This window comes from Alosa sapidissima, chromosome 2, assembly GCF_018492685.1.
Source record: "Alosa sapidissima isolate fAloSap1 chromosome 2, fAloSap1.pri, whole genome shotgun sequence".
Classification (NCBI taxonomy): domain Eukaryota; kingdom Metazoa; phylum Chordata; class Actinopteri; order Clupeiformes; family Clupeidae; genus Alosa; species Alosa sapidissima.
The window spans coordinates 1,521,496-1,650,763 of NC_055958.1; the positions used below are offsets into that span (position 1 = coordinate 1,521,496).

General features: G+C 41.0%; 4 protein-coding genes and 1 long non-coding RNA gene across 10 annotated transcripts in view; 2 read left to right on the forward strand and 3 right to left on the reverse strand.

Moving 5' to 3' along the window:
• LOC121686496 (prostaglandin F2 receptor negative regulator-like) overlaps nucleotides 1-5,591 on the reverse strand; it is a 32,649-nt gene extending 27,058 nt beyond the window's left edge. Inside the window, exons 1-3 of the mRNA XM_042066839.1 lie at nucleotides 5,005-5,591; nucleotides 2,010-2,375; nucleotides 1-4 (exon numbers count right to left, since the gene is read on the reverse strand). The exon at nucleotides 1-4 is cut by the window's left edge and continues 407 nt beyond it. Coding sequence (XP_041922773.1) covers nucleotides 1-4; nucleotides 2,010-2,375; nucleotides 5,005-5,047 — 413 coding nt within the window. The 5' untranslated portion in view covers nucleotides 5,048-5,591. The remainder of the gene's footprint in view (nucleotides 5-2,009; nucleotides 2,376-5,004) is intronic.
• Nucleotides 5,592-35,507: 29,916 nt separating this feature from the next.
• si:dkey-61p9.7 (uncharacterized protein LOC559161 homolog) lies at nucleotides 35,508-57,092 on the reverse strand. 6 transcript variants are annotated; one of them, XR_006025734.1, is made up of 13 exons: nucleotides 57,082-57,092; nucleotides 39,456-39,479; nucleotides 39,168-39,224; nucleotides 38,339-38,848; nucleotides 38,171-38,230; nucleotides 37,806-37,853; nucleotides 37,239-37,404; nucleotides 36,649-36,720; nucleotides 36,403-36,489; nucleotides 36,260-36,305; nucleotides 35,984-36,118; nucleotides 35,718-35,790; nucleotides 35,508-35,627 (listed from the first exon to the last, which is right to left on the reverse strand). XR_006025734.1 is itself a non-coding variant. In XM_042074457.1 (9 exons), the coding sequence occupies exons 1-8, from the start codon at nucleotides 38,341-38,343 to the stop codon at nucleotides 35,719-35,721; spliced, it is 645 nt and encodes a 214-aa protein (XP_041930391.1). In that variant the 5' UTR covers nucleotides 38,344-38,435; the 3' UTR covers nucleotides 35,508-35,627; nucleotide 35,718. The 6 variants fall into 6 exon arrangements, 2 of the variants coding, with proteins under 2 accessions (XP_041930391.1, XP_041930383.1); XR_006025733.1 differs by having other exon boundaries at nucleotides 35,984-36,305; XR_006025732.1 differs by having other exon boundaries at nucleotides 36,260-36,489.
• A 6,538-nt stretch (nucleotides 57,093-63,630) lies between these two features.
• On the reverse strand, nucleotides 63,631-69,219 carry LOC121694500. Its single transcript, XR_006025781.1, has 6 exons — nucleotides 69,117-69,219; nucleotides 67,604-67,720; nucleotides 67,380-67,480; nucleotides 66,994-67,061; nucleotides 66,760-66,873; nucleotides 63,631-63,813 (listed from the first exon to the last, which is right to left on the reverse strand). It is a non-coding gene; the product is annotated as an uncharacterized LOC121694500 (long non-coding RNA).
• Nucleotides 69,220-89,741: 20,522 nt separating this feature from the next.
• LOC121693719 (transcription termination factor 2-like) lies at nucleotides 89,742-104,832 on the forward strand. Its single transcript, XM_042073354.1, is given in 24 exon segments — nucleotides 89,742-89,864; nucleotides 90,475-90,586; nucleotides 91,007-91,096; nucleotides 91,332-91,401; nucleotides 92,441-93,589; nucleotides 94,175-94,295; nucleotides 94,646-94,831; nucleotides 95,216-95,373; nucleotides 95,539-95,573; nucleotides 95,575-95,603; nucleotides 95,738-95,848; nucleotides 96,146-96,296; nucleotides 96,719-96,824; nucleotides 97,086-97,270; nucleotides 98,817-98,970; nucleotides 99,158-99,249; nucleotides 99,569-99,648; nucleotides 100,123-100,265; nucleotides 101,229-101,408; nucleotides 101,807-101,859; nucleotides 102,213-102,366; nucleotides 102,582-102,664; nucleotides 102,947-103,021; nucleotides 103,585-104,832. Coding segments are annotated over 24 exon segments (3,690 nt in total). The 5' UTR covers nucleotides 89,742-89,836; the 3' UTR covers nucleotides 103,730-104,832.
• A 6,687-nt stretch (nucleotides 104,833-111,519) lies between these two features.
• LOC121686819 (butyrophilin-like protein 1) lies at nucleotides 111,520-121,795 on the forward strand. Its single transcript, XM_042066870.1, has 10 exons — nucleotides 111,520-111,600; nucleotides 111,966-111,999; nucleotides 112,573-112,899; nucleotides 117,351-117,362; nucleotides 118,611-118,622; nucleotides 119,024-119,035; nucleotides 119,152-119,211; nucleotides 120,133-120,354; nucleotides 120,448-120,943; nucleotides 121,753-121,795. Exons 2-10 carry the CDS (start codon nucleotides 111,975-111,977, stop codon nucleotides 121,793-121,795), a joined length of 1,209 nt encoding a protein of 402 aa, XP_041922804.1. The 5' UTR covers nucleotides 111,520-111,600; nucleotides 111,966-111,974.
• Nucleotides 121,796-129,268: the final 7,473 nt, after the last annotated feature.

The following is a 129,268-nucleotide window of genomic DNA, read 5'->3' on the forward strand; positions in this document are numbered from 1 at the left end:
ATCACTGTAATCAGAGAACGCAGATGTTAAAAAGCTGTTACTAAAATACAGCTACATATAAAATAGAGATCCACATCATAAAATAAGGTGATCCACATCATAAAATAAGGTGACAATGACATGGTAAATTGAAAATTACATACTAGTAACATCCAAAAAAATGAATGAAGTATATATAGGTGAAGAGATTACAGAAAAGGAGGAAGTGAGATAACGGGGCCAGTTGTCTGAGTCCCACCAATGAGCAAAAGACCAGCAGACCGCCAGATCTGCCTCCAGTGGCTGACAGCTGCCCACTGGCCTTCTGCCAGCTGGGCCATGATGACCAATGTAACCTAATCGTATTATGACAAAGAGTCATTTAAAATCAAACCACACCACATATCTACTGCAGAATGGCCAAGACCCCAGTAGCCACAAACTTCCTATTCCTATAACAAGGCCCATTCTAATGGGATGAGAAGGAATCTAGCATTGCACATTCTAATGGAAAAAGAGTTCTGTTGGGGAGAGAAAGAGAAGAGAAGAGAAGAGAAGAGAAGAGAAGAGAAGAGCAAATATTCACTTCTAAACTGTTGATTTCAAATTGACAGTGGCCTTTGGGGTTCACTAGCAAGATGGTGTATTTCAACAGAAAAGGAAGTGTCTCTATTTGAGCTCTATGACTCCACAGAGCACCAAGACGCCAGAGGGGCATTTTATATGAGGCCTACTAACAGGATATTACCATGGCAGCTAATCACCAACTAATCATGGCATGCATAACACACATCTCCTCCCCCCCATTACACACACACACACACATACCAAAAGGAGATTAAGGTAGATATGAATCATGTTATTGACTGTTCCACTGTTTGTGTGTGTGTGTGTGTGTGTGTGTGTATATGTGTACAAGGCTCTTCCGGGAACCTCCCCATAATTCCTGTGATTTGCAGATAACTGTGACGGTAAGACAGAGAAGACAGCGATGACCAGAGACCTCACACCCAGCAGCGATGACCAGAGACCTCACACCCAGCAGCGATGACCAGAGACCTCACACCCAGCAGCGATGACCAGAGACCTCACACCCAGCAGCGATGACCAGAGACCTCACACCCAGCAGCGATGACCAGAGACCTCACACCCAGCAGCGATGACCAGAGACCTCACACCCAGCAGCGATGACCAGAGACCTCACACCCAGCAGCGATGACCAGAGACCTCACACCCAGCAGTTATTGTGATACTTCCCTAAACAATGAAGCCACTTCCTTCACTACATCTGAGAGAGTCTGAATGGAGAGGACACCCAGAAAGAGCTGAAGCCTGAAGTGACGTCCCTTCAAACTGGACGTCCACAAAACACTCCCACAACACTCTTCTAGAAAATTAATTGGAGTCTTTCCATGTAAAAACGAAATGCTGGTGTGTTTTATAACACAGTAGATGTGCTTCTTGTTTGGTTACTTTTTTGATCATTTCAAGCAATAAAACCACCCACTGATGATGCAGAGGAAGGCGTTTAAAAATTGCTTAAGGTTCAGAACAACCTGAAATAACCTCATCCTTCGGGAATCCGAAACTAAGGGAGCCTGTAGAAAGGAGGGTGTGTGTTGAGCTGGGAGGCAGTTGGGAGAAGTGTGTGTGTGTGTGTGTGTGTGTGTGTGTGTGTGTGTGTGTGTGAGAAAGTGAGAAAGAGAGATAGAAGGTGTGCATGCGTGTAGGACCTCAGACACTAGAAATACTGGAGGAATTTGTCATAGAAGAGATGAATAGTTTTATCCAGTCTTCATTGGCACAGCACCACAGGTTGAGGAGTTCAAGAGTTTCCTACCACAGCCTGTCCCCATTCCCTGCAGCCTAACTCCATTTGCCCAACAGCAGAGATGCTGACTGATGAGTGGCAACAGAGACATAACATGGCCATGTAGACTAATAGGGTTGGTGTTTATCGCCAGTTTCTAAAGTTGTGATAAAACATACATCCCAACTCTCCTCCTAATTTCTGCAGAGTTCAGGCTTACCTTTGAGCGCCACATCTGCAAAGTAGTTCCCTTTGACCGTCGTGTCCGTGCTGGGAGTACTGCACCGATAGGTGGCACTGTCTGTGGCTCGAACTTTCTTGATTTTCAGCTCGACAGACGAGTCGCTGAGCTTCTTGATGCTAATGTCGCCACTGGAGACGCGGTCCCTCAAGAGGGTGTCGGGATACGCGCTGTCGAACGTTGACACAACCTGTAACTCCTTCCCCGCTTGCAGCATGGTCCACTCAAAGTCCTGATCTCTGGGACCCTCATAGTCGGATACGTCGCAGCGAAGGGACACAGCCTGGCCCTCAACACGGACCAAAGGGCCGACCGGAACTTTCACAACCCTGCCCTCACATAGAGCTAGAGAACGAGAGAGAGAAAGAGAGAGAGAGAGAGAGAGAGAGAGAGAGATTTACTAACATTGAAGAAGTTTGGGGAAAAAAAAACTGTTCAAGCTGTACATTGATTCATGGAATAATCACACTTTTGAGACAAAATGAATTGACATAGAGCTACGAAGGAAGTCAAACATCTGATCAACACAGCATTTAGACGATGGACATTCTTCATCATCACATCACATCACTGAAAGCAAACTCTTTGCTGTCAGCCAACCGACTGGGCTCGACCACCAGAGCTGAGTCATCAAAACACTGTTCCCTTCCTCTCCCCTCGTGTCTATCGCTCTCCCAACGCGCCATACGTTACCGTGACGACAACACAGATGCATCAGTCAAGCATCAGAGGAGAGTGCTGCTCAGAGAGACAGTCACCGAGAGTGCAGACAATTCTGTCATGAGCTCACAATTAGCCTCATCTGTTGTACTAGCCTGGGCCAGAGGGCCAGCATAGGTCTCCTTCTGCACACACACACACAGCCACAAACATGATTAACTTAGAAGGCAAAAGATAATACACAAAATCCTACCTGACAAAGTGCTCAGGAGTCTGAAGTATTGCATGACATTAACTCTACACAATTATCCTGGCTGGCTGGCATACACACACATACATGAACTAGATTGCAATCCCTAAACAAATACTTAATAAGAACAGGAGCAGAGATTAACACAATGACAGACACCAATGCATGGCATTCTGACCACTCTCACCTTTTATGGTAAAATGGATCTTAAGTGTCCCTATTAGGGGACAGCTGATCTAGCGTACTGCCAAGAGAGCTCTTAGCCATACAAGATGACCGTGAAACTCTCACTTGCACAGAGAAGGTGGTTTGACATTGGAAATAAAACATTTCAAGGCACCTTGGCACTTATATATCAGACAGTGGTTGGTGGCGGCGGGGGGGGTGCACACAGAGAACAGGTTGAGACACCCACTTCTCGAGGGTGTAAACGGAGAATGGGAGAAAGAAACAGAGAGAGGGAGGAGAGGAGAGGTAGAACAGTGACAGAGTGATAAAAGGGGGCGAGGCGTGGAGCAAGTCAGGGCTTGTTCAAGCAAGGCTGTGCTACAGGTAACAGGGCAGGGTGACTGCAAGCAAGCTGAGAAAAACACAGTGAAGTGAAACTCCCTGAAGAAAGCATGTCAATACTGAGCTATCACACGCACACGCATACACACACACACACAAGGTAATTCTCCCGGTGAGCCTGGGATGTGGGACTCTGGTGGTCTGAGTCACAGCATGCCTGTTGGCAGTCCTGTGTGGACAGGTATGTGTCGGCATATCAGCTGTGACACTGCAGTACTGCTGCAACTCACAGTTCCATTACACATTACACATTCCTTTCATTCACATGAACAGCCTCACACCTACACACACACACACAATGAATGTGTTGATCCTTCAGTAAACATTCCCAAAAATAACCACACTGACACCTTCATACAAACTCTCAATAACTGGCTACAGTGCGTGTCTGTGAGTCTGTGTATGTGTGAGATGGTGTGACATCCAGAGGTGATGGCTAGCTACATCTAGACCACACCGAGTCCACATTCTACCTTCACACCTTCAGTTAAGAGCAGTCATAAGACCGTCATTATGGCCCAGGAATGCAAGAGGAACACCATGACTCACTCACACCCTGCACGCTGCCCTAGTGCTACCCATTTTCAAGATGACCCCTTTCCTGGTGAACGAGCCAAGTGCGTGTGTGTGTGTGTGTGTATATAATTATGGACAACAATTACAATATAAGCCTGCCACACCTGGCAATGGTCAGACCTCAGTGTTCCCTCTCCCTTTCTATATCACACTGTAGGACACACACACACACACACACACACACACACACACACACACACACACACACACACACACACACACACAAAAACTGTACCTTGACATCACAAGACATGGTGATATTACTATAGGCTCAGAATAGCCTAGTATTCAGCCTTACTCCTGTGTGTGGTATTGGTGCCTGCATGACCTAACACAGTAGCATGTTTCCGCAGCAGATAGAAAACAGCCCATTGCCTTTTTTCGGCAAGGCAGAAGAAACGTTCACTGCCCAGAAAACAGCTAGAGTGGAACATAATATTGTGTAACACCTGTAAGATATTGTATCACACAGGTTTGTCATAGTCAGTTGTCCCCTCTCCCTCTGACACACACACACACACACACACACACACACACACACACACACACACACAGTCTAGTAGTCTATGATCTTTTCAGTCTATGAAAAGAATACTGTAAACAAGCACCTGTTAGACAGTTTGCCACTTAAGTTCATCATGCCCAAGGGTCTAAAGAACTCTTGACTTGGTATCCCGCGAGAGTTGTTTGTCTTATAGCCCATTTGCTTACATTGTCAAAGCATCTTTGCCAATTAAACGTAAACATTTTTCTATCAATTTAACAATAACGTTAAATGAAGTCATCAGCACCAGAAAGACATTCAATACACCAAGCCCCGCGCGAACGCACAAGAGATTGGGAATCTTCCGAAATGTATGCTGAACTAAAATGTAAACGTTCCAAATATATATCCAATATTAAAAAGAGCAGGCTCACCTAAAGTTGCTAACACAATAAAAGAAGCAAAGATCTCTTCCATTTTGGCGAGGTGCACAGGCTACTTTCCCACTCAAATAAATCTCTTTGTCATCCACGCCTCAAACGGAATACTGAACGCTCCCGTGATATTTCCTTATGTTCAACAGAGCGCAACTCTTGCCGATATCCACTACTTCTCAGGACTTTAGTTGTGATCTGCTGTTTATCCGTAGAAAAATCCTCAGAATGATACTTTTGTAATCCAACGCGACCGGCAACGACACACATGGTTCATGACGATCCGTCTTCTGAGTAGCGCAGGCACTAAGAACTGAAAGCTACTCTGCAGCGGTAGGAGTCTACGTCCGGAAGTAGGTATGAGTGACTTGGGGGTTTTCATTGGATAAAGGAAGAGACACGACACGAAGCTGTGGGAACACTGAATAAGCAGGTGAACCTCTCCATACCACAGAGGAATATGACAAAACAAATGTAACAGAGACTGATTAAATAATTTATCTTAGGGAAAAAATGGCAGCATTCCGCCGACCACCACTCCCAATTTTATCTTCATTCCCCTGAATGTTGAAGCCTAATAGATGATTAATGCGCGCCACTCATGAGAACAACTGCACCTTAGCTCGCAATCGCATCACTCGATCAGCACTAACATCTTTTGATTGCACGTCCACATAATTTGCTCAATTGTGGGTTAGGCTACACTACTGTGTGATCCCATTTTCCCTGATAAAAAACAAACAAAAAACACCACAATCAAATGGAATCAGCTCGAGCCGAATAGCTATGTAAGCGCTGCTCAGTGTCGCTTGCCCATTGGTTGCCTTTAGGCAACTTGTGTGTTGTTTCAATAAACATGCTGAGCAGCCCTGTGCGCCATCGGGTAGAGGTCAAATGTCACAGCAGCTGCGCCTATAGCCCAGAGCTAAAGGTCTAAGGTCAGGATGCCTGCTGTGGCATCAGAGAGACTGAAGGAGTGTGGGAACTAGTTCAGGACAGGACATATAAGGTATATTTTTAGGCTGACATTAAGAGTCAAGGCTGGCACAATATTTTATTTTGCTTTGCATAGCCTACTAGCAATCTACTAGCTGTTAAAACCAATTGTCCCTCGGGGACATTAAAGTTGCCTTACCTTAGGCTACCTTATCTATAGTTTATCATGTGTGTTAAGAGAGGGGCAAGGTGCAGGTGCAGCAGCAGCAGCAACAACAACCCACCAACACAATGCATACGTGCCTGCAGCAGCAACAACAACCCACCAACACAATGCATATGTGCCTGCAGCAGCAACAACAACCCACCAACACAATGCATACGTGCCTGCAGCAGCAACAACAACCCACCAACACAATGCATACGTGCCTGCAGCAGCAACAGCTCACCCACCAACACAATGCATACGTGCCTGCAGCAGCAACAGCTCACCCTCTCTCCTCCAACCATCTGTGCAGAGTTCCTTTCCTGATAACGATGTAGACCAATAAGTGTGCCACCAACCCCCCCCCCCCCCCCCCCCCACACACACACACACACACACACACACACACATACATCTTCCTAAACACACACACATATACACACACACATATATACACACCATGTGTGGTTGGCGCTGCCCCTCCCAGCTATTAGCAGGCTCAGGACAAACACTCCCTGGAGGTGTGCCCATACAACAAAGGCAAACTACTTGCAGCCCGCTTGCTTGTTCTTCCTGACTGTCACTGGTTAACTAACGTCTGTGCACTGCCCATGTGCGTGGACTTCAAACAGAGAGAAAGAGGAGGAGGGGGAGGGGGAGGGGGAGGGGGGGTTCGAGAGAAAAAGCAAGCAAATCAACTTGCTGTGCCCCAGTTAGTTTGTGAGTAGGCTGTGTATACCATGGGAGGTGAGCGCCATCCCCAATAGAGCAAGTGTGGCTGCTACATCTGTGTCATGATAGAGAAAGAGGAAGAAGAATAGCATATTGTCGGTGAGGAGAATGTGGATATTCATTAATTTTTCATTGATTGACAGTTTATTGATCGATTCATTCATTAATTCCTTCATTCATTCATATTTCCTGTCTTTCTTATTATTTTTCTTTCTTTCTTTCATTCTTCACTGTGGTAAACAATGAGTGAGGTGAGTACAAAATGGCATTCTTAAAAGCTTGTAAAAATGTCACATGTAGCCCCATGAAGTAGTGCACCAGTACACGGACAGCGCAAAGCCTGTAGCTCAGTATCCTCAAATGACTGATGTTGCTCCCTTGACTCACTCATATGTGCTTTATTCAGGCACTTTAAGTAAAACTCTACAACTGTTGTATTTCATATTCCTTTTGTCGCCTGAGAATTGACGTCATTCAATTAACTTCATTCGTCATTCAACGTCATTCAACTAAAAGAAGCCAGGGCGACCGCTCGGTCATCAGTACTCATTCTGCTTGACTTATCGGCTGCCTTTGACACGGTTAATCACCGTATCCTTCTCTCTATACTCGCTGACATGGGAATCTCCGGTTCTGCTCTCTCCTGGTTTGAATCCTACCTCACAGGACGCTCGTTTAACGTATCATGGCTTGGTCAGCTATCCGCACCTCACCATCTCACCACAGGTGTCCCCCAGGGCTCAGTGCTGGGCCCCCTCCTCTTTGCTATCTACACCACCTCCTTGGGACAGATTATCCGTTCGCACGGCTTCTCATACCACTGCTATGCAGACGACACACAGCTCTATCTGTCCTTTCCACCTGACGACCCCCTGGTTTCAGCACGGATCTCGGATTGCCTTTCAGACATAGCTACATGGATGAAGGCACACCACCTCCAGCTGAACCTCTCAAAGACTGAACTGCTGGTCATCCCAGCTAAACCTACCATACACCACGACATCAACATCAAATTTGACTCCCTGTCTGTTTCACCGACCAGGACTGCAAGAAATCTAGGAGTTGCTCTTGACAACCAACTAAACTTCTCAGATCATGTTGCCTCAGTCGCCCGGTCATGCCGTCTCGCACTCTACAACATACGGAAAATCAGGACTTACTTGACTCAAGATGCTACCCAACTTCTGGTTCAGGCAATAGTCATCTCACGACTCGACTACTGCAATGCCCTCCTGACAGGTCTCCCAGCCTGCGCAGTGAAACCACTTCAGATGATCCAGAACGCGGCGGCGCGCCTGGTCTACAACCAACCCAAAAGGGCACATGTTACCCCGCTGCTCATCCAGCTACACTGGCTACCTATGGCGGCCCGCATCAAATTCAAGTCTCTAACGCTTGCCTACAAAGTAGTCTCCGGTTCTGCTCCCACCTACTTGAATGCCCTCATACAGACTTACACTACCTCCAGACCGCTGCGCTCCTCTGACGAACGACGTCTAGCTCTACCACCGGTACGCTCAAGCCAATCCAAACTTTTCTCATCTGTTGTTCCTCGTTGGTGGAACACACTGCCAGTTCCTACAAGGGCAGGGACATCCTTTTCCACTTTCAAAAAACTCCTGAAGACCCAGCTCTTTAGAGAACATCTACTCTCATAGCAACACTTACAACAAGTCTTACTGATCCTAGCACTCACCAGCCGTTTTAAACTGACAAGTAACTGTTAAAAACAGCACTCACCGACGCACTTATTCTTACTGTACTCTAATGTTTTTTTAAACTGTCCTAAAATTGTGAGAATTGTTCTAAAACTTACTGTTTACCATGTTGTTAGTCGCTTTGGTTAAAAAGAGTCAGCCAAATGTAATGTAATGTAATGTAATGTAATGTAACTTATCCCTTTGATATCTTGACTGTGTGAATTGGCAGTCATCAAGCACTTGTATTTTTTTTCAATGTTTAAAGCATTACTGCAAAATAAGGTACTTCCAAGAGTGTTTAATTCTAACCATGTCAGCAGAATCATAAAGTATGCTTTGAAGGAGAGTGTTTAATTCTAACCATGTCAGCAGAATCATAAAGTATGCTTTGAAGGCAGGTATGTTCAAGGCATTTAAGGCATGTTTGACAGGGGACTTCCACAAAATAAGCAAAATGGCCCCATCATGTGGTATATTGGGGAAAATACTCCATAGTCCATGCTTCTTCAGTCTTACTCCAGTTCCTGTGTGTGTGTGTGTGTGTGTGTGTGTGTGCGTGCGTGCGTGCGTGTGTGGATGGATGGATAAAATATATTATTAATGTGAGCTTTAAAATAAACCATTGACTTGTAGGGCCAGAATAGCATTTCAATAACATATAGCAAACAGGACATTGAATCACAGCCTGAACATTTCACATGGTTCATACCTGTTACAACCCCCTGTGCCCCTTCAGGTCCTGGTCTGTCAGTGCACGGGCAGGGCTGGGCCTGGTTAGGCTATTACATTAGGTGCACCTGTATTGAGAGGTGGGGCTATAAAGGGGGTGTTTTCTCGGCAGGCACTTTTTCCTCCTTTCTTGCAGGCACTTTGATATTTCTCTACACTGGCACGTTATTCTTTCTCTCCTTTTTATTTCTATTCTCCCCCTTATCCTTCCACTTATTCATCTTACATGCTAATACTGATACACCATTTGCATTCACGCACACACACACACTTCAACACTCATTTCCCCATGACACTTAAGTTTGTTAATGTTGGTATCAATCGATATTAATAAAGGGTTAAATTTGAACCTGTTGTTGTCTCCCTTTATGTTGCGGTCTGTTCACGAGCAGGCCGTAGCATACCAAACATCTTCAAGCAGGAAGAGGGCAAGCAGCACACAGATTAAGAGAGAACAGGAAGAGGGCACAGAGAGTAGAGAGAGGTTGGTTTGAGTGCTTTAGCTAAGCCTGAGTGGTCCAGGCCAACCATGGGAACAGTAACTATGCCATGGCAACAGTACCAAAGAAGCAGAGTTGCTTTCCTCATAGTTCTTCACATTGTTGGTAAACAAATTACTTTTACTTTTTACATTTCTTAACTAAATTTATTTGTTTCCCTGCAGAGATTATAGATATAATACATCCAGACGTGTTTGCTGATTTTAGTTGTCAGTTAGCAGAAATGCTCTTCGCTTTGTTGTCAGGCTTCGTGGACACTCAGTCCCTGCTTCCTTCAGTAGAAAGAGCAGCCTTTTCCCTTGGAGAAACAGTTATGTTTTAGTGCAGCATATCAAATGAACCAACAGAGACCTCTGACCTGGTGCAGATTATCTGGATTAAATATGACAAGACAGTGTTTATATACAGCCCTTATAATACTGTTGGAGCTGTTCGATTTACCCCCAAGAGGATGGCTGTTGATCCTGCAACGCCAACTTAACTTCACATATCAAAGGTTGAAGAGACGGATGAAGGAATCTACACTTGCTATATGAAAACAGCAGCAGAATCCCAGAACATTTGGAAGTTAACAACAACAGATTCCAAACTACACTTCGAATAATAATTAATTTTGGAAAAATTCTACAGTTATAGATTGGCTATAATTACCCTAATGTGCATTTTGTTTCTTGTAATTTCACAGACAAACCTTTGGATGAAGAGGAGGAAGGAGTAGAAAATGTCACGTGGGGGGGTTCTGTTTTTAACCCTCAGAGCGTTCATCTACTCCAGTGTGATGTAGGGCTATGCCATATGGGAAAAAATGAATATCCTGATACATTTTCTCAATTTCACGATATACGATACATATCTCGATATTTTGAAATCTCCATTAAAGGACCCCATGAAATCACACTTTTACCCTTTACTGTTTTCACTACAATCCCTGCAGATTATATACCATTCTTGGTTAACTTCACAGGTGGTATCCATCCAAAACATTTTATATTTTCATAGTGATTAACCACAATTGAGTTGAAATAAGACTATTTTTTTATTCAAACAAAGCAGAAACAAAATTACAACAAATATGAAATAGAACTGAACAGAATTCAAAGTACAATAAACTAAAGTGCAATAAAGTGCAAACGTTTTCATCGTTTTGAAAACGATGCTGCTAAGGTCATTTGACGGGCTGCTGGTGGAGGGGTTTTGGCAGGTGTACGAGGTGCACATTTTCCAAGAGCAAATTTAACGACTTTTAAGACCTTTTCAATAGCCTGGGTGCCATTCCGAATTTAGTCCCGCCCCACGGGAAGTTCGGTCTGGCATTGCTCCATTGTGGGGCAATAAATCGCCCTAAATCAGGCGGACCAATCAAATCAGGCTTTACGATGATGGACAGGTGAGCAACAGCACTTGGTCTATCACGTCATCTGAGCACGCTTAGATTAGGCTTATGTTTGAAACAAAAACGCTGTGGCTAGAAGGATACATGGCTTTTAAGACCCCATATGGAAAATTCATATTATTTAATGAGTTTGTATCACTGAAAACGATTATTTCTGAAAACTTTGGCCAAAGTTGAGATGTGCGAAAACGTAAGTTACGCATGTAACTATGGATCTGTTTCGACCTCACTCTGACCGTCACTACGGTCTAAAAAAGGAATGATCACCTTCGTTCTGCCTATCACCGAGACCATATGTCAACAAAGTCATGCCCATGACCTCCGGAAGCAGAACGACTCGAGCTTGTAAATAGCGGAGATTGCTCCCGGTTCAGTCTCCTACCTTGAGCGCCTCAGGATGATCCGAGCGACAAGGATAGTGACGGTCATCCCTCGGTCTCACAGATCCATAGTTACATGCGTAACTTACGATCTGTTTCGACCTCACTCTGACCGTCACTACGGTCTAAAAAAGGGATGACACATACCAAAAAAGTCGCGAGGAGCTCTAAGCTAAGCATTAAAACCTCGCTCGGTCACGGACATGAGGGCAGCGTCGCCAACCGGAGCTGGGCGAGTGACGTCCACCCTATAAACCTGGTAAAAGTGCAAGGCGTCGCCCATGAAGCCGCTGCACAGATATCGCTTGCTGTTACCCCCTTAAGGGCAGCCCAAGACGTAGCCATACTCCTGGTGGAGTGAGCCCTTGTACCCGAAGGGACCGGCATTCCCAGAGCCTGGTAGGCATGGGAAATAACCTCAACCAGCCAATGCGACAGCCGCTGTTTGGAAAGCGGTAGTTCCTGCTTCGCCGCCCCATAACAGACAAAAAGTTGAGTGTGTTCCCTCCTCAATGACTGCGTACGGGCCAGATAAGCTCTCAAAGCCCTGACTGGGCACAGAGTGAGCAACTTGTCGCGCTCTGCCTGTGAGGCAGCAGACGGCTGGAATTGGGTCAGCTCCAGAACCTGGTTGATAGACTGCTGACTTAGACCCTTAGGCAGGAAGGCTGGATTAGGCCAAAGTGACACGCCAGTGCCCCCTGCCTGCCACCTCAGGCAGTCTTCGCTGACGGAGAGGGCGCACAGCTCCCCGACGCGCCTGGCCGAACAAAAAGCCAGGAGAAAGCTAGTTTTCAGAGACAAAGATCGCAGATCTGCATCTAAAATGGGCTCATACGGGCCTTCAGTAAGTGACATTAAAACAGTGGGCAAATCCCAGTTTGGTGCCCAGCAAAGTGCGAACTGGACGCAACCGGCGGGCCCCTTTTAAAAACTGACCAATCAGTGGATGCCTACCCAAGGGCCTGTTATCCGCACCCTGGTGAAAGGCTGAAATGGCCGAGGCATAAACCTTCACAGTACTGACCGCCTTGCCTTGATCCAAATAGGACTGTAAGAAGCGCAAAACTTGTGGCACAGGGCAAACCGCTGGCTCAAGACCCAAGCTGGCACACCAATCCGAAAAGGTCCTCCACCTGAGTGCATAGCAAGCTCTAGTAGAAGGAGCCCTGGCGTTGTTCAGAGTCTCCTGCACAGACTCAGCTAGCTGTTCAATGACGGATTCTGCAGGGGCCAAACCCACAGGCGCAGGGCACCTGGGTTCGGATGCCAGATCTGCCCGTCTGCTTGTGACAGAAGATCCGCCCGGCAGGGTAACTGCCATGGCTGACCCCGCAGGAGCCGGAGAAGGTCTGGGAACCAAGGCCTCGCCGGCCACCGTGGAGCAACCAGCAGAACTGTGTGTTGGTCCTCCCTGATCCTCCGCAGGACCTGAAGTACAAGAGGGGATGGAGGAAAAGCGTATACAACAAGCCTGTCGGCCAGTCTTGTGACAGAGCATCCAGGCCCAAACTGCCTCCCTGTCCCACGAGAGAGTGTGAGGGCAGTGAGTCGTTTCTGCCGACGCAAACAGGTCCACTTGTGCAGTCCCATACTGAGCCCAGACCTGGCTGACCACCTCTGGGTTCAATCTCCATTCCCCCGGGAGTGGCCCGGTCCTGGAGAGAATGTCGGCCGCCCTGTTCTCCACGCTTGGAACGTGTACTGCCCTCACTGAAGCCAGACGCGGCCATGCCCATGACAGCAACTCCTCCGCCACCTGGAGGCACCGCCAGGACCTCGTGCCGCCTTGGTGATTGACATGATACACCGCCGAGGTGCTGTCTGACCTCACCAGAACATGTTGGCTTCGCAACCCTTGCAGGAACCTCTGCAGGGCGAGATGGATGGCCTTCAGCTCGAGGACGTTGATGTGCTCTGACGTCCAGGAGGGAGGCCACACGCCCCTCGCTGACAGCCCTTCCCAGACAGCTCCCCAGCCTGTCAGAGAAGCGTCTGTCGAGATGACTTGCCTCTTGTGAGGAAGGTCCCCCAGTGGAACACCCTGAAGTAAGAACCTCCTGTCCCTCCAAGGACGCAGGGCTCGGATGCAAGCAGGAGACACCCGCAACTTCACATGCCTGTCGTCTCTCGGGTGGAGCTGAAAGGCATTGAACCAACACTGCAGGGGGCGTGCCTTCAGCAGGCCCAATGGCAGTACCGCAGCTGCCGCGACCATTAAGCCCAACAGCCTCTGGACTTTGTGGGCGGTGACCAGTCTGCCCAGCCGAAAGCCTGACAGAGCCTCGGTCAAGCTGTCTGCCCTCCGTGGAGTGAGAGACGCCGTCATGCTGACCGAGTCGAGGAGGACACCAAGGAAATCCGCCTGCTGGCGGGGCTGCAAGTTGCTCTTTTTCCAGTTGACCGTGAAACCCAGGGCCTGGATATGGGTCAGAACCGTGTTGGTGTCGTGCACCACCTGCATCTGAGATGGGGCACAAATTAGCCAGTCGTCCAGGTACGGTAGGATCTTTAGGCCCTGGACCTGCAGGGGGGCTAGCGCGGCTGCCACCACGCGAGTAAAAATTCTGGGGGCCAGTGAAAGGCCAAATGGGAGGACCTGAAACTGGAACACCCTGCCTTGGAAGGCGAAGCGGAGGAAGGATCTGTGTGCTGGGCAGATAGGGACGTGGAAGTACGCGTCTTTTAGATCCAGAGACGTAAACCACTCCCCTTCCTGGATGGAACGAATCACTATTCCAACGTGGACCATTTTGAATGGCAGCACCTTGAGGTACTGGTTCAAGGGCCTGAGGTCGAGGACCGGCCGGTAACCTCCGTCTTTTTTGGGCACAATAAAATATTTGGAATAAAACCCAGTGTGCCGTGCGTGCAGCGGTACTTCTGAGATGGCCCCTTTCAGAAGCAACTCCTGGACCTCCTTGACAAGCACGGAATTTAAAAGGGGGTCTATCACAGACGTCATCTTGACCCCTGAAAACGTAGGGGGCCGCCGTCGAAACTGTAGGCGGTAACCGTGAGTCACCGTAGCCACAACCCAAGAGTCTGGCACAATCCCTTCCCAGGAGGTCCTGGACAGCTGGGAAGGGCAATCGACGGGCAGCCCCGGATCCCTAGGCAGGACCGCCACCGCGGCCTGCACCTCTGCCTGCGCCCCGTCGAGGTCTTTGCTGTCCTCTGGGCCAGGGAGTTGGGGCTGAGCTCTGGTCTGGTGCAAGAAACGCCGGTCCCGTGGGGCAGCATAGTTGATACTTACCTGTTCGGGCGGGCTGTCACCGCCCATACTTACCTGATGCTGCCCTGTGGGAAACCGGAGCACGCCTGTGGCACACACGCTGACCAGTTTCTCTAGAAGCGCCAGCCTGTTCCACTCTGCCCAGCACCCCCTGGGAGTCTGGATGGAACACATGCCCAAGCACCACGGGGAGACCTAACAGGTCTGTCCTGATGGCATCAGGGAGAGAGGTTTGGGCAAGCCACACCTGTCTACGGCACAGCACCGCAGAGGCCATAGCACTCCCCACATCACGCGTCAGCTGGGAGTGGGCTGACAGTGCGCCATCCACCAGGGCCCTTGCATCATGGTCCTCCGGGCTCATCGTTTTTCGCAGAGCCGCCAGAGTGATAGCCAGGGCGTTGCCCATACGGGCATAAAAGATATATAAACTAAAGGATATATTTCAATAAAAATCACGACAGTGGCCCTACAGACTCTGCAGTAGTGTGACGCCATAGCCTACCACAGAAAAACACAATGCAATACAACACAATACAATAGAATAAGGCACTTACCTTGGCCGTACAACGCACTGGGTCTGCAAGCAGCAGCCCGTAAAGAGATACAGCAGTGGTGTAATACAGTACACGGGTGGCCTGAAGCAGCGTGCGGACACGCTTAGCAGGCTCACACTGGCCCAACTAGCTGCGGACAGCAGCGACCGGGTACACAACAGATACACAAAGAATGCGGCCACCAGTGCGCGAACGCACGCGCCGACGTACACCAGTGGACAACTGGAGAAAAGACACACAGCAGCCCGCACCTCGTGCAAGACTGCACCTAGCAGACACAAACAGCTAAACTTACCTTTTGCAAGTAGCCTAGCACACAACAACAAAGCTAACAAGAAGCACACAGTAACATTAGCGCCTAAGCGGCAGAGCACATACGCGCTGATCAGGCCCACACAGGTTCCGGCTGCCAGAGCAGTAAACAGAAATAATAACGGTGGCCCACGCTGGTGCGCGAACGCACCCAGCAGGCTCACACCAAGCCCAACTAGCCGCGAACAGCCAGATAAGGTACACAGTAGTTAACAAACAACAACCCGGAAACCTGGCACACACAAAAGGAAAATAACACTGAAACGGCGGCCCGCAGCAGTGCGCGAACGCAGGCAGCAGGCTCACACTAGCCCCTCCGCGTGCGGTATGGGGTGAACTCAGGAAAGGCGTCAACAAGTTAAACAAAGTTAAACAAAGTTAAACGAAGTTTCCTGAAAAAAACACAGGTTACTGCCACATGCAGACTAACAAACACAGTCAAAGCAAGAAAGCAGTGAAAGTACGTACTCACGTATCACAGGTCTCAGATGAGGCGATCAAGGTGAGAGACTGAACCGGGAGCAATCTCCGCTATTTACAAGCTCGAGTCGTTCTGCTTCCGGAGGTCATGGGCATGACTTTGTTGACATATGGTCTCGGTGATAGGCAGAACGAAGGTGATCATTCCTTTTTTAGACCGTAGTGACGGTCAGGGTGAGGTCGAAACAGATCTGGTGGTTTCACTTTCATCAAGGGAAAACAGCGCTGTTGCAATGCGACATGTTCCATCGTTCGTTTGAAATCTCTGATTGACCACCTGTTCGAGGGATTTGCCTTTGCGACAGCCTTTCCCAGCTGTTTAACATGTTTGTAGCATATCACTGTTCAACAGAATTATTTTAAAAACGGAGGGGATATAGGAGCAGAAGGATGGTTCGTGTGTTTTCTTCCTACACCTCACGCTCAGCTATTTTGTTGGTCTGATTGGTTAGGTCTATCCAATTGAATGCAGAGGCATTCCCCCCCTGTATCGGTTGAAGCACGCCCCATAATTACGTCCCAATGGAGCAGTATTTGACTAGAATACTGACTAGAATTTGACTTGAATTATCTGACTAGAATTTGAGTATGACAACGTCAGGCTACCTTTTCAAGTCATCTAAATAGAAAAATTAAGACTATATACCAGGGACGTGCACAGGAATTTTGAGGGGCAGTTGCTCTGACCTGAAAAAAGGGCACCCCCCCCCCCCCCCCCCCCCAAAAAAAAAAATAAATAAATAAAAAATCACGGGCTATATGCAGGACTGAGAATAACAGCGTCTTTTTTTTTTTAAATATATACACAAAGAAGTAAAATACTGAAATACAGCACTCAATCACCTTAACTTATCATTATTTTAATGCACTTAGTGGTATTTATGTTCTGCTCAGGCAAGATGTTTGAAATGACCTCTAAAATAGCCAGTTTTTTTAGATTACAATTATTTAGCATGCAGCTCTTTAATCCTGTACTTTCTAGCATGGTCGTCTCATCTCATATTTGGTAATCATCACTTAGGCCTTCCTGTCCTGTGCCTCCTCCTGGTCCACATTTTCCTCACATATTCTGGAGGCTTGTGACTGCTCCTCACCTTAAATGTAATGTAATTATGAAACATTGCCATTAGTAGGCTACAATATGAGTCTGATTAATTAATCAATTCGTCTACACAGTGTCATGTCATCTTTATCACAGTGCAAAGTCTCTGTCTCACCTGCTGGTTGGCTCAATACCCAAAATACTAGTGATAGGATTTAGGGATTTATTTTGGCTATGTGATAACGGGCTGCTTCTCTGCAAGCTATCTGTCTGATTATTTAGGCTAAACGTGGCAAACTCAGCCTGGATTTATGAAGATTTTAATTCATTTCATAACACTTGATGACGATGATCGTTCGTTTGTTATACATCCAGGGGCGTGCAGAGACCTTTGAAGGGGCAGGGGCTCAATTTTTTTTTAAAAAGGGCACATGGAACAACATGTTCTTGTCTACACAGAGATCATAGGCTATAAGGCTACATCTTATTGATTAAATTCAAAGCTAATTTTAATAGCCTAGAAATCTAGACGCACCCTAGCGGCAGCAAATATGTTATTGCCTAGTCTGGCTTGTCAGGCTATAATTTTAATGTTTATCACAGTGAACTACCACCATTAGCAAGCTGCTGTCTTGCAGATTCACGTGCTGTGTGTGTGGCCACTGAGTGAATGTAGCCTACTGTAAAAAGAGAACGACGTGTGATGGTTAGTTAAACAACTACAGTAGCCTATGTCGTCGGCTTATGACGATTTAGAAAAGGTTTGCCTACTCTGTTTTATGAACTAGGTCTACTAACCTAAGCTACTATAACATAGTAACCTAAACAGAATATGTTATGAACGTTCAGCCTTAGATTTTCGAAGCTGCCAGGTTATTGAAATGGATGGACCATGACATGGTTAAAACGGGTTTGATAGCCTACTTCATTAAACATGAAACAACTTTAAACATTTTATTCTCTATCTCTAAGCTGAATACTATTGCATGTTCAGATAGGCTAACTGCCAAGTGACCTTACCGTGCTCCCAAACGTCTCCTACTGTGATTAATTGTGAATTAATATTTCGTGGCCACAAATTACCTATTTCGTGGCCACAAATTACCTATTTCGTGGGAACGAATTAATATTTCGTGGCCACAAATTAGTACTTTGTGGGAACGAATTGCTATTTTGTGGCCACAACTTATTATTTTGTGGGAACGAATTGCTATTTCGTGGCCACAACTTATTATTTTTTTTCCCCATGATATATCCGGGGCTCCGTACCAAACGGCGTAGAATGACACGCCAATTTCTTATGTCATTTAGCAAGTTGGCTACCAGACTTTTCACATACTGTTACATGTTAGAGCCCTCAGCCATGTGACCATCTCGCCAGTGTGTATTTGAAACTAGGGCCTCAGCCATGTGATGTGTGCTTTCTTAGTGCACCCTACTGATAACCAACAAAGAATTACAAAAACAACAAACACAACTCACCTACACAAAAGCACACAGAGATCAATTACTACAGTACTTTTCATCAGACATCTGCACTTCAGTTTGGATGGATTTCAAACAAGTTTGAGATGTTGACGCCATTTTGGCCCTAGTCTTTAGTGTAACCGATATCTGTGTTTGTTTAGGTGAAGGCCATCACACCAGTGGAGAGGAAAAAATTAAAAAAGATTAAAACTTTGTAGTACTTTGTGGGAACGAATTGCTATTTTGTGGCCACAACTTATTATTTTGTGGGAACGAATTGCTATTTCGTGGCCACAACTTATTATTTTTTTCCCCATGACATATCCGGGGCTCCGTAGTTTGGTGATATCAGGCTGTATCACAAATGTCTTTGGGATGGGGCTATTACATGTAGATCTGTAGACTCTGCTGTGAATGCATATATAAGACCTACATCAGTGATACAAATCAAATGAATTCATTTTACATATTGTATAGACTATATTGGAGAACAGGGGGTCGTTTCTAGAAAGCATCGTTTGCTAACTTGCGTCGCAACCTTGGTAGTTCGCTGCATCGTTCTTGGATTTGGTGTTTCTAGAAAGGGTAGTTCGAACTCTCAATCGCAAACAAGGACGCAAAGTTTGGTCGTTTGAACTACTGCCCAGCCGGCAGTCGCACTTGTGTCGTTCCTTGGTAGTTCCTGTTGGTGTCCGGAGCGCCTAACCAAAAATCACAACCGCCTAACCAAAATTTGCGAAGTGGATGTTTATTTCGTGACTCAATGATTAATCTATCCTGTAGCTTAATTTTGATGAAGACACTGCTCCCCTACTTGGCTCATTCTTGCTATTTATGTTAATTAAAGTATTGCCTTGCTTTTAGTATTATAATCTTCACAGTCCCTAACAACAGCAGTGTTAAATGGTGTAGTGGCTAAAGCAGATGACTTATTATCCCAACGTTGTAGGTTCAATTTTCTTACGATGTGAGATTGTCCTCTTGCTTCTCGCTACCTGCAGGTGAACTAGTGTGACACGTAGATTCAATTGTTTTTGACTGATGTATACCTACCTATTGTACTCTCGATGTAGAGTAACTATATACATAAATATGTATGGTCAAAACCTATTGTTGTGTCTCGTAGGCCTACTCAGAGATAAAAAGAAGAGCTAGGATGCGAACTCCGGCCAAGCGCGCTGCCGTTAAGCCACGAGACACTTGATAACCTATGGGATACCCAGATATTTGTCCAGGCTATATATTTTTTCCAACACAGATGTTTAACACAAATAATGACTCATATTGGTCTGCTTAAGTTAACTGTTTTATATGCTTGCAATAGGTTTAGGTTTTGGCTGATGGCAATGACAATACCAGCATTAATCACTCGGTTTAGATTAGAAACATGTCGACATAGGCCGTGACAGAACATTTCTAGGGGGTGGGGTATTACACGTTTCCACTGTTTCCACCAATGATATGTATCGCTGCATCATCAACAACGTTGTTGGAACTATGGTGTTCGAACGTCGGAGGTAGCGAATTGCGACACAGGTACGATGCTTTCTGGAAACAGGTGTAACAGTGTCGTTGTTTGGTCGCAAGTTGCGTCGTACCATGGTGGTTAAGCAACGTCGTTGCTAACTTTTCTAGAAATGACCCCCAGGGCCGTAGTCACCATAGACATTGAGGGGGACGTGTCCCCCCCAATATTCAAATATGACCAAAATGTCCCCCCCCCCCCCACAATATACGGACATAGAAAAAGAAAGAAAGAATAAAGCGCTATACTAGGCCTACAGGAAACCAACACGCATCAGAAATGTAATCAAACGTAACTAACGCACAAATTAGTGACCTATGGTTCCAGAGTAGCCTACACCCCTGAGTGGTTTGTCCTGGTGATTTTCCGTTTTTCGTTAGTGGTGTGCGCTATCAAAAGCTTCCATTTACTGCACCCTACTGCGGTGAGGTAGGGCTGTCAACAATATCGCAAAAGCTACCGGTACAATTTTCACAAAACTTATTGGAAAGGAGTAGCACAGGCTAAGGAAATCCCATACATTTTTGGAGCCGATCAGACTGAAAGGGAACATTTTCCATATTGTAGCCTATTCTCGGAATGATAGCGAAAGTGAAACGTTTAATTTTTAAATGATGAATTTGTGCAAGCCTGTGTCATTTCTTTCACGTCTTTCAACATAAATAATGCATTCATATGCTAGTAGTAATGCCAGAAATTACCGTTTATAGGCCTCTTAGAAATGATTGTTGCATCTTGCATATTATTTAGATGCGCACTCAATCGCGCATCCATGCAGGCAAAATGTGATCAAATGTGGCGACAGCACACAAGTTGGAAAAAACGTTTACAATGTGATGATAGCCTACAGTTAATGTGAATCGCGGACAATAACCAAAGAGAGGAATTTGCACCTCCATTCACCAATTAAAGGCTGTAGTAGGCCTAGTGTTTCTACATGTTGGCACAAAACGTAATTTCTGTCAGAAGCCAGTCTATAATGCATACAGGGGTAGCATGAAGTGAGTCAGACAGAAGAGGGGCCTGTCTTAGTAGCCTATTCCTGAATCCTGTCCCTTTCAAACTGTTAAAATTGTGTGATTAGCCGCCAGCATAATAAAATCTAAATTAAAAGACAAAATCTTATTAGGCCAAACCTATGAGTCTGAGCCTTAGTTTAATCTTCAGGTGTAAGTAATAAGTCAAAGAACCACATTCTGTGTAATATAGAGGTTATCATAAGATACTCTAGTTTGTAATTTCTTTTAAAGTATACATTTTGAACACAAATGGAGTCACGGGTCCAGGGATGGATTACTGAGGCCCAAGAGCTCAGGGGGCCCTGAAGCCCAAGCCTCTGTGTGAAGTTGCTTCTTCTCCACCCTTCTCTTTTCACAAAACTCACCAGAAGTCATCTGGTGGGTCATTTTTTTAAAAATAAAAAAATCTTCTGTGGGAGAATGCCTCAGGACCCCTCTATCTGAAGGGGGGGGGGGCATCTGTGCCCAGGAGTTCATAATATGAGATAGTCATCTCACGACTCTACTACTGCAATGCCCTCCTGACAGGTCTCCCAGCCTGCGCAGTGAAACCACTTCAGATGATCCAGAACGCGGTGGCGCGCCTGGTCTACAACCAACCCAAAAGGGCACATGTTACCCCGCTGCTCATCCAGCTACACTGGCTACCTATGGCGGCCCGTATCAAATTCAAGTCTCTAACGCTTGCCTACAAAGTAGTCTCCGGTTCTGCTCCCACCTACTTGAATGCCCTCATACAGACTTACACTACCTCCACTACCTTACACTACGCTGCGCTCCTCTGACAAACGACGTCTAGCTCTACCACCGGTACGCTCAAGCCAATCCAAACTTTTCTCATCTGTTGTTCCTCGTTGGTGGAACACACTGCCAGTTCCTACAAGGGCAGGGACATCCTTTTCCACTTTCAAAAAACTCCTGAAGACCCAGCTCTTTAGAGAACATCTACTCTCATAGCAACACTTACAACAAGTCTTACTGATCCTAGCACTCACCAGCCGTTAAACTGACAAGTAACTGTTAAAATACAGCACTCACCGACGCACTTATTCTTACTGTACTCTAATGTGTTTTTTTTAAACTGTCCTAAAATTGTGAGAATTGTTCTAAAACTTACTGTTTACCATGTTGTTAGTCGCTTTGGTTAAAAAAGCGTCAGCCAAATGTAATGTAATGTAATAATCCATCCATAAATGCCATGCCTATGTCCGTCAAAAGTTTGGAATACCCTAATTGACTGACCTAACTAACGACTTGTTTGTGATTTTTAATAATATTTTTGCATGGTAGGAAATGTATTGAAATTCCCTCAGACCCCACCACAGATTTGGTCCCCCCCAATGTTTACATCATGACTACGGCCTTGTTGGAGATTAGCATATTTCATAATCAAAGTTAATACACATAATCCAACTAACAGTGATCAGTGTCCCAGTGAGTGAACAGTGACACAAACGGCCTACTTGGTGATGAGCCACAAGAGAGGGTACACAGGGCAAATAGAAAAAAAACTGGTGTGAACTTGTGGGAAAGAGTCTCATATGGTCAGAACAGGAAACAGTTGTGGGAAGTGTACACATGTACATCTCTCAGTGAGTGCCATCCATTTCGTGACGTCTTTGAGCAAGCATCACAGAGAGAGACACCATGTCGCAAATGACCATGAGATTCCTTTGGTTCCTTGCTCTTATTTTGCAACCAGTATATTCAGGTAAGTTCTATTTTACTTGTTTTCTATCCAGAGTAAACATCACTTAATGATCTATAATATGTATCGAATCTTTGGGGAAGATAGCAATGAATATAGCCTGGGGCTCTAGCACTGGTACTATACAGATGAACAAGCTCCATATAAATCATATCATATTATTCTAATTATATTCTATATGATATCATATTATACTTGTGCCTTTGTATTTACATTCATATATATGGTCTATAATGGAGTGGAATTTCCATTCCACTCCATTATAGACAGAATACCAGCTGAGATAAGTGGCATTATTTTTATTTTTTTTAATCTGGGCAGCAATTTCCAGATTACATTATAGGCAAGTATAATCTATGAGCCTCAGTAGCGGTGGAACTAAACAAGTCAGGAATCAGATCATTTTTCACTTCAGCAAAAAAAAGAGAGAGACATATAACTCAGCTTTGTATTTAGGCCTAATGATTATGGATTTTCAAATAATTGTCTCTTAAAGGGAAGTATGCTTCTGCGGATACGGTGTACACAACAAAAATGTTGTCTCCATGCAGACTTTTCCATATACACTGCACAATACTCACTTAACATATAAGAATAAAACAGAGCCAAGCTGAAAAAAACAGCTAGAAACCATCTTATGCTGGTAGATGGTTTTAGCTGGTCTTTGCTGGTTTTCTTCCAGCTCTTGCTGGTTTTTGCTGGTGTAGCTGGTTGGGCCACCAGCTGGATATGCTGGCGTGACCATCTGAGGAAGCTGGTCATGCTGGTGTGACCAGCCTGTCTTGTGGGATACAGCTGGTGCAAGATGGTCATGCTGGTGACCAGCCTGCCAAGCTTGACATTGTTGGTGCAAGATGGTCATGCTGGTTTGACCAACATAAGCTGGCACGGCCAGTTAAACCAGCAGTGTAGACCAGCAACACCAGCTAAATTGACCAGCTTGAGGTGGTATGACAAGCTAAACCAGCTGAATTACCATCGTTAGGTGGGTAAACCAGCTGAAGGTATGTTTTCACAAGAGATTTGCTGGTCTAGCTGGTCAACCATCATACTGTAGGGTGGTCAAACAAGCTGGTCAACGAGCTGGTCAACCAGCAAACCACCTTTAGCTGGTCAGGCTGTTTTTTTCAGCAGGGAACAGTAAGAATAGTAGGCTATGAAGAACAGTAGGATATAGCTATGTATACAGTAAGTATAATTACAGTATGTACATTTGTAAATAAATAAATAGAACACTATGGGTGGGATAGAATAGCGCAATTGTCCGTCGTGCAGTAGGGTAGGGTAGTGCAAATGCACAGGCACATGCACATATAAAATGTTTTCAGTCATGATTTCTTCAAATAGTTAAAATGCACATTAAAAATGAAACCCAGCTAGTGTATTCTATTTAAACTGTGCAATCAAACTGTGGTTCACCTGCATGCTGATCCAGTGGGGTGGTCCATACACACCTATCGCACCAAATGCTTATCAATCAATATCACAATACTTTTTCATGGTAGGGAATGGTAGCCCTACAAACAATGTAGGCTACATGAAAGTGGAGTTGGGTAGAGCAACAAGCGTACATGACACAGTACATTTGGCACAAGTAAGCTATGTGGCATAACAGATTATGTAGGTCATTCAGGCTACTTCTGAGGGTGATGGTATGGGGAAAGAAGCTATACTGGCTTTCAATAAATGCTACCTCTTTTTCAAGGATACAATTCATGATTGTCATAATGAGGGTTAAGCTTTGTTTTTATGTGTGATCTAGTGTCATTGAATGCAGTAAAGATAACAATGCATGTAAGATTGTGGCCAACATATGCAGCATCTACTGTATGCTCTACATAACTCAGTTAAATGTCACTTCTGTCAAATCTGTAACTATTTTTTTTATCGTTTTTTATACGTTCAGGGTAGGAATTTAACACTAGCCCACTATAACTCCTCGTACTGTTTGGTCTCTTTATTGTCTTACAGATCAAGTAAAATCGTACAGTTTGCCCTCTAAGCCCAACGTGTAATCATTTTGTTGTGCAGTAAAATCAAACAACTAAGCATTTTTAGCCGACTGGTCACCTGATAAAGTTTTACGCTGTTGCCCAAGTCAATGACAGATAACGTGAGGACGACCACATAGGCTACAAATAATTTCGGTAGTTTGCAATTGCAAATCTATGTGTTACAGTAAGACGAACGTTTCTGTTGTATAGGTTTTGTTAGGCAACATAAATTAACACATTTTGGTCTCTTTATTGTCTTAATTGTATATTGATTTACTAATTGTGCAGCACAAGTCAAATTTCATTCAACATGTACGTGCAATTTTTTTTATATAATTAAGTGTTCCACGTGCGCTAAAAAGTGCCCAAATTAATTTAGCGCAAATTAATGTAGTCTTTTGCAGTGGAGAAAGTGACAGCGCAAGAAAGTGCGTCCAAATTCACCCATTCTTCTCAGTTGAACTACTCGTGAAGTAGCCTAGCCTACTCATCATCACACAGACATCACAAGTGTCACATGAAAGAGCTTTTTCTCAGCTTTTAAACGTTGTTAGCCAATAATTGCTGTGTTGAACGGTTCGCGAGAAAAGTAAATAATATAATTCAATTTAATCATACATTCTACTGAAGGTTTTGCGTCCATGATCTCCCTACCCATTCATCTCGGTGGAATACTTATTTTAACCTTCTTTTAACACATGACAAACCATATATCAGAATAAACAGCAGACCTTACCGAACACAAAGGTGTAAAGCAGTCCCCTGTACAGTTAGCTGTTCCAGAGTAATCCAGTTTTGAATTTGCAGTAAATTTCAACATGCAAGGATGTCTCCAAATTTGGCCTTTAAGTTTTAAATTGTTCCACATGATTTCATAACGGGCCAAATACCAACTAAATGTTACAAATATCGCCTAGATATTGGTAAATCAGAGGACAGCAGAGTTTGTGAAAGTAGCCTTAATGATCACAAAATGCTAAGCATGCATCTAGGCTATTTGAGTTTCTTAAAGCTGAGCTGTGCTTAAATTGTTCAATACATGATTTCATAGCAGGCCAAATATAAAATAAATGTTATATATAGCCTAGATATCTGTAATTATTAGATGATCAGATGATTTACAGTTCTATGTAATATGTCATGTTTCATGTTTTTGTAATGTTTCATACAGTGATGCAGGTCTACTGCAGTGAATAGGCTAAATACAACTTTGATCATTTTTATATGCTACTACTGTATAGTTGGTGCCCTGACATGTGGCCTTTGTGCCCCCCACCAAATATGCCCAACTGAAGGCCAAGTGGCCTTGCCCCCAGAATGGTGAGATTCCAAGCCTGGTTACGTTATATTCTATTGTTTTGTTTCTTTCCCTAAAGCACAAGAACATTTGGTATTTTGCCCAGCTGAGTGTTCCTAGTTCTTGGTGAAGGAGTCTGTTACATGTGTCAATATTATTTGTTGTCCCTCCCACTCTTCCCCAGCCACTTCAAAAACAATGTATGCTCAGAAAAATGGGTCAATTGAGTTAAAAGTGAAGCAGCTACCCGAGGGAACAAAAATCTCCTCCATTATCTGGAAACATGGCAAGGATAAAGCTGCTGAATGGTTTGAGGAAGATAATGCGCCACCTACTAAATATGGCACTTTCAACACACCATCTACATCATTGATCCAAGGTCAATGGTCCCTGAGGATCTCAAATCTGCAGTCAATATTCAATGGCACGTATTTGGCTGAGGTGAACAACAAGGACCCAACTCAAAGTCTGACCCTTACTGTAATTGGTAAGAACTACTTAACATGTTTTCTTTTGGTGTTCTTGTTTACATCTTTTATTGAAACGTATGGTGCTGTAACAACACACTCACAACTGTGAATGACAAAACAATCCATTGTTACAAACAAATAAAATAGAGGGAGGGAGGAAAAGAGGGAGGAGGGACAGAGAGAGAGAGAGAGAGAGAGAGAAAGAGAGAGAGAGAGAGAGAGAAAGAGAGAGAGAGAGAGAAAGAGAGAGAGAGAGGCTGGCTAAACTTATCGAAAGGCCCTTTTATGAAAGTTGTCTTAATGTAATATAAAAACATATAAAAATCTCCCCATCAGTCAGTTGAGCTGTTCATATAAAGACATCTTTCCCTATTGCATAAATCTCAAACAATTAGCTTATTTAATGCCAAAGCCTTAATATATGTATCTAATTTAGATTACTTGGTATTGTATCCTGGGAATAATTCACTAATAATAATTTAAGATTGTATCTAAATTACATGTTCTTAATTGATTGATAAGTACAATATGTTGTGAGAGGTTTACATTACATTACATTTAGCAGACACTTTTTAAGGACACAGGTTTAAGGATTAATGTACCCTTAGTATTTTGATTCTCACATAGACAAATCTTGTTTAGCTAACCCAGGAGACAAGTGAATGTTCAATTTTTGCTTGCTGAAACCTAATATACCTTCATATTGTCTCTACATGAGTTTAAACTGCTGGATACTCAACCACTAAAACAAATAATGCTTAATTGTTATGTCATGTATTTTTGTAAAAGTCACTCTACTGTGCCTGTTATAATCATTAAATTGTTCTGCTTTAGTCTCTCCTATGGAAGTAAACTATATTGTTGGCATGTGGACAAAACCAGGCATATGTAGACATGATCTTGGGCTTTCTGAAACACTGATCATTTTTTAAAATTATTTTCTGACATTTTATTGGTCAAACAACAAATTAATTAATTGAGAACATATGAAACATGTTTGTTAGTTGCAGCCTTAATGTTTATGGTTTTATCCTCCCTTGAACAGAGGCTGTTACAAAGCCTGTATAGAGTGCACCCCTGAATCTCCCAACTGCACCCTGACCTGTAAAGGAACTGGTGAGGGCCCCACACAGTACTCCTGGGCCTGGATTGGGGGAGAGGAGAACGAGCCTGTTTTGAATGTGTTGAGGAGTGAAGATCAAGAAGTCCTCTACACCTGCAACTTCAGTAATCCAGTGAGCTGGGAAACCAACAGTCTCTCTCAGTATCAGTGTCAGTGCCAAAAAAGCATGTACCTGGTGGGTCATGACATCTCTTCTTTATCTTGCCTTATTTTTTGTTTGATATGATGATTTGTTTTTTGATATTTTCTGTCAAGGTATCATATCACCTTACACTTTCTAAAGACATCATCACATCACATGCTGGTAAAACCAATGCTTTGTGTCCAGTTTGAACAATACAGGCCTACAGTGTATGCTGTGATACCACTGCCTGCTGGTGCCTACCTGATATCTCCTAGTTTCTTTCTACAAGCTTTATGAACTAAGTAGGCCTATCAATACATCAGAATGTAGTGCGTTAGTATATGAGTTTAGTCGTTGGGTTATTCCATGACAAATCATTCCATCTCATTTGTGAATGTGAACTTATTTGGATGCAGAGCAATGTTGCATCTGAAACACTACAGATAGGGCTATCTTAGGCTAGGTTGTGTGTGTGTGTGTGTGTGTGTGTGTGTGTGTGTGTGTGTGTGTGTGTGTGTGTGTGTGTGACTGTGTGTGTGTGTGTGTACAAAATGAATAGATCCCACTGTCAGCTCAATGTTGTTTAATGTTATGTTTAATGTTGTCTTGGTCTTAATGTCCCTTTTGTTATGTCAAGCCAAACACAGCTCCAGGAATACCACATCGACACACACTCCATGTTATTCACCCTTCACTGTATACTCATACCTACATGCACGCACACAAACATACAGACATACATCATCATCATCATCATTTCCCCTTGAATCTCCCCTTGGGGATCAATAAAGTATCTATCTATCTATCAACAGCAAAATCATCTACATTATGCCGGATTAATGTGCGCAGATTCACGCTAATTCAGAGTCAGTATTCAAACCCCTCAATTGCTCTATGGGTGACTTAAAGATAATATCACTTAATGTAAATGGTTTGAATAATGTCATCAAGAGGAAAAAAGATTCTGGTAGAAATGGATAAAGACAAAGCTGATATAGTATACTTGCAAGAGACACACTTAGAAAAGCAGGAACACGAGAAGTTAAAGAAAGTATCAAACAGTCAGGTATGGTATAGTTCATACAACTCAAAGAGAAGAGGAGTAGCAATATTAGTTAAACAACGTGTGAACTTTGAAATGGGAAACGGTATGTAGAGAAGGACGGTACTGTATGTCTTAGTAGTGGGAAAATAGGAGGAATGGATTTCTCTTTGTGCAATGTGTACTATCCACCACATATGGGTCCAGAATCGATGCTCACATTAATTGATTTGGTGGTTACAAAGTCTAAAGTAGTTCTAACAATGGCTGGGGACCTCAACTTGGTAATGAACACTAAATTGGACTCATCTAGCATCAAGGTACATCGGGCAGAGAAAAATGCAAATTTATTGAGGAGGGCCTGTTTAGAAATAGGACTCGTAGACGTATGGATTATGTATAATAATAATGTAACTTTTGGTGAAAGAATGTAAAATCATATTAATATGTCAGACCATGCATCAATTTCTTTGACAATAACTCTACAATCCAGCAAGGGCAAATCCCTGTGGAAACTAAATAATTCACTTTTACAAGATACAAAATTTGTAGAGATGATCAAAAAGGAGTTCATAGAGTATATAAAAATAAACAACACAGGTGATATAAATCCAGTTATAATATGGGAAGGAGCTAAAACAGTAATGAGAGGATGCATCATTTCAAATTCTTCAGCTAAGATAAATAAAAGGCGGGCACAAGATAAACAGTTCATTGAAGAAATAAAGGATACGGAAAATTGACACAGTATAACAAATAGTGATAAAGATAAATGAAAGCTAAAGGTTAAACGGGCACAACTAGAGAAGCTACGTACAAAATAAATAGAAAAACTAATTTGATTCACACAACAAGAAGGCTATGATGGTGGACCAAAGTCCTTAAAAATATTAGCTTATAAACTCAAAAAACAAATGAAGAACTCACATATTGCAAAGTTAAGGACCCACCAATCTAAAATAATACCAGATAAGGATCAGATTGTAGAAGAATTTGCTTGTTATTATGAACATTTATACAGGCCAGAGGCAAATTTATACAGGCCAGAGAGCTATACGGGCCTATTTGAGAAACTTGAGCCCAAGTAGCACAAGAAAATAATGTGAAGCTAACGAAATAAGTTACACTACAAGAGGCAAATAAACAAATACAAGCCCTAAAACTAGGAAAATCCCCAGGGGATGATGGATTTAAAAAATAATTTTATAACGTTTTTAAAGATCAAATTAGCCCCTTATTAGTGAAAGCATATAATTACGCATTAGACACAGGAACATGGGCACAAACATGGGCATCATCAATAATTACACTTATACATAAAGAAGGAAAGATGCCTCAGAATGTGCATCATACAGACCTATATCACTACTTAATATTGATCATAAGATAATTTCCTCAATCCTATCCAATAGATTAAAAGACACCATTACAGATATAATAACAGCGGATCAGTGTGGATTTATACCAGGAAGAATATTGGCCGATAACATTAGCCAAACTCTAAATGTAATGGATTACGCCCAATTAGAAAAAACAGACCTCCTTTTATTGACTTTGGATGCAGAAAAAGCTTCTGACTTGGTGAATTGGACCTTTATGTTTGAGACAATGAGGAGCTTTGGCTTAAGCGAATTCACAAACTCAAGACTTCAAGGCCATCATGTATATAAAATGTTTTTTTGAAAACAACGAAAGGATGGAGGGCACATAGCAAAGTTTGGAGTTATTTCAGATGGGCTACAACAAGGTAGGCAAAATTGTGGTGCTTGTCAAAACCTTGGCGCAGCTGGAATAATGCTTATAGGCTGATGTTAAAGCGCACACAATGTTTAAAGTCATACACAACGGTAAATTGGAACAAAACTAAAGGTAACTTTAGCCTTTATAGGGCTGTAAAGTTGTCCAAATTAATAGGTCATAATTAGGCGTTGTTGTTGTAAAGATATTGCATGTAGATGTACTATATAGGCTACTAAATTTTTAGTTGACCAATGCACGAACAAAACCGGGTAACGGACAAATATTATCAAGGCTTTGAATGTTTCCATCTGTGCACAGGGTGTCTGTAGATCGGTGTGCATAGCATTAATTTCTGCAGGCCTGTGGCCATGCATGCGCCCTTAAAATAGCATCTGAATTTGCGCCACTGACTTTAGACCAGGAGGTTCCTCGTCTGTGGCGGAATTGTTTTCTGAAACTGCAAAATATCAACAGTGACCGTTTGCGCCGGAACACGCCCCCTCTTTTCGCTGAAACGCCCCCGTGGGCGCACATGTATCTGTGGAGGAAAAATTCCAATATGCGCTGACTGCAAAATAAGAAAGACAAAAGCGCGAGGATCCAAAGTCAATTGCGCTGGTGTGCAAGATAGAGCCCTGAGTAGTCAAAGGCGATTCAAAACTAGTCAGAAAAGTCGAGACAGGACCAATCGTCAAAATTTCGGTGTCCACCACTCTAGTTCATCCAAAACAAACCAGAAAAGGGACTCAAAGTGCTAAATACCGGAATTTTCCTTTAGCAAAACTGATTGTGAAAATCTTACCATTCAGATTGTTGAGTGTGTAAGCACTCTATTTGGCCTCAACAAGATGTTGCACAAGCCATCACTAATTTTGGCTAATGGAACACTTTGTTTCTGAAAGCAGAATAAATCACAGGTTTTCAGCAGGAAACTACCTGTGAAACAAAGTCAAAACAAATGTAAATATTTAAATATAATATTTAAAATATTACTACCATCCAATTGCTCAGAGAACTGACCTTGTTTTTCAGTGTTTGCTTTCAGGATAAGCTTAGATCAATTATTTGTTTTAAAAATGTGGAAAGGGTACTGTATTTCACTCCAAGTTTAAAAAGAATAATAACACAGAGAAAATCAAGGATGTAATTTTGTATTGTTCGCTCTTCTATTCCTCTCTTATTCCTCGTATATAATTCAGAAAATGTCGCTGTCAATATGTTGCTTGGGCATATGTACTTAAAATCAATGTCTATAATCTACTCATATAGTGTTTCTATTATCTAGTGGCATTGAATAATTGTTTTATTGCTAAATCATACTGCACTCACATGTAAGTAGTGCTTCTTTTTATAGATCATATCCAAGTTGATTATATGTCCATGTTTGTTTTGGGAAATAAACTTCACATATTGCTTTATAGGTAAATGAAAAATAAATGAGTTTGACAGTCGATGACTATGGACTTCAACACTATTAGCCCCCAACACACACACACACACACACACACTGACACCAGTATGCAAAGATATCTAACAACAGTGCAAAATGTATAAAAGCTAAATTTATATTTGTGTGGATGTAATTGTATCATTATGGTGTCAAATTCAATGTAATATTTTAAATTCTGCTTATATGACTGATCATTTATTTTTGTTGTTTAAACTATATAGCACGAGTGAGAGTGGGGTTGGTCATGGATATTCCCACGGGTGTTGTTCGGCCGTAGCCACGAGGCCGGAGGCCGAGTAGCGCAGCCGTGGGAATATCCATGACCAATCCCACGATCACGAGTGCTATATTGCTTTTATACAACAATTCTACCACAAATGAAATAATCTGAAAACACCCCATTATTGTTTAAAAATGTTAATTTCGACATCGTTCTTACGCATCAAAAAATAGTTCCCTTTTCAATAGACAGCGTCTTGGTTGCTAGGTAACCAACATTCCAGACCCCTCGTTACGGGTCTTTGTGGTTTACATGTCTTCTTGAAAGAAATGTGGAAATCACATTCATATCTAGGTTTGCTGCATGCATGTTACAAGGACACTGGGCCATGTCATGTAAGGGACATGGTACTGCAAAAAAACGGAAACATAATCTACATTGCAGAACCACTCAACTTTATTAATGTATAGTGAATAAATGTTACACTACTGTGCACAGCCTGACGTGACGATGCTAGCACGTTAGCAGCGGTTAGCTAATTATGCTAACGTTATCTACAAGTCTCCTCCAAGTGACAATCATATTATACACAATGCTGGCAATGCTGAGAACAATTAGCATCCTCGTTTATCTTACTTACATTGAGTTGACTGTGTGGCTTAATCCACAGCACTGTTTCGTTATGGTTTGCTAAGGAGTAACCCATTGCTTGAAATAGTGGAGAGCTGGGTGTCAAATCTTCACATTGTGTGATTTATTATTAGCTGTGCTGAGTCTGAGTTGAAATGTCCAGGGATATTCCAACTCATGGAACGTCTCTCGGCCAATCAGAAACAAATAAATAGTTCCATAGAACCCAATTGTTGTATAATGGTATTTAGACTGGATTTCCTTTTTAAATCTGGATAAACATAATCTTTACACCTCCTTTGTATATATTTTCTTTTTTACCAGCATAATCTACAGATGTTAGTTTATGGATTTGATCATCATAGTATCATAGCATCATATCTTCAGACCATACTATCAAAGGTAATAGTTATAAAAAATAGCACGGGTAAGACAATCCTAAATGGCTAAAAAAGGGCAAGTAACATTCATACATGTAGGCCCATTTCTGAATCTCCCAAAGAAGGCACGTTTTTCCTTAAATGGTCATTTGCTGCCATCTGTAATGTGGCAGCTAATTGGTTTGTTTGTGAAAATGTGTTCTAAAGTGAGCGCATGTCTAAAGATGGTAACAGCCAAGTTGATTTATAACTGAAGTAGCTAGCCAAGCATCGACCATTGAAATGAATAGAGACAATAGTTCCTCACTTTTTCCATGTCTATTACCTACATGATTTCCCCATATATTGACAGTCTCTTCTGGGTTTAATCTCATGTTTGTATCATAAATCATGAGGTGTGTGATCCTCCACAACATACAACATTTGGATTTTATGCATCACCGTCTGTTGCTATGAGAAGTCATTCCTCAAGCTTCTTCAATCTCCCATTACAAAAATGACATGTTTCCCATTGCGTTTATGTTAGAATGTGTGAATACAATGGCGACAGTGGTAATGATTTTTAATATACACAAATGTACAAAATTCACTTAATACTGAATGTGAATGTGTATGTGCTACAATGATGACCTGTTGAATATATGCCAACCATAATTTATTAAAACAACACCATAATATTTCATTTTGTCTGTCATCATTTTCATTTTAATGAATAAGAAGAGTATTTAAGGCCACAGTCAGGGATCTTGTGTGATTTCAAGCCCATACATTTTTTGCTACATTCAGCAATCATCCCCTCATGACCGCTAGCTGCCCATTCTGTGATTATGCTGTAAAAAAAAAAAAAAAAAACGGTCTCTGCAGGCAGTGCAGGCTCCGAAAACTGGAAAGTGGGGTCAGCCTGGCCCCAAACAAAAACTTAACCCTGCATGGAATTTCTCTGGGGATACTGAAAGCAGGTATGTTTCTCTCTCTGGTATGTTTCGTTTGGTCCTTGCTTAAATAATGTATATAAAGTTTTATAACGCAAAAAACGCAAACGCAACTTCCTGCAAAACCCCAGTACAATTCTGCAACATCTCCCGTGAGACATGCCTGTCTGCTGTATTTTTTAGCTCCTCCTGTCTGACAATGATCAAGTAAGGCTATCAAGTCAGTCACAGTCCATCTCGAGCAGGCCTTATGACTATTTTCAAAGGTATTCAAAGCAGTTTTTAAGCTACTGGGATAGGATCCCCCTAAAGTTGCGAAGAATTTGAATTTTACACAACTCCCAACTGTCATAAATCACTCATGGGTTGCACCCTTCCCCCTTCACACAGTTCATGTGGATTTTTTTCACAAACTGGCTAATCTCTGAATAGCCATGTCTACTGACAAGATCATATTATGTGAGTTCATGCAAATACCATTGCACAATTAATGTAAAGCAATTTGTGATTCTCCGGTCAGGGGAGATCAAGTTGCAAGGCTGGTTCTCCATAGAGGGGTAAGCTATAGGGTTGCTGAATGCACACAATTCTCACTGATGACTTTGAAGCTGGGGCATCGGTACACACCTTGGTCTGAGATGTGCCCGAGTAACAGCTGCTGGTGGTGGCTAATTTAAGGAAAGTGCTGTTCGAACAACAAACCGGTATAGGCCTCATCACAATTGCAACATGTTTAGAGCAGAGAACCCTTTACAGATTTGTATCAAAGCCCATTTCTGTCGCTCAAAATAAAATGGCCACAAACATAAAAGTAAAACTTCTGAGATATTATATGCAGAAAGTCAAAATGCTGGGCCCCTTCGTCCCGGATTACTTAGTTTGGCTGAGTGGGCTGATATAGGAAGTCTGTTGGTTGCTCCAAACATTTCAAACATTCTTAAAACTTTTTTGAGAATGATGGCGGCTACCGTGCTCTTGGGCGCATTCAATGCTGCAGAAATATTCCTGTATCTTTCCCCAGATCTGTGTCTTGACCCAATGCTGTTTTGCAGGTCTACAGACAATTCTATCACCTTGTGGCTTTGTGTTCACTGACATACATCAACTATGAGACCTTATAGACAGACATGTGCCTCTCCTAATAATGTCCGATGAATTCATTTGGCACAGATGGACTCCAATGAAGTTGTGGAAGCATTCATTTACATAAATTTACAAGAAACTCCAAACACCTGTTTGTTTGTGGAATATTGTGTGTAGATTGATAAAAAAAAAATAATTCCATCCATTTTAAGATGAGTCTGAAACATAACAAGATATGGAAAACGTGAAAGGCTCTGAAAACATTCTGGTTGCATTGTATAGTCTTGTATGTCTGATGGATTACTCACATTATTTCACAGCTACATGACAGCCTTTCTTTTCTTCACTTGCTGTGTCTTCATGTGCCTTTTCACACTGGACCTGCTGGGTACAAAAGCACTTAATATACATGTCTTCATGTCCACCTGTTCAGATCTGTACTGTAAGATTGCATAACGCCCTCTCACAAAACAGAGGTATGGGAAAAGGGCTGGTGTACAATTGCACATACTGTAAAGACAAACAAATAAACACGGTAAGACAAACAAAAACAAACAAATAGAAACATGCTCACATCAAGACTACAAGGGAGACCATCTGTATCCCACTTCGGCAGCAGTGGTGGGTTGTGCAGAACCATCAAACAGCTCAGCCTGTACCACTTGACCAGCAGAGCAGAGACGTCTTTCTGCTCATCTTTAATAAACTCCTGTGGATTAGAAATAGTTACTATTAAATTGTAGAAAACATTTGGCATAGATACAAGTTATAATGCACAAAATGCAATAATGCACAAAATGACATTGTTGTAGTCTGACAGTCATTGCAGAATTATAAAAGATAGTTTCACCCATCTTGCTGTCTTATCCAAGTCATATGAAAATAACTGGTCCCTACTGCCTCCAAGTGGGCACAGAAGGTAAATTCATCAGAAATAATCTTGGTCAAGATGTGCCAACAGTGACAGTTTTCATCCATGTGAATGGATATTACCTGAATCATCCTGCGATGGTGAGATTCACTGCAGTTGTACAGAGCTGTCTGGAGATTGCTGAACGCAAGCTGCAGATGACCTGGTGTCTATGTTGGGGGATATCACTTTTCATTTTAGATCAAGATACAGCCCTGATATGAATAGCAGTCATTTTCATGCATAAAAACTCTAAAGCAGGCATGTAGTGTGTATTTATTTAATCTGGAGAAGGTAATATGGATAAATCATTGATATCAAATATGTACTTTATCTGGGAAAATATGTTGTAGCTCCTCTTGTTTTTTTGTTGTGTCCCGTTTTGCAATATCAAATGTCCACTAAAGAAAAGCATAATATTCAACATTATTTATCATAGCTATTCAATGTCACAAGTGGACAACTGGATGCTCCAAATAAGTATTATGGGTATTATGAGTGGTTTTTGGCTTACAGTGTCTCTCAATCAATGATAGCAGCAGAAGTCTTTACTCAGAGGTGCAAGTGCTGAGAGGTGCAAGTGCTGACTCTCTTAGAAAGCTTCAATGTCCTTGAGGAGCAATTTGGGTTGCAGTAACAGCAGCAAATACATACTGTCATGTTGTAAATATGCACAGTGTGTATAGTACACACTTGCTAACATCACAGTTGCCTTTGCCAGGTAAGTACCTATCAATCTGCTGATTGTTTTTCACCAAGATGTTTGTGTTCAAGGCTTGATTAATAAAATAAATGATCTTACAATTATTTCCACTCACAGCATGAAACCTCAGCAATGGCTGTTTTTTTCCCCTTCATCAGAAACAATAATAATTAAATCGATTTATGTTTCTGTAAGATAACACAAACAACAGATTACCTGCATTTTCACCTTCAGGGTCTTTCCCTCCAGGCTGTTTTTCTGAGAGGTTATGGATTTCAGGGCTTTTGGAAACTCCTTTTGCTTGAGTTGGTTCAATTCTTCCCTGAGTTCTGTTTCGCTGCATGAGTCATTAGTGTCTTCAAATGATGTTTTGGCTTTAGTTCTATCAGAGGGTTTAATGTAAAAAAACAAACAGAACAACAACAAAAAAAAACATTAAACAGTGTGAACCACCTAGATAAATGAACAAGTTTTTAGGTCTTTGAAAGTTGAATGTGTAGATTGTCCTACAGCAGGGATGGATTACTGCACGGGCCTACCGGGCCCAGGCCCAGGGGCCCAAAGGGGTCAGGGGGCCCTGAAGCCCAAGCCATTGCATGGAATCATTGCCTCAATATCAACAAATCAGGATGTAGGCTATGAATCTGATTGAATTTAGTATTGGCCATACCCAAAATGCACCAGAATACAGGAAATCACATCAAACAAGTTAAAACATTTCTGGGGGAGGACCCCCAAATCCCCCCTCTCACATATGCGACATGTCCTACAGTGCAAACATACCTTTCATGTATAGGCCTATTTTCTGTGGGAATCTGTAGAATCTTTGCTCTAAAAGCAGAACATTGAAATTAATTCAACATTGCTAAATGTTCCTATTGGAAAAAGTCTTAAACAATGTGAACTTACTAATAACAAACAATTCCTCATAATAGTTATTTAATTCTCATTTGAGAAATCAGAGTAGATAAATCAATATCAAAATCAGATTCTACTTCTACTCATGCTGTTAAGCGTATCATTCATAATCTGTCATTTCTTGAATAGCTGGCTGCCGAAATGTAGTTACTTATAGTTTAAAGTTAGTTATGGTTTAAAGAGGAAGAAGTATGCAGCTACTAATCCTCTTCTGAATATCTACAACTTACAGTTGTTTAAAATTGTGTCCACAGTCCTGACATGATTGATGAACATCTGTTTCCGAAGATCTAGAGAGGAGAGTATGGTCATTATCACACATCATCAATGCTAACGTCCTTGCATGAAATAAATAATCTTGACACTTGAATGGTAGTTTGACATTTCCTGTGTCTCACCTCATATAAAAGTTTTCAGAACACCTGTATCAGCAAAAAATATATATGTAATTAACATATCACATACAGTTTGTACCACGCCTTGCAGGGAGTGTACAGATTATTAGAAACAATAAAGTGTTTGCATATTAAATTCACTGTTTAAATGAGTCCATTCATCTTACTTTAGGACTGCATAATTCACTCTAAAGGCCAACGCACACTGGCAGTGTCTAGGGTACATCAAGTGACGCCAAAGTTTGGAACTCTTAGAATTACTTTTAATGGAGCAAAGCCAAAAGTGGCAACGTTTAGAAAATGTTTCTATCTCTTGAGTGTCAAATCCAAAGACGCATCTGTTGTCGCCAGTGGACGTTGGCCCTAAAATGCAAAATCAGTATAGCTTACTTAAAACAAATGAGCATGGACAGCAACTATTGTTTCCTTGTAGCCGAATGAATATGTGCTAGCCAAAAAACCGCATAGTCTTATATATTGGATACTCACTTGGCCTTCAGGTAATGATGGTAACTATAAAGTAAAAAATAAAGGTAGGCTACATCGGTTTAGGTGATCTGTTTATATTCTAAGTCAACTGTGCATACTCTAGCTATATTTAGTTTATGAATTCACACTGCTGAAATATGTTTTATTGACATATTTACTGCTGAAATATGTTTTATTGACATATTCACTGCTGAAATATGTTTTATTGACATATTCAGCTTTACAGGAGCTTATAATGGTCTGACATTGTGTAATGTGGGTGGTAAAAATATTGGTTATACAATTTAGGCTACATACATTTATACAAGGCATACAAAGATGAATAAAAACATTGTGAACTTACAGTTGCACAAATCCATCATCACACTGCTGGCAAGGTGTCGTATAAGCTTGCTCTGGTCTTAAAGAAATATGTAAACTGTTTAGCATTCAGATTAAAAACCACAACATCTTTTAAGCAGAAACGCTGGTGGGAGATGTGTTAATTGCATCCTAAGTTAAACACCAACCAAAAAACTATGTCTAAAATATAATACTGTATTTGCAACAGGTAGAATGAACAACAAGTTAGTAATTTCCAAAATGCCTTTTGTTGTGTTCTACTACTGTATAGTATTGTTACACTACTCACTTATTGGCCAGGAATTCATTGTACCTGCATTTAAACCTGCATGTTCTCTGCATGCACCATTGGAAAAATGATCAGAATATACACATACTCTATCTAGCTGTCCTCTGCATGCACCACTGGAGAAATGATCAGAATATACACATACTCTATCTAGCTGTTCTCTGCATGCACCATTGGAAAAATGATCAGAATATACACATACTCTATCTAGCTATCCTCTGCATGCACCATTGGAGAAATGATCAGAATATACACATACTCTATCTAGCTGTCCTCTGCATGCACCATTGGAAAAATGATCAGAATATACACATACTCTATCTAGCTGTCCTCTGCATGCACCACTGGAGAAATGATCAAAATATACACATACTCTATCTAGCTGTTCTCTGCATGCACCATTGGAAAAATGATCAGAATATACACATACTCTATCTAGCTGTCCTCTGCATGCACCATTGGAAAAATGATCAGAATATACACATACTCTATCTAGCTATCCTCTGCATGCACCATTGGAGAAATGATCAGAATATACACATACTACAAACATACACATAGCAAAAAAAGCTTTTCAATTTTACTTGACTGTTGACTTCATAAAGCAAATTTTCAGTATATTTTGAGGTTTTGTCTGAACCATAATGAAATTCAAAACAATGCGTGGTAGATAGTTCACCATAATGAAATTCAAAACAATGCGTGGTAGATAGTTCACCTGAAGTTTTCATTCTCCTTTTTCAAGGTCTCGGTTTCGGTGGTCAGACTCTCCCTGAATGAGCAACAGTGTGTGGTCACATTATTTGCAACATTGCAACACATTATTCATGTGTCCACTCACTTAAATACCCAAATAAAACAATATTTACCTTGATGCCTTCAGTTCATTGTATCTGTGTTGAGAGAGGACAAACATTTTATCAATTGTCTAATTCGAATCTGTTTTACTATTTAAACTATGTGTTTTTGTATTGCATGGTTTATTTATGTTATTGCATCTCTTTCAAGATCCAGGGAGGCATAAATAAAAGAGTTTGCAAATCCATTAAAAAGCTTTTGTTAGACTTCAGGAGAATGGAATGCACATGAACAGTGCAAAAGGTTCAGTTTGGCAACAAAAACTCCACATTCCTCAAAAGGATAGCATTAGTCATTGTTAAGTTGCACTTGGGTTTGCCCCTGTATGTAGCTTGTCTACATTGTACTTGTTAGTCCACTAGAGGGCGATAGAGTACAAGGAGTTCCAGAGCCGTATAGATATATACGGCTCAGGAGTTCTACTTTTGACCTCTATTTGGCATGTTCTTACTTGGTAAATACATAATTTGACATGCCCTTGCCTGATATATATGTATATGTATGCATATTATGTTCATGATTACATATACAGTAGACAATATCTGTGACTCTTTTTTTGTTTGGTTACTGGTAAGTTTATTAGAGCACATTTTTGGAGACCATGTTTTATAACAAACTACAAGCTAGTTACCTGATCTTTAAATCTCCATTCTGTTTTTCCAAAGCTTTCATTGTTGCTGTTAGCTTCTCACTTTATGCCCAATTTATGGGCATAAAGTAACAATTCAATATCTATACATAGCCATCCCTTAACAATCAAAACTGTGTCAAAATCCTAAACTATAACTATGACAAAAATAAGATCATCATTAATGAATATGTAAATAAAAATCTGTCTACTATATAGCTGAAATACTGTACCTGGTTTTGAGATGTTCATTCTCTTTTTTCAGCGTTTCCAGCTCGTCACTAAAAGCACAAGAGAAAGTTAGTGAAAGTCGTTTCTTCAGATCACTTTAATCAACACACAGTAGCTTTTGACAATAGCATTGGATTTATAATTCAATTCAATGTTCAATTATAATGATCAGTACCATTAGACCATACATTATCTGAAATCACTTTACAGAGCTCAATGCCTGAGGCACAACATGTCAAAGTCAAAGTCAGCTTTATTGTCAATTTCATGTACCGGACATACAGAAGAATAAAGAAAACATGTCTCTCTATGGCAGGGGTCTCAAACTCAAATGAGCTGGGGGCCAATTCTGCCAACGTCATCTGATTGGAGGGCCGGCTATTTCTGAAAATGCAATGTTCTTTTTTTCAAATACCACACAAAACTGCAAACAGAAAGTGCAAGTGTTTTTATCTAGTTTTAGACACCTGTGCTAGCAACCTTAGCTTATAAATAAAATAATGATAAAATAAATATTAATACAAATTATAAAATAAATGAAAAACATAAAAACAGGTATGTGTGTGTGTTTCACACCAAATAAAAATATTTCCTCTCATAACTTTTTTAAACCTGGCAAACTAGGCATCAGGGTTAAGAAAGCCATTGCCAACACCATTGGATTTTTATATCAAAATGTCAAAAGGCCATGGCTTGAAAGTGGTCAGAGATAAAGTCCTACTGTAAATGTAAAAATCTTTGAGTAAAACAAAAGTTTATGAAGGGGGTAAATTTACCCATGTAATTTGTCACTGGATGGCAAGCACCTCAAATTATGCACCTTTCAGTAAATACTGGATGAACATATTTAAGCAGGTTTACTTTCCTTTTTTCATATTACCCACATAACAAATTAACAGGGTAATGTTGTGGTTTAGTAATAGATTACTACAATATAGGCCTACAATAAAGTATTCTGGTCAAACAGTTCCTATCTGCAGTACCCAGAAGTTTGCATCATATTGCGGGTGACTTTGTAGTTCTTTAGAGCCCTATTTCTACTAGCCCTGCTGTCTGTACCACATCCATTACGGACACTATCACGATTACCACTGCAACCTCCAAGCTATGTTGGGCAGAGGGTCGAAACAAGCATGGTATGCTTAGTGGACACCGTTGTATACACGCACCTCCATTCACAGACGCACCGTGACTATCACTGTCATAGACGATCGATCATAATCTCCAAAAGGATATTCTCCTTCAGAATTAGAATAGGTGAATAACATAGCTTACCTAAGACTTAATCACACGTGAACGTTTTTCAACATTTGGTGTAGGCCTATTTCTGCTTCAATTCCTGCAACACTAATGGCCTGCATCGCTTCCGCGTCATTACATATGCACGTCTTTGTGTTTCTCGCGTGTAATACAAGTATTTCCTGAAAACTTTGCGCAGCGATTTTGGGTTTGAATCAAGCTCTGGATGTCTTGCACATAGTGGAGCAGAGTAGGCCTACAAATGAGATGTCACCGTACCTGGATCTATCGTCTATTTTAATCAGTATCGTTGTTTGTCGCAATTAATAGCCTCAAGGGCCGGATTACATTATTATTTTGTCATACGTCGCGGGCCGGAATTGGGCAGGACGCGGGCCGGATTTGGCCCGCGGGCCGGGTGTTTGAGACCCCTGCTCTATGGCAATAGTAAACTCCCTTATAACAGGAAGAAACCTTGAAGGATGTGCATGCACAACGTAAATCTTTCTTTTTAATTATGAATGTTTCTTACTTGAGAATTATTGAATGGTGGAATTGAGTGCACCCATTGTATGTGTGCTGTGTGCTCCTGCCACTCAAAGACACAGGTGGGAGATTGGAAAGGTGTACCAGCGCCTACCTGCTTGTCATCACCTTCAGGGCTGCTGTGGGATCAGGACCCTGGGCCCTCTCCTCAGAGTACATTTCCCTCCTTGGTTCCACAACGCTTCTCAGTGGCTGGGCAGTTGTCACTGATGTCTCCTTGCCCATTGGCCACTGCTCCCGGTCCCTCCTGGTCCAGTCACGGCTGAGGGTCCCCTGCTGTGGCTCGTCCTCTAGACTAATCCCCGATATGCCATAGGTCTGCTGCAGGTGTCGCAGGCTAGCAGGTTCCCCTTGCTGCTTGTGTACCATGCTGGGTTCTATGTGAGAGTTGTGTGACGTCCGGTTCTGAGATGGTGTGGTCAGAAACGCAGATGGAGTAAAGGCCTCACCGTATCCTCCACACTTTGCCTTTCCTTGGTGTGTTCGGAGGCCTTGGTAAGTCGTTACATTAGACCACCCGCACTGGCATCTCCTGAAAACTTTTTGCTGGTCGTTTGCCATGGTGATTGGAGTCTTTTTGATAGACTGGAATGTGTAAGAAAGAAAGCCAGTTTCAGTACAAAGCACAGAGCACCCAAGTCACTCAAACAACTTGAAAAGTTGTATCTTGGAGGAGTGAAGGATTGGCGGTGAATTAAAGTCAAAGCAGATCATTCGGCTATATTTTAGTCAGTGTTTAAACCCAGGAGTAAGTGTAATGTTATAAAGAAATTACATGAAAAACAAAACACTAGGCCTACACAACAAGTTTTGAAAGCCCTCCTGTGGTTTTCTTTTTCTTTAGGCTGATAATATCATCCTGGATACACTGATCTTCACAAGCAGTAGCTCTACTCTCGCTTCACTTAAATCTTACAACTTACTAACACATATATAGTTAAAATCAGTTAATCTCTGTCTGGTGTGAAAGGTTTAATGATAGTAAAACTACCATGAGCAATTTCAGTCAGATTACTTAATATTTTATGTTTTCCCTTATGGCTTATTTGCCTTATTGCTCATTTCATACATTTCCATTCATTTAAACAGAGGTGGAAAAAGTACGAAAATATTGTACTCAAGTAAAAGTACCAATACCTTGATGAAATATTACTCAAGTACAAGTTAAAATACCGATCTGAAAATGTACTTAAGTAAAAGTAAAAAGTAGTTCATTTAAAATGTACTTTAAGTAAAAGTTACTTAGTTACTTTTTTTATGGGGGGGGGGGGGGGGGGGGGGGTACCAGAACAACCAGTTTTACCAGAGACTTTCTAATGAGGAGATACAGCACTCAAAAAATCCTCCATAGTAATGCATGGGGTTAGTCAGTTGTATACAAAATATCACAACCCTTCCGCAGCAAAACGTTGACATGTGAATACATTGAGCCAATCATGTGGTGTGTTGTAAAATACATTGAGTGCCATCGTGCCAATCATCTGTTGTGATCTCGCTGCTGGAGCAAGATTGGTGTCGTGAAGCCTTACGCACACGCATTTCTGCCGAAATAGATGCACGATAAGTGCCCAAAAAGTTTTGCAATATGGCCGCCGAGTGGAGTGGAGGTACTTGCCTGAAAAGGACTTTGGTCCTAGCTCGAGTTGCTGCAGCCAGCAGCTAAGGCAGCCATGTTCATGCTCCTAGTGTGTAGCGCTGTAGCTGCAGCAACTCGAGCTAGGTAAAACCGATTGTTTCAGTTTTGTTCATACCGACAGTACTCGGTGACGTTGAGAAATGGAGATCTATGTGAAAAATCACCGGAGTTCTCCTTTAAGTTTGAGCAGTAGTTGATTTTCAAAGTTAGTTGCACTCATCCTTGCGTCGCTTTGCAATGAACAGTAATCCAGCACAACTGAAAAGCCCCTCACAGGCAGCTGAGGCAGGCAGGCTAATGTTGAGTTGCAGAGAGTTTTTTTATATTTGGAAATGAGCAGAAGGTTCAGCAGATTAAAGGGGTGTCGAACTAGGGGGGAGAGTGGGAAGTATAGGGCCCCAATGGAGGAGAGGGCCCTTGAAAAGTGGAATACAGGGGGCACAACATTTTCACCAGGCATTAATAACTCAGGTAATCCACACATAAAAAATCCAAACAACTCCATAAGTAGTCATGTGTAATGAAGTGGAATAACACAGGGAAAAAGTATTGAACAAGCTAAGAAAAAGCACTAAGGCAAGGAAAGGGAAGGAACGAGCTGGAATCTGTAAGTAGTTAGAGTAGTTATCCTTTCTATCTGTGCAAATTAATATAAGCTTGGTTAGTAGCCTACATATTGATGGGCTATAAAAAGGTTTTTCATTACCAAGGTGTCACACAAGAAACATTTCATGATGGATAAAAGCAAAAAGCTCTCCCAAGACCTTTGCAACCTTATTGTTGCAAAACATATCAATGAAACTGGTTACAGATGCATTTCAAAACTTCAGAATCTTCAGTAAGCAGCATGGGAGCCATTATCTGCAAGTGGAAGAAACATCACTGCATCATCAACCGGCCACGCAATATTTCTGACCAGGGAGTCAGAAGGATAGTCAATTCCAAGAGCCAAGGACCACTCGGAAAAAGCTCCAGAAAGACTTGAAGGCAGCCAATTCAATTAAATTCAATTAAACAGTTCTGGAAGTAACTAAATATCAGGATTCACAAGAGGGACCCCTGGAATCTGTTTAGAACAATGGACCAAAATCACACCTGATACTGTGACTAATACCTTTTGTCATACAGGAAATGTCTTGAAGCTGTCTAAAGGCTTTTCCACAAAGTATTGAAGAAATTTCAGTAGGCAAGTTCAATACTTTTTTCCTGTGTCATTCCACTTTAATACACATAACTCTTATGTTTTGGATTTTTTATATGTGTGTTAATATAATGTGTGGTGAACATTTCGAATAGACTCACTGGAAGTTTAAGTTAATTACTGAAAATATATATGACTATATGTCCACCATATATTTATTTTACCTGAATATTTTAACTTCAAAATTAAATGTCAAAATGAATGTCAGACGAAATTTAAAGTTTGACTGACTGGATTCTGTATACAAAACAGTGAAAACTGTCTAAGGTCACTCTCACTCTCCCTTGCCAAAGAGCTAAATGGTTTAGTCCGCCTTCACGATTCATAAGGTAGTCTATCTTTTGTTTATTTAGTTGAGCATCGCTAGTAGTGGACCGCTAATTGTTGTGCTGCTGGTGCAATGTCTTTCTCCAAGAAAGCCAAGTCAGGTTATTAAAAAGAGAGACATCAAAACGAGGGGAAACAACTGCTAATAAACTTCTTTCCAAAGAAAGGTGAGCACAAACGTCAAAACACGAAATCCCATGGTGTTTGCTTGAATATCTCCGCTCTCATTAGTGCTAAAACGAACTGAGACAACCCATTGAAATAGCGGAAAATACACTTTCATAGGTTAGGCTACACATGTAATCTGATGCATTTTGTTATCCAGCTCCATCTCCCATCACTTTCAGAAAGACTGCATGGCGCCAGCTTGATTCATGTCCTGCTGTAGGCTACATGCTGATCATTATCACTAGGCTAGTGGTTTAGGGCGGGATTACTTTTCTCTCCCTTTCTGTTTTCGTTAGTCTTAACTTTTTTTGTTTACTCAAGTAACGGATGGGATTTTTGATGTAGCGAAGTACAATACTTCGCTCAAAATGTAATCAAGTAAAATTTAAAATACCGATTTTATAAACTACTTAAAAAATACAACATACACAGAAAAACTACTCAATACAGTAACGTGAGTAAATGTATTTCGTTACTTTCCACCTCTGCATTTAAAAATCGATGTTTGTCAGCTAAATTTAGCTTATTCCACTCTTGTTCTGCCAACTCTCACTTCTTGGTTTCATGCCAGATGGAAGAGAAACGAAACAGAAAATACACTAGTATCTCAGACCATTGAAAAGCATATACCTCTATCTCTGATCGTTGAAAAGCATATATCTCTATCTCTGATCGTTGTCCATATGGTTTCAGGAATCCTTTAAATAGCTCTTGATTTTGGCTGTTGATGAAGTTTTATTTCAGTTCATTGTGCAAGTGCCATGGACTTTGAGGCTTGTTTTAAACTCACGGGTATGATACTGTCTGCTCACTGCTCTGAGTGTAACGCCCTCTCTGCTCTCATGGGCTGGGCTAGTGAAACACATGCAGCGGAGCCTATGTGTAAACAAGCCTGATCGGGTGCCGTGGTCTCATTTAAAAGCACAGGCATTTAAAATACCCGGTAACACTTTACTTGCCCGTGGATTTTGAAGGGTACAGCTCCATAGACCTCCATTCATTCTGCACTTATTCGTGAGTGCCCTCAACAAGTACGGGAACTGCAACCAGTTCAGAAACCGGAAGTTTTCCGAAAGTGGAGGTTCTCCCCTTATTACACATTCTCTGATACTGTCAAGTGTAACCAAACACCCCGGTTTATTACACAGTCATGGGGAAATGCTGCTCGATTTCATTTGTAGAGAGGTTGCCATTGCCACAGATATCCAACTGTCAGGAGCCTATTCCTTTAAAAAAATGTGATGTGTTAACTTTTGTGTTAACTATTATGAATTAAAAGCTAAATGAGATGAAACATGTATAGGGGAGACCGGGTATGGTTGTAACACATTTTTCTTCAGCACCTAAAACTACCATTTCTTTTAAAGCTACAGTTCTGGAAATTTTTGGCAAAGTACCCACATTTGTCTACTACAAGTGGCAACCATTTAAATCTCTTCAACTATATTACAGAATTTGTGAGATTATGACAAATACAGTGTGTACCTTTGTTACACCTATTGGGGTAGATTGTAACAGGTAAAAAAATGCAGAATAACAATGGAATTCCATTTGATATACTGATTTATTGCATAAACAGGGTACACAGGGTGTGAAAATAGATTCACCAACATATTGTATACCATACAATCCTTTCTTCACATAGAGAATGGAGATCATATTAACGTTTTAAACTAAATATAAAAACCACAACGTTTATACTTTTGTGTGTGTATGTATTTGTGTCTCTCATGGAAAGAGAGAGAGGGCTGAACAGTTACACACACAAAGATGAAATTAAACAGACATTAAATGGGTCTACTAGCCCCATTCCACAGGTTGTAACATATTCAAAAAATGTGTTACAACCTACCCCACCACTGTCATCCATTGTTTAGCTAGCTGTATTAGCATGGTGCTTTGACATTAGCAAGAGAGAGCTACACCATTCTTTACTAGAGAAATTATAGTTTGACCTGATGTAACTCATACAACTGTATCTACAATGGTAAAAGCACTAGAAAAAAATAAATCTAAAAAAAAAAAGTTACTTTCTTACCTCAGATGTTGAATTTTTCTCCTTACTCCGGGATAAATGGCACTAACAACTTGAAAATGTCCATGTGTGATCGTTAAGGAAGTCTGAGGAGTCAGAAACTGTCACATGGCTCATATCTTATCCCTGATTGGTGGAATTGGTGATGTTACAACTCTCCCCATGTTACAACCATACCCGGTCTCTTACTATCCTACTATTCAACTTATACAGCATTCGTGACAAGCTGTTTTTATAGACATTGTCATATTCAATTATATTCCAGTTCATGTTTCCTCCATGATTAAATCAGTATCATAAACCACCAAACAACAAGTTTTAAAAGCCTTCCTGTGGTCCCTTATGGCTTTCTCATATATCATACATTTCAATCAGTCATTTCCATGCAGTAATTATTGATTTAAAGGCAATGTTAAAGGCAAATGATTGTTTGTCAGCTAAACAAGGCCTCTGCTCTTGCTTGTTCTGCCTGCTCTCGTTTTCTGGTTTCATGCCAGATACAAGAGAAAGGAAACCGAAAGGAAAGAAATGTTTCACACAAATGAGAAGTGTACCTCACAGCAGTAGACTCCTAGGCGGATCCGCCGCGGAGTCCTTTTGCTGTGTGGGGTACCTCTAAGTGTACCTCTATCTAAGTGTACCTCTATCTATCTAAGTGTACCTCTATCTATCTAAGTGTACCTCTATCTAAGTGTACCTCTATCTATTATGTATTGTTGTCCATGTTATTTCAATAATCCTTTCAATAATTCTTGATTTTGGTTCTTGGTGAAGTTTAAATTCAGAGAGACTGGCGGGTTTTGGCTTTACGGTTGTGAGGGTTATGTTGCCTTGCCCTACCCTCAGGTCACTGATCAGTGTTGACGCCCGCGCTGCTCTTGTGGGACATGCAGCAGAGCCTGTATGAGCCTGCCTGGTCTCATTGTCATTGCCACACTGTTTCCCAGAAATCATAAGACCTGTGAGGAAGTTGGAACAAGTTCTTTTAACGATGTGTGGTGTGTTAACAGGCTTAGCAAGTATACCATTAATATTAGAGGGCAGAAGGAAATAATACATGCATGCTGTGTAAAAGTGAGACGCTAAAGCTAAATGAAACAACGCATGTATGTCATTATCTTACCATTCATCTGACTTATTCAAAATTCATTACAACCTGTCAAAGACAATTTCAGTCAGAGTGTTATTGTCATATAGGTTGCTACTGAGGACCAAGAACACAAAACACACACACACACACACACACACACACACACATTGCATTTATATAGCGCTTTTCAGGGCACTCAAAGCACTTCACAATGAAGGGGGAACCTCATTAACCACCACCAAAGACACTGAGTTAAGGTTCAACTAATGACATGTGCTCATGAATCCCACAGACTTGTTAATATGGTATGCTGTTACAATGGAATGAGGAAACAGAGGAAAGGTATATTATAGTTGTGCTTGTCCATCTCAGTCATTGAATACAGTTGAGACAGAAGAATCAGTAGCAAATGTACCTTGAGGACAATGATGCACCAATACAGCAAGGCCACACAAGGTGTCACACAATACACATTTCAGAGATTAATCTGTTTGGAGTTCAGAGGCGACAGATTGATGAATAGTTTATTCACATCAACAGGAATTACAAGATTAGTAATCTGTATTTTAACTATATAAAAACTGATTTTAACTATATATGTGTTAGTAAGTTGTAAGATTTAAGTGAAGCGAGAGTAGAGCTACTGCTTGTGAAGATCAGTGTATCCAGGATGATATTATCAGCCTAAAGAAAAAGAAAACCACAGGAGGGCTTTCAAAACTTGTTGTGTAGGCCTAGTGTTTTGCTTTTCATGTAATTTCTTTATAACATTACACTTACTCCTGGGTTTAAACACTGACTAAAATATAGCCGAATGATCTGCTTTGACTTTAATTCACCGCCAATCCTTCACTCCTCCAAGATACAACTTTTCAAGTTGTTTGAGTGACTTGGGTGCTCTGTGCTTTGTACTGAAACTGGCTTTCTTTCTTACACATTCCAGTCTAATTTAGTGTATACATAAGGCCTAAGACTTTACTGTATATCAGACCACAGTCAAGGGCGTAGGTTTGGTCTCAGCTTTGGTGGGGACACATCCACAACTCCTGTTGTCACGATACCAACATTATTGTTTCAATACCAATAGGAAGTGAAGAATCTCAATTTCGATACTATTGCGATTTTTTAAAAATTTGATTTGGTTTGTGTGATTTGTGAGATAATTCACATCAGTGGCAATCATAGAATTTGATTGACCCTCCACACACACACACACACACATTGAAAGTGATGGTTGTCATAGGTTTCTTTTTCAAATTTTGGAATTCATATAAACTATACATTTATATTGATAATTATGTATAGTATTTTATGATCTGCATGATTACTAATAGCTAAACATATTTAGTAATTCGATTACATCATATTGATATTTAAATTATTAGGCTACACTTGTCTATATCATCACATTTGGTGTGTAAATCTAATTGAGTGCCTGTAACTTTAAGAGGAACGTGAATGCTGAAAAATAGTTTCACAAGTGCAAGGATATGTGGATTAAATTCATCATGTTCGCTATGTCATTAGATAAAATAAATGTTCAAAAAACTAACAAGTCAAAGAAAATCTTTCTGGGATAAGATCATAGAAGAGATAAGTGTCTCGCATTGTTCATTTCTATGAGTATGGAAATGCACCAGTTTATCTTTTATTTCTTTGCATTGTGCAGGCTACATTCACAAATACATTAGCCTACATAAACAGAATATACGAACAGGAAAATGTCTCGGATCCATTGTTTATTGCTACTGCAAGATTGGTAGCCCAATACGTTAGACCGGCACATCCGGGAACTTGACTCGTGACAAACGTTCCCGCCCCTTTCGGGGGGAAAACAAACAACCCCTCTCATTAACTCCAACGCAAATTATGGTCAATAAACGTAATTCGTACAGAAATCGCAGGAGTAAATAATAACAAAAAATACCACAAATCAATATGATCACTCAATACATAACCACTTTGCCGGTCGTTGACCGTGAAAGATACCTACAAAAGCTTAATTCAATTAATATAAAAACATGTCCCTTCAGTCTCCCGAGTACGAAGTGGTGCAACAACCCCACTCAGTGACCAGAAATATACGGTCTTCTCTTCTTTTTCTTTTTACAATTTTCTTCTATGAGGATTTTTTTTGAGGACATGGTAGGCAAAAGAAACTCAGGGAGGGGTTCTTAGCTGTGTGGTTGGTACATCAACCGGTTCACTCTGGCTTGTTCTGAGGGAATGTTTTCCCCTCAAAAGGGGCATGGCGCAAACATCCTGCTCTGTGTGACGCGAGTCCGGTTGTAAGTATTAGCCTAACAGTCAGTGACGGTGACTTGTAGCCTGTGTGACTGTCCGTGCGGCACACCCTTATTCAACATGACTCCTAACTTTGGTTGAAAGATTACAGAAGCTAGGTTCGCTGTGACAATATCCTGGCTAATATCCTAACAGCTAATGCTATTTTACACAGTAAAATCCGCATTTGAAAGCCTGGTCACCAGTTGCCAGTTTGTATGGCTAATTATTTTGCCTATACTGCAATGAAAAAGCTTCGTATTTTTGGGTGGCATAGCTGCTCTACAAACCACAAAAGGGGCAAACATGTACATGCTGAAGGGCAAATGGAATATCACAATACTCTGGCCTTTTATGGGATAGGTATTGGCAGACAGCCCTAACTTACCGTTGTCGTTGACCCGCTCGCTTGACTGCCGGTGCAAACAAGTACAGTAGCCTGACACTCTCCGTGCGTGTAGGCCTACTGTAGCGTGCATGTCAGATAACCCTTCCCCCTCCCTCTCTGTTTTTCAGCAAATTATATGACGACGTTCTTGTAGCCTGCTGTTGTGCTGGCTGTCGGAATGATCAGCAGCACAAATAAGTTCGCTACAATATTGATGGGGACAATTTTGTCATCTTAAAATATTGATTAGGACTAGTCCTTAGCGTCCCACCCTAAGCCTACGCCCATTACCACAGTAGTAAAGCTCAACAAATAACTTCAAAACAGGCTTAAACTTGATGGCATTTTACAGGGAGTATTTTCAATATCAACATCAGTCAGTTGAATGGATGACTGCAATCAATGATTTTCTTTGACAGCTTTATTTAATTTTGTTGTTGTTGAATTAGACACAATTTGCACAATTTATTAAGGAAAGACAGCAACCAAGAGTATGGATGAATGCCAATTACATGGCAAATTATATAGCGATTTCATTGTATTGGATCTGTGGTAAATCTGTGCCATGCGGTATCACATTTTTAGAAAAGGCCTTCAGAACATGTTTGATGATGGTGGAGGTTATTGTCCAATGTTTATAACAATAACACCAAATGGTTCCTAGAGTGTTGATGAGTGTATATATTGTGAATGTGGATAAAACAGTGTGAATTTGTAATGTTAAAAGTTGCAATTGGTGAATAAACTCTTTTGAGAGGTGGATAAACTCTATTTCTGAAACTTCAGAGGTGGATAAACTGTGTTTACTTGCGTTTAGCCTCCACTACATCCCTGGGTACACCTGCTAAACAAGAACACACACACAGACAGGCACAAAAGCGCACTGAATGGGTGGGGCCAGTACAGAAAGAGCTGTGCAGACCCAGCAGGTTTGTAATACCCAGAACGAGTTTTGGAAAGAATTGACTTTCTTACAGATGAATACTAGATGTACCACATAGCTGTACATAACATGACTGCTACATGGTTTGCAATGTACTTGCCTATCCAAAGAAAATAGGCACTTACTTACTTACTGTACATCTTACTTACAAACGTATAGCTAACATACAAACCCATACATAATAAAACAAAATAATAATAATTTGTGTCTGGTGTGGAAAGTTTTAGTGTAGACAAACTGCCACTTCAGTCAGAGTTTGGAGGTTTTCCCTTATGGCTTTCTAATATCAAACATTTTAATCAATCATTTCCATACAGTAATAATTTCTTTAAAGGCAATGTTTATCAGCTAAACTTACACTCTGTCTCAAATGGCATACTTCCATCAATACACTTTAATGCGGTGCCTTGTGTGCACTGTGTGCTTATCGTGGAGTGCATGCATTTCAACAGAATAGTGTTGTCTGAAATAGAACACCAACTCTGCACTTAACGGAAATGACAATAGCAATGTTTAAATGTAACTTTATTGGTGTCCTCTATTTGACAGTGACATGGTTGTACTGTATAAAAACATGAACAGTTTATGTTATAACTTGCTTGTATTTTATCTGTAATCTGTAAAGTGTGTCTTCCACTGCTGCTGCTCCAGCTTTCTCAACTGAATATCACAAGTTTGAAAATAATCCCTCCCCTTTCAGTATGTAGCCAAGATGGGTAAAAGGGTTAGGCTGCCTTGCCCGCAGGTCACTGATCTGAGTGTTGATGCCCCTGCTCTTGTGGGACATGCAGCAGAGCCTGTATGTGAACATGCCTGTTTGGGTTTACCCTGCCTGGTCTCATTACCATTGCACACTGTTTCCCAGAAATCATATGACCTGTGAGGAACAAGTTATTTTAAGGATGTGTGGTGTGTTAACAGGTTTAACAAGTCTAACATTAATATTAGACATTGTAAGGGCAGAAGGAAATAATGCATTCATTCACTGCAATCTTTTTTTAAGACAATCTGCCCTCTGTCAAACACAATTGCATTTTCAGCTCTAAACAACACCGTTCACGTTCAAACGAGCATTTTGTTTCATTCGTCCTTTCTGGCTGACCGGGACATATAAAGCAGGAATGGGGGACGAGAGACTGAAACGTTCAAAGCAATTATGCCGGAATTGTTTCAAGGCAAACACTGAAGTGTAGCATTCGAGTTATGCTCGCATAGCACACCAATTCAAAAGTAGCCTATGTGTTTTCTGTCGGCTATGTGTCCAGCTACTATAGTCCTATAAATGAACAGAATATCAAACCGTTTTCAGTAGCCTACCACTGTTGCAGATATCACATAGGTATCCCTTACATACATGTTTGTACAATGTCAATGTTGCATATTCCAACATAAGAACTCCCTGTCTTAAACCAACGTGATATCAGCTTCAAACAAGCGGCAGCAGCCATGGTTGATGTTTTTTTTTTTTTAAAACCCGGCTTCTTCAACAGGGTGCGCTATCGTCATCATGTGAAGTCCGCTTCAAGGGTTCTGATTGGTGCCTCGATCTAGGAAAATTGGAAATGGGCTAGAATGGGTTCTTGGCCAGACGGACTTTCAGAGCGAATCTCAAATTTGCCGGAAGTACGTCTGGGTTTTTCCCAGGCTAAAATTGAATAATGAATGGACTCAAAAGTACAAGGATCAGAATGACATTTATTTTTCTTTATTGCATTTTGCATTTCACAATATCCATTCATTAGAGTGCATGAAAATGCACTCTACTGTTCTTCCTAGGCTTCTTCTTATTACAGTGCATGAAAATGCACTCTACTGTTCTTCCTAGGCTTCTTCTTATTACAGTGCATGAAAATGCACTGTACTGTTCTTCCTAGGCTTCTTATTACAGTGCATGAAAATGCACTGTACTGTTCTTCCAAGGCATTTTATTACAGTGCATGAAAATGCACTGTACTGTTCTTCCTAGGCTTCTTCTTATTCTTCTTCTTCTAACGCGTTTAATGCAGCTTCAACCGTTTAACGTAGAAACTTCATTCAAACTATGTTACGTAGGTCTTACTTAGGACATGGGTGCTATGTATTTTTCAGCTTTGTAACTTTTATACTTTTTAAACTATTAATTAAGGTGAGACACGGCAGGTGAAAACATCGTTTTTTCATGCACTGGTCAATTTCGAGATTTTGAGCTAGTATGTTACCTTAGCATGTATTCTATCACACTACTACAACAAAAAAGTCTGATTTACACATTTAGGTGTTTATTTCATTATATTGTGTATACTCGCGCCTGTATATTTCTCCTAAATTCAGCAAAAGTTAGCATTCTAACCTTGCATGCACTCCCGCGACCGTGGTCCAAAACATAACATGTGTACTACCGTTGGAAAGCTCTGTTTTTCCTGTATCACGCTATGTGATCCATATATGGACACTTCCTTTGTATCAGTAACCAATCGCGAAAGTTCAAAGGCGAGTCTAGGCTGAGAACGGAATCTCATTGGCTGTCTTTCAAGGCTGTTTTCTCAAAATGAGTTTCCGCTCACACTCTGAGCTCAAAAACTCCACTTCAGAAGCACGTACATACACCAAACTTTCTAGACTTATGCCTAACTATATGTCGAAGATTTCTACAGAGGGGTTTGTTGATATATTATTCCTAGCCTGACTTACATGACATTTTATGCCTAAAAACATGGAAAAAAGCGATTTTTTTAGGGCTAGTGACATAATTTTCTGATTTACAGGATAACAAAAGTAGATATTCATAAATCCCTCTGTAAATGTTTTCCCATCTAATATCTGAACACAATGAAAACATAATTTTGAACTTGGCTGTATCCAATGCTCAGGTTTCGTGCCTTAAAATGTATGCAAATTAGCGCATATTTAATTAGATAATGCCTAATTTGCATATGTAAACATTAAATTACAGCAAACTTGTAATACATTTTTTTCTCATATTAATGTAAGTAATCAACTGGGGAAGTTTCATAGTGATATGTGCTTGTTAAAAATGTTACCCTATTCACCTGTAGTGTCTCGCCTTAAAAACTGTTCAAAATTTCCCCATAGACTTAACATGGGCTGATGACATCACAATAGAGCCGTTAAGCAATTAGAATCCTATGGCAGGTGTTCGGGCCACCTGGATCAACTGCCAGTCTCAGGCTTTAAGCATACAAACTGGCCCTATTAAGACTACACATCCTGTTCAACTGCTTCCTCTGCCAAAAACTGTTTCAAAATAAAAGTCCTCACTATAATATTTTACTGTTAAAACAATTTAACCCTTTAAACTACTGAACTTTTTAACTGTTTAGCCATTGTAACTGTTACTTGTCATCAACTATGACTCCTACCCGCTGTAGCTAGTTAGCTAAGTTAGCTAAGTCACATGGTTAGCATAGTTAGCATGCTAGCATGTTAGCATGCTAGTTAGCATTTTTAGCAAAACTGCTTAAAATGGTTAGCTAAGTCACATGGTTAGCATAGTTAGCATGCTAGCATGTTAGCATGCTAGTTAGCATTTTTAGCAAAACCTCTTAAAATGATTAGCTAAGTTAGCTAAGTCATATGGTTAGCATAGTTAGCATGCTAGTTAGCAATTTTAGCAAAACTGCTAAAAATGATTAGCTATGTTAACTAAGTAACGTGGTTAGCATAGTTAGCATGCTAGTTAGCATAGTAACTTTGTTAACATTATTATCTTTGTTAACATAGTTAGCATAACTGCTAGCAAACATTAGAGCCATTCCAACTGTCAGTTATCGTCAACTATCTACCTAAATAATTTAACCATTTAAACTATCCACCTATTTAACTGTTCAGTCATTCCAACTATATTAAACCTCATCTACTTAGCAACCAATATAGTTTGTTTTTACTCTGTATGATATTTTACATCATATTTTTGCATTTTCATGCACTGTATTTCCTTCAGGAAATGCTTTTCTAGTTCTTATTCTTATTCTTCCGCTAACGCATTTAATGCAGCTTCAACCGTTTAACGTAGAAACTTCATTCAAACTATGTTACGTAGGTCTTACTTGGGACATGGGTGCTATGTATTTTTCAGCTTTGTAACTTTTATACTTTTTAAACTATTAATTAAAAACTGTTCAAAATTTCCCCATAGACTTAACATGGGCTGATGACATCACAATAGAGCCGTTAAGCAATTAGAATCCTATGGCAGGTGTTCGGGCCACCTGGATCAACTGCCAGTCTCAGGCTTTAAGCATACAAACTGGCCCTATTAAGACTACACATCCTGTTCAACTGCTTCCTCTGCCAAAAACTGTTTCAAAATAAAAGTCCTCACTATAATATTTTACTGTTAAACAATTTAACCCTTTAAACTACTGAACTTTTTAACTGTTCAGCCATTGTAACTGTTACTTGTCATCAACTATGACTCCTACCCACTGTAGCTAGTTAGCTAAGTTAGCTAAGTAGCATGGTTAGCATAGTTAGCATGTTAATTAGCATTTTTAGCAAAACTGCTAAAAATGATTAGCTAAGTTAGCTAAGTCACATGGTTAGCATAGTTAGCATGCTAGCATGCTAGTTAGCATTTTTAGCAAAACTGCTAAAAATGATTAGCTAAGTTAGCTAAGTCACATGGTTAGCATAGTTAGCATGCTAGCATTCTAGTTAGCATTTTTAGCAAAACTGCTTAAAATTATGAGCTAAGTCAGCTAAGTAACATGGTTAACATACTTAGCATTTTAACATTGTTAGCATGCTAGTTAGCATAGTAACTTGGTTAACATTATTATCTTTGTTAACATAGTTAGCATAACTGCTAGCAAACATTAGAGCCATTCCAAGTGTCAGTTATCGTCAACTATCTACCTAAATAATTTAACCATTTAAAGTATCCACTTATTTAACCGTTCAATCATTCCACCTATATTAAACCTTATCTACCAAGTAAATCATTTACCTATATAAACTATCCACCTATTTAACTGTTCAGTCATTCCAACTATATTAAACCTCATCTACCTAGCAACCAATATAGTTTGTTTTTACTCTGTATGATATTTGACATCATATTGTTTGCATTTTCATGCACTGTATTTCCTTCAGGAAATGCTTTTCTAGTTACAGTGCATGAAAATGCACTGTACTGTTCTTCCTAGGCTTCTTATTCTTCTGCTTATTACAGTGCATGAAAATGCACTGTACTGTTATTCCAAGGCTTTTTACAGTGCATGAAAATGCACTGTACTGTTCTTCCAAGGCTTTTTCTTCTTCTTATTCTTCTTCTTCTAACGCAGTTAATGCAGCTTAAACCGTTTAACGTAGAAACTTCATTCAAACTATGTTACGTAGGTCTTACTTAGGACATGTGGGCTTTGTATTTTTCAACTTTGTAACTTTTATACTTTTTAAACTATTAATTAAAAACTAGTCAAAATTTCCCCATAGACTTAACATGGGCTGATGACATCACAATAGAGCCGTTAAGCAATTAGAATCCTATGGCAGGTGTTCGGGCCACCTGGACCAACTGCCAGTCTCAGGCTTTAAGCATACAAACTGGCCCTATTAAGACTACACATCCTGTTCAACTGCTTCCTCTGCCAAAAACTGTTTCAAAATAAAAGTCCTCACTATAATATTTTACTGTTAAACAATTTAACCCTTTAAACTACTGAACTTTTTAACTGTTCAGCCATTGTAACTGTTACTTGTCATCAACTATGACTCCTACCCACTGTAGCTAGTTAGCTAAGTTAGCTAAGTAGCATGGTTAGCATAGTTAGCATGCTAGCATAGTTAGCATGCTAATTAGCATTTTTAGCAAAACTGTTAAAAATGATTAGCTAAGTTAGCTAAGTCACATGGTTAGCATAGTTAGCATGCTAGCATGTTAGCATGCTAGTTAGCATTTTTAGCAAAACTGCTTAAAATGATTAGCTAAGTTAGCTAAGTAACATGGTTAGCATAGTTAGCATGTTAGTTAGCATTTTTAGCAAAACTGCTTAAAATGATTAGCTAAGTTAGCTAAGTCACATGGTTAGCATGCTAGTTAGCATTTTTAGCAAAACTGCTTAAAATGATGAGCTAAGTCAGCTAAGTAACATGGTTACCATACTTAGCATTTTAACATTGTTAGCATGCTAGTTAGCATAGTAACTTGGTTAACATTATTATCTTTGTTAACATAGTTAGCATAACTGCTAGCAAACATTAGAGCCATTCCAAGTGTCAGTTATCGTCAACTATCTACCTAAATAATTTAACCATTTAAAGTATCCACTTATTTAACCGTTCAATCATTCCACCTATATTAAACCTTATCTACCAAGTAAATCATTTACCTATATAAACTATCCACCTATTTAACTGTTCAGTCATTCCAACTATATTAAACCTCATCTACCTAGCAACCAATATAGTTTGTTTTTACTTTGTATGATATTTGACATCATATTTTTTGCATTTTCATGCACTGTATTTCCTTCAGGAAATGCTTTTCTAGTTACAGTGCATGAAAATGCACTGTACTGTTCTTCCTAGGCTTCTTATTCTTATTCTTATTCTTCCGCTAACGCATTTAATGCAGCTTCAACCGTTTAACGTAGAAACTTCATTCAAACTATGTTACGTAGGTCTTACTTGGGACATGGGTGCTATGTATTTTTCAGCTTTGTAACTTTTATACTTTTTAAACTATTAATTAAAAACTAATGAAAATTTCCCCATTGACTTAACATTATGATTATGACATCACAATACGGCCGTTAAGCAATTAGAATCCTATGGCAGGTGTTCGGGCCACCTGGACCAACTGCCAGTCTCAGGCTTTAAGCATACAAACTGGCCCTATTAAGACTACACATCCTGTTCAACTGCTTCCTCTGCCTAAAACTGTTTCAAAATAAAAGTCCTCACTACAATATTTCACTATTAAACAATTTAACCCTTTAAACTACTGAACTTTTTAACTGTTCAGCCATTGTAACTGTTACTTATCATCAACTATGACTCCTACCTACTGTAGCTAGTTAGCTAAGTTAGCTAAGTAACATGGTTAGCATAGTTAGCATGCTAGCATGTTAGCATGCTAGTTAGCATTTTTAGCAAAACTGCTAAAAATGATTAGCTAAGTTAGCTAAGTCACATGGTTAGTATAGTTAGCATGCTAGCATGTTAGCATGCTAGTTAGCATTTTTAGCAAAACTGCTTAAAATGATTAGCTAAGTTAGCTAAGTCACATGGTTAGCATAGTTAGCATGCTAGCATGTTAGCATGCTAGTTAGCATTTTTAGAAAAAACTGCTTAAAATGATTAGGTAAGTTAGCTAAGTCACATGGTTAGCATAGTTAGCATGCTAACATGTTAGCATGCTAGTTAACATTTTTAGCAAAACTGCTTAAAATGATTAGCTAAGTTAGCTAAGTCACATGGTTAGCATGCTAGCATGTTAGCATGCTAGTTCGCAGTTTTAGCAAAACTGCTTAAAATGATGAGCTAAGTCAGCTAAGTAACATGGTTAACATACTTAGCATTTTAACATTGTTAGCATGCTAGTTAGCATAGTAACTTGGTTAACATTATTATCTTTGTTAACATAGTTAGCATAACTGCTAGCAAACATTAGAGCCATTCCAAGTGTCAGTTATTGTCAATTATCTACCTAAATAATTTAACCATTTAAACTATCCACTTATTTAACCGTTCAATCATTCCAACTATATTAAACCTTATCTACCAAGTAAATCATTTACCTATATAAACTATCCACCTATTTAACTGTTCAGTCATGCCAACTATATTAAACCTCATCTACCTAGCAACCAATATAGTTTGTTTTTACTCTGTATGATATTTGACATCATATTTTTTGCATTTTCATGCACTGTATTTCCTTCAGGAAATGCTTTTCTAGTTCTTATTTTTCTTCTTCTAACGCGTTTAATGCAGCTTCAACCGTTAAACGTAGAAACTTCATTCAAACTTTGTTACGTAGGTCTTACTTAGGACATTTGGGCTATGTAGTTTTCAACTTTGTAACTTTTATACTTTTTAAACTATTAATTAAAAACTATCAACATTTCCCCATTGACTTAACATTATGATTATGACATCACAATACGGCCGTTAAGCAATTAGAATCCTATGGCAGGTGTTCGGGCCACCTGGATCAACTGCCAATCTCAGGCTTTAAGCATACAAACTGGCCCTATTAAGACTACACATCCTGTTCAACTGCTTCCTCTGCCAAAAACTGTTTCAAAATAAAAGTCCTCACTACAATATTTCACTGTTAAACAATTTAACCCTTTCAACTACTGAACTTTTTAACTGTTCAGCCATTGTAACTGTTACTTGTCATCAACTATGACTCCTACCCACTGTAGCTAGTTAGCATGGTTAGCATAATTAGCGTGCTAGCATGTTAGCATGCTAGTTAGCATTTTTAGCAATGTTTTTAGCAAAACTGCTAAAAATGATTAGCTAAGTAACGTGGTTAGCATAGTTAGCATGCTAGCGTGTTAACATGCTAGTTAGCATTTTTAGCAAAACTGCTAAAAATGATTACTAAGTAACATGGTTAACATAGTTAGCATGCTATCATGTTAGCAAAACTGTTAAAAATGATTAGCTAAGTAACATAGTTAGCATGCTAGCATGCTAATTAGCATTTTTAGCAAAAAACTTGGTTAACATTATTATCTTTGATAACATAGTACCATAACTGCTAGCAAACATTAGGGCCATTCCAACTGTCAGTTATTGTCAATTATCTACCTAAATATACATCCTATACATCCTGTTGAACTGCTTCCTCTGCCAAAAACTGTTTCAAAATAAAAGTCCTCACTACAATATTTCACTGTTAAACAATTTAACCCTTTAAACTACTGAACTTTTTAACTGTTCAGCCATTGTAACTGTTACTTATCATCAACTATGACTCCTACCTACTGTAGCTAGTTAGCATGGTTAGCATAGTTAGCATTGCTAACATTGTTAGCAAAACTGCTAAAAATGATTAGCTAAGTCACATGGTAAGCATACTTAACATGTTAGCATGCTAGTTAGCATAACTACTAAAAATGATTAGCTAAGTTAGCTAAGTCACATGGTTAACATAGTTAGCATTTTAACATTGTTAGCATAGTAACTTGGTTAGCATTATTATCTTTGTTAACATAGTTAGCATAACTGCTAGCAAACATTAGAGCCATTCCAAGTGTCAGTTATCGTCAACTATCTACCTAAATAATTTAACCATTTAAACTATCCACTTATTTAACTGTTCAGTCATTCCAACTATATTACCTCATCTACCTAGCAACCAATATAGTTTGTTTTTACTCTGTATGATATTTTACATCATATTTTTTGCATTTTCATGCACTGTATTTCCTTCAGGAAATGCTTTTCTAGTTATTATTATTCCGCTTACCACTTTTTCCGTACGCTATTTCTCTTGAACAGTTTAACTTAGAAACTTCATTCAAACTTTGTAACGTAGGTCTTCAAACAGATCGGGTTGGTATGACTTTTCAACTTTGAAACTTTTATACTTTTTAAACTATTAAAGAAAAACTTTTTAAAAATCCCCATAGACTTAACATTGCCGATTGTGACATCATAATACGGCCGTTAAGCAATTAGAATCCTATGGCAGGTGTTCAGGCCACCTGCAGCCTCAGGCTTTAAGCATACAATCTGGGTCAATTAAGACTACACATCCTATTCAACTGTTTCCTCTGCCCAAAACTGTTTCAAAATAAAAGTCCTCACTACAATAATCCACTGTTAAACAATGTAACCCATTAAACTACTGAACTTTTTACATTCAACTTTTAAACGGTCTACTTTAAAAACTATCATTAAACTATCTATCTATTAAACTAGCTGTCTATCAACAACTTTTTAACTATCTACATTCAACTTTTAAACTATATACATTCACTAGCTGTCTATCAACAACTTTTAACTTGTCATCAACTATGTCAACACTTTTCATCAACTATGACTCCTACCCACTGTAGCTAGTAAGCATGGTTAGCAAAGTTAGCATTGCTAACATTGTTAACATTTTTAACAAAACTGCTAAAAATGATTAGCTAGGTTAGCTAAGTCACATGGTTAGCATAGTTAGCATGCTATCATTTTTAGCAAAACGGCTAAAAATGATTAGCTAGGTTAGCTAAAGTAACATGGTTAGCATAGTTAGCATGCTAACATGTTAGTTAGCATAGTTAGCATAACTGCTAAAAATGATTAGCTAAGTAACATGGTTAACATGCTAACATTGTTAGCATGCTAATTAGCATAGTTAGCACAACTACTAAAATGATAAGCTTGGTTAGCTAAGTCACATGTTAACATAGTTAACATTGCTAGCATTGAAACTACGCTGTAAAATCCAACATGGTTAAAGCCTCAACTACAAATTACCGTTGAATAAACGTTGATATTGCAACATTGCTTCAACATTTTACCTTTATTAGCCTATGCAACTTGCAGTAGGCCTATCACACACAAAAATTATAAACACCTCCATCAAGAACCAGTCAACTTATATATGTTTTTACATTATTTTATTTTGATTTGTTTTACAACATAAATGACCAATCCAAACTCAGGTGTATGTGGTGCGAGAGGCTGTGCATGTAAACCGATGGCATCATTCAGCAACAGCAGGGAGTGTCTTCCGACGACCACCACCACCCACCCTTTCCGGTGCATACTTCAAATAACTTCCCATGGTGTCCATTAATCAGGTCAGGGTGGTTTTGTGTTCGCTGAAGACAGCATCTAAACAGGAAACAACAAACCATTATTGTCAAAAACTATTGAAAAAGCCTGTGGATATTCTCCGGGATTTGAATCAGGGATATTCCGATCACTGAACTTCCAAATAACGTCCATCAGTCACACTGTGTGAAGTAAGCGGCGCCAGGGAATGTCTAATAAGGGCTCTGGCGGCGCCCTAATTAGCAAGTTCCTAGCTAACGAATGTTACGCGGTTTCTAAACTAAAACATTTTTTGTCACATACAGCAAACATCCCCTCATCATCCGCTAGTTGCCTGTCCCCTGAATACCATGTAAAAAAAAACGTAGTCTCTGTGGACAGCCCAGGCTCCAAAAACGGCCTGGGGCCTGTACTACGAAGCAGGTTTACTGGCTTATCTGGGTAACTTTGAGAGTAACTTGATCACGTGTGGCGTAACTTCTCGATTAGCCCGTACTACGAAAGGTGGATAGGTTTTAACCGAGGTATGCTGCCATGGCAATTTACGCTGCATCTCAAACCTGGTCCGAGCAGGTTATGTTCTTGGTTAACCCGAGGTTTCCATTTAACTACACCCTTTATAAGTACCACACCTCCACGTACAACTTGTCTGCGAATACCTGATGATTCATACGACATTGGAGCACAAATCGTGAGGGGCTCTCTTTGCCGGGCTGAGTGTTTTTAGAGACCACCAGAATCCGCTGACATTACCAGAAGATATTCTTTATGGACGATATAGATTCTCAGCCGAGGGAATTCGTTATCATTGTCATCTGATCGAGGCAGACGTTTCTAATGTCACCCGCCATAGCAATGCCCCTTACGATAGAGCAGATAATTTGCCTTTCGTTAAGATAGTTTGCCAGTGGACAATTCATTCCATCGGTGATGCTGAATATCTGACCAAGAATAGGCTACTGTATGTCCGAAAATAAATCGGACATAGCCCACAGTGTGCTGAACATCTGAGCAAGAATACTGTATGTCCGAAAATAAATCACCCTTTTAACATAAAACTTGAATGTGATACTACCCTGCACATAAAGGCTGCACATTTCCACAGCACCAGGATCCGACCGAATGCCTCCCTCACCCCCCTCCAAATCAGCCTTCCACTATTATTTGCGATGGCCAACTCATCTGCTACTGTAAAACACTCTGGTGCCTTTCCTCCTACAGTAACCTAGTGTTCAAAGACACCTTTTTTCTTGTTAGCTGTAAAACAGAGGCCAAGTGAAGGCTACAGTCCTAAGAATAGCCTACAACATATTTTCATAATTAAGAAATATGAATGCAAGCTATAACTATATAAACCTACAATTCTGATATGTTTTTGTGTTTCATTTTCACCTGCCGCCATGTGCGTTTGGCACTGGTGTTGCATCTGAAATGTTCACAGGATTAGGCATACAGTAAATCAGTCAATGGGGGCTACTTAAACATTCAATTATCCTTATGAATTGATATGCCTGCTTCTGAATTGTGTTGCATCTGTAGGCCTTTTCTCAAAATAAGCACTTTAAGTACAGTATTTCAACTCATTTCAGACATTCCGCTAGCTATTAATCCTCCGTAACACATATTTGAACATGTGGAAATAAAACTTTACTTTTAGGCATTTTAGGCTACCCGATCTGCAATACGTTGCCAACAGCCTTGCCTTGCTTTGTTCACTGCCGACGTATTTGATTTTTGTCGTAGAGTGGGGTTTAATTCCTCATAACTTGTCATAATAATTGTGCATTCCTCATCCGTAAAATAAGGTGATCGCGTCATTGAAAGTGGACTTGCGCTGCAACCCGCCCCTTTTATGTGAACTCCAATTAGGTTAACCTCGGTTCAACAAATCAACTTCCTAATCAGCGTCGTAGTACCGATTAACACCACTTAAGATAACCAGGTTTTGTCAACCCCGGTTTAACAAAGTAACCCTGGGTTACATCTGGGTAGGTTAAGCTCCCTTCGTAGTACAGGCCCCTGGTCTAGTCTGGACCATGAAACATAACAAGCTGTTCCAGCTGTTCTGTTGAACATCAACAGAAGTGACATTACCCAACATCTCTTGGAGCACCTTTAATGCAAACTACTCAGCTTGTGTGACAAATAAAAGCAAACCTACACTAGCAGCCTTGAAGTCAGGTGCAATAGTTATGGTTATGGTTATGGATTTAGCAGACGCCTTTGTCCAAAGCGACACATAAATACAAAACAACATAATAATATTTAAAATTGAACAGGGAACAGATTAAAATGTAGGTCAAATATAGTAAGGAGAATAGTTGTAGTACACAATAATATCAATTCAAGCAATAGCCTAATAAAAAGCAATGTAAAAAAGGGGAAAGGCAATAATAAAACAATAATGTCAATTCAATCAATATTATAAAAACAATGACATGCTAAGACTACATTAAGGAGAATATCAATAATAAACAATAATGTCAAATTAATTAACAGCCCAATTAAAATAAAACAACATTATATAAACCATAACACATAAGCGCTTAAACAACTAAGTATATGTTGAATAGGAATGTCTTTAGACCCCTCTTAAACGACCCAAAACTACCACAGGAACGGAGAGCACTGGGCAGTTCATTCCACCAACATGGAACCACTGAAGAAAAGAGTCTGGAATTAGACCCAGTTTTCATGACTGGTCGACACAACATACGCTCACCAGAAGACCGCAGTGGGTGGTTGGGGATGTAAGGCTTGATTATTGAATTAAAATAACAAGGAGCAGATCTAGTTAGTGTCCTATAGGCCAAAGTGAGAGATTTAAATTTAATTCTGGCTACTATAGGGAGCCAATAGTTAGAAGTAAAGCAGATGTGTATACACCAACATTATAAAGTTTGGGGTACACTTAGAAATGTCCGGTGCATTTCTTTTGATAAAGAGGACCTTTTTTTAAAGTGACCCAACACGTCTAAGCAGCAGTATGTCTGTGTGATATCATACCTAATTGCAACATTGCCTGCAGCAGCTCTTGCCTTCTTGCCTACACCACCTTTCCTCCCCCATCTGACTTGCAATAGCAGCTTCTGGCTCCAGGCTGGGACTGCTGGATAGCACCTAAAAAAATAAAACAGCAATTGCCATACATTTTGTTATTGTTGATAAAGGTAAAAATCATAGCATCAAAACAATAAGTAAGGTAAGTCAATCAGGTGTACAAACAAAAATGATAATTACCTTCTGAAGGCACCCTCACCACCATCACCATCTATGTAAGTCTTGATATCAGTTTACTTGTGAGGGCTCTGCCAGTAAAAGATGAGTAAAAGATAAGATTAAACAAAATGATGCATCCTGTACAATAAATTGAATTGCTGTACAATTACTAAAATAATGATTATGATCAGTTTGGCAGATATTCACAACACTACTAACATTACCACCAACACAATGGTAAAATGGCTAAATTCAAGACTATTTTAAGTAGCTGCAATAATCCTGATTAGTTTATGTATTAATGCATTACATAGCACATGTCAAGCAAATTAGAGCATGCACAATAACATAACCCATAGCCCTCACCATGGAACAAAAAAAAAACCATTCAAAACACAAACACTTACACCATTTTGAAGGCAGCAGCCATGGCTTTTTAGACATCATCAAGTAGCAGGTAGTGCCATCCAGACGGACTGACATTGCCCTGGATAGTTGATGGAGCCCACTACACAGTCATAACAACAAACACATGAAAAGAGGGGATAAACTAAACACAGTTACAGACACAAATACATGCTTACACATTATAATGCTATATGCGATTCTACGTGTGTGTGTGTGTGTCTACCTGGTGAGTGAACTCTCTTGCGGGCTTAGAACTTCTTCAGTATGGAAGTGGCACACATTTGGAATATTCCAGAATGCACTCAGCGTTCTCAGGGCAGCAGTCCTCACAACACACCGACTGCAAACAGAGGGAACACATGGAGACTAAGATTAATAAGTTCCAAAACACACAGAACATGAAAAGACCATCACTGAAGCACTACTTCACTCACATGCATCTTAAATAAACACATGCCTCAGTGCAAGTCAGGTACATCAAACAAGGGCCAAATAAGGGCTAAGAAATGAAAAACATGTAGCCTAACACTACCCTTCACAAACTAAAGATCCTTTTACTTGTCGGCATATCCACCCATCATACTTGCCCCCATTCACATCCATTATATGACAGGTCTGTTAATGACCATGGCTATACTAAACTGCAGTTCCTTAGTTCCTTAAATCAGTGAGTATAGTGGGTATAGATATAACTTATGAATGACTTTATTGATTGTTTTACAGGTCATCTTTCCAGTTAACACGTTATAGCAACACTACATGTATATTATGTATGTATAATAATGTAATAATGTAAAAATAATGTTACCTACCTATGTCCCATGGAAGTTCACAAGGTAACCGTTATTACTGCTACTTAAAGTTAACAACCTCCATATGTGTCTGTAACGTTAGCCTGCATGGCAACAGCCACTTTAAATGTAGCTGTTAGCTATCGTAACACCCCCAATTATCACTTTTGTTCAGAAATTCTAAAACAACGATGTTTTTTAACACTTCAAAATAACATTTACTAAATGAACCTTACATTTTTCAGCAGCCATAGTTGTGTAGATTTGAACAAAATCTGGTTTGGTTCTTAACGGGAGCATTTACTGCCTGAAATATCCGATTTTGTTTACCACGCTCGGAGTTATAGTGCTGGCCTGATGGGTCGCCTATTTACACCGTTTCAACGGCACATGGACGGTTAGACCGATAATTCTCGTCGTGAAATTAAAATTCGACTGGAGCTCCAAGCGGTTGTGTACACGCAGCCTTACAACACTGTTTACAGCTCCTCGAGTCACGGTAAAATGTAATTTTTGGTACATAGCTAATTTAGATACACCTATGTTGTGGGTGGTTGCGTTTCTATAGGAGTCCGCTGTCTTGGTTTGTATAGAAATGGATATTAAGTGACACATACACGCAAGACGGTGGAAATACGGGACCGGTGGAAATAGGGGGAGTTACGATAAGTTAGCTATATAACTTACTTGCGCCTGATATTTCATTCAAACTAAAACTCTAGAATACATTTATAGCGACATCACAGACAGATAGATATGATGTATGATATAAACTATCATTCCAGATATTCCACACAATAATGAAGTTAGTTAGTAGCTGGGAAAGTTAGCTTGCTAGCTAATTCTAACATGACTAACAGCTTTGGTTAACATTCGATTATGAAACAGTATAATTCGAATAAATTCCCGTTTTCAATAGCCATACAAAAGTACTGTAATTCTTACCTTGGATATGATAACGGTAGAGTTTCTACAGCTTACACATGCAGTCAGATGCATGACAGTAACGGTTGAAGTCACTTGTGGGCTGGAGTTCAAAAAAGTCAGTCAGGGGACTTCCGGTATGAGGTGTGCGGAGTAGACGCATAGGCAACTGGCTCCCACGACTTAACTTTCAGTTTACCTTTAAAACCTCTCTTTTTCTAAAAATTGTAGTTTGCAAAAGGCTAGTGTAACTATACCGACTATTTTTTACGTCTCGACTATGTCTAAAACTAAGGGCAAGCAAGATAAAGATGCCTCTTCTTCGTCTGCTGGCGTCACGCTAGCAGAACTTAGCTCTCTGTTAGAAGAGCACAGGAAAGCATTATCTGCAGACTTTAAGTCATCTTTTGAAGCTTTGACAACCACACTGGACGGATTGCACTCGACTGTTGCAGACCATGGGCAGCGGATCAGTTCTTTGGAAGACAACTCTAATGAGGTGGTCGATCGTCTCCAGCAGTTAGAGGAAGCCTCTGCAGCCCTCCAACAAGACAACATGTCGCTTAGAACGAAGCTAGCCGACCTGGAGGGACGCAGTAGGCGCCAAAACATCAGGATTATTGGCCTACCTGAGTCGCTGGAGGGGCCACGGCCAACCACGTTCTTTTCCCAACTACTTGTCTTTGGCACTGAAGTCCTCTCTTCACCCCCTGAGCTCGATCGGGCCCACCGAAGCCTCGCACCCAAGCCTGCTACAGGAGATAAGCCACGACCTGTCATCATACGCCTCCATCGCTTCCAAGTTAAGGACCTGCTCGCCCGGGAGGCTCGTAGACGAGGTGACCTGTTCTACAAGGAGCACAAGATTCGACTCTACGAAGACTACAGCCCCGACGTACTGAAGCAACGAGCCGAGTACAAAAACTCCATGGCGGAACTTTACAGACGCGGGTTCAAACCGGCTCTCCTGTACCCAGCCAAGCTCCGTATCACCCTCCCCAGCGGCGAGAAGACATGGATCCGGTCTGTTCTGGAGGCTAACAAGTTTGTCCAGGACTTGAACCAAAAATCGTAAGCCAGTGAATTCACGTAGCAAACCTATGCAAACTAAATGGTATCGTTATGGCCTTTAATGTGTGGCGAGATGTGCTCTTTCCAGTTTAGTCATGTTCTCTGGCTTGTTGTTAAATGTGCGTTAGCGTTGGCTGCAGCTAAGCGTGATGCTAGCAATTTGGGTTTGTTTGCAGACACCTTCCAAAATGTTATCTGCGGTAGCCGATGGTAAAACGTTCCTGTTTCACTGTTTAATCATATTTTCGACAGGTTTTCAATAGCGTGTTCAATATAATATCTGCACTTGCTTATTGCACTAGTTTATGTTTTTTAATGAGGTTTTTAAGATGCAATGTTTTCACTGATTAAGTCGTGGAATCAGCGCGATAGATTTGTGGAAGTGGGTGGATGACGTACCATAGAATTCTAAGTGTCCATGGTGTCACATACTAATATAAATTGATATTTTTAAAAATATATATATATAAATGTTGTTCCTCTGATGGGATATAGTACAATCATACTAAAGTTGTTGTTTGTGTATTAAGATCTCTACTTAGAATTTTGATCTGAACATCAAAAATGTCATATGGTGTGACTGTCCGGCCTATGTGAGACCTTAATAATATGAGTATATATCCAAATAAAGTATACATAATTGACAGCTATATAGTGCAAGTGAATTAATTAGGTGTTTTTAATGCCCACATAAAGTTTTGATGTCTATGCATAATGTCCAAGCAAGTTATGACCAAATACATTTTGTCCGTAAAATGAGCGTCATACGGTGTGACACTGTAATGCATATTTTGAACGGGCAATAATTTGGACATCTTAATGATGAAGAGGCCCCCACTCAACCAGGAAGTTGTGATAACATCTCTGGAGTGGTTTGCAAGGTCAAGAGGTGAGTTCTGCTTTACTTATTTTTAGTTAAAAAGCTCTGTATCTGACATCATCAATAGTGGTCAATGTTTTGTGTCTTATGGTGTGACAGCATTTACATAAAAATGTAAAATTTTTCACAAATTGTACTTATTAATTCTTAAAAAGCATTACTGCCATGTGGCAGATTACATGTTGAGTAAAAGCTATCGGTTTTTAGTTAGCTAAAAGATTAGCATAACTGATGAAAATGTCATATGGTGTGACGCTGTGTCATATGGTGTGACAGTTTTTCAAGTCACACCATATGACACATCAGTCACACCATATGACATACACTTTATTTTACATGATTATTTATATAAATAAATATTAAATATATATATATTTAAAAACATTAATGGAATAATATTATATTTTTGTAAAATGTAATGTAAAAATTATCTATACATTTAATGTTTCTCTTTTCCATTTTTATATTTTACGTAACCATGTTTTACCATGTTGACTATTCTGTGCATGTTAAAATATCGTATTCCTACGTTTCCTGTCAGTGTGAGGCAGACATGTCCAGCAAGGAGAGGACACGCCAGTACAGAGCAAGACTGAATAATGATCCTGCAAGGAGAGAGGAAATCCTAAGGGAAAGGAGGAAAAAGTAAATAGATCAAGCCAGTTCACACAAGACAGACTATCCTAAAGGCTAACTTTACTATAGGAAAGGTTGAGGTCTAGGTCGCAATCTGCATAGTGAAACTTAAACACAGTACAGGGTCATATTATCAAGATGGTGAATCTGAAATGAAAAGTAAAAAAATTGTAGTCATTATATTATTTTTTTTTTTTACAGGTATGAAAAGAAGAAACAAAAAGGACAAATTAAATCCTTCAGTATGCATTCGCTTCCTCCGTCTAAACAAGGCAAATTGACAGAGAAATGGAGAAATGCACACAAAAAACACAGAAAAAGAAAACAGGAAGTTGATGCCATTATGAACCTGACCCCTCCATCTCTTGAAGGTTCAATAAATGAATGTGATGCTGCAACCCCAACAAACTGCAGCACACCATCAGAGCCTTCTGTCCCTTCACATCCTTCCACCAATTCTCCACCTGTGAGGCACTCTGAAAAAATGCGGTCCCTCCAAAACAAGTACAAGGTTCAGAATGACAATCTAAGGAAAGAACTGAAGAAAATGAAAAAGCAGAATCTGGAACTTATGAATAAACTGACAAAAAGAACATCTGAAATCAGAAAAATATAGAAAGAAAATACAGCGGACAACACAGGGAAAGCCTGGTGGTACTGTCAGTGAAGCTTTTCAGCCCAGAGCTCCCAAAAAAATGGCCAGTGAGAGGAAAAAAAGGGTTGAATCTTTCCTGCTTTTAGACGAGAACAGCATTTTGCTTCCAGGAAAAAAGGACACAATTGGGAGAGGAGAGAAGAAACAAAGAAGGATCCTCACAAGTGCACTTCAAGACCTTCACACACAGTACAATGAGAACAGTGATGAAATGCACAGAATGTCTTACAGGCAATTCACCAGATATAAGCCGTTTTACATCACTGAACCAAAGCCATGTGATCGCAACACCTGTGCATGCCATCAACATGAAAATATGAGGCTTCTGATCACCACTATCTCAAAAAGAGGACTAATCACAACAACAAGTCTTTCCACACTGTTGTCATCAATATGCTGAAGCACAAATAATGACTTGTGCATGAGGCGACAGTGCACCGAATGCTGTTTTGAACTGGTCAAAGTCAGAGCACATGATCCTGCTGAGAGTGTCACATGGGAACAGTGGCAGAAAGAGGATGTTACAGTTGGAGAAAAAACCTACAAGAACTGGGTAAAAAGAACAAAAAGGGGATCAGTTGGCAATCTTCTGGAAGTGTTCCAGAAAGATCTAGAAGAGCTGGCTGAACACCATTACAACTGGATTCACCAGGTTAGGCAGTTTCAACATCTCAAAGAGAACTTGCAGAGCAACGAGATGGTTCTTCATATTGATTTCAGTGAAAACTATGCTTGCAAGCTTAATACTGAAATTCAAGCCTTTCACTTTGGGGGAAACCGGCAGCAAGCAACTCTGCATACCGGGATGGCCTATGGTACTAGGGGGGTCCCTGAGCTATGCAACAGTATCACAGTCTCTGAGACATGATGAAAGGGCGGTGTGGGCTCACATCAAGCCAGTCCTAGAGGATTTCAAGGGCAAAAGTGACCATGATATTGACACACTCCATATCTTAAGTGATGGTCCAGCAACGCAGTACCGAAATCGTACCAACTGTTTTCTACTCAGCACGGTTCCATATACTTTGGGTTTTACAAAGATAACCTGGAACTTTTCAGAGAGGTCCCATGGAAAGGGGGCTCCTGACGGAGTTGGTGGAGCCCTGAAGCGCTGTGCTGACAAATATGTTCATGGAGGTGGAGATCTACAGACACCCAAAGATCTCTTTAATTACCTTCAAGATAACACAGAAAAGGTGAATATCAGATGGGTGGAAGATTACGAGATTGTTGGAATAGATGGCTTGCTTCCTCCGACAGTGTGCCCTGTGGTTGGAATCAGCAACACACATCAAGTGCTGTCCTTTTCACCTGGGGAAATATTCTACAGACGCCTTAGCTGTTTTTGCCAGTACCCAGAGATGTGCCCCTGCTTTCAGCCCAAGAAACTGCAGCTCACTGCTTCTAATGTGGAAAGTACCTCTCAAGATTTCACCTGGCAGCCAAATGAAACAACCCACCCAGAGTATAACTCTGATTCTGATGATGACACCAGCTACACTGTGGGGAAGTTTGTTATTGTGACCTATGATGCCAGGCCATATGTGGGCCAAATCATGAATATATGTGGTAATGAGGCTGAAATTAATTGCATGATACAGGTTGGTGGCAAGAACAGCTTCATCTGGCCAAATAAAACAGACTGTATATTCTATAGTTGCAGTCAAATTGCATGTTCAATATCTGAACCAGAACCACTTAACAGGTCTGCCAAACTCTCTGACATTGACTGGAGGAGCTTTAATATGGTCTGAAGGTTTCAGTGTCCACTGAATTTTATATTATTGATCAGTTCATATGTGAATGATTTGTACCGTTTTACTGTTTGCTGAAAATAAGCCATTGTTGTAACACAACTAATATGTGAATGATTTTTTACTGTTTGTTGAAAATAAGCCATTGTTGTTGTAACACAACTAATATGTGAATGATTTTTAACTGTTTTTTGAAAATGTACCATTGTTGTTATTACCCAGTTATGTGAATGATTTTTACTGTTTACTGAAAATGTGCCATTGTTGTTACAGTGCAACTAATATGTGAATGATTTCTAAAGTTTTCTGAAAATGTAGGCCTACCATTGTTGATATAACCCAATTAATATGTGAATGATTTTTACTGTTTGCTGAAATTGTTATAACCCAATTAGTTTGTGTGAACTGTTTTTACTTGAATGTTTAATGTATAAAACACTTTTTTGCCTTGACAAATTGTGTTGTGGTGCAGTTCATCATATGGTGTGACGCCATGTCATTTGGTGTGACATTCACATTTGTGAGAAAAAAAAGGCTTTGTTACTGATAAATCATGAAAATGTCAATAGAGCACAAAGGAAATAGTGCTAGCAAAAGTCTTAAGCATTTTCATAAGATTATTACAAGGTTTATCAGAATTAATCTAAAATACATTGAAAGATTGAGGAGATATGCTGTATTCCGCATGATGATTTAGAAGAATAATGTAAAATATACCAGATTTTAACAAGGAAATGTTAAATATCAAAGCAGTCATAATAAAAATATATGGTGAAGTGAATAAATTAAGAAAGAAAATACTAATTTTCATTTTATATAAAATAGCTTTCACGTCACACCATATGACAATTTTGGGTACTGATACAGCAAATTGTTGAATATATAGAGATTTCGTAAAAAATTCTAAAAAACCACATATATATTTGCAAATCACAAAGTCAAAGCAACACAAATAAAACAATTTCAGGGATAATATGACAAGTTTTTTAAAAATACTTTTTTGGGGCTTATATGTCAACCACCCAAGTATCAAAATATGCTGATCAATGAATCAGTGAGTTTCATGCTGCTGCTGTTTCTTGCAGCAGCAGCAACAGGGTTTGGGGTGGGAGGGGGGTGGGTTGTGTGGTGGGAGAGGGTGGGAGGGGTGTGTTTTTGTCACTGTTTTGTAAGTTTTCTTTTATTGTGCGTTTTGTTAGTGTATTTTCCTATTATTTTTATGCTACTGCTATCCACAATGTTAGACTCAGTCAGGTGCTTTATTCCCTCTCTCTGGCGCTTAGTTGTGGGCGGGACTTGGCGGGGACATTCATAGAAGCTACATTTCCACTCATGCAGTCAATCACATTATATGATGGCTAGTACAGTCTCCTTGTCTGCACCAAGTGGTGCTGTTCGATTTACTAGTTGGAATGTTAAAGGCCTGAACTCTCCTGTCAAGCGTAACAAAGTGATGAACCATCTTAAAACCCTTAACACTAAAATAGCCTTTTTACAAGAGACTCACCTCTTGCCATTAGACCATGTTAAACTTCATAGAGGTTGGGTGGGCCAACTTTATCACTCCTCATTTTCAAGCAAGGCACGGGGGACGGCAATTCTGATTCATAAATCAATTCCCTTCTCAGCGTCCACTGTCATTTCAGACCCTAATGGACGTTTTGTAATTGTTACAGGTAGAATTGGAGCCAATAACCTGGTGTTGGCAAATGTGTATGGCCCAAATTGGGATAATGAGAACTTTTTTAAGAACTTTTTTTTCTCTCTCTCTGATCTAAACTCTCACCAGCTTATCCTTGGTGGTGACTTCAACTGCTGTCTTGACCCCTCGCTTGATCGCTCATCTAATAAGCCTTGTGTTCCATCTAAGTCGTCTAAAGCTATCCAGCTATTCATGGAACAGTACGCCATCTCAGACGCCTGGCGCTTTTTTAACCCTAGCACCAAGCAGTTCTCATTCTTCTCTCCTGTCCATGGCACGTTCTCACGAATAGATTTCTTTCTCATTGATAATAAGCTCCTCTCCTCTGTCACGTCTTATTCCTACAATCCCATTGTAATTTCAGACCATGCAACTGTTGTCATGGATGTCTCCTTCCCAGGCAGATCTCTCTCCCGCTCTCCCTGGCGCTTTAATTCGTTGTTACTCTCTGACACCAACTTTATTAGCACAATTAGTAGTCGTATTGATCTTTTTATATCTACTAATGTCAACCCAGATGTATCTGCAGGTGCTATATGGGAGTCATGTAAAGCTTACTTAAGAGGTGAAATAATATCTTACTCTGCCTATCAGAAAAAGATTGCTAGGGGAAAAAAAGTCTCTCTCTCCAACGATATAGCAGAGCTGCAGTCAAAGTGTGTAGACACACCTGATGCTGACGTTTTCAAAGAACTACTCACAAAGAAGGCAGAATATGACATTCTGGCCTCCAATGAAACGGCAGAGTCCCTTTTAAAAACACGTCATAATTATTATGAGTTTGGAGATAAACCAAGTAAATTGCTTGCTCACCAAATTCGGCAGTCCTCCTCAGCAATGCACATCAACCAGATTAACACAAATATTGGAACAACTATTAACCCTCAATCCATTAACAATCAGTTCAAAGACTTTTATGCTTCATTATACTCCTCTGAGTGCCTTAATAGTGAAACACAATATGAACACTTTTTTAGTTCCTTAGATATTCCTTCTATCAACTCTGACGTGGCATCTAGCCTGGACGCACCATTTACAATAAATGAACTTAGGAGTGCTTTAATGCTTATGCAGAATGGGAAATGCCCTGGCCCTGATGGTTTCCCTGCCGAATTTTTTAAAACATTTGCAGATACACTGTCCCCACTGCTACTTAACATGTTTAATGAATCGCTGAAAAGTGGCTCTCTTTCTCTCACATTACGTCAGGCTACGATCTCTCTTATATTGAAAAAGGATAAAGACCCCCTGTCCTGTAGTAATTATCGCCCACATTACGTCAGGCTACGATCTCTCTTATATTGAAAAAGGATAAAGACCCCCTGTCCTGTAGTAATTATCGCCCACATTACGTCAGGCTACGATCTCTCTTATATTGAAAAAGGATAAAGACCCCCTGTCCTGTAGTAATTATGGCCCCATCTCTCTGCTCTGTGCAGATGTCAAAATACTGGCTAAAATGCTGGCTAGACGTCTAGAGTGTGTCCTTCCAAATATCATCGCCGCAGACCAAACAGGGTTTGTAAAAAACAGACATTCCTTTCATAATATCAGACGACTGTTCGACATTCTGTATTCACCCACAACCTCTGACAAACCTGAGCTGGTCATTTCAATGGATGCCGAAAAGGCATTTGACCGTGTGGAGTGGCCCTACCTGTTTTACACATTAAAACGTTTTGGCTTTGGCAATATATTTATATCATGGATTAGGCTTTTGTATACATCCCCTCTTGCTTGTGTCCGCACAAATAATGACTTTTCTGACTATTTCTCCCTCAAACGTGGTACCCGTCAGGGCTGCCCACTCTCTCCGTTGCTGTTCGCCATTGCCATTGAACCTCTAGCAGTAGCCCTCAGGTCCAGTCAGATGCAGGGCATCTCAAGAGGCGGCATAGAACATAAGGTATCCCTGTACGCCGATGACCTCTTGGTCTTTCTTTCTTGTCCAGACAAATCTATTCCCCTTGTACTAACTGTGTTGAAAGACTTTGGGCATATTTCAGGTTATAAATTAAATCTGCATAAAAGCGAACTTATGCCAGTTAATGCGGCGGCCTCATCCTATCCCCTCTCAAAGTTACCATTCAGAACGTCTCTGGAGCACTTTAAATATCTGGGTATCTGTGTAACAAAAAACTATTCAGAACTATTTAAATGTAACTTCTCCCCTCTTTTAGCCAGGCTATCCCAAGACGTCCACCGGTGGTCACTCTTGCCTCTGTCTCTCGCTGGTCGGATAAATTGTATTAAAATGAATGTACTGCCCAAGTTCTTGTATCTTTTCCAGTGCGTACCTATTTTCCTCCCTAAACCCTTCTTCCATTCTCTTGATAGCTTAATCTCACAATTTATTTGGAACAAAAGCACCCCTAGACTCAAAAAAGAAATTCTACAAAAACCTAAACAGTTGGGCGGCCTGGCTCTACCCAATTTTTTGCTTTACTATTGGGCTGCAAACATTAGAACACTATTGCATTGGTGCCACACCAACAGCCAGTCTCCACCATGGCTGCAGGTTGAGGAAGCCTCATGTAGTCCCTCCTCTCTGATGTCCCTGTTGTGCCTCCCCCCGACTTCGTCACCAACTGCACACTCTAGTAGTGTTGTAGTGAAAAACTGCCTTAGAATCTGGAATCAGTTTAGGCGGCACTTTAGGCTACAGGTAATACCTGTCTTAGCCCCAGTACATTCTAACCCTCTGTTCACCCCATCAGTTATTGACAAGGCTTTTCTGATCTGGAAAGACCTAGGTATTGTGTCAATAAAACAGCTTTACATTAGTGGCATATTTGCTTCCTTCAGCCAGCTAACTCAGGTTTTCAATTTGCAGCCCACTCATTTCTTTAGATACTTGCAAGTCAGAGATTTTGTTCGCAGTCATTTTCCTGGCTTCCCTGCCCTCCCTTCTCCTACTCTCACTGATACCATACTTGGTGTTAACCCCAATCTCAAAGGTTCCATTTCAATACTGTACAATACTCTTCTCAAAAGTCAGACAACAACCTCTGATGCTTTACGCAATGCTTGGTCTGCAGAGCTTGGTGAAGATATAGGTCCTGCCGCCTGGGAGCATGCCCTGAATTGGGTCCATTCCTCGTCTGTCTGTGCTCGCCATGGAGTTTTACAGTGCAAAGTGATTCACAGAGTACACTGGTCTAAAAGTAAGCTTGCTCGTATCTACCCTGACATTGATCCAAACTGTGACAAATGTCACCAAGGACCAGCCAATCTCAGTCACATGTTCTGGTCTTGCCCCTCCCCTGCCCCTCCCCTGCCCCTCCCCTGCCCCTCCCCTGCCCCTCCCCTGCTCCTTTCTGGGCATGCACTTTTGACTCCCTCTCAGCCATCACATCTGCCAACATCCAACCCTCACCCTTACTCGCCCTGTTTGGTGTCCAACCCTCACCCTTACTCGCCCTGTTTGGTGTCCAACCCTCACCCTTACTCGCCCTGTTTGGTGTCCAACCCTCACCCTTACTCGCCCTGTTTGGTGTCCAACCCTCACCCTTACTCGCCCTGTTTGGTGTCCAACCCTCACCCTTACTCGCCCTGTTTGGTGTCCAACCCTCACCCTTACTCGCCCTGTTTGGTGTCCAACCCTCACCCTTACTCGCCCTGTTTGGTGTCCAACCCTCACCCTTACTCGCCCTGTTTGGTGTCCAACCCTCACCCTTACTCGCCCTGTTTGGTGTCCAACCCTCACCCTTACTCGCCCTGTTTGGTGTCCAACCCTCACCCTTACTCGCCCTGTTTGGTGTCCAACCCTCACCCTTACTCGCCCTGTTTGGTGTCCAACCCTCACCCTTACTCGCCCTGTTTGGTGTCCAACCCTCACCCTTACTCGCCCTGTTTGGTGTCCAACCCTCACCCTTACTCGCCCTGTTTGGTGTCCAACCCTCACCCTTACTCGCCCTGTTTGGTGTCCAACCCTCACCCTTACTCGCCCTGTTTGGTGTCCAACCCTCACCCTTACTCGCCCTGTTTGGTGTCCAACCCTCACCCTTACTCGCCCTGTTTGGTGTCCAACCCTCACCCTTACTCGCCCTGTTTGGTGTCCAACCCTCACCCTTACTCGCCCTGTTTGGTGTCCTACCCTCACCCTTACTCGCCCTGTTTGGTGTCCAACCCTCACCCTTACTCGCCCTGTTTGGTGTCCAACCCTCACCCTTACTCGCCCTGTTTGGTGTCCAACCCTCACCCTTACTCGCCCTGTTTGGTGTCCAACCCTCACCCTTACTCGCCCTGTTTGGTGTCCAACCCTCACCCTTACTCGCCCTGTTTGGTGTCCAACCCTCACCCTTACTCGCCCTGTTTGGTGTCCAACCCTCACCCTTACTCGCCCTGTTTGGTGTCCAACCCTCACCCTTACTCGCCCTGTTTGGTGTCCAACCCTCACCCTTACTCGCCCTGTTTGGTGTCCAACCCTCACCCTTACTCGCCCTGTTTGGTGTCCAACCCTCACCCTTACTCGCCCTGTTTGGTGTCCAACCCTCACCCTTACTCGCCCTGTTTGGTGTCCTACCCTCACCCTTACTCGCCCTGTTTGGTGTCCAACCCTCACCCTTACTCGCCCTGTTTGGTGTCCAACCCTCACCCTTACTCGCCCTGTTTGGTGTCCAACCCTCACCCTTACTCGCCCTGTTTGGTGTCCAACCCTCACCCTTACTCGCCCTGTTTGGTGTCCAACCCTCACCCTTACTCGCCCTGTTTGGTGTCCAACCCTCACCCTTACTCGCCCTGTTTGGTGTCCAACCCTCACCCTTACTCGCCCTGTTTGGTGTCCAACCCTCACCCTTACTCGCCCTGTTTGGTGTCCAACCCTCACCCTTACTCGCCCTGTTTGGTGTCCAACCCTCACCCTTACTCGCCCTGTTTGGTGTCCAACCCTCACCCTTACTCGCCCTGTTTGGTGTCCAACCCTCACCCTTACTCGCCCTGTTTGGTGTCCAACCCTCACCCTTACTCGCCCTGTTTGGTGTCCAACCCTCACCCTTACTCGCCCTGTTTGGTGTCCAACCCTCACCCTTACTCGCCCTGTTTGGTGTCCAACCCTCACCCTTACTCGCCCTGTTTGGTGTCCAACCCTCACCCTTACTCGCCCTGTTTGGTGTCCAACCCTCACCCTTACTCGCCCTGTTTGGTGTCCAACCCTCACCCTTACTCGCCCTGTTTGGTGTCCAACCCTCACCCTTACTCGCCCTGTTTGGTGTCCAACCCTCACCCTTACTCGCCCTGTTTGGTGTCCAACCCTCACCCTTACTCGCCCTGTTTGGTGTCCAACCCTCACCCTTACTCGCCCTGTTTGGTGTCCAACCCTCACCCTTACTCGCCCTGTTTGGTGTCCAACCCTCACCCTTACTCGCCCTGTTTGGTGTTCAACCCTCACCCTTACTCGCCCTGTTTGGTGTCCAACCCTCACCCTTACTCGCCCTGTTTGGTGTCCAACCCTCACCCTTACTCGCCCTGTTTGGTGTCCAACCCTCACCCTTACTCGCCCTGTTTGGTGTCCAACCCTCACCCTTACTCGCCCTGTTTGGTGTCCAACCCTCACCCTTACTCGCCCTGTTTGGTGTCCAACCCTCACCCTTACTCGCCCTGTTTGGTGTCCAACCCTCACCCTTACTCGCCCTGTTTGGTGTCCAACCCTCACCCTTACTCGCCCTGTTTGGTGTCCAACCCTCACCCTTACTCGCCCTGTTTGGTGTCCAACCCTCACCCTTACTCGCCCTGTTTGGTGTCCTACCCATTGGCCTCTCACTGCCGTCCTATTTTGCTGAGCTTGTTGCCTTTCTCACACTGCTAGCAAGACGTGCCATTCTCTTGCGGTGGAAAAGCCCTTGCCCCCCTTCTCACTCTCAATGGATAAAGGATGCGCTTCATTTTATGAGATTGGAGAAAATTAAATACTCCCTTCGTTTCTCAGAACGGAAATTCCATAAAATCTGGCAACCCTTCCTTGATCATGTCAGGTCTCTCCATATAGACATTGACCCTGATGTCTAGACAACTAGTTATACCCCCCCCCCCCAACAAAAAAAAAAAAGCAGTAGCACAGTAGCTGGTTTGTTTTGTTTGGTTGTGTGTGTTTTTATTATTATTTATTTATTTTTATGTATTATTATTATTATTTTATTATTGGTATTGTTTTTGTGTTATTTGTTTGTCCTTGTGAGTGATGAGCATTTAGGTACTGTTTGTCTATGTACTGATATGTGAAGGCATGTATGGCCTATATTAGATTATCACTACCAAGATTACCTGTATCAAAACCCATTATACCCTATTTCATTAATACTTTTCTGTAAGGGAGGGAAGGGGGCGGGGGGTGGGAGTTGGGGGTAAACTGTTTCATTGTTAGTACCTTGTTTCACAAAATTAATCTTTGTATTAATTTCACTTCAGGGATGAGGTGTAATATGTATATGTTATACTCAAAATCCCACAAATAAATCATACAAAAAAAAAACAAACAAAAAAAACTCAAACGATGGAGTCGTCAGGGGTGGGGATGGGAGTTGCTGTGTGTGCGCATGCGCTTATGAAGAAGCGATAAGCATCCGTTAAAAACAATCGTTGCATTTTAGACCAAAGAGAATCTTTGTTTTACTGTTACATTGAAATGGCTACCAAACTGATTAGAAGTGTCAAAACAATAATAACATTAGCCTAGTAGGCTATGCTATTATTACTAGCCTACTATTATGATTATTAACATGATTGTTCTCATGGTGTGACATAAATTTCATATCAATTTGATGCCTTTTCTTGATATCAAATCAATTTGGTTTAACATCCATGCTGATTTTGTTGATTTTTTATTTTACAACCATTTGTCAACATTTTACAAGTATTTAGCATTAAAACAGTGTTTCAACATTGACACATCAACTGACATTATTTCACCTATAATTCAACATTGATTTTCTTGACCTTTTTACAACCATTTAACATTGAACGTTGTTTCAATGTTTGTCTACATACCCTTTTACAACCATTTAGCATTGTTTCAACCTTGTTTCAACATTGACACAACAACTGACGTTATTTCACCTATATTTCAACGTTGAAGGTCGGTCGTGTGCCGACTGGGATAACTGCTAGCAAACATTAGAGCCATTCCAACTTTCAGTTATCGTCAAATATCTACCTATACACAGCCATTAAACTATTTGAATATCAACATTCATTCAACTTCCAGTCTGTCAACAACTTTTAAACTATTTACCTTCAACTTTTAAACGGTCTACTTTTAAACTATCATTAAACTATCTATTAAACTAGCTGTCTATCAACAACTTTTAAACTATCTACTGTCTATCAACAACTTTTAAACTATCTACATTCAGCTTTTAAACAGTCTACTTTTAAACGATCAACTTTTATTAAGCTATGCAACCACCATGTCTATCCTAGCATCACCGTAGTAACCATCTCTGTATTATCTGTTTTAACTATACATGATATTTTACATCACAACTTTAGCATTTTCATGCACTGGTAATTCCTTGGAATTGCATTTCTAGTTTACTTTAGGTACCCAAACAGAATACTTCATGAAAAGTATGAGTATTGATACAAGCACTTCGGATACACCATGGGCATGGGGGCCTGCTACCTCCTACTGCCATCAAGCCTGTTCATCCAAGGCCAGCTAGAAGACCTCGGGTTGATCAAGAGGAGGAGGAGGATGAAAGCGACATCTCCACAATAACACCTGATGGCTCCACCTATGGCCCAGCGCAATCAAAGAGCAATGTAATAAAATCATCACAGCCAACGAATGTGTTTTGTGTGTTGTCCCTTCGGATCCCCAGGACAATACAAGCCGAAACAACAACTCTTCCCTAAATAATCCCAGCACCATCTTACAAAGGATCTGTAGGCCAGATGTCTGCATCGTCTGGCAAAAAGAGGACATTGTTAATTCTGTGCATAGTTTGGATGTTCTTGTTTTGTGTTTGCATTATTTTAATAGACTGCAATATTACTATTTGTCAGTGTTTCACGGACCACCTAGCAAAAAAAAAAAACAGTAGACCTACTTCAACAGTATATTACACAATAGGCCTTCTTACTGAACCACCTTGCTTATTGTCTTTGCACCTTGCTTATGGTGTCAGAGGATTCATATGATTTAAACTGGCATAGGTTACATCAGTGTTGCAGAACTGTTTGGATTTACATACAAGTTGGTTCAATATTGCAAACAACTCATCTATTATATTTTACCACATCTACTTGTGGAACACTTGAGATAGCTTGTGGACCACACTTTGAGTACCACTGCTGTATGTAAATATAATAAAGTTGTTTATAGAAAATTGACCTGTTTTGTATATTTGTTTTAGGAGTTTCATCAGTGTTTGTCCCTTTTAAGCTAAAGTTTTATCTTACCTTTCATATCTTCTGTCTCACAGAGGGCCATAGTCGTCATAGTCAAATGTTTAGTGCATTTTGAAGGGAGTACATTATGCTAAGGCAGACTGGTTCTAATCCTGGGTACAGGGTCATACAGACAACAGGGGTACTGGTGTTGCCCATTTTTCTAACCACATGAGCAATCCCCTTACGAAAAAGTAGTATAGGAATCTTATAGTATTTGGGACAAAATATTATAGTAATCTTACAGGAATAATTGGGACATACTGTAGAAGTACTACTAATAACTATAATATCTTGTAACCGCTATAGTTTTTCTATAGTAGTCTTATAGTACCTATAGTATGTCCAAATACTATAGTATTCCTATAAGATTATTGTAATATTTAGTCCCAAAATACTATAAGATTCCTATAGTAGGCTACTTTTTCTGTCATACGTGACAGAAAACAACTTGAGTAGGCTAACCTCTGCCAATGTCAGGCTATCATAGTTCTCATTACCGGAGAAGTCTTGCAGCACACATTCTCTGCTTCTGTAGGCATTCTGGTGCAATTCCAGCAAAATATAGCTAGGTAGGTGTGTTTGCATTTAGATCTATATATTGGGCTATGACCAAGTGGTCTTTCAATGATAGTATCATGGAATTCAAACCATAACTATCTAGCTATTCCGATAGCATTAGCAGGCTAGGTCAGTGGCTGAACTGCATTTAGGGTGCTTACCTGTGTTGTGAAGTAAAATATCTACTAGGAAGATTGCAAAGACTTTTGACTGTGTAAAGAAACAGGTCTTTATTTTAAAACGTTTCCAACTGTTTATTACTTGAAAGCAAGATGACGATTGTCACAAACGTTTACCTCTTTTAGGAGAAATTTTAAGCTGACAGGCAATTGTTACCATTCTATTAAACCAACGTTCACCGACAAATGATCAGGAAGCGGTTCTTCTTCCTACTCGAATACTAGGATCAAACACATGAAGTTGTATCTCCGAAGACATTTTGTGCAACAGTTTTGACTCGAGTTTTAGCCAGGTTTTAGCACTGTAAAGTTGAATATGGAGCATAGCACAGGCAGAATCGGATGAGGACGCACTGGAGGAAGCGTCACAGTACTGTTAGCCAATCAGAGGTGAATTCATTAGCATGTCATTAATATTCATGACTAGAGGTGAAATCCAGTCGTTCCTCCCCGCCCACCTTCCCCACCAAACTAGAACAGCATGAAACAGACGCAGGACAGCATTTTTTTCACCAAAACCGGCTCACAGGGCATTCATCAATACTACAGACCACTGCAACATTAATGAAAAAACGATGAGATGAGACCTTTAAGCACCACCGTCATCATCTTTTGAAATGCTGAGGGCGCAGATGCAAGCCCATAGCACACTCTCTTGTATCTGAACAGCCCCTCATGGGTTATGAAGGCCGTCAGGTCCCTGCTATCCTCATGCAGAGGAACCTGGTGGTAAGCATTAGCAAGGTCAATGGTTGAGAACAAGGTCGCTCCTCTGAGCTCAGAAAAGAGCTCATCAATGTGTGGGATGGGGTAGCAATCAGTCACCACGGCCTTGTTAGGCTCCCTGAGGTCAGTACACATCCGGATTCTTGTGGAGTTCTTTCGTTGTGTCACCACGATTGGCGACACCCAGGGGGACGCGTCATCTTCTCGATTACGTCTGCGTCCAACAGGCGTTTCAGTTCCGCAGAAACAGCATCTCTGACGGAGAAAGGCAGCCTCCTTAGTTTCTGCTGCACCGGTTTCACGTCATCTCTCACTTTCACTTTGTGTATAAAGTTCTTTGCACAGCCGATGGTAGCTAGGGGTGGTGCCGTAGTTGTAGCAGGTGTAGGTAGAGGTGTCACTGTCATTTCCCTCACTATCTGGTCTGACTTAAAGGTGCCATGTGTAATGTCTGCCAAAAATCAATTCATACTTCACATTCCATAAAAGATGGGGGCAGTATACCTCCAGAAAGTGAGTTGGTCTACCCTAGAGTAACAACCAAGAAACGTGTATTGCAGTTTGGCTGGCGGTTATGTTGCCCGCATGCCGCCTCCCATGGCCGAAACTGGTATTATGACACCACCATCATCACCCTTATTGGATATTCTTACCTCAATTCTTACACATGGCACCTTTAAGTTGCACTCTGTTTCCCACTATAACCATTTCTAAAGCCTGAATTAAATCTAACCCCAACAAAGCTGAACCTGACTCCACTATGAAAAAGGATGCTGGGGCTGAACACCCATTAAGGTGTGCATGAATATCCAGTGTACCTAAAACTGGAATTCTCTCCCTTGAATATGTCACTAAGGGAATCTCTCTATGTTTCAGTTTAATGTCACTAAATGACTTCTCATAAATCCCTACTGGAAGCAATAAAACAGAAGATCCTGTATCTACTATCATCTGAACTGACACAATGTTAGGAGATGTGCCTAATTCTACAGTGCACCTTATTTTTCTCTCTACTTGGGCAGTATCATTAATAAGAAGAGTGGTTAATTCTGGAATCACTACTACCTTCACATGTTCTTTTCTCTCTCCTGAACGGCACACTTTTGCAAAGTGCCCAGTCTTTGAACAAGATTTGCATGTTTTATTTGCAGCAGGACATTTTGGAGAATTTGCCATATGCTGATCTGAGTCACATCTGTAACATTTACGTCACTTTCTGTTACTTTCTTCACCCCTTGCAGACATGTGACCTAAGTCACGTGACGGCTCCATGCTGGACGGCAAAAAGATGGGAGACGGACGGCAAATTACATTATGTCATAAAGATTATGATGAACTGAACACCATTACTATTACATCTTTGTAGTTCAATGTATTGCTGTTTGGGGTCTGATAGTCAAAGAAGATGCCAGTGGTGTTGTTAGATGAAATGGGTCATGATCGCAAATGTAAAGTTATTAAAACTGGTGGTAACAGCAAGGGGAGATAACGTTACGTTAGGCTACTGTAATTAACATTATGGTAAATGAACACCCATAAGTATTTCTGGACTAAAATATTGCAAAGCGATTTGGTTACTTTATTTGTCTTGCTTTTATCAGTTGTAACATAGTCAAAACGTTAAGAATGTCATATCAGAACATGAAATAATAACTAGCTGCCACACTTAGAAGCTAGCTATTCTAGCTAACGTTTATCGTAGCTCATAGTGCTAGGGCTAATGTAACTCGTCAGTTTGTACGTTGCCCAGCGAATAAACTTACTTCTTACATGTTTTAAGTTAAAGAATTGAAAGAAATAGGAAATTAAAAAAAAACTTGAACGGTATTATCTGTTTACATTCAGATCTTGCCAAAGACTTTGCCTAAGTGCTATCTGCCGTCCTGTTCAGAGTCTATGGTTGCTATAGCAACCGCTGCTGTGCTTCATACACTGAGGAGATAAGCATGCAATTGTGGTTGAAATACTCCCGAAACACAAAGAAAACAAACCAAAATATATCTATGCAAGAACATGGGATGTTGTTGTATTCCAAACAATAAGCCAACAGTCGTGGAAGGGCATTACTATGGTTAAATCAAACTATAATCTCCTAGCTGTGCGATATGTCCCATTTACAACCCATTGATTTGATTCGTGTTCTTGCCGTCCACTAGGCTATTTTGCTGTGGCGCGAACAAAACGTGACGTCACTTGCAAGGGGTGATCCGTTTCACCTTGTCTTTGTTTCCCTATAACCTGACCCTAGTCAGATGAATGTCGTTCCGCTTAGCTCCGCCTAGCTTCACTCACATCCATCTGGGACCTCTTCCATTGAGAGTGATTTCTCCAACCAACTTTATGGTTTAGCCAATCAGGACGCAGGGCGGGAGTTTCATAGATGTGACATAGCGTAGAAGCGACTGTGAGTCTGTTATTAGCGTCACGGGTTGGCTTCGATGTGAGTGGTTGAAGTAGCACGTCAATAGATGACGGACAAGTGGCTTATTCAATCATATGCAAGCATTTTTTGATTAGGCCCAGCCTTCTGAAGCAACACTTCAATGGATCGGTTCCAGATGGATGAGTGGAGCTAGGCGGAGCGAAATTCATCTGGCTATTGCCAGGTTAGTTTCCCTACGCTGTCATAGCGTTTCTTTCCTCTCTTCGAAAATGAAAGTGCGTTCACCTCACGCACTGGCACGTCATCGCCAGTGAGCGTGCTGGCATCACGCAAAGCAGATTCAATTTGGCCTGCGAGCTGAATCGCCCTATTCAGGGTCAGTCCCGTTTCAAGTAGTAAACGTTCACGGATGCGACTACTGTACGCTTTCTCCACCAGTTGGTCGCGCAGCATATCTTGCTCTGCAGCACCAAATTCACACAGCCTCGTTTTTACCCTACACTCAATGACCACATCTGAATTAAACTTCACAAACAATTCCCAAGGCTATTTAAAGAGTAGATTTAGTAATTGTGTTTCTTTTGTCTTTGTGTGTATGTTGTCCATTTTAGATGCTGTGAGAAGAAATTCTGTTTGCTCTGCCAACAGTCGACCCGTTTACAGTAATAAGTATGCTGATATGACTTAATAAATACAAATCACAATGAAATGCATTTAATCTTTGTGTTTTTTTTTTGTTGTAAAAATATCTATTGACAGATAGATACAGGCTAATACAGTATGAGCCTAGTGCACTGGGACATAGCAATTAATGTATAAAACTAAGACATATTGCAAAATGCAAAATTAAATAAATGTAAAGATTTTCAAGTGGAGTTTCAATGTAGATGCAATCATTTGGCATACTTATGGCCTCACTTTGGGTCAGTTTTGGCTACTTTTTGGCTGGATTTTGGGCTCTCTTTGGGATGGTTATGGCCAGGGTAGGAATTTCACGGCGGCCACGAGGGCCATGGCCGTCGTAGCTGCGTTGGCCGTGACGCCCCTTTGAAAATCAGAGGTTTAAAGGCCACGGTGGCCTTAGTGCCCCCTTCTTTAAATATTCTGCTTTGCGTCCTACTAATAGCGATATATATTTAGCCTATGGCCTGTCAAAACAATCTCATTCACAGCGCAAATTACGCAGTGGAGAAAGTGACAGCGCAAGAAAGAAAGTGCGTCCAAATTCACCCATCTTCTCAGTTGAACTACTCGCAAAGTAGCCTAGCCTACTCATCACACAGACATAACAAGTAGCCTATCACATGAAAGAGCACTTTCTCAGCTTTTAAACGATGTTAGCCGCTAATTGCTGTGGTGAACGGTTCGCGAGAAAAGTGAATTTTGGGCCAAAATGAATGTGCTATCTGGGTTAAAGCCACCTAATCCTAACCCTAACCTTAACCCATGTCTAACCCTGTAGCGCTTTCCAGACAGCGCTGCCTTGAAGACAACTTTGGTGGCTTAAAATACCAAGAAACCCTTTGCACCTCTGCTCTCGACTCATTCATTATTATTAATTTATTCACTCTTAAAACAAATGTGTTGTCCCCATCTGGACTACTGTATCTGCACCAAGTGTCGAAAAAGATTCCTGTTGTAGTTACGCTTTGAGTTTGAAACAGTAGATGGCAGCACAAGAAAAATCTCTCCAACCTTATTTCAAAAACAGAGAAGAAGTTAAGTGCGCGCGCGCATTGAATTGACGTAGGAAGGAAGATCTAGCAGTAAACGAAAGCTCAACTCTGTACATCTGAAACAATTGTAATTATGGAAATTGTGCGTTGTGACACACATGGTAAGATGTGTGGCAGATCAAAACTGTGGCAATTGTTCTGTTGTGTTTTGGTAAGATGACTCGGCGCAACATTTATCCCTATTTACAGCAACTAACTTAGATGGAGTTGCTTACCGGTAGTTTGTTCAGATTATAGCCTAGCCCCGTTATCAAACATAACACTTGACTTGACTTTTGTAAACTTCTTGCTGTGATGTTGGAGATTCAGTCTCACATTTCTTACCAGTGCTTTTTCTGCTGTTAACCGAATTGTTTTCCTAGAACGTGTGCAACTACCGGTACGTTAGTCGGTAGGCTAGTAGCCTAGACTAAAGCAGGCCTACAGTTCCCCACAATTTCAGTTACCTTCAGTTAACGTTGCCCGTATGTGGGACATTTTTTGCTTTGCTGACTTCAGTAGTAGGCCTAGACTATATTAGGCTACAATGTGGGGACAATATGATAAATCCACATCCAATTTTGATGACAGGAAACCTATAGCTTTGGCTTTCCCTAGTTTCACTGGCTTTCATTACTTTGGAGAAGAGCCACTCCCACGAGGCAGTGTCCCACGTTAGGACAATTTAGTACAGCTTCTACCTCACTGGTGGTAACATTGACTTTCTTTAAGGAACTACTTGTCTATTGAAAACTGGTACCAGAGATGGGCCAAACAAGGGCAAATCGTTCTACATCTGTGCAGCTCGTCAGGATCCTCCTTGTGATTTCACCCACCCAGCAGAGTAAGTTAAGTCTATTCCAGCCTTTAGTTTGTCATGCTTACAGTGGCTTTTACTAAATCTTTCCACCACCTAGACTTGTAGTATGATTATGGTATTGTATGCATTTGATAGGTTGGCTTCTCCTGTCTTAAAAACAGAAACATCATTACATGTCTACATACAGTAATTGTAGAGGACAAACAGTCTTCATGTTTCAAGTCTGAAGTCATAATCAGTTCATAGTGTGATTACGGCCACGTGACCATTAAAAAGTACCAATGAGAGCTGTCCTTGATTCAAAACTCCTTATCAGGCCACCTGTGACATTTTAGTGATTTATGATTTATGTATTGAACAAGTTACTTGGCATGTGATAGTGATGATGATGATACTGATTCTGATTCTTTTACTGATTCTGATACTGATACTCCTCTTCCTCAGCATCCCACCCTCTCACTGTTTACACCATGAAGACTCTGTAGTTGAACTCCAGGCTCTCATTAAGTCTGTTGACAAATCTCAGCGGTACAGGTGTGTGTGTGTGTGTGTGTGTGTGTGTGTGTCTGTGTCTGTGTAGGGTGGGCAATATGTTCACCTATCTTTGTACTTGCATTTTATTATTATCAATAAAATGTAATACGTTTTTAAATTAAATAGTATTTTTTCAGTGAGTAGCAATGTCTCTGTGTGTGTGTGTGTGTGTGTGTGTGAAGCAATGTCTATGCACAAATGTATACACACACAATCTCTCTCTATCTTATCCCAGGTTGTACTTCCGCTGTGCGCTGGGAAAGAAGGAAGGGCAGAAGTGGTGCGATAGTGTTCCCTGGAGTTCTGTAAGATTCCTCTTTATTTGGCTTCTTTATTCCAGCTCTGTGTCATAGTGTTCCCTGGAGTTCTGTAAGATTCCTCTTTATTTGGCTTCTTTATTCCAGCTCTGTGTCATAGTGTTCCCTGGAGTTCTGTAAGATTCCTCTTTATTTGGCTTCTTTATTCCAGCTCTGTGTCATAGTGTTCCCTGGAGTTCTGTAAGATTCCTCTTTATTTGGCTTCTTTATTCCAGCTCTGTGTCATAGTGTTCCCTGGAGTTCTGTAAGATTCCTCTTTATTTGGCTTCTTTATTCCAGCTCTGTGTCATAGTGTTCCCTGGAGTTCTGTAAGATTCCTCTTTATTTGGCTTCTTTATTCCAGCTCTGTGTCATAGTGTTCCCTGGAGTTCTGTAAGATTCCTCTTTATTTGGTTCCTTATTCCAGCTCTGTGCTCAAATGCTCTGTCAGTGTCTCATGTCCCCTATCTGTGTCATACATTCTGACTGGTGTGTGTATGAGAAGTTATTGTCTCCACTCCAAAAAGATTTTCTACTAATTCTGATTTTTCTGTGTGAAAAGTACATGTCTATGTACATATAATTGATACCTTTGGTACCAATGATGAGGGAGTCCTCATAAGGCACTATCATGGTCTGTATATTTGACATGTAGCATCTTTTCAAATAATTAAAATTAAGTATTTTTTATTTTGTTGCTCTTTTTGTTATAGACCCACATAAGGGCAATTCCACGCAAAATTGTCACGTCTATAACGCCAACTAAAGGCCATAGTATTTGTATGATGCGAATGATTATGTGAAAAGTTTTTCATGTAAGTTCTACAACCAAGAAGAGTGAATGCTCAAATTTCAAGTAATCATCATTCACATCATACCATACCATGGCATTGTGTTGGTGTTATGGACGTGACAGTTTTGCGTTGAATTGGTAATAACAATAAAGCAGCAGTTGCAGTTACAGGAATACTAATAGTGGCAATAGTAGTAGACAAAGTAGTAATCATGAGTAGGATGTTAAGTCTGTTTTTTTTTTTCTCAATGACAGAAAGAACCAGAGAAAAGGAGTCCTCTGACAGACAAACAGCTACAGGCCTCCAGCCTTCCTCCCGTTAGGAACCCCTTCAAAGCCCCCAGCAAAACGGACCAGACATCCGAGTGGAGGAAGCTGCAGCAGCCGGAGGGGAAGGAGGGGGACGCAAGGAGCCAAGAGCAGGAGAACCAAGTCCGAGAGAAGAACCAAGATGGAGAACGCCACGGCAGCAGCGGAGAAGGGGGTGGTGGTTGCCATCGCGAGAGGGAACAAGAGCGAGGCTGTGGAGGTGGAAGGGAGGAATCTGGGGGGGCGGCTGAGAAAGAGGGGCTCAGCAATGGAGAGACCTGGAGGGCCAAACCACTGCCTGCAGGGATGAAGATAAAGAAGAGCATGTGTGGAGAGGAGGAAGAGAAGAAGAAGAAGAACGACAGCAACAGAACCACCGGAGGAGGAGAAGAAGTAGAGGAAGAAGAGGGCAGTCTGGAGAGAAGTAAAACTGCCCCCACCAACAAGAGAAGCACTACAGAAGGGAAGAAGTCTGCGAAAGCATTCAGTCCCAGCCCTAAACCTGCCAGTGAGCAGACCACAGAGGATCGGTCTGGAGCAGTCTCACCTCACGAATCTGGCCTACACAGAGACAAAGACAAGAAGTGGCATGCTGGGAAATGTCGCACCTCAGACTCAGACAGCCAACACAGGACGTGCAGCAGCGTGGACACGGCCACTGAAGCACCCAGACATCCTCGCTCGGCCAGCAGCAGCAGCAGCAGTGGCGGCTCTAGTGTGGAGGAGACTCCGACGGCGTCCAGCGGGACACCAGACAGTTTTGCCTCCATCGCCGCTCTAGCAGCCCAGAACAATCCCAGCTCAGCAGCAGAGAGGCACCAGGAGGCCCACAAGACTCCACGGGACCAATCTCAGAGACGGAGCCCAGTAGAGCTGAACGGTTATGACGATGATGATGAAGAGGAGGAGGAAAGGGAGGATGGCAGTGGTGATGACGATGATGATGTCCAGTTGGTTTCGGTGCAGCCCGGGCCAAAGAAGACCTCCCCTGTCCCCCCAGGCGCTCCCATGCAGAAGACTCTCACCTCGTACTTCCTGTCCGGCTCCAAGCTGAAGCTGCACAGCCAGCTCAGTGCCCAGCTCAAGCAGAAGAAGGTACAGCCGTGTGTGTGACTGTATTTGTGTGTAGTTTTGTAGGAGTACAGTTCTGACTAAAGTGTGACAAGAGGGTTCTATGTGTGTTGTGTGTGATTTATAAATGACATTTAGCATAGATTTTGGCCCAACTGTATATAGTGGGAGGCACATAAAAACATTTTGTGAATTTTCCATAGGCCTCAAAAGTAGTTATGTGGGTTAAAAAATAGTGTTTTGTTTAGTGTACCTTTCTGCAACAAGGGTCGGCAAGTAAGTTTTGCCGCAGACCTATTTTTTTATTTTTTTATTTTTTTTATTTACGACTGGTCAAAATAATCTGGTGGGTGTTGGCCCATGGGCCACCTGTTACCAACCCCAGTTCAAGAAGGTATTTGGATTGGACTTCTGTGGATTGTGGTTTTACAACTGTCCTTCTCTGTTCCCCTCTTTCTTATATTATATTGTTGTTCTCTCTCTCTCTCTCTCTCTCTCTCTCTCTCTCTCTCTCTCTCTCTCACACACACACACACACACACACACACACACACACACACACACACACACACACACACACACTCTCCCCATTATCGTGTCCTATGGCAGGCCACCCTGTCCATGGTGAACGTGTCGGCGCTGCCTGATAAGGGCCAGAGGCTGAGGAGTCAGGTGAAGGAGCTAGAGGACACGCTGACCTCGCTGAGTCTCACTCCTCTCACAGAGTCTGGTAAGAGAGAGTCCTCCCTGCACTGAATTACCCATCTTATTGATCCATCTGAGGGATTGATTATATTTCATGTTGTTTATTTGGTGTAAGTTGACTTGCATATACATTTATTGATTGCATTAAACATTTGTCATGATGAACCAAGGTAACATAATGCAATGCAGTATGGAAGGAAGTATTGTAACATTATAAGACACTTTTTCAGAGAAAATTATACCTATTGTCTTTTGTAAATAATCAATTATTAAAATAATGTTCAATATATGTTTACCATTCATTTTCTTTAATCTGTGCTTCTTAATGATAAAAAAAGCCTTTGATCAGAGTTCATGTGATGGGTCTGGTTTCAGAGTCCCAGGAGGAGACTAAGGAGGAGCAGAAGCCGTCTCCCGTGCCTAGCCCGTCCAACCCCTTCAGCCGCCCGGGCGGAACCATCCTGCTCCCCGACGTCCCGGCCCCGACCCTCTACGAGGCCCCACAGTCGGCCAGCTCTCTGTCGATGGGGCTCAGCCAGGGCTACACTCAGATGTTCGGAGGTATGAACTCACCTGCTCTCTCTTGAACTATCACCTGGTCACGGATTATCTGTCTGTCTCTCTCTCTCTTCCATTCATTCACTGTAGTGCTCTCTGTTGCTCTCTATTTTCCTCTTACATACTTTCGTACATACCTGCTCAGTTGAATTATCCTAGTGTTGTATTCTCTCATGTCTTGTAATCACTCCAGGTGTGCTCTCCCCCTCCCCCCATGGTCTCCATTCAGTTCACTTCTTTCTGTGTACTTTTTTCATTGGACCTCAACCAATTTAATTCAGCTATAGCAAAGGTGATTTTCTGGACCGGTTGCTTACAGTACTGTACTTCTTCTGTACCCCCCCCCCCCCCCACACACACACACACACACACACCCTCTCCGGTCAGTGGACCCCCAGAGTCACACCTTCTACGGGGGTAGGATGACCGACAGTCGTCTGATGGCCATCCGCAACGCCACCACCGAGACCATCGACCACCTGCACAAGTCCCTGGAGACCTGCCCCGGCCCAGACACAGAGGCCAAAGACCCCAAAGGCATCAAGGCAGGACCACGCGCACACACACACACACACAAAACACACACACACACACACAGTACACATACACACACACACAGTACACATACACACACACAAATATAGTCATGCATATAGTCTTGATTGACAGGGTTTCCGTTTTAAATTAGTGTCTGGTCTTCTTGTGTTCAGGTGCAGTTACTTCCTCATCAGAGACGGGCTCTTGCCTGACCAGAAGCCATGCGGAGGAATTCTGGGTAATATTTACATCTACTGTTTGGGCGGGGGGGGATATGACGTATTGTCCATTGTTGTTGCACACCAGCCTATGTTGCTGCTTTGGTTGTAGCATTCACTTTTCTGCTTAACATCTTATTGATGTGCACTCCAGCGGATGACATGGGTCTGGGAAAGACGCTCACCATGATCGCTCTAATCCTGGCTCAGAAGAAGCCAAAGGACGAGAAGGACCCAAAACTGGAGGGGTGGATCTCCAAACATGGTAATAGGGCAAACATACTCTCAAACTATATACTGTATGTCACCTGAAGAAGCAACACAATGGTGTTTTTGTCATTTATTTTATTTTTTTTGTTTGGTTAATTGGTATTGTTAATTGTGCACATTATAGGTTCTTGTGTCCCATCTGTATGTCCACCTGTCATGCATATGTTTTTTACAGGCTTTTTGTCAACAAGCATTCAGTATAGGGCATACTCATGCTTTTAGTGTGCACAAATATTTGTGTGTGTGTGTGCGTATGCGTGTGTGTGTGTGTGTGATATTGCGGTCCCATCAGACTCCTCTCTGGTGGTGTCCCAGGGCACTCTGATCATCTGCCCCGCCTCGCTGGTGCACCACTGGAAGAATGAGGTGGAGAGGCACATCAAGAGCAGCCGCCTCAGCGTCTACCTCTACCACGGGCCCAACCGCCAGAGAAACGCCAAACTGTACGAGACAAGCACGCACATACACACATGCACAAGCCAGTGTCCCAACCATCAGAGGAATCCCAGACAGTGCCACACACACACACACACACACCACTGTCCCAGTGATCAGAGAAACTGCAGACACATATAAGCACACACACACACACACACACACACGTACGTACCACTGAGAGCTAAAACGTACACACATTTCCATTACATTGATTAATTGAACACACTTACATGAAGTCTATTGTGATCGTAGCATCGCTTGATGGTTAAATGAGTCTGTTGTGCTGATGTTATAATAATAATAATGATACATTTTGTGTGTAGTTCACTTTACATTCACAGTGAAACTCAAGAGTGCTAAATAGTGTCTGGTAATAATAGAATATACATGCAAGTTAAAGTGTTGTGTTATGTTTTCACCCCTCCAGACTGGCAGACTATGATGTGGTGGTCACCACCTACAATCTGGTCTCCAAGGAGATCCCCGTGCAGAAGGAAGAAGCTGAGAGGCCAAGTCAGGACGCTGACCATACAGTACGACTTCCATTCATATGTTACATTTTCCTGACTTGGCCTTTATAACTATTTTTATGGGGGTTTTTTATATGTGAAGGAGTTTAGTTTCTGTGCAGAGACTATATTAATTACTTTACATATCATGGGTAAATTTAATGACGTCTCAGGCAGTGTAAATCACTTTCCTGCATGTGTCACCTAGATGTATTTTCACAGAGGCATAAGAATTTCATGTTGTCTTCCACACTGCCCTCTGATTGATTGGTTGTGTCCAATCAGGGAGCGAACTTGCCTCCACTGCTGCGCGTGGCCTGGGCCCGAGTGATCCTGGACGAGGCCCACAACATCAAGAACCCCAAGGTGCAGACCTCCATGGCCGTGTGCAAGCTGAGGGCGCGGGCCCGCTGGGCCGTCACCGGAACTCCCATCCAGAACAACCTGCTGGACATGTACTCACTGCTCAAGTACGACCCAGCATGCCGCATCTTCTGGAGATGACCGTGCTGCATACACTGATTGCATTTTGCTATGAGATGTTTTATCCCCGTCCCGCCTTATTGTCTGTGTGTGTGTGGTGGTTGTTTTTGGTGTGTGTTTGTGTGTGTGGCAATCCTCTGTTGGTTGTGTGTGTCTGTGTGTGTGTGTGTGTGTGTGTGTGTGTGTGTGTGTGTGTGTGTGTGTGTGTGTGTGTGTGTTAGGGCTGTCACTTTACGTTCGAAAATCGATTGCACAATTGATTGGACCAAACAACACAAGTTTCGAAAACTAAAATAGGGAATCGATTTTAACCAAATATGTACACTATTAATTTTAAACTAATTAAACAAATAAAAAGGATAGATGTAACAAAATTCACAAACAAGAATATAAGAATATAAAAGAATTCCGAAGTGCAGTAAGCATTGCGAAAGCTAAAAAGAAAATTCCCACCAATTTTACGGAAACCGCTGTTTCAATCAGCTGCTGTGCTGCTTGTGTTTTGCCAAAAAATGGAGGACAACGCGATCAACCTGTGCGACATGAGAGAGTGATGGGCCCTAATAACTTGGAGTTCAATGTGGAAGTACTTCGGATTTTTGGTATATCAAACTATGGAGAAGAACAAAGCGGTAGGCTATGCAAACTGTGCAATCGAGTTCTATGTACAGTAGGCGAAATTTGTTTGACATTTCTAATCGTAAACACAGACACAGATACGTTTAAGACTGCAGTAATGTTTGTCACTGTAATGGCAGTCCACTTGGCTTATTGTTTTTCGAGAATGTTGCACTCCTGTTTGTCATTGTGCGCGAAACTTCACGCCAATAAATCATCAGAAATATTGCTGGCTTGCGTCTACAAGCGCCCTCTTTACGTTCGTCCTAATGCCTGTTAGTTGTTTGTGGATTGGCCTTTATTTGGCGTTGAAAATGGAAACGTCTTTAGACATGAAAAATCGATTTTACAATCGATTCAATGAACATTTATGTCTCAAAAATCGAACAGGATTTTTTCACAAAAATGACAGCCCTAGTATGTATGTGTGTGTGTGTATGTACATTGTGTGTGTGTGTTGCAGTGATGACGGAGTTTAACTCCCAGCAGAGGGCGCTATCCCCATCCCTGCACATTGTTCTGTTGTATAGAGTCTGAGATTCAGTTGATCAGTAAAAGTTATCTGATTTGTACATTTTAAATTGCATTCAGATCCTATCATTTTAATACACAGTGGCTATACTCGATACTACAGATTCTGTTGAATTGCTATTCAGTAATTTAGCCATAAGCTTTTTGATTTTATGTTATAACCACATAGCAAAATGAATTTAAAAATGATACATCAAGTAGATTCGAGGTGCATTATTATTTGGTTTTCACTGCTTTGGATGTCATTTCCATGTCTGAAAGTGACTGGGCAGTAATATTAAGAGTAGTGTGTGTCTGATGCTGTGTCCTTGTCTGAGCGAGAGAGTGTAACTCTGTCTAAGTGTGTGTTGTGTCTGATTAGTGTGTTTGTGTGTGTGTTGTCAGGTTCATGAGATGTTCTCCCTTTGACGAGTACAAGCTGTGGAAGGCTCAGGTAGATAATGGCTCCAAGAGGGGTGGGGAGAGGCTCAACATCCTGACCCAGGCCCTGCTGCTGCGCCGGACCAAAGACCAGCAGGACTCCACCGGCAAACCACTGGTGTGTACACACTGCATACTATACACACACACACAAACATTCACACTCCGACATACAGAGCAGGTACAGTGTACATACGCACAGCATAGAGCAGCAGGTACAGTGTGCACACACACACACACACACACACACACATACACACGTGTTTATATTCTTGAGCTGATTCCTGTGTCTCTGCTCTGTCCAGGTGGATCTGCCTGACCGCAGCTGTGAGGTGCACCGCGTGAAGCTGTCTGAGGATGAGCAGTCTGTTTACGACGTGGTGTTCGCCCGATCCAAGTACGTCATCTCACTTTCACTGACCCTATTAATTTCGCACAACTGACTCACAAACACAGAGAGAAATGTATATGTGTAGTATAACTACAGTACAAGCTGTTATAGATTTTTAGAATTATGCTGATAATCAAGCATGTATTTGAATTTTGCCTCTAAAGCAAATTTAAAAGTGTGTGCGTGCGTGTGTGCGTCTGTGCGTGTGTGCATCTGTGCGTGCGTGCGTGTGCGTGCGTGCGTGTGTGCGTGCGTGCGTGCGTGCGTGCGTGCGTGCGTGCGTGTGTGTGTGTGTGCGCGTGCGTGTGTGTGTGTGTTTTCTCAGGTCCACTCTTCAGTCCTACCTGAGGAGACATGAAGGAAAAGAGGGCCACAAGGGAGATGGCAGCAACCCCTTTGACAAAGGTAAAGCCCTGCCCTAGCGCTTCTGTTCTTTAGAGCCCTGCCATAGCGCTTCTGTTCTTTAGAGCCCTAGCGCTTCTGGTCTTTAGAGCCCTAGCGCTTCTGTTCTTTAGAGCCCTAGCGCTTCTGGTCTTTAGAGCCCTAGCGCTTCTGGTCTTTAGAGCCCTGCCCTAGCGCTTCTGTTCTTTAGAGCGCTAGCGCTTCTGTTCTTTAGAGCGCTAGCGCTTCTGTTCTTTAGAGCCCTAGCGCTTCTGGTCTTTAGAGCCCTGCCCTAGCGCTTCTGTTCACCTCCTCTCTTTGACAAAGGTCTTTAGAGCGCTAGCGCTTCTGTTCACCTCCTCTGTTTAAGCTCCAGACTGCACTGATGGATTGATTGCACCTCAGTATGAAATGTTTTATTCCTGCCCCACCTCACTGGTTGGTTGGTTGGTTGTGTGTGTGCGTGTGCGCGTGCATCTGTGTGTGTGTGTGTTGCAGTGGCAAATGAGTTTGGCGTGTCCCAGCAGGGGGCGCTATCCTCGTCCCAGCAGCAGCAGCCCCAGGCCTCCAGTGCCGTCCACATCCTCTCCCTGCTGCTCAGACTCAGACAGTGCTGCTGCCACCTGTCCCTGCTCATAAAGGTGAACGCACACACTCGCCCCCGACATGTGACTTAGTTTCTGTTGTGACCACATCCAGACTTCTGTCACATGGCAGACTTCGGTCACTGTCATGCTCAACAGACCGGTAGAAGAGGTCCTTTGTCCTCAGGCCCATCCAACTCTTCAACACCACACAAAAGGGGAGGGGAGAAATGGACTGTTCAGCATGAGCCTCTCTCGGCCCCTCTACCTTTATAGCACTTGTATCAGGTGTCTGCTGTACACCTGACTTTCTTACAGGCTATATTTGCCCTCCTACACAATCTGGACTGTGGTCACAACATCTACATCTACATCTTAGAACCTATTCCCTGTAATATATTGTGATTAAAATATATTATTTTGTTTTCTTGTTTGTCAAGCAATTCTTTTGTTTACATTCTTGTCTTTTCATAGTCATAGTAGTCATATCTTTTATGTTTACATTCTTGTCTTTTCATAGTCATAGTTAATATGTATTCTTTTCATAGTCATATCATATTCACTGTTCACTTTTGCACTACCACTATTGCACACACTACCATAGCACCTTGTCATGGCCATTGCATCACATGGTCAGCCCATCACTTCACAAAGTTTTGTGTTAATTATTAGAATTAACTCTGTGAGATCTGTGTTTGTTGTGTTATGGATGCTGAACATTTCCCTCTATCTACCTATGTATCTCACATACTCACACATACACTATGTTATAACACATTGTGCTAACATTAAATCAAACCTATGCACAAATGTACACACACACACAACATGTATATATACACATATACACACACACACACACACACACACAATCTCTCTCTCTCTCTCTCTCTCTCTCTCTCTCTCTCTCTCTCTCTCTCTCTCTCTCTCTCTCTCTTTCTCTCTCATCCTAACACACAAATACACACACACGCACACAATCTCTCTCTCTCTCTGGATGCCCCTCCTCCTACAGTATAGACTCTGGACCAATCAGAGCTGCAGGGCGACGGCGTCACCCTGTCCTTGGAGGAGCAGCTGAATGCCCTGTCCCTCGGCGGCGAGCCGCCTGACCCCAGCGCCGACCTCAAGGACACCGTCTGCCTCAACGGCTCCCGATTCCGCTCCGAGCTCTTCGAGGACACCCGCGGGAGCACCAAGGTGACCCCCCGATCTTACCACGTCATGTTCCCATGACGACACAACCCTGTCCAGTCTTGTAGGTTCCCCATTAGGGTTAATGTAAGAAGTGGGAATCGGATCCATATGCTTAAGGCCTTGGTTGAACTGGAGTAGTTATGCCTTTTTCCAAGTTGCTGATAATGTGAAACTGTTGGTTCAATAAAGGTACTTTAAATATCAGAATTTCCCACTTGCACAGGATGGAGGTTTGCAACCCTTAAGCTTTGTTCGCCCACTTGGAGAATGCTGTATTGAACACCCATTGTCTGAAAAAGCTGTAACCTAACACAGCCCATCACTGCCTGTGCCTGAACACATTGATGCCTTTTCAGCGTCATGTGTGTTGTTGTAGTTTACTTTCTGCTTCCCTCCCTCAGCTCTCTGCTGTCCTCACTGAACTCAAGGAGATCAGGAGGAAAGATCAGAAAAGGTGCAGACTTGTTTGCATTCGCTATATTTACATAGGTAGAATTAAATCAGGTACAATTTTAGCTATGAAAACACAATTTTAATATGCATGCAAATTTTCCTGTGTGGGTAAAATGATAATTGCGTGGTGTTGTGTATGTTAGTGTGTGTGTGTGTGTGTGTGTGTGTGTGTGGGTAAAATGATAATTGCGTTGTGTGTGTGTGTGTGGGTAAAATGATAATTGCGTTGTGTGTGTGTGTGTGTGTGTGTGTGTGTGTGTGTGTGTGGGTAAAATGATAATTGCGTTGTGTGTGTGTGTGTGTGTGTGTGTGTGTGTGGGTAAACTGGTCATTGCGTGGTGTTGTGTGTGTTAGTGTGATAGTGTCTCAGTGGACTAGCATGCTGCGCATCGTTGCGGTGCACCTGAAGAGCATGGGGCTGACGTTCGGTGTGATCGACGGAACAGTCAACATTAAACATCGCATGGACCTGGTGGAGGAGTTTAACACCAACCCCAAGGGACCACAGGTGTGTCCGCACACTGCTGTTTCAGATTGGGAATACACACACACACACACACCGTAATTTGTATTTAGTGATCCACAAATGCTGTCCTGGAAAACATGGCAACACAAAAACACACACTTTGCAATCAGGTGCTTTCAACTCAAATCAAGGTGTGTGTGTGTGTGTGCGTGCGTGCGTGCGTGCGTGCGTGTGCGTGCGCGCACTGTCTCTATCAGGTGATGCTGGTGTCCCTATGTGCTGGTGGGGTAGGCCTTAACCTGGTTGGTGGGAATCATCTCTTTCTCATCGATATGCACTGGTGAGCAACCCCATATCTTCCCTTACTGATCACCATAACAAGCTTTAAATGGATAATATCATTTGAAATACCATAAACCTTGGTCTAGGTTTGGAGCACCAGTGTTTGTTTTGAAAGCATGACGTATAATATGCTTAACAAAATAATGGAAAAAAAAATATACTGTATGCGTATGCCATTCAACATTTCTCTTAATAACACGGTTGAACTTGAAATGAGTTTGGTGGAGTGATTCTGTGTGTGTGTGTGTGTGTGTGTGTGTGTGTGTGTGTGTGTGTGTAGGAACCCTGCCTTAGAGGACCAGGCCTGTGACCGCATCTACAGGGTGGGCCAACATCGCGACGTCACCATTCACAAGTGAGAAGACCCTAAATGTAACATGTGGAAGATAATGTGTGTAGAACTACATCGCATGATTACCTGATGTTATGTTATTTGTATTATATTATTATAATGTTTTGCAAAATGCATAGACCTTCTATCTTTCAGTCTAAATGAACACGGTTAGTGTGCAAACTTTTTGAGAAGGCAACTAAAGCTGAAGGCTTTTGGATACGCTTTACTCTGACTTCCAGTAGTATGCATGTATGAGTGCTAATTGAGTGCTGTGTTGACTCGAGTAGTGTAGAGTGGAGTCTGGCTGTGCTGTTGCGTTCAGCTTTGTTGCTAATTGAGTGCTGTGTTGACTCGAGTAGTGTAGTGTAGGGTGGAGTCTGGCTGTGCTGTTGCGTTCAGCTTTGTTGCTAATTGAGTGCTGTGTTGACTCGAGTAGTGTAGTGTAGGGTGGAGTCTGGCTGTGCTGTTGCAGTAGTATGCATGGATGAGTGCTAATTGAGTGCTGTGTTGACTCGAGTAGTGTAGAGTGGAGTCTGGCTGTGCTGTTGCGTTCAGCTTTGTTGATCTGCTCTTTCCTCTCACAGGTTCATCTGTGAGGGCACAGTGGAGGACAAGATCTCCTCCCTCCAGGAGAAGAAGAAGGAGCTGGCTCAGAAGGTGCTGACGGGCACTGGGTCCACCTTTACCAAGCTCTCCCTTGCTGACCTCAGGGTCATCTTCGGTGTCTAGGCACCAGCAAGATGCTAAAGCAGCCACTGCACCAGGCTTTAGGTGGCCATATTGGATTTACTTGGAAGTGTTCAGCAACCTATACAAATGTCATGTGGGTGTGGGCAGTCATAAATATATAAATATATTACTATTACTAATATATTAACACATAAATATATTACTATTACTAATATTGCTTCCACTTGAAAACCAACACAATATACACAATTATCAATCAATCTATCGTGCCTCTGGTTGGCTCGCCAGAAAGTGGTCTATGCTGCCATATATCAGTGAAACAGGATATTGTGCTGAATCTTTAGGTATTTATTTTATGGTCAAAACTACAAGTTTAAGCAACATGTATGTATGACCTTAACTGTGTCTACAAGGGTAGTTACCATGGTAGTTACTTGAACGGTTGAGAAATGCTACTAGTTAAAAAAACTTGATTGTATGCTAGGCTTGAGTCATTGTAACCAGTTATTTTATTTCCACAAAATGTCACACACATGCAAGGGAAATCACTCCTCATACAACACTAATTGACAATATAGTGATATTTTTTAACTCTGCAAGGCAATAACTATTGATGGCTTTTTTATTCCTTTACTGTAAGATGTAGCTTTCTGTAGAGTCACTATTCTATTGTATGGGACAGACAAAGGTTGATATAACTGTTACAAAATCAGGGCAAAATGCTGAAGTTGAATGTGTTCAGACAGTAGCGGTGGCTGGGATGGGTAAATGGGCCTTTGCCTTAAGGGGATTTTTGTTTTTAGCATTATGTTCCCATTTGTGTTGTGTTGTCCCATATGTCATGTAACAACATTTGAGTCTGGTCATGTCAGAGTAAGTTCTTGGCATCACATTATGTATGATCAGATTATCAGCACTTCTATTTGTCAACGACCTGAATTGCCTTTCTGTTTTATTGCTTGTTTATATGTTTTCTTTGTGGTGTTCATGTATATGTTTGTCTCTGGAAGTTAACTTGCTTTGTCTTTTATTTTGTCAACAATAAAATATTGTACATGTCCTCAGAATCCACATAAATGCATAAACTCCACTGTTATTAAGGCATAATGCATAGACTAAACAAACAAAAAAGTTTGAGTAACCATTTCGGGCATAATTTCTGGGTATTGACAGTTATGTGTACATTTCATGTGGTACAGGTCAAATTTGGTAGTCAGAAAAACCTGAAAGACTGTCTAATATCTGAACGTGCAGGTCAAGTTTCAGTTTGGGAATTTAGAATATCAGTCACTCTTAAACTTACATTCCTAAAATGGTAAAATTCCGCTCCGCTAGTTATCTCTGCAGTGCACCCTAATAAGGGAGCTAGCAAGCTAGCTGAGTGAGCGCCAGCTCACACACCAAGAAGGCCATCAGTGAGCATGTACTTCCTCTGGCCCACCTTTATCCCAGCATTACAGTTTGACATAATATTGTATCTTACATTTGCAATAATGGTCATAGATGATGTGCTATTTTTTTAATAAGCTATAGGAATCAGTATTTTAGTTTATTCTTTTTTGTGCTACACTCACTACAACAGGGCTGAGCTCAACTTGCTGATCACAAGACATGCCGTTGTCTCAGTAGCCACTGAGATTTGTGCTTCCTTATCAGCTGTGGGAATAACAGAAGTATGCTTTCTCACATACCACTGCCACGCAAATATCCATGTAGCAGCATGCATTATAAAAATTAAATAGGCACAAAGTCAAATGACGTAAACATCCATCAAGCTTTTCTTATCAACATCAATAATAACACTAATATTAACAATCTTAATAAAATATGAATACATGTTTGATTAAATAACAAATGACTCATAATAGAAAAAATGTGTTTAATAGACACTATGAGTTGAATCTAATCTGAGGACACCAGTATAAGGCCCTATTTGTTATTCATAATCATTACCATTTGTAATTTTCTCCTAATCTAGTGTTCTGTATGAGCCCTCCAAATGACCAGCAGAGCAGTGGAAATCTTTCTCAGTTGTAAATGTCACCTAGAATCATGACCAACTAGTCTTGGTCCTTTAGAATCATGACCAACTAGTCTTGGTCCTTATGGCACAATAGTATCATACTAATGTAACCTTTCCACATAGCTAAACTAAAAAGCCAGGTTCAGTTAATTAAACATTGCAATGTAGTTATTATATTGTCAGCCTGTTAGGTAACTCTGATTCCTGGACGTTCGTCCATTGGGGTGAGAAAGATCTCAGTACACAGAAGTCAGGACTGATTATATTGTTGTTGGGAAAACAGAAGCATTTACAAAAATGTTATGTTGAGACAAGTTATCCATCCTTTCCTGATTATCTATTTAATGATTATTTCTGGAAAATGTCCACCTTTTTTGTAAGACATTACATAATACTGTCTTGGTGTTCCATATTGCATAGGCTTAAAAAATGTCTGACTCCTCCATTAATATAATTCATTCAATAATCATAACACATTATCTTATATCCGTTGCCCCTTCTCTTGATTTCTGTTTTGCTTCATCAGCTATCAGTTGTCTGAAAATTTCTTCAGCCTCTTCCTCCAGTTGCTGGTCAAACAGATGTTGTCTATATGACGTGCGTCGGCAGGATCCTCCAACCCACAGTAGCAAAACTACTAAAATCAAACCTAAGCCTATAGACTAAAAGAGAAAAAAAATATTTAAAATGTCACAATTATCAATTGTGAATACTTCATTAGTTGCAAGTGAATGTCATTCTATTGACTCCATGACATATTTACTAAAAACCCTAATTGTGTGTGACCAGACTGAATTAGATGCACATTGGTATTAAGAGAAAGTGCATGCAGTAAATACATAGTAATTGATAGCAGTTTAGCTACTTACCCTAGATACATTGGTGTAATACTTGACTTCAAACTTTTCAGGTTTTGTCATGTCTCCCTCATCCTTGCAGGCAAGCTGTTCCTCGGCTGTACCATTGCTATGTGTCCTTAAGCACACATACCAGTCTCCATTGACGAGAGCTATTATTACCCAAACCAGGCCTATGGACAGCGCCCTCAGAAACACAGTGCAGCACTTGGTGGAGGGCCGGGGGAAATCCTCTCTGGTCCAGCCGCAGATCTCCATACGCTTGTTGTCCATCAAGAGGCAGGCGTAAAATAAGATGCATGCAGGGAGCAGCATGTACAGAATGCAGAAACAAACATGTCTGCCATAGTTTGGATCACAGGGACACAAGAAAACAAACGTAAACAAAAGCTCGAGAAATAGGAACAGGACAACGAGGGCAAGCGCTGTGGCGTCCGGTGACCCCATCTTCTTCAGGGGTGGCACTGGCAGGAGCTGGTGTGCCATGGTGACTGAGGGTTGTGCGAATTCGGTTTAGAGAGGCTGTGCGTTAGTCTACTGGGACCCCATATGCGCTCCAAAGTAATAGTGCATGGCATAGCATCAGTGAATGCACTTCCCCTTCGTATGTGTGCTGTTGCTACAAGACAAACTAACCGCAGGGAAACCTGACATGATGGAAAGTCTGAGCTGGTATGAGCTGGCACTGAGGGAGGAACTGAAATGAAGTCAGTCATATGACAAACTACAATTCAGTCCAAAAAAAAGGGAAACATGATGTCACACTTTAGTACTCTATTGGGTATTGAAATATTCATAGGAATCATTATTCCATATTTTGTGTAGTCATTCTATATCAGAACATCTGACATACAATCCAAAATAGTCTACAAAAACCTCCGTGTTACCTTTAATTTGAGACCAGGATTATGCTTCTATACCAAGAGGTTGCAACACAGTAAGGCTTTGTCAGTATGCATTTTGAGTAATCAAAAGTCCTATGGTGAGTTTCCATAGGGAATTTTACCAAACGCATGAGCGTATCTTGGCAAATAATGGTCTAAAGTACTCATTTTTCATTCTATATTGATCTACCTTTGCTCACAGCTTCACAAGACCTCATCAAGTCATATCAAGTGACCTAGAGGGCTGAAATGTGGTCAGTTCAGAGATGCTTGTTATCCGGCAGACAGTGGCGCCAGCAGAAAATGTTGATCTATAATTTGTAAACTCTGACTATTGCCCTTCTTTTATTAGCTACTGCACACACACACACAGTGCAATGCAACACTTAAACTAAGTTAGAAAGGAGGTATAGAATACATAATCAAAATGCAATGCATTATTTATATGTATATATATATATATATATATATATATATATATATATATATATATATAGTGGAAGGTCATGAGCTAATGGATTCATTATAATGGATTTCATCTGGAGGTTTTACCACTTTGACACTTACACTTTTGGTCATGTGCGCCCCCTAGTGGTTATAAGACGAATCCCCACTATGTCAAGAAAGAGCAGCATGCAGATTTTACTGCTCATGTAAAATTTTAATTGCTAGGTCAAGTAGGAGTATGACAAATAAAGAGAGGGCTCCCCTATAACCCTAACCCTATAACCCTAACCCTAACCCTATAACACTGCCATCTCACCATGTCAGAGTGATTGTAGCCTCTATTTAAAAAAAAAACACATAATGTAATTCCATGTAATTTCTCCTTCTCAATCTATACCTAAATCATCTAATAAATAATATAATATTTATGCATGCATTGTTGTGGCATACATCCAAATCATTCAAGACCACTCTCTCTGTCTTGGCCCCAGTTCGGTGGTGATATAGGTAGCGGGAAGCTACGTCAAGGCGGGGACTCTAAAATGGGCGACACCTCTCCAGTGAAGTGATATTGAATAAATCAATCATATGCAACCAGTGTTAAATTCTGATCCACTGTATCTATCTATCTATCTATCTTTTATTAATTAACTTCGGCCTTATTCAGCCCACTTTGTGCATCTGTCTTCCCTGTGGCCACAGTCCGCATGCGCTGTCTGCAAAAAACACTGTCAAACTCGCACCCCTAGTCTATCTTACTCCTCTGCATTTCTGTCCTGAAGTGACCTGTGTTTGCACATGTACTCGTCAGGGCCACTGGGCTATATGGGCTGCAGCCCAGGGTCTCGACCACTAGGGGTCCTCATATTGTAGTGTCAAGTTTAGTGTTGTTGTCGTTCTCACAGTACCTGCCAAATGTGTAGCCATAGGAGGCATGAACATTTAGAAAAACAAGAGAAAGCTTCAGAGCTGCTAAAAAAAGACACCAAAATTAACAAATGTAAAGACGTCAGCCTGCTGTTGTGGCTAGTAGGCTAGTACAAGCGCTGCCACGAATAAGTGCAGGCCAAGGGCTGGCATCATTGGTAAGTCTGATTTTACAATGTCTTGTAATTAGGCTACCATGTTAATAATGGTTATGGATTTCAACATTTATTTCTAATACAAAGTGGGATGTCATTTTGCAGTGTTGGAGACAGAAATGTGCTGTTATTTCAAAGCCAGGTTACTTGAAAATGCCTAGCTGCTTCAATTGTTTAGATATTTCACATTTCAAACACATCTCAAAGTGTTACAGATGCTATTATTTATTTGGCACAAACTTAGCAACAATCATATAAGAGCAGAATGGTTGTCATTTTTATTCGTGCATGTCAGTGTGGGGACAATCTGGTGTATTTGATGGGGGTTCGGAGACAGTTGAGGTGAAATGTTGGTTTTGATCCACATTTGATCATCATTTGATCCTTGTTGAAGGATTTCTTTTAATGGACCTTCACATATTGTGTGTGCTTTTTTTGCGTTTTCACGCAATTGCTCTTAAATGAATAGAAATGCATGTGTCTGCATCCGGGCATACTTTGCATACTTTAGTTTGTAAAAAGGTTTACGCAGACAAGGAATAGGTGAACATATCATCCACAGAAGTGCCAGTGCAAAAAGACAGCCAAAGCCATAGACCTGAAAATGAAATTGTCAAAGACATGTGATCATTGACTTGTTGCACATGATAAAAGGTTATTCAAAAAGGAGAACAAAATGCCAGTTCCATGCAGACATTTTCTCATAACATTATATTGTGCTTTACGGAGTTGGCACTTTGAGAGCAATATCGTCTGTATCAATATATCTCATAGCCTTATGTTTTTCATTTTTTCTTTAAAAATTAGATTTGTTTCACGTTGTTCTTTATTGGAAAGTCAGTCTGACATTCCGATAAAGACAACTGTGTTGAATATGATAACATACTGTATAAGGGTTTAGTCTAGCCTGGTTAGCATGTAGACCTTTTCAATTATAATTGAGAGTGGGTCTGGAAAAGGTTCATTGACTTATGACTTCCAGCAGGGTCGTAACTAGCAGTAAAATTAAATTGGTGCATTAAACCAAATTGTTTCAGAAGTGCAGCATTCTTGTAAATGAAGGTTATAAATGCAGTTGTTTTCTCAATTCCAAAGAAATACACATCCATTCCGGAGTAGCGATTGTATTTGTGTGCCTGTGTTTTAGGGACATTGGAAATGGGCTTCAATGGCCTCTTGACCTGCAGAGCAAATCCCAAATTTGCCAAAGGTTCGTATGGATATTCCCAGGCTAGGTTTAGTCTTGACACATGCAAATATTGGCATGGACATTGTACATTCTTAACAACCACGGGAGGAGGAACAGTGAGCTAGGAGGAGATAGTAGGACAACATAGTGTTGGGTGAAGTGGAAACAGACACTGGAGTAGGAGGATCACCTGGCAGGACACCTGACTGGAACCCCAAGAGGATTAAGCAAAGTCCTTTTAGACAAGTCTCTCCACTCGGCGGCCATATTACAACGCTTTTTGTGCACTTATCGGACATCAACTTCGACAGACATGCTCGTGCGCAAGGCACAATGTATTCACAACACACCACGTGATTGACTTCTTTGCCGCGGAAGGGACGGGATGTGTGTAGACAACTGCCCTATTGCTTTACAAACTAACCCCATGCATTTCTATGGGAAATGTTTTGAGTGCTGTGTCTCCTCATTAGAAAGTCTTCTTGATCCTGGGTGTTTATGATGTCCTTACCAACCCATCCAACCTGTTCACATGCATGCCCCCTTTGGGGTGAGGGAGGGAAGCTATTGCTGGTGGCACGATCATGTCCTGAAGACCGTAGCTCATGCAAAAAACAAGGGGCTCAGCAACAGCACAGGTATCCACACCGCAGCCAGGACGATGAAACACGGGGCATGTTGTGGTGGTTTGCTTGAGACTGGGTCACAGCAGTTGTCCTGGAGAGGCAGCTGAACATTCCATCACGTATCACCCAGACTGCATTGAGCTGAATGAGTGCCAGTAGGGGATCAGCCTCGGCCGGGTCACAAGTGTGTTATGAGGCTCTGTTCTGAAAAGTTTAACATACAAATAGTATTGATGAATATTCCCATTCTTTGCTAAATCTAAATCTGGTCTGTGATGAAAAATACTGTGATTGATGATGCACTCTGTGACTACTGACACCCCTTTTCAGGAGGTTAATTATTGAAAGACCATAAACCTGATCTTAACCTTCCTCTATGGTCAGAGTCTGCTTACCATAGACTGACTTCAATGTGCGGTTCTGTTGGATCTGTTTGTATGTAAAGAATTTGTGCTGTTTTGGTTGATCAACCTGAGCTAAACTAGTAATAATAGTAACAACTGGTTAAGGGGATCCAGGGACTGATCCAGGGACTCAGCCGTCACGATTGCGCTGCAGAGAAAGGAAGTGAATTCAGTAGATCAGCGACTCCAAACGAGACTCTTTCTGGGAGAAAAAATGGCCTCCGTCTCTCTCTGAGGAGGAGCTCTTCGGTTTGCGGTGAAACACTCAGTCACAGTTTGTGTTAAGCCTAGCTATCTACCACAAGAGTGTTTAGTAGGCGCCTGTTTGCCGTGTTTTTGCCTTGTTGAGATTCAGAAGAATCAGAAGAAACACAACTTCGCTGAACCACTAGACTGAGGTAAGACCATATATATATATATATATATATATATATATATATATATAAATTATGTATGTAGAGTCAAAAAAAGAGGTGCAGTAAAGTCAGATTGAAATAGGGGCAGGAAAGGAACGAAAGCTAGACAGAGGTGGGGGAGGGGAGTACAGTAGATTGAAGATGTTTGGTTAATGATTATCTTCTTGGTGGTCAAAGTTACTGCAGGATGTCTAATAGAAGTATACATACAGTATATGAAAGACCTAATATACAGTAATTAATTAACTATGTCATAATCTTTCTGAGAACCAATGTACCACAGAAAACAAGGGTAGAATTGAAGGATTGATATTTGAGAGCATGCCACAGTGATCTGTCTGTTTCAGGAGCACAAAATGGCAGCTGGAGGCACAGAAAAAGGTAAGACATACTGACCATAACTTACAATTGTTGGTAGAACTCCAAATTTCTATGTGACACTCCCCAAAAACTTGAGTTGGCAGAACTCAAAAATCTTTGTAAAGTAAGGAAAACTCAAAAAACCAAATGCATCACGTTGCCGAGAAAATCTGAGTTATGTCAACCTCTATTTTCTTTATAGGGAAGATGGCATTACAAAACAAGTTGAGATAGCATTTTTTTCTTTCTAGTTTACCATGTATTTCTGATTATTTGAATTATATTTATTTACAAATCTTATTTTGCAGAAAAAAAGGCACTCTAACTGAGTGCCAACTACAACTTCAAAATAAAATCAACTCAATTTATAAAGATGAACTTTTCATCAGAAACTTCTGAAAGTGAGTTCAAGTAGCTCACAACAGACAGTTCACTACAGTTACAACTAGCAATTTTATTTTTCATTTATACAGTGTGTATCTCATCTTGGTGTGTGTGTGTGTGTGTGTGTTTGTGTTAGAGAGAGAGAGAGAGAGAGATAGATAGAGTGTATGTTTGAGAAAGTCATTAACACAGCTCTCTGTTCGCCAACAGATTTTAAACTGGTCAAGCATCATGATATTGAGGAGTTTTCTCCTGGCCAGGATGTCACTCTGCGCTGTTACCTCTCTCCTGCAACCAGTGCTGTTGCCATGGAGATCAGGTGGTTCAAGAAAACAGAGTGTATTTACCTATATAAGAATGGTGACATAACAGTACGGGAGGGTTATGAGGGCAGAGTGAGTGTGGACACTCAGAACCTGCAGAGAGGAGACGTGTCCCTGAGACTGAAAGAGGGCAGAAGAATGGATGAAGAAGTGTACACATGCCAGGTCATCAATGGAGGAAGAGAAGAAGGAAGAGTCGGGCTGTGGGTTAGAGGTAAGTCTCCTGTTTCTCTGATATCAGCCCAACTGACAATGCACAACACACTTAAGGGACGTTCACACCAGCAACGATAACTAACTATACTGTAACGGTAAAAGAGACCACACTGACCAACGACAAGGAAAGTCTCTCCTTGTGTTGATGAATGTGAAGTCTGAAATGTGTTGGGATCTGATTGGCTGTCAGCTTTTTATCTTTCTCAAAATCCCTCTGAAAGTGATCTCCAACAATAGTTCTTTGTGTCATTATCATTATATTGTCACGTGTGGAAGTTGTCATTCATATTAAGTAGAACCATAGATTTTTGACATATGAATGCAGAAATTGCAGGGCCATTCATATTTTGAGATGTTCACATAAAGTTTTGAAGACATTTTGGACTAGCAGAAATATGTTGTGCATGTGTGAAAAACATTGTGCGCAGACATATGATTTACATGTTGAAATATGTTGTGCATGAGTGATATAATTTGCAAATGAACGCAAATGTACGCCCTTCCTACTTTCCTGTGTGACGCTTTCCTGTGCAGCTCTGTATCTGTTTGAGGTGCTTATTGCTCTCTCTCCCTGCCAATCTAGAGTAAATTTGTGGTAGCAAAGGTGTATTCAACATGTAGTTTCATATAAAGATGATTACTGGCTCATAAACGTAATTGTATAATGACACAATGACACAGTACAGTTTTAAAAATGAATTAGAAGAGTATTTGTAGCTTGAGACAACTTTTTACTCATGTGTGTTTCAAGTAGTGTGTTACTACCCACCCTCAAAATCTACAGTATGTTTTAATGTTGATATCCTGTAGGCTGTGCAGTGAAAACAGAACAGCTGAAAGGGCTGATTTTAGGCGGTTATTCCTCCTGTAAGGGGCTCAGCAACCTGGGTACTGCTCTGCTCTGATGCTAGAGCGATATGGGCTTTGATAAATCGGTCGCTGGCTGTGGGCACTGTAGGTCTACTAATTGTCTGTCTGGCTGGCTAGTCAGTAAGCTATGTGCTAATAGTCTCTTCAGAGAGGCTGTGAAACAAGCAGAGGTGGAAAGTAACGAAATACATTTACTCACGTTACTGTATTGAGTAGTTTTTCTGTGTATGTTGTATTTTTTAAGTAGTTTATAAAATCGGTATTTTAAATTTTACTTGATTACATTTTGAGCGAAGTATTGTACTTCGCTACATCAAAAATCCCATCCGTTACTTGAGTAAACAAAAAAAGTTAAGACTAACGAAAACAGAAAGGGAGAGAAAAGTAATCCCGCCCTAAACCACTAGCCTAGTGATAATGATCAGCATGTAGCCTACAGCAGGACATGAATCAAGCTGGCGCCATGCAGTCTTTCTGAAAGTGATGGGAGATGGAGCTGGATAACAAAATGCATCAGATTACATGTGTAGCCTAACCTATGAAAGTGTATTTTCCGCTATTTCAATGGGTTGTCTCAGTTCGTTTTAGCACTAATGAGAGCGGAGATATTCAAGCAAACACCATGGGATTTCGTGTTTTGACGTTTGTGCTCACCTTTCTTTGGAAAGAAGTTTATTAGCAGTTGTTTCCCCTCGTTTTGATGTCTCTCTTTTTAATAACCTGACTTGGCTTTCTTGGAGAAAGACATTGCACCAGCAGCACAACAATTAGCGGTCCACTACTAGCGATGCTCAACTAAATAAACAAAAGATAGACTACCTTATGAATCGTGAAGGCGGACTAAACCATTTAGCTCTTTGGCAAGGGAGAGTGAGAGTGACCTTAGACAGTTTTCACTGTTTTGTATACAGAATCCAGTCAGTCAAACTTTAAATTTCGTCTGACATTCATTTTGACATTTAATTTTGAAGTTAAAATATTCAGGTAAAATAAATATATGGTGGACATATAGTCATATATATTTTCAGTAATTAACTTAAACTTCCAGTGAGTCTATTCGAAATGTTCACCACACATTATATTAACACACATATAAAAAATCCAAAACATAAGAGTTATGTGTATTAAAGTGGAATGACACAGGAAAAAAGTATTGAACTTGCCTACTGAAATTTCTTCAATACTTTGTGGAAAAGCCTTTAGACAGCTTCAAGACATTTCCTGTATGACAAAAGGTATTAGTCACAGTATCAGGTGTGATTTTGGTCCATTGTTCTAAACAGATTCCAGGGGTCCCTCTTGTGAATCCTGATATTTAGTTACTTCCAGAACTGTTTAATTGAATTTAATTGAATTGGCTGCCTTCAAGTCTTTCTGGAGCTTTTTCCGAGTGGTCCTTGGCTCTTGGAATTGACTATCCTTCTGACTCCCTGGTCAGAAATATTGCGTGGCCGGTTGATGATGCAGTGATGTTTCTTCCACTTGCAGATAATGGCTCCCATGCTGCTTACTGAAGATTCTGAAGTTTTGAAATGCATCTGTAACCAGTTTCATTGATATGTTTTGCAACAATAAGGTTGCAAAGGTCTTGGGAGAGCTTTTTGCTTTTATCCATCATGAAATGTTTCTTGTGTGACACCTTGGTAATGAAAAACCTTTTTATAGCCCATCAATATGTAGGCTACTAACCAAGCTTATATTAATTTGCACAGATAGAAAGGATAACTACTCTAACTACTTACAGATTCCAGCTCGTTCCTTCCCTTTCCTTGCCTTAGTGCTTTTTCTTAGCTTGTTCAATACTTTTTCCCTGTGTTATTCCACTTCATTACACATGACTACTTATGGAGTTGTTTGGATTTTTTATGTGTGGATTACCTGAGTTATTAATGCCTGGTGAAAATGTTGTGCCCCCTGTATTCCACTTTTCAAGGGCCCTCTCCTCCATTGGGGCCCTATACTTCCCACTCTCCCCCCTAGTTCGACACCCCTTTAATCTGCTGAACCTTCTGCTCATTTCCAAATATAAAAAAACTCTCTGCAACTCAACATTAGCCTGCCTGCCTCAGCTGCCTGTGAGGGGCTTTTCAGTTGTGCTGGATTACTGTTCATTGCAAAGCGACGCAAGGATGAGTGCAACTAACTTTGAAAATCAACTACTGCTCAAACTTAAAGGAGAACTCCGGTGATTTTTCACATAGATCTCCATTTCTCAACGTCACCGAGTACTGTCGGTATGAACAAAACTGAAACAATCGGTTTTACCTAGCTCGAGTTGCTGCAGCTACAGCGCTACACACTAGGAGCATGAACATGGCTGCCTTAGCTGCTGGCTGCAGCAACTCGAGCTAGGACCAAAGTCCTTTTCAGGCAAGTACCTCCACTCCACTCGGCGGCCATATTGCAAAACTTTTTGGGCACTTATCGTGCATCTATTTCGGCAGAAATGCGTGTGCGTAAGGCTTCACGACACCAATCTTGCTCCAGCAGCGAGATCACAACAGATGATTGGCACGATGGCACTCAATGTATTTTACAACACACCACATGATTGGCTCAATGTATTCACATGTCAACGTTTTGCTGCGGAAGGGTTGTGATATTTTGTATACAACTGACTAACCCCATGCATTACTATGGAGGATTTTTTGAGTGCTGTATCTCCTCATTAGAAAGTCTCTGGTAAAACTGGTTGTTCTGGTACCCCCCCCCCCCCCCCCCCCCCCCATAAAAAAAGTAACTAAGTAACTTTTACTTAAAGTACATTTTAAATGAACTACTTTTTACTTTTACTTAAGTACATTTTCAGATCGGTATTTTAACTTGTACTTGAGTAATATTTCATCAAGGTATTGGTACTTTTACTTGAGTACAATATTTTCGTACTTTTTCCACCTCTGGAAACAAGGACCAAAATGTATAATCTTGTACATGTATCTTCAGTTTCACAAGCTTGTAACTTCAGCATTGAACAGGAAAATAGAGGAAGAAAAACATTCGGAGGTCTGTTACAACTATACAATGACCGCTGCAAAGTAGATAATGACCGCTGCAAAGTAGATAATGACCACTGCAAAGTAGATAATGACCGCTGCTGTCACTTGCAAAAGATTTTGTGCTTTTGATACACGTCGTTCATATCTTTCTGCAAGTAGTCATTTCGCTTATTGCAATGGGGTTTCATTGTAAGTGAAATTCAGCAAGTAACACGTTGCTAGCAACACCTGAAACTGTCAAGTTCTATTTGTGTGGGGAACTATTTATTTTGGCAGCGGAAGCCACAAAACAGTAACAAAATAATTTTAAAAGATACATTGTGTGAAGTTATTTTTCTTGTTTTTGCGAGTAGCCGTACAATACGTGGGATAATGTATTTTCCGTAGCGGTCTGGGGTCCTGCATTGGGGTCCTGTCAGGACTTATTTTCCGATAATGACCGGCGGACATAATAGCTGTATAAAACTTATTTACAATATGTGCACATTTTATTTATGTTTCGATGCAGATATATGGCAGATGTATTAATGTAACGTGAAAACCATTCTAATCTGACTAATGATCTTGTCTCTGCTTTTTTTAGATCGCCGATTACGTAAGTACTAAAGTGGAGCTAATTTGTTTGGGTTTCTCTGGAGGGTTGGGGGGGGCGATGAGTTCCTGACAATCTGGAGTAGTGCACACACACACAGAAGACAGAACAACGACAACTTGATTGACAACTTGACAAAGTGATTACAAATACTTCACAACTTGTCTAGTAAAGTGACATCCCATGTAGACATAAGATATTCATGAAATATTTATAAAAACGGCAATGCTGCTTTGCAATTGATGGACTTTCATTTTGACAAGTCAACTTTTAATAGAAAAAAGACACAACGTTTCGATCTTACGATCTTCTTCAGGCATCTTAATGAATAGAAAAGCACTGCCCGTATAAAAGCACAAAATGGCCTGTACAGATAATTAGGACAAGTGATGTCAATCAGGTATATTAGGCTATTAAGCAATTGGCATGAGTACGCCCATTTGAGGGCAGGGCAACACCAACATTGGCATACAGAGTACACCTACAGGTGAAGTTGATAATAATAGATTCCCGCCTCTGAACACCAATAGACTAGGCATTACAATCAAAAACAAAGACAACAAATGTATACAAATGCAAAGTAAATACAAAGAAGACAAAAAGAATTACAAAAAAGGTTTTAGGTCAAAATCTAGATTAAGGCGCTTAGGTGATAAGGTGTTGAGAGAAAAGATATAAAATGTGTCTCTTCTCAAAAGGATGTTATTAATGTCCCCTCCCCTTCTAGGGGCTTTTACATGTTCAATTCTAAAATATCGCAGTGTGGATAGATTATGTTTCACAGAATTAAAATGTACAGCTACAGGATTTTTTATATCATTTGTGCGTATACTACTTCTGTGTTCAGAAATTAGAGTTTTCAGACAACGTGTTGTTTTGCCTATGTATGCCAATCCACAAGGACATTTAATCATGTAGATTACATTTGCTTTTATACGGGCAGTGCTTTTCTATTCATTAAGATGCCTGAAGAAGATCGTAAGATCGAAACGTTGTGTCTTTTTTCTATTAAAAGTTGAGTCGTTCAAAGGCAGTGTGCAGGTCTTTTTCACTTTTTCACATGTCTCATGAAACAGTCATGAATGCTTTATGTGCAGTTTATGACAGCTGCTATGAATGTGTTATGAACTCACCCGTCAAGTAAAGTGTTACCGTTAACTTAATTCATGGTGTGATTGATGATGCATTCTGTGTGACTTTGTCTCTATTGGGCCCCATTACTGATTTCTTCTCTGCTTCTGATTTCTTTAGTTCGGCAAATAGGTAAGTACCAGAAAGGAGTTGGTTTGTTTGGGATTTTTGAGTCATAAATAGTCATAGTCATCAAGCCTCTGAGTTTATTTGATACAAGTAGCATGGAATTGACTCTGATAAAGAAAGGGTGTCTTTTTCAAAAGATGAAATTACACATCCTAGAATCTAGGTGTTTATAATAACGGCCTTTTGAATATAATTTAAAGGAAAAAGAATTGGCATAAGTACCATTATTATCCATTTATCTAAGATTTAAAATGATGTTTTCACTCTGGAACAAGTGAAATTGGTTTTGTTCCCATTTTCACTTCACTTACATTTTTGTCAGTTTTGTTTTTATTCTTTGAATAGTTTCTAATCTTGAAATTCCTGAAATCCTAATCCTAAATCGTTGCTTTTTGTTCATTTAGGCCTGGAATTTGGTAAGTACTAGAGGGAGTGAGAATGATAATATGGACACTTGTGAATTGTGCTTCAGATGTGTTCATGTCTGTCGACCTGCTTCACAAAAGCTCATCTCCCCACTCTGATATTACAGTTGTACCTGAGATACATGCTGAAGAGAGGAGGAAAATGGAGGAATCTGTCCAGTCTCTGGGTGAGTGTGAGTGTGAGTAAGTATAAGTGTATACATATAACCAAACTCCACTGTACAATAGAGACAGTAGGAGATAAGACTACATTAACTAAATTAAACTAAATACTAAATATACTATATAAATTAAATAAAACATTCCACAGTGTTAGTGAGGGTGATCAAGCATGAGACGCTTGCAGTGACAGGGCCGGGACTGGGCCTGTAGTTCTGTGTGCATGGTGAGGTGCTCAAGAGAGTGAGTGTCATGGTGAAGGTGCAAAAAGTAGTCCAACAGTCGTCCTGTAGGTATGTGTGCATGCGGTGCTCAAGAGAGTGAGTGTCATGGTGAAGGTGCAAAAAGTAGTCCAACAGTCGTCCTGTAGGTATGTGTGCATGCGGTGCTCAAGAGAGTGGTGAAGGTGCAAAATGTAGTCCAGTGATTGGTTGAGATCTGATGACTGGTGAATGAGGACTACAAATAATTGGTTGAGAGGACAACAGTTCATCACAGATTAAGCCCAGCTCCTGACAATACAGAAAACATGCTCATTGTGGGCACATTGAGGAATCTCAAGTACACTATAATGGGATGCAAATCAGCAGTGTTCCAGTTGTAGGACAACTAAACCACTTACCTACACAGTACTTTATTCAGTTTTTGTCATTTGGTTTAATTAATTAAACTATACTGCCAATGTCATGTATGGGCTTTGATGACTTTTAGTAGTGTTTTATTGCATAAACAGAATACTGTGGGTTTTTATTTATAGTCACTTACAGCCAGGCTGAATAACCCTTCATCTAAATAAGACAAAATATAAAACACTATTATTTAGTTATGCAAATGGACTATACACTGTACTTATAACAGATAATGACATGGTCTTCTCATAAAATAGTCAACAGCACAAAACTAAAATATAACAATATGTCTCTTCCCAGTTTCCCCTGCTTTGCAGACTGAGTTCATGGAGGAATCCACACAACCAGGGAAGAGGGACAAGGAGGCAAAGGAGATGCAGATTAAAGATGGAGAGATGAAGAAGCTAGAGGATGAGATGGTAAAGACAACACAGGAACTGGAGGGGATGAAGGAAAAGATGGAGAAGATGACAGAACAATTAGAGCAGAAGAGAAGAAAAAGCATTACCAGTCCTCCATCCTGTAAGTCAACAGCTCTCAGCTCAGCTATATAGTGTAGTTTGATTGTTAAAATGTAATTGTCTGTGTCGGTGTCTGACTGTACTTTGTTTGCAGTGGCAGAGAACTGTCCTGATCCAGAACCTCTACAGTCTTCTGCTGGGTCTGAGTTGAGACTGGTGCTGATCGGGGGGAGTGCAGCTGGGCAGAAGGCAGCAGCAAACACCATCCTGGGTACACACACATCCACAGAGACCCAGCACAGTGAGTGCAGACGGGGGAAGGTGGCTGGGAGATGGGTGACCTTGGTGGAAACTGCAGACTGGTTCTGCAGTGGACTCTCTGAGAAGGACATGAGACAGGATGTGAAGCTTTGTGTTCAACTGTCTGCTCCGGGACCTCATGCTTTCCTCCTGGTGATTCCAGAGGAGCTGTCTGAAAGGGCAGCGAGAGAAATGCTAGAGAAAATGGAGGATATTTTTGGGGAGGGCTGTTGGAGACACACACTGCTCCTCTTCACCAATACTAAGGGGTTGAGAGAGAGGGGTATGGAGGAGTTGCTCCAGAAAGGGAGCCGGGAGCTTCAGCAGCTGGTAGAGAAATGTGGGAACAGGTATCACCTTCTCAATGTCAAAGACAGGCCTGATTACATAAACATAACACAACTTCTAGAAAAGATAGAGGAGATGTCAAGAAACAAAGAGAGATTCTACAGCAGTGAGATCTACCAGGAGGCAGAGAGACATAGAGAGGAGGAGATGTCAAGAGCTCTGCTTGACAGAAGTGGCATGGAATTCCTGAAAAAGATGGAGGAAGAGATCAAGCAAAAAGAAATATCAAAATTGCACGAGAAAATAGAAGAACTAGAGAGGAAGATGAACGCAGAGAGAGATGAGCAAAAGAAACGAGAGATGGAGAGAAATTTGGAAAGGATACGAGAGGAGAGAGATAAAGAGAGGAAAGAGATGGAAGAGAGACATAGAGACGAGATGTGGGAGATGAGAGAGAACTATGAGAGCAAGACCAGGGCTGAATCAGAGAGAAACCTCATAAAGGTCATCCTGGCTGAACAACAGAGAAAGATGGAGGCAGAGTTGAATAGGCAGAAAGAGGAAAATAAAAGAAAGACAGAGTGGACAGAGAGAAAGGAAAGAGAGACAGAAACACTGAAACAGAATGTTCAGCGTCTACAGGCCACTTTGGCAGGGGAGAGAGAGAGACAGAGACAGCACCTCATTCAGTATCCTCTCCTTGTAGCCGTGGGAATGGTGATGTCATACAGTATGCAAAGGTTAGGTAGATGACCAATTCATTAGTATTGCTGGAGGATACTTGTGTTTTAAATGCTCCATGTGTTTGTCTGTTTAGACTTTTATTGTCTATTCTGTATTATGTTGTAAATTAATTGCAATCACTTCTCAGTCTGTGTGAAGCTCAAGCCTCTGTGAAAGAGAACTATTTGTGAAGAACTAAATGAAACTGATTTGATCCTCTCACATCCTCATGTTTAAAGTAAAATGTCTATGCAGTAAAATGTACTGCTGCTCAGTAAATGCTGTTGGAATTTATTGACAGTAGATCATGACTTTACTGAGCAGAAAATGTTTGTAAAAAAACATCAACATTCTACACACCACATACCAGTTCCCTGTACATGGACTAAACCTAGTCTAGGTCTGAAAAGTTCTCTATCTTGGAGTAGCCTAGGCTTAATCCAGGACACTGACCCAACATGAAATGAGCTGAAGCTAAACATCCTGTAATTTCCTCATCCGAATATTCTATTAAAACATTATATCTGTGGTCGTGATCATGCTGCATCTGCAGTTTACATCAACATATTAACTAGTTTCCTATACACTGTCAGTAGTTGCATTTTGCATTTATATTTTGGTTTAGTATAATTGATCATGAAATTCCATCACTGACCTCTTCCTAAGACATGGCTATCTTTGGCCTGCCGTCGCTGTACAGTGTTGGATGCCAGAATGGAAGAGCCACAGCAGGAGGAGTGACAGACATCTAAATCCAGAACTGATCACAATAGCTCAAATGAGAGCCGGAGTTTTAACCTTTCACCACGTTATTAGGACCAGGCACTAACATTTGAGTGAGGAGAGAATTAGCCTCGGGACACTTGAAGAGACATGAAGGATGATCTCTTCATCTGATTTGTATGTCTGAAGAAACTTACAGGGAAGCTACACCAGGCGCATTTTAGAAGACTGGTCTATTTTTTTTAACGTACGCGCCGCTATCACGTCTGGTGTAGCTACTGTCATTGATTATAGTGGCAGCTAATTGTTGCAGCAGACGCAACGCCAACAGAATGCTTCAGTATCGTGCCTGGTGTAGCTCAGCCCTTAGGGCCCTATCTGTCTGACTGTGGGCAATGTGCAGGGCACAATGCAACTTTCTTTGCTTGTTTGTGGCCTAGGCAGTTATAATTATCCCACCAGGTGCGCACATTGTCTGAATAGCAAATGTATTTGCACCCATGGTCGTGTCAGTGAAAAAATTAGGTGTGGTCAGGCACATGATCACAAATTGCTATTTTGATGCCACTCTGATTGATGAGTATATGTATTTATTCTTTCAATGTATAACATTGTATATAAACACATACAAGCTGAATTTTGAGTGTGCCAAATGGTGAAGATATATTAAACACAATGTTATATCTAGTTAATTACATTGGTATACTGCATATATCAATAATAGGGTTTTATATGGTGTAATCCAAAACTATGTACTCTATGGAATTCTAAAACTTTGAAGCTCAATATCTCAGAACTACAGTAGGGACTACTGTTTCAATTACTGTTTTTACTACAGAACTACTGTTTCAATCGTCCCGCCATAGACATTTAGCATCATAGGCTGTTTTGCATCCATTAAAAACAAACAATGCAATGTGAACGTCTGGGATTGGGGAGAGCACTAAATGGTCTACTGAATAAGCATGAAAAACCTTTAAATGAAAAACACTCTTTAATAATCCAAAAAAATAAACCACTAATGAAGTAAACTTGTGACCATCAAAAATCGTTTATCGCTTGTAACTCCGTGATACCAGGACGTAACAGGAAGGCATTTGGCTGAGCAACGGAGGTTAATACAGTATGCTCCATGTTTTGTCCAAATGATGATTGTCTATCATCGTTGCACTCGGAGAAAACCGGAATGTTTCATTCGTCCGTCCCCCGTTTCAATCGTCCCGGTTGTACCTACTCAAAACGCAGATAGAACCTTATTATTCTAAGGTAGCGAAATGGCGTTCAGCATGATTCATGCCTAATTAATTCCCCCTGTTAAAGTGTTCGCCTTTGTAATTTGGTTTCGTGATAGCCTATGATAAACGGCTTATGGCCAAATATGTGAAAACGTTAAAATACAGTACGTTTTAAACCCGGAAAAAGTTGACAGTGATTTTTTCATAATCACTTTGGAGGATCATAGAAAAATGTATTGCTGGCGAGGGAGGGTCACGTCTTTTTGGACTAATGCTCTCAAAACTCCTCCAGTAGCCCCTTAAATAAATAACGAACAGTCCCTAATGAAGTAAACTTGTGACCATCAAAAATCGTTTATCGCCTGTAACTCCTGAATAACAGGACGTAACAGGAAGGCATTTGGCTGAGCAACGGAGGTTAATATGCTCTATATTTTGTCCAAATGATGTCTGTCTTATCATCGTTGCACTCGGAGAAAACCAGAATGTTTAATTTCTCCTGCGTTTCTTCTACGGATGCAAACGGGATTCACTCGCAGTTAACCAAATATTTCTTTATTAGGGCAGGGCAGGCATATTTCTGGCTATTACATTATTTCTAAACCGGTCTGCTAAAGTCTGTAGTGAAGTCTGTGTAGGGTTTTCCAGGCTCCATTTCTTTTTACGAGACACCCTGCTCACTTGAGCCATCTACCGGTTGTTTGGGTTGTTGCAGCGTCTCACTGGAAAAATACAAATTAAAGTCGCGTGATACCGCGTGATCCCACGCGCGGACCGCGAGTGAAGCTGGCCAATACGAAGCACTGCCCACTGTACATAATTTCATCAATAAAACCTGAATGTAACAAAACCATGGTTATACATGTACATGCACCTTTATTAGATAGAATTTCACTGAGATTGTAGTGCCTCCTTGGGTATTATAATGAGTAAAACCTATACCTAAATTGCATTTAACTCATTGAATGCCAAGCTGTTTTCGGAAGCTTTGTCCTAGAGTGCCAGCAATCTAGACCATTGTTGATGATTTTTGTACAGCCACAGCATATTCTGTGTTATAGCTATGAACACATACAATGGCTCGTTTAAAAGGTGACACTTTAAGCTCTCGGTGGGTGCAAACCGTGTATTGCTACACGCCTCTGTTCCTGAGAAATCCCAAGCTAAACAGTGGCTAGTTTTCATCAAAATCGCTGTTTTTTTCTAGAAATGGAGATATAACGTCTTTCATGAAATATGAAGTGTTGCCTGTAAACTTTCCGGGAAGTGATCATAGACAGTAAAGGACGTGATCAGCGAGACCTGGCGAGACTGCCACCTAGTGATAGACCCACGAAAATGGCCTGGTTTTGAGCTGACGTGCATGAGTCACTGATTCGACCCAAAGCGGCAACCAAGTTATGATAAAATGGCCAGATAAAATGTCCGTTTGCATGAGTTTTCGATCGTCATATATTTCATTTCCATTCATCACAGAGTTCCCAAAATCACATATAAGGTGTATTAGAGTGTCTAGTTTCGTAATTTAAAAAAAAAGCTAAAAACGTAATATTACGTTTTTGGCACTCAACGCATGGGAAGGAAAAACGTAATATTACGTTTTTGGCACTCAATGAGTTAATGTATAATACACTCTCATGACCGTAGTTACCCCTGTTACCCCTCATGACCTCTGACCTTAGTTACCAATGTATGCCAACTAATGTAGATGCATGTTATAGAGCAGAGTATTTTCTGCAGAAGTGTACATGACTTATATTTGTGCTATTTTTAATGCTAGCTAAAGGCCCTGAAACCAGGGGGAATTCCCTCAGTCTGTAAGTATAGCAGTCATTATTACTGCTGTAATTGTAGTTTTACTGCCATCTACTGTTAAAATTGTGTGGAGGGGAAACAGTTTTGGTTTGTCATCATATATACACACTGAGATGATGAAGTGAGGAACTAAAATGCCATGAACTCTAATGCCACTTCCAATCCTCTGCTGTCTGAGGAATGAGTTGGATTTTCTGTCGGTTTCCTCAATCTTCTCTCTGGACTCTCTAGTCCTCTTTCAAATCTCTCCATCCCTCAAAATGTGCTTTGTGGTCCACAAATGCCTGATACATATTGAAAATGGCCAAACAATATAATAAAACTCTCCCATTTAAAGTCTCCATGGTCCGTATTTTAAAGGTAAATGTCAGCACTGCAGAAAGGTTGCTATATGAAATATGCAATATCTCCCTATGGAGGTGTGAAGTGCCATGTAGGCCTACTACACAGAGCCACGTCATAGGCCTAAGCAGCGGCTCTAACCACTGCCATACCAGCATGCTGAAAAACATGTCGTAACACAATAGTGTGTCTTTCTTTCTGATGTCATATGAACAGTGAGTCATTGTTACAGCACTGTATGATAGCTTTATCTCAATCAAAATCTCCAACTACCACACAATCACCATCAACCACCATGTGACCAACACCAGTTTGAAAGGAGACTTGGTATATCATAGCATTTTGATTGAGATTGACCAGATGAACCCCTTCTTGATGCAGTGGACCGAAACGTATATGTAATCCATGATGTAATTTCACCTATAAGATATAAACCACACACTTTGAAGCATCTGAATCTACGGCAACACCATTAGGCGCAGGGACTGAATATCACTGACTGTCAGATGGAGACATGATGCCTCATGACTACTTTGTTAGACCAATACAAACCACTGAACACATTTTAAAATATTTACTCTTCCTGACTAATATTGGCTTTTTTGTGATTATTAATGTCAGAAAAAAATCCCAAGAATTTTGCTAAAGTTGTTGTGGCATTATCTGGATCATTTAGGTGGTCTTAAAGTCAGTCTGTTTCTTTTGTTGGCGTTCCAATTTAGTCAACTGCTTAATATATAATATAATATATATCATAATATAATATTAGAGATTATCATTCTTTGTAAAATCATGGGGTGGGACTAAGTTCTACAGAGAAGATTCATAGTCACACATCCCATTCATAACTCGCTAACCAATCAAAGCTCAGAAGAAGTCATTTACTAGCAAGTCAAGTTTATTTATACAGCGCATTTCATACACAGAGGTCATAGCCTGGGAAAAACCCAGACGTACTTCCGGTCTGGTTTCAACCGGGCTACAGAGGTCATTCAATGTGCTTTACATAAACAAAAGCATCATTCATTCACTTTCTCCTAGCCAAACATGTGACCCACAGTCACACTGCCTATACCTCCCATTCATTCACCTCCCATTCAATTAGTCTACTATGAACCCAATAGAAAGTGCATGCACTTCTTAAAAACCTCTCACCTCCTTGCTACTTTCAATAAGCTGACTTCGACTTCTCCACCACCAACCCACTGCCACCAGTTAGTCCCTGTCTCAAGCATATGCGCTCCTCGCCCCAGCCTCACTATCAGCAGGATCTGATATTCCCCCCATTTCTTGCTGGTTTATGGACTGGGGCCTTCGCCAAAGACTGTTTAAATATTCAGCTGTTATTTATCTCACATATATTGTTTCTGATATCCTATTCAGGATTAAAATCTCTTCATTATATTTTGTCTCCTGGGTCTGGTAGAACTGTGATTAATGACACTCTGAAACTACTGACACACCTGTCTTCAGGAATGAGGTTAATCATTGAATGACATGAAGACTTTATATGCTTTATATGGTCTATGGTCAGAGTCTACTTTCTATGGTCTGAGTTTAATGTGCGGTTTTGTTTGATCTGTGTGTAGCTTATGTGAAGAATATGCACTTTTTTGGTTGATCAACCTGAGCTGAACTAATAATAACGGTAGGAGCTGCTAAGGACTAAGAGAAAAGGACTGATCCAGAGACTCAGCCATCAGAATTCCTGCACTACACAGAGAGAAGGCATTCAGTAGATCAGCCATTCCAGATGAGGAATTGTTTCTGGGAGACATAATGGTCTCTGTATCTCTCTGAATAGTTTTCCGGTTTGCAATGCAACACTCCGTCAGTTTGTGTAAAGCCTAGTTGTCTACAATAAGACAGGTATTCAGTCAGCAAGATGCAGCACCTGTTTGCTGTTTGCCTTGTTGATACTCAAAAGAAGAAGAAAGAGAAACACAACTTCACAGTACAAGTACTATCAGGTAAGACCTACTAAAGCAGGTATCACTGGACAGCTGAACAGGTTTCACTTTGTGAATAGCAGGAATTCATTATAAGATAATAGTCACGGTATTATCAATCTATTCACCTTATATGCATATCCCTCAATTCAACACAATAAAAACACACACAGGGTTATATTACAGGACTAAAGTAACATATTCCTTCTTTATCGCAGTAGCCTATATATATATATATATATATATATATATATATATATATATATATACAGTATATACAGTATATATACATCATACCATTTTATATTATCTTTAAAAACGCACAATTAGTTCTGTGTAGAGTCAAAAATAACAGGTGTGATGACAAAGAATAGGGATGAGAAAGAAAGCTAGAAAGAGATGCGGAAGGTAGCTTGAAGATGTTGAGTTAATGATTAGCTTCAGAGCTAATGGTAAAGGAAGGTAGCTTGAAGATGTTGAGTTAATGATTAGCTTCAGAGCTAATGGAGGTAAAGGTCACTGCAGTATGTTTTATAGCATTAGCATAAAACTATGAGACCTGATAAACACTCATTAATTTACTCTGAATCTTTCCGAGTACATGTACCATAGAAGACAGGAATACAAAGAAGTAGGTACTGGACAACTCACTGGAGATTGATGTTTGAGAGCCTGACACAGTAATCTGTCTCTGCTTCAGGAGCAAAACATGGCTGCTGGAGGCACAGACAAAAGGTAAGAGATAGCCTAGCCTACTACCGGTATATCTCATGCCGTGTGTGTGTGTGTGGGGATATGTATGTATGAGAACTAGTGCTGTCAAACGATTAAAATGTTTCATCACGATTAATCGCTGAATTCCTATAGTTAATCACGATTAATCACATATTTTATCATATGATTAAAATTCTATTATTTTGCATTTCTGAACTTTCCAGGAGTCCATATTAACAATAAAGCAATTATTGTGTATCTTGATTGGGATTCAAATGAAAGCAAAGCAAGTTACTTTATTAACTGAACTTTAAGACGTAGGTCTATTTGATTATTTCAAATCAAATTTCAAAAGATGTGCAGCAGACCTGAGGCAACACAATATATTCTTCAGAAATATAGCTGATATAAACTGAAATAAATGCTACCGCAGAAGTGCAAACCATAGGAACATGGTCACATTAATCCCATAAACACACAGATAACTCTTACACCAACCTAATTTTGTGCCTTTTATTCACGTTTGTTTCAAGATTTAGTAAGTTTACTATAAGCACGTTTCGCTCTCCACTTTGATGCAGCATAGATTTCCATTATATCAGTTTCCATTACATCTTCCCCCTAAAAGGGGGCGTGTAAAAAAAGTGGGCCATTCCATTTGTCAGTGCGTATTGTTTAGTTTCCGGTCTAGCTAGATCTGGTGTGGTGTTGTAGTTGTTCTAACGTTAGGCCTACTAGTTGTTGCAACAGTATGTGAAAAAACTACAAAGTTTGTTACACCAAAATGAAAGTTAATCTTGCGATAAAAAAATGTATGCCGTTAAAATAGGTTTACGTTAACGCCGTTAATAATGCGTTTAACTGACAGCACTAATGAGAACATAAC

What these genes read in the sequence shown, in the direction of transcription:
- si:dkey-61p9.7 (XM_042074449.1), bottom strand. An exon ending in GGACACAATTTTAAACAACT is followed by an intron (nt 37,854 to 38,170) that starts GTAAGTTGTAGA and finishes TTCTGCTTTTAG; the next exon opens with AGCAAAGATTCTACAGATTC. An exon ending in ACCATCGCAGGATGATTCAG is followed by an intron (nt 36,119 to 36,402) that starts GTAATATCCATT and finishes TCTAATCCACAG; the next exon opens with GAGTTTATTAAAGATGAGCA.
- LOC121686819 (XM_042066870.1), top strand. Translation starts at nt 111,975, where the DNA reads ATGGCAGCTGGAGGCACAGAAAAAG. An exon ending in GGAATCTGTCCAGTCTCTGG is followed by an intron (nt 119,212 to 120,132) that starts GTGAGTGTGAGT and finishes GTCTCTTCCCAG; the next exon opens with TTTCCCCTGCTTTGCAGACT. An exon ending in GTAGAGAAATGTGGGAACAG is followed by an intron (nt 120,944 to 121,752) that starts GTATCACCTTCT and finishes ATCACTTCTCAG; the next exon opens with TCTGTGTGAAGCTCAAGCCT.